The 144,179-nt window shown below is 43.8% G+C and overlaps 3 protein-coding genes and 1 long non-coding RNA gene across 4 annotated transcripts in view; 2 read left to right on the plus strand and 2 right to left on the minus strand.

The window, feature by feature from the left end:
• CLPS (colipase) overlaps window positions 1–4,502 on the minus strand; it is a 12,416-nt gene extending 7,914 nt beyond the window's left edge. Inside the window, exon 1 of the mRNA XM_040337767.1 lies at window positions 4,384–4,502. Within this exon, the coding sequence (XP_040193701.1) occupies window positions 4,384–4,479 (96 nt within the window). The 5' untranslated portion in view covers window positions 4,480–4,502. The remainder of the gene's footprint in view (window positions 1–4,383) is intronic.
• A 21,666-nt stretch (window positions 4,503–26,168) lies between these two features.
• Window positions 26,169–77,443, plus strand: LOC120927229. Its single transcript, XR_005747056.1, has 2 exons — window positions 26,169–26,364; window positions 77,379–77,443. It is a non-coding gene; the product is annotated as an uncharacterized LOC120927229 (long non-coding RNA).
• Window positions 77,444–78,899: 1,456 nt separating this feature from the next.
• Window positions 78,900–118,710, plus strand: TULP1 (TUB like protein 1). The gene is made up of 11 exons (XM_040337768.1): window positions 78,900–79,189; window positions 80,346–80,447; window positions 86,915–87,025; window positions 87,533–87,658; window positions 101,763–101,851; window positions 107,610–107,780; window positions 107,954–108,066; window positions 110,831–110,939; window positions 115,693–115,791; window positions 116,613–116,784; window positions 118,514–118,710. The coding sequence occupies exons 1-11, from the start codon at window positions 79,018–79,020 to the stop codon at window positions 118,645–118,647; spliced, it is 1,398 nt and encodes a 465-aa protein (XP_040193702.1). The 5' UTR covers window positions 78,900–79,017; the 3' UTR covers window positions 118,648–118,710.
• Window positions 118,711–142,251: 23,541 nt separating this feature from the next.
• Window positions 142,252–144,179, minus strand: part of RPL10A (ribosomal protein L10a) — an 8,727-nt gene continuing 6,799 nt past the window's right edge. Inside the window, exons 5-6 of the mRNA XM_040337770.1 lie at window positions 143,671–143,843; window positions 142,252–142,451 (exon numbers count right to left, since the gene is read on the minus strand). Coding sequence (XP_040193704.1) covers window positions 142,281–142,451; window positions 143,671–143,843 — 344 coding nt within the window. The 3' untranslated portion in view covers window positions 142,252–142,280. The remainder of the gene's footprint in view (window positions 142,452–143,670; window positions 143,844–144,179) is intronic.

Raw genomic sequence — 144,179 nt, forward strand, 5'->3', positions numbered from 1 at the left:
CCCTCGGGGAGCGATCCAGGACGACGGCGTGGCTATTCGTTTATAGCCGCTCCGTCGCGATCGCTCCCCAGAGCTGAAGAACGGGGAGAGCCGTATGTAAACACGGCTTCCCCGTGCTTCACTATGGCGCTGCATCGATCGAGTCATCCCTTATATAAGGAGACTCGATCGATGATGTCATTCCTACAGCCACACCCCCCTACAGTTGTAAACACACACTAGGTGAACACTAACTCCTACAGCGCCCCCTGGTGGTTAACTCCCAAACGGCAACTGTCATTTTCACAATAAACAATGCAATTTAAATGCATTTTTTGCTGTGAAAATGACAGTGGTCCCAAAAATGTGTCAAAATTGTCCGCCATAATGTTGCAGTCACGAAAAAAATCGCTGATCGCCGCCATTAGTAGTAAAAAAAATTTTTTTTTTATAAAAATGCAATAAAACTATCCCCTATTTTGTAAACGCTATACATTTTGCGCAAACCAATCGATAAACGCTTATTGCGATTTTTTTTTTACCAAAAATAGGTAGAAGAATACGTATCGGCCTAAACTGAGGGAAAAAAAAATGTATATATGTTTTTGGGGGATATTTATTATAGCAAAAAGTAAAAAATATTGCAAAATTGTCGCTCTATTTTTGTTTATAGCGCAAAAAATAAAAACCGCACAGGTGATCAAATACCACCAAAAGAAAGCTCTATTTGTGGGGAAAAAAGGACGCCAAATTTTGTTTGGGAGCCACGTCGCACGACCGCGCAATTGTCTGTTAAAGCGACGCAGTGCCGAATTGTAAAAACCCCTTGGGTCATGTAGCAGCATATTGGTCCGGTCCTTAAGTGGATAAGAGTAAGATTCCATATCCTATTATTAGAATCAGTTACCTTTGTCCAGTATTGAACCAATTTCGGACACTTCACAGCATATGAAGGAGAGTGCCATTCTCCACTGTACACCTCGGGCAAAGGGGAGAATTTCTTCTGTGCCATGCATATAACTTACTGTATGTAGTGTGCGATAAGTACGGTGGATTACCATTAATATTTAACCATTTTCATCACCAGGCTCAAAGTTTTGCCCCCAATATATTCTCTGCATTAAAGCAGAGCTCCACCCTCCACCTCCACTCCCGCTCGTCGGAACCCTCCCCCCTCCGGTGTCACATTTGACACTTTTCAGGGGGAAGGGGGTGCAGATACCTGTCTAAAGACAGGTATTTGCACCCACTTCCGGCCATACAGTCTGCGGGTAGACTGCGGGCAGGATGTTAGATTCCGCCCCCTCTGTTGTGTTCTGGGAAACACTCGGCTCCCAGAACACAGCAGGAGCCAGTCAGCACAGCGCAGTGCCGTAGGGAACCGGGCAGTGAAGCCGGAGCGCTTCACTTGCTGGTTCCCTCACAGAGGATGGCAGTGGGGGCAGAAGAGTGACGAGCGATTGCTCGTCCTCTGCTGCGGATGGCGCTGGACTCCAGGACAGGTAAGTGTGCTGATATTAAAAGTCAGCAGCTGCAGTATTTGTAGCTGCTGGCTTTTAATATTTTTTTTTCAGGGGGACAAGGTAAAGATCTTTCTGTGCCAAATGATCCCCCTAGCCTCCCACCTTATACTTACCTGAGCCCGGCCTTCATCCAGTGCTGTGCCTGAGAGCAGCCGCTCTCTCCTACCTAACAGGGCAGATTGATAGCAGTGGCAGACATTGGCTCCTGCTGCTGTCAATACAATTCTATAATGAGGGGGATAGCCCCTGCTGTCAGGCACTGCTGTTGATCAAGGTATGAGGGAGTGTCTATAGACACACAGAGCAGCTCGGAATCAAGCCCACACAGGTGCCCCCCTAGGAAGCGGCTTACTAAGGGGCACTCGCTATGGAGGAGGAGCCAATAGCTAGGTGGCAAACCCCAGAATAGGAGGAAGGTAAGTATAGCATGTTTATTTAAAAAATAAAAATCAAGGTTTACAATCAATCAATTTTTTCAGTGACACATTTAAAATAATGCAAAATTGCAAAAAAATGAAAAAAGTCTTTATTTTATTTTCACCTAACTTTGTTATATTTTGTAACAGAAGCAAAATGTCAATATACACAATGGAAAATTTAAAGAATAAAATGTGCCCTTTTTATTGACAGAAATAAAAATAAAATAAAAAAACTACAAAAAAAGTTTTTGTTTTTGTTACTTCACATCTTTTCCCTATAGATTGTACAAAAATAAAATGCATTTTAAGACAATATTGTCAAGAGAAGGCATTGATTGTACTGGAAAAGAACAATATATGTTATCTGAATCATTAGGCCCATAGCTAAAACTAAAAATGACTCTAGTCCATAAGGGGTATACAGGTGCAAAAGCTGAACTGGTTATAAGGAAAAGTCAATTCAAAACTTTTTTTTTTAAGTTTTGGGTACAGTGGGAAGAGATGGAAGTCACATGTAGCTGGGAGACCAACCCTCATTATTTGTTGTGGTAAAAATTGCCACATAGACAAAGTAAGAGGGATTCGAAAATTTGACAACAATAGAGGGTAAAGTTTTTAATTGGGACATTTATTCCAGTGGCAGCTGTTAGGAAGTAAGCTGAAATCTCTACATTTCTTTTGTCTTTGGCAACAGGAACAACAATAAAAACCTGATAAGGGGTCTATGTTTCCCTGTTTGGGTGGCAGATGCCTGATGTAATAAAGGAGGAGGGGGTTATAAAGGTTAGTAAAGCTTTCCAAATGCGAGTGCCCTCAGGGCTGGTGCAAGGATTTTTGACGCCCTAGGTCAGTGATGGCGAACCTTGGCACCCCAGATGTTTTGGAACTACATTTCCCATGATGCTCATGCACTCTTCAGAGTAGCTGAGCATCATGGGAAATGTAGTTCCAAAACATCTGGGGTGCCAAGGTTCGCCATCACTGCCCTAGGTGAAGCCTCATTTTGCCGCCCCCTTGGCTCCATCCCTTACTCCACCCCCTTTTCTCTGTCAATGTAAACCCCACCTTTTTAACGAAGCACCCATCAAATGCAGCCTCACCAGTGCCCATCAAATGCAGCCCACCAGCGCCCAACAAATGCAGCCTCACCAGCACCCAACAAATGCAGCCTCACCAGCGCCCATCAAATGCAGCCTCACCAGCGCCCATCAAATGCAGCCTCACCAGCGCCCATCAAATGCAGCCTCACCAGCGCCCATCAAATGCAGCCTCACCAGCGCCTATCAATGCAGCTTCACCAGCGCCTATCAATGCAGCTTCACCAGCGCCTATCAATGCAGCTTCACCAGCGCCCATCAAGGGCAGCCTCACCAGTGCCCATCAAATGTAGCCTCACCAGCGCCCATCAAATGCAGCCTCACCTGCGCCCATCAAATGCAGCCTCACCAGCTCCCATCAAATGCAGCCTCACCAGCACCCATCAATGCAGCCTCACCAGCGCCCATCAAATGCAGCCCCACCAGCGCCCATCAAGTGCAGTCTCACCAGCCCATCAAATGTAGCCTCACCAGCTCCCATCAAAATGCAGCCTACCAGTGCCCATCAATGAATGTTTGCTTGCTTCCATTCATTCGGGAGTTGGGACCCAGACACAGTCCTCCACCACCGCTGTGCCTCTGACACTATGTGTGATCGGAGCGGCGGCTGATGCTGAGGCTTAATTTGTCATTTTAATTTTAATTGTGTTTTGTGTCCAGCGCTGCCTGGTTAATTTTGATACATTTCTGATATAAGGTTTTTCAGGTTACATCATTAACCCAGCTATTGATGTTTAATTGGTCCTTGAACCAATATTTATGGTAGCAGCTGTAGCCATTCATTTTGGCAATTTTGGAATTCAGCACACCTTGAATTTAATTTATCACTAGTTCAATCCATGAGCGCTTGTATTGTGTGTTAAGTGTGGGAGGTTGACTCATACACAACTTTTTTATCTCTGGTCTAATCAATGTAATAATGTCACTGTTCCCCAAAAAGTGTAATTTGGGATCAGATTTGTCCGCCTTAATGTCGCAGTCCCGATTAAAATCCCAGATCGCCACCATTACTAGTAAAGACAATAAAATATAAAAGTCCATAAAGCTATCTCATAGTTTGCAGACGCATTAACTTTTGCGCAAACCAATCAATATACGCTTATTGCGGTTTTAATTTTTTTACCAAAAACGTAGAAGAAAATGTATCAGCCTAAACTGCTAAATGAATGTGTTTGTTTTTGTTTTTTTGGATATGTGTTATAGCAAAAAGTAAAAACATTACTTTTTATCAAGTTGTTATGGGTAAAGTTACACTTTGAGGTATATTTAAAATCTGCACAGGGATCTTATGGGCTAAAAAAAAATATTATTATTGAAAAATCTCATTAAACACCTATACATATAATTTTCAGATTTTTACCTTACCAGATTAAAAATGAGTCCAGACTGTGCTATTCCAACAGCGAGCAGCAGAGTAAAAGACAGCAACATGATCTTAACCTGATATTGTGCCATTGCCATGAAGTACAAGGCAAAGCCAGTGAGATCTGTCACATAAATATAACTTAGAGAGCTAATGTAATTACCCGTCAGCCAATCATAAAAGCGGTAAACAACAGTGTGTGAATACTACAGGTGTGATTTGAAGAATAAATAACTTCAGATTATCCAGTGCAGAATATATTTATATATTTATTCAGTTGAAAAACATAGCTTAGACCCTGGGGTTCATTTACTAAAGAAATACGGGTTTGTTGGTTACTAAAATAAATGCTAATTTTATAAAGTGAATAGTAGTAAATATGAAATTGTGATTTCGGGCTGACTACCCAAGCTTGTGCATGGGAAAATAAAAACATTAAAAAGATTTTTTCTAGCACATGATTGGTTGGTTGAAGTGGAATATCTCTTTAGTAAGAGCCAATTCACATTTGTGAAGAGACCTGCTTTTTTCTACATAACAAACGCAGGTCTCAGCGAGGTCACACAGAAAACAATAGTTAGGGGGGGCGTGGCCTGGCAATGGCCGAGTAAAGACATGTGCTAGAGGAGCTCCCGGCCCGCCCGACTTGATACGGCCACCGTTACATTTTCCTTGACCGTGGACACGGTATGACCACCCCTAACAGATACTGGACACGATCGGCTCTACGGGGGTCCCTTTCTTCGACCTCGCAGCCCAGCATACATACTTTTTTCAGGAGCCCACTGACTCTCTCGCCGGGCGCCATTGCAGCCGTGCCGGGAGGATCCCGCACGGAGCCGACCTCCACCGCTGTAGCCCAGATGTCGGCACCGGCAGCCTCACAGGACACAGACCTCTTTGCGGGCACACCGGCATCCCTGCACATGGAGACGGCCGACCCTGCGCCGAGCCAAAGCCGTCTGGATGCGGAGCTCCGGAGCATGCTTCAAGCCCTCCCCACGAGGTCTGATATTGAGGCCCTGATCCTGAGGATCGAGGAGGCACATAGCCAGGATATCCAGGAGGTCCGGACCGAGCTAACCTCGGTCGCGGACCGGGTCACGACGGGGGAAACTGCGGTTGCCTCGCTAGAGTCCCAGGTGCAGGCCCTGGAGCGGACCTGTGAATCCCAGACAATGGAGGCCCAGGAAATGCAGCTGCACATAGAGGAGATGGAAGACCGCAGCCGCCGCAATAACCAGCGGCTGCGGGGAATCCCTGAGGCCACAGGCTCCGAGGATTTAGCGGCGACAGTTACCGCCATCTTCCACAGGCTGCTGGAGGCCCCGCTGCTTTCCTTGGAGATCGACCGGGTCCACCACACTCTGGGCCCCAGGCCTACAGACCCCGCTAGACCGCGAGATGTGCTGTGCCGTCTGCATCGATATGCACAGAATGAGGTAATTCTGCGGAGGGCCTGGGATGTGGGAGACCTGGACTTTGATGGGGCGACCATTCGGATCCTCCCGGACCTGTCTAGAGCTACCCTCCAGCGACGGGCGATGCTGAAGCCGGTGCTGGAGGCTGCAAAGAGGCATGGCTGCACCTACAGGTGGGGGTACCCATTGGCGGTTACCTTCCGCATGGAGCGGTCCTCATTCACCCTGCGTACACCAGCAGACCTGCCAGACCTCTTTGCCGCATTAGGTGCAGAGCCAATCCCGGTGCCGAACTGGCTGCGACGGATCCCCAAACCGAACGGCCGCCTGGGCCCTGCCGGCGGCCGCCACGACCAACCTACCCGCTCTCAGAGGTCCCGCGGCCGTGTGCGATTCGCACCTCCCGCCGAGGAACACGAGTCATAAGTGCCTACCAACTGCCCTGACTGATGTTTTAGCCCAGGCTGGCTGCTAGTTCACCCCACTTTTAGGCGGCCTTGTGCTGCCCGCCTCTCCCCGGGGCCGCGGTCTGGACTCGGCGGCCCCCCCCTTTTATGTTGAGACCTTGTGCCGGGAGTTTGCTGTCCTGGCCCCCCATGATTGGCCGCGTTTGCGGTCGCGGCTGTCGCAGTACCCTGCGGCGGAATCGCAGCCTGATCACCGGAGCCCGGATGTCAGGAGTTGGATTGCCCCCCCCCCCCCCATGCCGCTGCCGCCTGAGATCGGCGGGACCCTGGCACACTTGTTTCTACCTGTCCTGGTCCTCTCCCCTCAGATGCGCTGAAAATTGCATGTCTCCCCCCTGATCCCCACCCTCGGCTATCTTGAGACACCAGGAGCCACATAAAGGCCTCAGTCAGGACAATGCGAGTACTTCTTGGATGGGGGGGACATTGCTGGACTGGGGGGCGTGCCTTGACTACATGTAATATGCCAGGGGGGTGTGGGTGCGGGGTCGGGGGACTAGTTCTATTGGGACTGTGGATGGCGTGCTGTCTGGGGGTCCGGTTGCTTGGGGGGGAGGGGCGGGGGCTATTGTGTTCTTGGTTGGGCCCCGGGGGGGTGGGGGGCGGGAGTGCCGCGGTGACACCTCCATGTTGGACAGTCGGCCTGGCTACTGAGCTTAAAATGTTGTTTTGAAATGTCATCGGTTTCATTTACTGTTGCTATTTGCTGAAACACCTGTCTGTTTTCTTTTTTTTTTTTTTTTTTCTGTCCACACATCTTTAAGCCGCGGAGGCCCTATTAAGGGCCCACGTCCTTATATTAGACGGTGGCCGGTGGAGTCGGGGGGGTCCGGGAGTATCCCGTGGACCCTTGCTAACCGCACTCCCACCTAGGCCGACGCTCGTTACCTGGATATTCTGGGGAGCGTTCTCGCAATAAATTTGTGCCACTTTAGTTACCCAGCTAAGCTGGTTAGCGCCCGCTGCAGGCTTACCCCTCCAGCGGACGCGCCTTGCCTACCTACGGGCTGGTCACCTGTGGGGAGCTACTTTATCTCTTTTTCGACTTCTGATACCTATATCTCTTACTAACCCCTTCTACTCCCCCCACCCCCCTCCCCCCCCTTTCTCCCAGCCACCTACACATCCCCCACCTCCCTTCGTGGCGATGGATGAGATCAATGTAGTAACCCTTAATGTAAAGGGGCTTAATATTCCCGAGAAGCGGCGGATGCTGCTCAACGACCTGAGACACCTAAATGCTGATGTTGTCCTCCTACAGGAGACGCACCTTAGAGAAAATACCTTCCCGATTCTCAAAAATAGATTTTATCCGACCGTGTACCATTCGGCGTACGCGGAGGCCAAGTCCAGAGGGGTCTCTATTTTGATCTCAGCGAAACTCCCATGGACCCTGACAGTGGTCCAGACGGACCCGATGGGCAGATTCCTTTTTCTCCGGGGCCTGATTGGAAACACGAAGGTGACGATTGCCAACCTCTATGCCCCCAACAGTCAACAGGACACCTTCATTAAAAAGCACCTAGCCGCCCTCCATAAATTCTCAGAGGGTCAGCTTATTCTAGGGGGAGACTTTAACGTCCCCCTGCTCCCCACTGAAGACACCTCTACGGGTCGCTCATCGACCACTCGGGGCATGCGTAGGGCTATACATTTAGCTCTCCATGCATCGCAGCTTACTGACGCTTGGCGTCTTTTTCATCCCGGTGAACGGGACTACTCTTTCTTCTCCCGCCCCCACAACGTGTATTCGCGCATAGACTACATCTTTGTTCCCCACAATCAACTGCAGGCTGTTAAGGGGGTCTCGCTGGGCTCCATCACTTGGTCGGATCATGCCCCGGTCTCAATGAGGTATACCTTGACCGACTTTTACAGGGGCCAGCGGAAGCCGTGGAGGCTTAATGAGGGCCTTCTCCAGGACCCTGAGGTACTAGCTGATGTGAATAGGGAACTATCCAATTACTTTCAGGTTAACAACGCCACGGAGAGCGGGGCGGGTCTAGTATGGGAGGCCCACAAGGCGGTGATCCGTGGAACCCTTATTAAACACGGTGCGAGACTCAAGCGGCTAAGGACCATTCAGCTGACCTCCCTACTCGACAGACTTCAGGACCTGGAAATCGGGCACAAACAAACCCAGACGGGCTCACTGACGGCAGAACTAGACACGGTACGCGCGCAGGTTACGGACCTACTTACTTTTAAGGCCAAGATAGCACTTCAGACGACCCGCAAAAAGGTCTACGAATCAGGCAATAAATGCGGTAGACTTTTGGCACAGTCCTTACGCGATCAGAAACTGGCATCATACATACCGTTTGTACACTCCCCGACGGGACAAAAAATAACTATGCCTCAGCATATAACGCAGGAATTTAAAGTCACTGTACAACCTACCCACGACGCCTCCGACACCAGACCAGTTGACAGAATACATAACGTCCTCCGGTATGCCTACCCTAGCCGCCGAGACACGTGCCCTTTTAGAAGAACCCATCACGTTGGCCGAGCTACAGCTCGCAGTGACCAACACTAAACTAGGAAAGTCCCCTGGCCCGGACGGCTTCACGCTTCAATATTACAAGACCCTGCTACCATCTCTAGGCAATCACCTGGTAAAGATGCTTAATGGCCTTACCGAGGGTGATGTTCTACACGCCTCCACGTTGCAAGCGCAGATTGCCGTTATCCCCAAAGAAGGCAAAGACCCGTCCTATTGTGGGAGTTATCGCCCTATATCCCTTCTTAATACGGACCTTAAATTATTCACCAAAATCCTGGCCACCAGACTGCAATCCCACCTCCCCCACCTCATCCACCTGGACCAGGTAGGTTTTGTCCCATCCAGAGAGGCGAGGGATAACACCACTAAAGTCCTGAACTTGCTCTATACATCCACCCGGACTAAGACACCTAGTATTTTCCTGAGCACTGACGCGGAGAAGGCTTTTGATCGGGTCGGATGGGCCTTTATGTTCGCCACGTTACGCCACGTAGGACTCGGCCGTAAAATGATGCACTGGATTTCAGAGACCTATGTGTCGCCCGCAGCCAGAGTCCGGGCTAACGGGGTAACCTCCGATCCGTTCCAGATTACCAACGGAACGCGTCAGGGTTGTCCGCTGTCACCCCTGTTATTTGCCATCTCGTTGGAACCGTTCCTTTGCCATGTGCGGCGGAACCCCGATATATTCGGAGTGACGATTAACCGTACCCAACATAAGGTGTCGGCCTACGCCGACGACCTTATGTTTTCCCTTACCAACCCCTCCGTCTCCCTCCCAACCCTCATGATGGAATTTGAACGCTATGGAGCCCACTCCAATTTGAGAATTAATTACGCCAAATCGGAAGCCATGGGGGTGGGGATCCCGCACACACAACTCGCGCACTTGCAGGCCAGATTTAAACTAAAGTGGACGACAACTGCCCTGAAATACCTGGGCACACACATCACCCAAACGCTCGCACGGCTATATGAGCTTAATTTCCCACCCCTGCTAACGGCGATCCGGGCACTCCTGAACAAGTGGAACGCGGGACTACACTCTTGGGTGGGCCGCTGTAACATCTTGAAGATGACAATCCTCCCAAAACTGCTCTACCTCATGCAAGCACTGCCTATACATATCCCTACATCATATTTTAAACGGGTGCAATCCGTATTCACTGAATTTGTGTGGGCTAAAAAGAGACCACTGCTGTCAGCTAAACTTCAGTCCTACCCAAATGCCAGGGGGGCCTTGCACTCCCGGATATCCGATCCTACCACCAAGCGACCCACCTAGGTAGGCTTATAGACTGGTGCCGCAACCGGGAGAACAAGCTTTGGGTGCAGATAGAGCAGGACCAGACCGAGATCCCCCTTAACAGAGCGCCTTGGTGCGCTCCGAGCCTACCGGCAGACGTTAAACGCCATCCACTGATTGGCAACACGACGCGAGTCTGTGCCAGACTCATCTCACAGACTCCCTTGTCCTCGATCAGCTCACCGCTGTGTCCCATTCTGGGGCACCCCCAGTTCATACCGGGCATACGTGACTTGGCCTTTCGAGATCTAGTCGTGGCGGGATTCCACCAAGCCTCCCACTTTAGTACGGGAGGACGATGGAATACTATTGCGGAACTTTCTGACCCCACAGGCCCGTTTCGGTTGGACTTCCTGAGGTCCCACCAACTGAATCATTTCCTTCGCTCTCTGACACCGCCAGCCACCAATGCCCAGCCCCTCACACCACTAGAGGAACTCTGCAATTCCTCAGGTACCACGTCACATACACTCTCCGTAGCCTATAGTCTTATAAATGCTCCATGCGCAGACTTCGTGCCCCCGGGTATGCTTAAGTGGGAAAAGGAGCTGAACCGTCAGTTTACTGCGGCCGAACGACAACGCATTCTGAGATTCACGCACAAATCCTCAATATGCGCCAAGACGCAGGAAACTAGCTACAAGCTCCTGTCACGATGGTACAGGACACCAGTGCTGCTCCACAAGTTCTTCCCGGCGACGCCTGATCTTTGCTGGTGCTGTCGGGCAGACAAGGGGACGCTACTGCACATCTTTTGGTCTTGCCCTGGCCTTAGTCGCTTTTGGCGGGTGATCCGTGAGGTGGCCCAGAAATTCACGGCCCGCGCTATACCGGACGACCCAGCGTTCTTCCTCCTGCATGTATCTACCGTCCCCGAGAAGACATACAAAAAATCTGTGATCAGGCACCTGTTGGATGCAGCAAAGGCCTGCATCCCTCTACATTGGAAGGCCACGCTCCCGCCGACAGTATCCCAATGGATCACGAAGGTGGAGGAGATAAAGCACATCGAGGATCTCATCCTCACAGCACACAACAGGCAGGAAACATTTACCGATACCTGGCAGCTATGGAATATTTTCATCTATTCAGCTGAGGGCCAGGCACTGAGAGAGCCCGCGGCTGTTGGGTGAACGTTACCATACCAGTGCGATCCCCCCCTGCCCCAGTCCGTTTACATAACAGGGAGTGAGCCCACAAAGTACAGGGACTACCCCTATGGTGAGCCTATCTGTAAGGTGACCTACTCCCCCCACCCCCCCCCTCTACCCCTGCCCACCCTCTATCTTTCTTCCCTCTTTCAGACCTGTTTCCTTTCCCTGTAACTTTCTACTACCCCACACTGGGGCTCTTTCCCTCTTCCCTTTCTCCTTCTTGACATAAAAAGAAAAAGAAGGGGCCGGTCGTGTGGACCCGACACTGGGCTACGACCCTCTGGGAGTCACCACTGGTTTTATCAGGTGATGGAGCCCAGGAGCTCTCCTAGGGCACACACGCCACTTAACGCTTGCGCCACACAGTAGGTGCCTACCATGATCCATCATGCAGTGTGTAACGTTATATTGATCCCGTGTATTGTTGTGATCTACTTATCCTATCACATGTACTGTTTGTACTATTGTACCATGTCGGCCCGCGCGGCCTTGTCCCTGTTTATAAATAAACAAATAAAAAAAAAAAGAAAACAATAGTTTTCTGTGTGCCCCATTTGCTCTTTCTCGCAGCTGTCAGAGTAGTAGTGCATTTCAATCGTAAACGGTTGTATCACAAGGGATAACGAGGAGCCGTACAGGAAGGAGGCTGAAAGGATAGTAGAATGGTGTACATAGAACAATCTGACCCTAAATATAGGAAAAACAAAGGAATTGATTAAAGATTTTAGGAGGGACAGGCAGTGGTGTATTTAGGTTTTATGCTGCCCTAGGCCTGACTAAACTCGCGCACCCTCTAATTTAAATATGACTCACCCCTTCCTGTCAAGGCCACACCCCTTCCTTTTTAAAATCCACCCTGTCATCTTCATGGGAGGAGGACAGAGGGATGCCGTGGGAAGAGGACAGAGGGATGCCGTGGGAAGAGGACAGAGGGATGCCGTTAGAAGAGGACAGAGGGATGCCGTGGGAAGAGGACAGAGGGATGCCGTGGGAAGAGGACAGAGGGATGCCGTGGGAAGAGGACAGAGGGATGCCGTGAGAAAAGGACAGAGGGATGCCATGGGAAGAGGACAGAGGGATGCCGTGGGAAGAGGACAGAGGGACGCCGTGGGAAGAGGACAGAGGGATGCCACGGGAAGAGGACAGAGAGGGATGCGGCATCTTTTCATTTGGGGGGTAAGGTGATATGTGCTGGATGCTTTGAGAGGAGGGAGGATCAGACCCCCCCACTAGCACATATCCTCTTCCCCTCAAAGCACCCAGCACATATCCCCTTACTCCCCCTCCCATTTGTGCATCTGTTATCTACCCCCCTTCCCGGTTACTGTGTCCCCCTCCACCTTAAACTATACACAGACCTGTGTGTGGCTGACAATGAGGAGAGAGGTGTCGACTGCTACGGAAAGCCGATCGCCGCTTGTGGGACCCCGGGCGGCAGATGTCCTAAGTCCCAAAGCTAGTTCACTCCTGTCTGGCCAGTTCCCGAAGCTCATTGCCGGAACTTGTTGTAGCACTGGGCTCCGGGACAGTGGCGTCACTAGGGTTGGTGTCACCTGGTGCAGTAAAAATTTGTGTCACCCGCCCAATTTTTGGACTGGAAGTTGGAGCTTGTTGTGGCGGTCAATAAGGCCTAGAGGATATCGGGTTAAGCAGTTCCTAATGGCTCAGTCCCTGGGAACAGTAATGGATAATGGCCAACAGGCCCTCTTACCAAACCCGGCGAAACCGCAACAGTGATCCCTTCGGCTGGACAATCACTCACTCTGGGTTGCCCAGGCAGACTCTAGTCAGTAGTGTAGCATGTCTGTACCCTGGCAGTGTCTTCATCTTTCTCCCCCTCTGGTGCTGCAGGTACAGTGTGGCGCTCTGGTGGTGCGGGTCCAGAGTGGCTCCCTCTCTGGTGGTGCGGGCACAGTGTGGCTCCCTCTCTGGTGGTGCAGGTACAGCGTGGTTCTCTCTCTGGTGGTGTGGGTACAGCGTGGCCCTCTCTCTGGTGGTGCAGGTACAGCATGGCTTTCTCTCTCTGGTGGTGCGGGTACAGTGTGGCTCTCTGGTGGTGCAGGCACAGTGTGGCTCCCTTTTCTGGTGGTGCGGGTACAGCATGGCTCTCTGGTGGTGCGGGAACAGTGTGGCTCCCTCTCTGGTGGTGCAGGTACAGCGTGGCTCTCTGCTTGTGTGGGTACAGTGTGGCTATATCTCTGGTGGTGCGGGTGAAGCGTGGCTCTCTAGTGGTGCGGGTACAGCATGGCTCTCTGGTAGTGCGGTTACATTGTGGTTCTCTTTGGTGGTGCAGGTACTGTGTGGCTCTCTGTTGGTGCAGGCACAGCGTGGCTCTCTCTCTCTGGTGGTGCAGCACAGCGTGGCTCCCTCTCTGGTGGTGCAGCATGGCTCTCTGGTGGTACGGGAACAGCAAGGCTCCCTCTCTGATGATGCGGGTACAGAGTGGCTCCCTGGTGGTGCAGGTACAGAGTGGCTCTCTCTCTGGTGGTGCAGGTACAGTGTGGCTTTCTCTCTGGTGGTGCAGGTACAGCGTGGCTCTCCGGTGGTGTGGGTACAGCGTGGCTCTCTCTCTGGTGGTGCAGGTACAGCGTGGCTCACTGCTGGTGCAGATACAGTGTGGCTCTATCTCTGGTGGTGCGAGTGAAGCATGGCTCTCTGGTGGTGCGGGTACAGAATGGCTCTCTGGTGGTGCGATTACATTGTGGTTCTCTTTGGTGGTGCGGGTACAGCTTGGCTCTCTCTCTGGTGGTGCGGGTAGGTACAGTGTTGCTCTCTGGTGGTGCGGGTACAGCATGGCTCTCTGGTGGTGCGGGAACAGCGTGGCTCCCTCTCTGATCGTGCCAGTACAGCGTGGCTCCCTGGTGGTGCGGGTACAGAGTGGCTCTCTGGTGGTGTGGGTACAGTGTGGCTCTCTCTCTGGTGGTGCGGGTGCAGCGTGGCTCTCTGGTGGTGCGGGTACAGCGTGGCTTGCTCTCTGGTGATGCGGGCACAGCGTGGCTCCCTCTCTAGTGGTGCAGGTACAGCGTGGCTCTCTCTCTCTGGTGGTGTGGGTACAGCGTGGCTCTCTCTCTGGTGGTGCAGGTACAACGTGGCTTTCTCTTTCTGGTGGTGCAGGTACGGTGTGGCATTCTGGTGGTGCGGGTACAGCGTGGCTCTCTGGTGATGCTGGTACAGTGTGGCTCTCTATTTCTGGTGTGGGTGCAGCATGGCTCTCTGGTGGTGCGGGTACAGCGTGGCTCCCTCTCTGGCTTCCCCCAGCACAGTATTCATGCTGCTGGGGGCTGTAGCATGGTGTCTGTGGACACACTAGGGCTGCCACTCTTCAGGGACTACATTTCCTATGATGCCCCCAGAGTCTTCTGATTGGCCCTTTGCTGTGGCCAATCATGGGAGGGAAATGGGCAGAAAGCTGGGCAGCAGCGATTCCAATTAGAGCCTCTCTCTCTCTTCTCCCTTCAGCTGACAAAGGGGAGGGGGCGAGCGGGGGGAGATACAGACAGCCCACAGCTCTCCTCTCCCTGTCACAGTGCCACTGCTCCATTTGCGAGAGAACTCAGCAGCAGCGCTGTGACAGGGAAAGGAGAGCTGCGGGCTGTTTGTATCTCCCCCACTCGCCCAAGCAACAAAGTCAAAAGTCAATGAGTCATCTTTGACGCAGACATGACGATGGATGCACAAATAGGATCAGTCGTCAGCGGTTCTCATCATCTGCTCCGCATGCTACGTAGACTCATCCCCTTCATCCCGGAAGAGGACACAGCAGTAGTGGTTGGAACAATCATCAACTCACGACTCGACTACGCAAACTCCCTCTACTTAGGACTACCAAAATACCAGATTTCACGTCTACAAGTCGTCCAGAACACGGCAGCCAGACTGGTAACTGGTAAAAAGCCGTGGGAACCAATCTCCCCGGCCTTGAGGTCCCTCCACTGGCTGCCCATACAGGACCGGGTGACATTCAAGACTCTCTGCCTCACCCACAAATGTACACAGGGTAAAGCTCCTCAATACTTAAGCGAGAAAATAAAACCCTACGTCACCCAGCGCGTGCTCCGATCAACCAACCAAAACCTTCTCCAAATCCCCAAATCTCGCTACAAATCTAAGGGAGAACGTAGATTCTCGGTCCAAGGACCACGGCTCTGGAATGCTCTACCCACGACCATCCGCTTGGAAGAAAACCATCGGGTTTTTAGGAAAAAACTGAAGACCCACCTCTTCTGAAGACCTGTACAACTCTGGATGCCAGCGCCTTGAGGCGATTAAGTTCGCATTTTGTTTGCGCTATATAAGTTTCTCACTCACTCGCCCCCTCCCCTTTCTGTCAGCCGAAAGAGAGAAGAGAGAGAGCGGCTGTAATTGGATTTGCGGCACCGCCGCCCAGCGTCCTCCACACCCGCAACGCCACTGCACTCCTCAGCTGTACTTCCGTGATTGTGGCCATGCGGGAGGAAGGCGCAGGTGCCGACAAGACCCAGGCCTAGGGCGACAAAGTGCCGCCCTAGGTCTGGGCCTTGTCGGCCTAAGCCAAAACACAGCACTGGGGACAGGCCTGAACCAGCACTGCTTTTTATTAAAGGTGTTTGTGTTGAGCGAGTCCTAACTTTTACATTTTTGGGAACCTACATTTCTAAAAACTTATCATGGACAATGAATGTCAAAGCCATTATTAAAAAAATTACAACAACGTTTATATTTTCTGAGACTTCTCAGGAAGAGTGGCTTGGAAAAAAAGGTAGAGACCTTCTACCATTCCGCCATTGAGAGTATACTAACTTATTGTATTTTACTTTGGTATCCTAGTTGCATGCGGGCAGATAGAAATGCTTTAAAGTGGAGCTCCACCCTAAAGTGGAACTCACGCTGATCGGAACCCTCCCCCCCTCCGGTGTCACATTTGACACCTTTCGGGGGGGGGGGGTGCAGATACCTGTCTAAAGACAGGTATTTGCACCCACTTCCGGCTACACAGTACCGGGTTTACTGCGGGCAGAACGTCACCAGATTAGCAGGAGCCAATCAGCGGTGCAGCGCAACTCGCGCATGCGCCGTAGGGAACCAGGTAGTGAAGCTGGAGCTGATTCCCTCACTGAGGATGGCGGGGGGAGCAGCAGAGTGACGAGCGATCGCTCGTCCTCTGCTGCGGACGGCGCTGGACCCCAGGACAGGCAAGTGTCCTTATATTAAAAGTCAGCAGCTGCAGTATTTGTAGCTGCTGGCTTTTAATATTTTTTTATATTTTCTTTTAGTGGCACATCCGCTTTAAAGAGAAAGGTTTAAACAGCACAGAAAATTGTAGGGTGTGAACTTGTTTCTCTTGATGAAATCTATAATATTTGCTGCCTTTGCAGGGCAGAAAACATAATGAGAGAGCAGATCCATCTTGGCTGTCATTTTTTTGAGTTATTGCCATCCAGGAGTGATAAAGCCAGGACTAAAAGATTTAAGGAGAGTTTTTTTTCCTAGGGCTATTAAAGCTTTTAATGCAGGAATGAAATGAAAGTGGTCATTCAGATTTATATTACCATTTGGTTTCATGTTTTTGAATGGAAATGTTAATGGTGGTAAATTAACTGGGCTAGATTCAGGTAGATTGGCGCATTGTTACGGCGGCGTAGCGTATCATATTTACGCTACGCCGCTGTAAGTAAGTGAGGCAAGTGCTGTATTCACAAAGCACTTGCCTCCTAAGTTACGGCGGCATAGCGTAAATGGGGCCGGCGTAAGCGCGCCTAATTCAAATGAGGATGAGGGGGGCGTGTTTTATGTAAATGGGTGGTGACCCGACGTGATTGAAGTTTTTTACGAATGGCGCATGCGCCGTCCGTGTACATATCCCAGTGTGCATTGCTCCAAAGTACGCCGCAAGGATGTATTGGTTTCGACGTGAACGTAAATTACGTCCAGCCCCATTCACGGACGACTTACGCAAACGACGTAAAAATTTCAAAATTCGACTTGGGGAAATGTCGTCCATACTTAACATTGCGTACGCCTCATAATAGCAGGAGCAACCTTACGCCTAAAAAGCCTAACGTAAACGACGTAACAAAATAGCACCGGGCGTATGTACGTTTGTGGATTGGCGTATCTACCTAATTAGCATATTCCTCATGTAAATCGACGGAAGCGCCACCTAGCGGCCAGCGTAAATATGCAGCCTAAAATACAAAGGTGTAAGACACTTACGCCAGTCGGATCTTAGGGAAATCTATGCGTAACTGACTCTATGAATCAGGCGCATAGATATGACGCCGCAACTCAGAGATACGACTGCGTATCTGGAGATACGTCGTCGTATCTCCTTACTGAATCTAGCCCACTGTGTTTTGCAAATGTGTAGTTGATTGTTGATGGTAGTGTATGAATAATGTGTGGAGTAGTATGTAATTTCATTGTGAATTAGTTTTCTACAATGACGGCGGACCTGAACGGAAGCTCCACGCAGTTCTATGGAGCGTCGGATGTCAGCGTAGACATGTCCGCTGACATCCGACCTGATCCGATCTGCCAAAATCGGACAGATGGCGATACGTCCCCATCCGTCCATGGTGGATCGGATTAGGTGAGATCTGATGAAAACGGACACGCTGTCCATTTTCATCAGACCTCCCCATAGGAGACAGCGGCGCTGCACAAGCCCCTCCCCGCTCAGTGAGCAGAGAGGGACTTGTCATCCACCGGCTCAGTGGAGATCAATGGAGAGATTTTTCCCGCTGAGCCGGCGGGAGCAGGCGGACTCCGTAGCGACGGAGTCCGCCTGTGTGGAAGAGGCCTTAAGTTGGGATATTGTCACTTTTTGTAATGGCCTGTGTGATATACACTATACTGATTTACTGCAAAATATATAAATATTGATATTAGGAAGGATTAGCCCAGTGGTAGGTGCATTTTTCATGAGTCATGGCATTCCAAACTTGTAGTTTAGGGCTCCCCAGGCCACTTTTATTAAGTAAACAAACTGATAAGTTTACACAACTTGCCCATACGGAGATTTCAGTTTCAAACAGCAAAACAGGTAAAAGAAAATACCAAGCCACCTGCCTCCCTTTTCAGCAGCACCATTGCTTTTGTCACTGGTCCCTCAGACCGTCACACCAGTTCTCCTGCCTCACACAGCCTGTAGTCACAGGATCCAGCTGAATGGGCCCACTCCTTGCCTTTAAATAGGGGTTCTCCAAACACCCCGGGCTCTCTCAGGTCTTGTACACACGATCAGTCCAAACCGATGAAAACAGACTGAAGTTCAGTTTCATCAGTCCAAACCTACCGTGTGTATGGCCCATCAGACTTTTGTCCTTCAGACCAAAGTTTTAGAACTTGCTTTAAAATCGGATTGATGGACGCCTGACCATCGGTCAAAACCGATGGTTAGTACACAAAAGCATCGGTTCAAAACCCGCGCATGCTCAGAATCAAGTCGACGCATGCTTGGAAGCATTGAACTTCGTTTTTTTCAGCACGTTGTGTGTTTTACGTCACAGCGTTCTGACCCGATCGGTTTTTAAACTGATGGGGTGTACGCACATCAGACCATCAGACTTCAGCCTTCAGTCCGTTTTCATCGGATGGACCGATCGTGTGTACAGGGCCTCACTCCTCTGAGACCTTCAGAATCTCTAAGTCCCCTGGACTCTACTAGTTGCCTGAGCTCTAACAGTCTCTCTCAGTCTCCCAGACTCTCTAAGCTCTCCCAACTCTCTCAGCCCAACGGAGATGACATCTCTCCATCATGAAGTACTGTCTTTTCAATAGAGTACCCCGGTCTCCAGCCAGTATCGTATGCATGTCTTCACATGGGATACACACCCTGGCGGTCATCAACAAGACCTGGACACTGGGTGGGAGATTTCTTCCCACCCAAAGACCTGAAATCTCCAAATTACGGAGCCCAATCTGGGTATACCACAATCCTGAAAAAAACTGTTCACTTAGTAGATAGGAAATTATTTGTCTTTTGGGAGCACAAAGGGTCAAATTGACTCAATGGATTCAGCCTAATCCCCCTACATTAGAGGATTTTAAGGAGCGATTTTTAGAATATAGTAAAAACTAAATTATCCATACCCATCCACTACTTAATTGCCCTGTAACATTTTTTTTTTGTTAAAACCTTGTCTAATGTGTTTCTCTGCCTTCTTGTACTGTCCTTGGTTTGGAAGGAGCAGTATGCATGTGTTGCAGTCAGTTGCGCAACATATATCCCATAATTCATAGTGCCTAATCGATCTCAGGAGTGACCAAGAGAGGATGGCTACGTTCCTACATACAATGGGACCATAGAGAATAAAAGTACCACCTTCTAACAGGAAACAATTAGAGATTTAGAGGAGGTTAGGAGCAATAGATGGTACTTTTAAGAATACCTACTTCAATACATTTTTTATTTATTTAAACCAGAATTTAGTATCGTTTTAAGATGACAGAGAAAAATGTAGCAGCTGATTAAAGAATATGTAAAGCATATACACTGTTATGCTAACATTTTTGAACTTCTGCCAAAATAAGTAAAGCATACACCAGTGTGACTAAAATAGGTCAATAATCTTTTACTGACACACCTTATATGTATTTTCAAGGCCTCTGGAAATTAATACTAACATGGTAAACTCATGAGCTTTGAAGTACAGATTACCAATGGGAAAATAGCAGCTGAAAAAGATATAGGAAAAATTAAAGTGCAATTTGTAAATTCTCAGCTAGTTTATAAGAAAATTAGCTGAGGTTTTGGAAGTGTGATGCCTTGTACACACGATCGGGTTTCTCGGCGGTCAAAAGACCGCTGGGAAACCCGAGGGGAAAACCGAGAACCGGCTCGGTCACTTTTCCCCGTGTACACATGGACGGTTTTCCCGAGAGGAAAACTGCCTGAGAGCTTTGGTCGGGTAAACCGGCCGTGTGTATTCTCCACAGCAGTGTTTCCCCATAGGAGAAATGTGGGGGGAAAAACGCCGCGATTCGCAGCGAGAAAAATTAGAACATGTTCTAATTTTTTTAAGCGCAGTTTTCCTGTTGGGAAAACTGCTAAGGAGCATACACACTGCCGGTTTTCCCGGCCAAAGGAAAACACGGCAGCTTTCCAGATGGAAAAACCGGTCTTGTGTACAAGGCATTAGGGCTTTATGTTTTGTTCCCACTATAGATGTAGTATCTTAGTAACAGGGGTAAAGAGGTAGTAACTGCAATCTGCCCCATATCTACAGGGAGTGCAGAATTATTAGGCAAGTAGTATTTTTGAGGATTAATTTTATTATTGAACAACAACCATGTTCTCAATGAACCCAAAAAACTCATTAATATCAAAGCTGAATATTTTTGGAAGTAGTTTTTAGTTTGTTTTTAGTTTTAGCTATTTTAGGGTGATATCTGTGTGTGCAGGTGACTATTACTGTGCATAATTATTAGGCAACTTAACAAAAAAAAATGTATACCCATTTCAATTATTTATTTTTACCAGTGAAACCAATATAACATCTCAACATTCACAAATATACATTTCTGACATTCAAAAACAAAACAAAAACAAATCAGTGACCAATATAGCCACCTTTCTTTGCAAGGACACTCAAAAGCCTGCCATCCATGGATTCTGTCAGTGTTTTGATCTGTTCACCATCAACATTGCGTGCAGCAGCAACCACAGCCTCCCAGACACTGTTCAGAGAGGTGTACTGTTTTCCCTCCTTGTAAATCTCACATTTGATGATGGACCACAGGTTCTCAATGGGGTTCAGATCAGGTGAACAAGGAGGCCATGTCATTAGTTTTTCTTCTTTTATACCCTTTCTTGCCAGCCACGCTGTGGAGTACTTGGATGCGTGTGATGGAGCATTGTCCTGCATGAAAATCATGTTTTTCTTGAAGGATGTAGACTTCTTCCTGTACCACTGCTTGAAGAAGGTGTCTTCCAGAAACTGGCAGTAGGACTGGGAGTTGAGCTTGACTCCATCCTCAACCCGAAAAGGCCACACAAGCTCATCTCTGATGATACCAGCCCAAACCAGTACTCCACCTCCACCTTGCTGGCGTCTTAATCGGACTGGAGCTCTCTGCCCTTTACCAATCCAGCCACAGGCCCATCCATCTGGCCCATCAAGACTCACTCTCATTTCATCAGTCCATAAAACCTTAGAAAAAGTCTTGAGATATTTCTTGGCCCAGTCTTGACGTTTCAGCTTGTGTGTCTTGTTCAGTGGTGGTCGTCTTTCAGCCTTTCTTACCTTGGCCATGTCTCTGAGTATTGCACACCTTGTGCTTTTGGGCACTCCAGTGATGTTGCAGCTCTGAAATATGGCCAAACTGGTGGCAAGTGGCATCTTGGCAGCTGCACGCTTGACTTTTCTCAGTTCATGGGCAGTTATTTTGCGCCTTGGTTTTTCCCACACGCTTCTTGCGACCCTGTTGACTATTTTGAATGAAACGCTTGATTGTTCGATGATCACGCTTCAGAAGCTTTGCAATTTTAAGAGTGCTGCATCCCTCTGCAAGATATCTCACTATTTTTGACTTTTCTGAGCCTGTCAAGTCCTTCTTTTGACCCATTTTGCCAAAGGAAAGGAAGTTGACTAATAATTATGCACACCTGATATAGGGTGTTGATGTCATTAGACCACACACCTTCTCATTACAGAGATGCACATCACCTAATATGCTTAATTGGTAGTAGGCTTTCGAGCCTATACAGCTTGGAGTAAGACAACATGCATAAAGAGGATGATGTGGTCAAAATACTAATTTGCCTAATAATTCTGCACTCCCTGTATTGCGACTGGGATCCTGTGTGATGAAAGCTTGTTTCTGGGCCTTTTTTACACCAATCTAAGCCCCTAATCTTATAGCTTTGTTATACTGAGAGACATGTTTTCATAATGAGGAGATGTAAGTCATGGCCTAAATGATGCATTTGGGTCAGAGGGGTTCATTCCAGATTGTTAAACCTATATTAGGTGCTTTGTATATGTGAACTGATACTCTTTGTTAAAAGGAGATGTTTGGGGTTTGTAAACCAGTAAACCTACATACTCCCATCTATGCTGTCCCACATTGACTGTAAGCCTAAGAGCTGAGAGTTCACATGATCACTGATCGTTTAGTTCTTGGTCTTCTAAGAGCAGAGAGCAGTGACTGTCAGTAACCGCTCTCCACTCTGCTCTTCCAGCACTCACTGGCGCGTCAGGCTGGAGAGGGGCCAGGAGCAGCTAGTGCCAGAGAGGTGGAGTCATCTGCATCAGGGCTCTGGGTGAATCATGACAAGATTGTTGGGATCCTTCCAGAGCCTTGAATTGCTCTGCCATTTCAGCTAATAGCAGGCACTGGAGAGCAAACGTAAGTGCACTCTTGTGACCCACAAGAGATGTATGGCCAAAAAAGTTTGGCCATACTTCCCTTTAAAGTTGTGCTTATCCATACCTGTGCACAAATATTTAGAGTTTTTTTTTTTACTAGGCTTGCTATCTGAAAACATAATATTTTAGCATTCGTGCTATGAGGAAGGCATAACCTTCCTGAAATACTGTAGTTGATGGGTAGCCTTCTGATATTATTATATCATATTAAAATTGCCTTTTCATAGGAATGATTGGAATCCGTGGCCTACTTTATTGGGAAAGCCAACGGGCCAGGATACATTTTTATCGTCTATTTGTCATTCTTGCAATGAGTAAACAACTGCTGCTGGCAAGCTCCATCTTAAGACCAAGTCTAGTCTATGCAAAGATAGCATGATCAAAAGCAAAACAAACTGCACTCCTATCTAAACAACCCTCTAGACCAAGCTTCTGTATAAGCATCACAAAGTATTTTAGAATACAATTATATAAAAAGCATACAGCATTACCCACAAAAATAAATTAATTAAATGAATTAAATAAAATTCCCATTACACCCCAGTGGGTCAACTCACTCACTAGATCTATTGACCACTTATTTGAAAGATGGTCAAACAGAGCAGGGTGAAAATGCTCAAATACATGGGAATTAATAAAATCAAAATACTGTCCTTGGTCTTAAGATCTGCCCACACAATCTCATTCAGGAAAGAATGGAAGCTTAAGTACTGCGGAGTCAGCACATTGAGAGCAGTGGCTGCACACATAGCAGGGAGCTGTCATGGTGTGGCCCTTTATTTAAAATCTGTCAGATTCCCAGTGCTGGGGTGAGCACTTTACTTTGAATACTGATGGATTGTTTTACATGGATTTAACTAAACAGATTGTTTTACACTATGAACCTTCTCTCTTTTTTTTTTTTTTACTTTCCTGAATGGGACTGTCTTTCCTGAATGGGAGTGGGTGGAAAGATCCTAAGGACTATGCAATTCATGTGTATATGAGCAGTTTTACCATGCTCTGTTTGACCATTTTTAAAAGAAGTGGTTAAATAAATATGGTGAGTAAGTTAAGCCACTGGTGTGTAGTGTTAAGGGTGTGAAGTGCAGGCACTTTACCACATTGGATGTGATGATTGCCAGTGTGATTTTTCACTTTTATGGAAGTCATTACTCAAACACTATATAGTGCAGGGGTAGGCAACCTTAGAGAGGTGGAGATCTATCTGAACAACATGGGAGAAGTCAAAGATCACCAGGCACAGTGTTGTATCTCCACACCAGTTTTAAATCTGTAATTGCCGTACTACTGTGTCGCAATCGTGTGCATTGCACACATCTCCTCCACTTGTCAAACACACTCAGATTGATTTTTAGATAAGCAGCAGTACTTGCATCCTGCGGTTAAAGTGATACTTTTTTTTTTTTTAATAACAAATATGACATACTTACCTCCGCTGTGCAGTTAGTTTTGCACAGAGTGTCCCCAAGCTACCTGTTCTGGGGTCCCACGGCGGCTCCCGCGGCTCCTCCCTACATTAGATAACCCCCTCTAGAAAGCTCTGTCCCGAGGGGGGTTACCTTGCGGGCGAGCTCCTGAGTCATACATTCGGCATCCGTAGACGCCGAGTGTATGACTCGGCCCCGCCCCTGCGTCATTAGATTTGATTGACCGCAGCGGGAGCCAATGGCTGCACTGCTATCAATCTATACAATCTAAGCAGGGACTCTGTGGAGAGAAGGATGGCGGGGACACGCCCACAGAAATTTGGGGCTCAGGTAAGTAAAACGGGGGGGGGGGCTGGGGGACCCGGACACTGCAAGGTGTTTTTTCACCTTAATGCATTAAGGTGAAAAAACACGTAGGTTTACAACCCCTTTAAGTTGCGGTTTTACTGCCCCAATCCCTACCCCCTTTAGCTGCTGAGGCAGCAGCCAAAGGTGTACACATGCTGCAGCAGGAATTAAGCCCCTGTTGCTTTTGGTGCATGCTATCGCCTGCCAATCACGACCCATTCAAGTAAATAGGGCCAGCACTACAGAGGAGACATCGTCTTATGCGGATCTTCCTCCCTACTACACCTTCAACTTTACAAGTAGTCCTTCTGTATTGCACTATATTTGATGCTCTGGGATGCCGGGTCAGCAAGCCCAGACCGCGATCTACCAGTCTTCTGTCCGCGATCTACAGGTTGCTGACCCCCGATTTAGTATATGGACTTACGTGGCTATATTTGATTAGATTAGATTTTTTTTTTCCTTTATTTAATTCATTTTTGTGGGTAGTGCTGTATCCTTTTTATTTAAATATGGGTGGTATCTGGCTACAAGGAGCATTCTGAACGTTTCATATAATTAGAGACTGCAGAAAGCCTATTTGTTTTTAAATCAAATGGACCATCTCTGGTAGATTTGCAGTTTGATAAGAAGTTCAGCAAGACACAAGTATGAACCTGCATATCAACAAACAGGTAATGCATTGGTTGTAAAGGCTGGGTAGCCTGCAGCAACTTTGCCTGAAAATTTGGTTGGAAAATGTAGTTGCTTTCATTACTCTCCCTGGTGAAAAACCATATTGGGCTATCATTTTATTATGCAGATGTAGGATGCCTACAGCACAAAAAACATTTGTTCTTTTTAATATATTAGATTCAAGGTTAAATTGAGTATGAAACATATCAATTGCAGAAAGTTTAGAATTTAAGTGATAATCCTTATGCCTCATACACACGGTCGGACGTTTGACCATGCAAAAGTCCGCCGTGAGTCCGTCAGAAGTCCGACAGAAAGAAATAGAACAGGTTCTCTCTATCTTAGGTCCGTCAGACTTCCGAGAAAAAAGTCAGATTGAGGCTACACACGGCCGGACTTTCTGAGAAAAAAAGCCAGTCTGACTTTTTTTCGCGGAAAGTCCGACCGTGTGTACGAGGCATTATTGGCTAAGCTATTGAAGATGCAATCCTTTGGGATTCTTTAGATCCCTTCATCAGGTTTTTTACCAAAACATATAAAGCCTAACAAAGGGATCTAAAGAATCTTGAAAGTTTGCATCTTTAATAACTTCCATTAGCCAATAAAGCGTATCACATAAACTCTTACTACTTTCTGTATTAATCAATGGCTAACACAGTACAATATGACTGCAAAGATGTTTATTAAAATTGTTATATACCATATTATACTATATTGGGATTATAATGAAATCGTGGTAATTAAACTGTGCATTACTGAAACTTGTGTTAATACTTGTAATACTTTTTCATATTTCTAACAATTGATTATCTAAAGAGAATCAATTAACCTATTCTAGATTAACATTGGACCCTGGTTGATATCAAGTGGAACTCACTGCCCTGGGGTTAAGCTGGTCATATTGGAGTTGATTTTATTAGTACATGAAGTAAATGTTTATATCATATCTGATTATCTTTGGAGTGACTTCAAAGAGGTTTAAAATGTTCCACTAAAACACACGTCTAAGTGTGATACACCATGCAAAAAACGGATCCTACTTTGTTCAAGGTCTTCATTATTCTCAAAATATAGATGTGTAATCCAATAGTGATAATTATGATAGCCTACTGCTATGTCTTGCTCCTCCTCCTACTCCATGTTCTTTTTTGCTACAATGACAGATGGTCAAAGGAAGATTAGTGACCTGGGATAATCTGTAATTAGCATGTTTGTGTGCTGGCATCAATGAGGTTAGACTCTATTCTTCAAATGAGAGGTCTTAGGATGTGAGGGACCAGACCATGATGTAACAAACCAGGACACAGTTCAACATGGCAAGCAAAAAGGTGAGACCAAAATGGCAAATCAGTTTGTGTTGTATTTCAGTTTGTAAGTTAGTTTATCTAAATGTATACTGTATTATTTAATTTATCTGGATCAGTCAGAGAGTGGTCATGTGTAAGTAATCACAAAACTACAAATGTATCACTATTACGTATGAATGTATTTTTTTATTTTAGGAACATGGCTAGCAAAAAGGTAAGACAAAAATGGCAAAGTCAAAAAATAGTTTGGCTTTCTTAGGAAAGGTAGCCATTTTGACAATTGTAATTTGGTATTGCTATATGGCATATAGAAAGGTATCAGAAATGATTTAGAAGTTCAAATCGTTTTTTTGAGCATTACATGTATTATGTGAAATACCTATGCTAAATATAAATCAATAACCCATAAAAATAGCGAGCCACTGCATTTCTGCACTTAGATATTGCATTTTTTTAAATAGTTTGTGAGTTAGTTTATCTAATTTTATACTGTATTATTCAATTTATCTGAAATAGTCAGAGAGCGTTGATGTGTAAGTAATCACAAAACTACAAATGTATCACTATTATGTATGAATGTATTTTTTTTTAATTTTAGGACAACTACTATTTTCAAACTTTCATTTGTAACATGCATAGAAATGAAAGGCCTTATCTATAAGCTTTATATTTGTATGATGCTGAATGTGCCAGTTGAGCATTTTGCTTTTATAAAAATTACATTGTAGAACTATTGTGTTCCTGTACATAGGCAGAATACTAACTTTATGTTGGTTACCACATCAGTTTTGCAGAATTAATTTAGGTCCTGAACATGTACAGTGCCTTGAAAAAAATGTCATACCCCTTGAAATTTTCCACAGTTTGTCATGTTACAACCAAAAACGTACATTTTTTTTATTGGTAATTTATGTGATAGAGCAACGCAAAGTGGTACATAGTTGTGAAGTGGAAGGAAAATGATAAATGGTTTTAATTTTTTTTTTACAAATAAATATCTGAAAAGTGTGTCATGCATTTGTATTCAGCCCCTCCCTCCCTGAGTCGACACTTTGTAGAACCACCTTTCTCTGCAATTACAGCTGCAAGTTTTTTTGGGAATGTCTCTACCAGCTTTGCACATCTAGAGAGTGACATTTTTACCCATTCTTTGCAAAATATCTCAAGCTTTGTCAGATTGGATGAAGAGCATCTGTAAACAGCAATTTTCAAGTCCTGCCACAGATTATAAATTGGATTTAGGTCTGCAGTTTGACTGGGCCATTCTAACACATTAATATTCTTTGTCTAAACCATTACATTGTAGCTCTGGCTGTATGTTTAGGGCCATTGTCCTGCTGTAAGGTTAACCTCTGCCCCAGATTTAAATCTTTTGCAGATTCTAACAGGTTTTCTTCTAAGATTTCTCTGTATTTGACTCCATCCATCCATCCATCCATCCATCTATCTTCCCATCAACTCCCTGTCCATGCTGAAGAAAAGCATCCCCACATCATAATGCTGCCACCACCATGTTTCACAGTGGGTAAGATGTGTTCAGGGCTATGTGCAGTGTTAGTTTTTTTTCTTTCACATGTTTGCTGTGTCCCCCACATGGCTTCTCGCAAACTGCAAACGGGACTACTTATAGCCTTCTTTAAACAATGGCTTTCTTCTTGCCACTCTTCCATAAAGGCCAGATTTGTGAAGTGAACGACTAATAGTTGTCCTGTGGACAGATTCTCCTACCTAAGCTGTGGATCTCTGCAGCTCCTCCAGAGTTACCATTGACCTCTTGGCTGCTTCTCTGATTTATGCTCTCCTGCCTGTCAGTTTAGGTGGACAGCCATGTCTTGGTAGGTTTGCAGTTGTGCCATACTCTTTCCATTTTCAGATGATAGATTGAATGGTGCTCCGTGAGATGTTCAAAGCCTGGGATATTTTTTTTATAACCTAACCCTGCTTTAAAGTTCTCCACAACATGATATTTATATCCCTGATATTTATTTGTAAAAAAATTTGAAAACCATTTATCATTTTCACTTTGTGTTGGTCTATCACATAAATTCCCAATAAAATACATTTACGTTTTTGGTTGTAACATGACAAAATGTGGAACATTTCAAGGAGTACGAATAGTTTTTCAAGGCATTGTACATGCTAATGTGCTATTCACTGCATTATTGCATTTCTCCTTTCATCCAGTTTTCTCTTAAAGGCTAAAGCCGCGTACACACGATCGGTCCATCCGATGAGAACAGACCGATGGACCGTTTTCAGCGGTTAACAGATGAAGCTGACTCATGGTCCGTCGCGCCTACACACCATCGGTTAAAAAAAACGATCGTGTCTGAACGGGGTGACATAAAACTTTTTTAACCGATGGTCGTGCCTACTAACGATCGGTTTTGTCCTATCGGTTAGGAATCCATCGGTTAAATTTAAAGCAAGTTGGCTTTTTTTTAACCGATGGTTAAATAACCTATGGGGACCACGCACGATCGGTTTTGACCGATGAAAACGGTCCATCAGACCGTTGTCCTCTGGTTAACCTATCGTGTGTACGAGGCCTTACTTGCTTTGTGTATCTCTTCATTTGTGAACTTAATCCACTTTATGAAAATACAGGGTCATAAAGTCAAAGGGAGAAAAAACGTAGGTTGCCTAATTTCTTTTGGTGATTTTATACCCATGATTCATTTGTCCGATCATTTTTTCATTTTTTATGTTTTAAATTGGAGCACTATCCTGTCTTTTGTATTAACATATTTAAGTTTAAGATTTTAATAATTTAATTAATTTGCATGGTTAAAAACTTCTGTGTTCGTTTTATTACATTTTTGAACATGTGTTGTGTATTTAAACTCGTTTTTTTTTATTAAGTTGGAAGATGAGCTCACATTAGACATACAACAGATGGGTTATTTATCCTTTGGACCTAAGTTAATTAGAAGCAAATGTTTAAAATGTACAAGTTGTTGACTGGTAGGCTGTTAGACAAGCATTTTGGGTAATTCAAGGTGAAACCGCTACATGAAGCAATTTAGCAAAGCAATAAATATGTTTATGAGAAATAATGTATGAACTGTTCATGTAGACTCTGTGCAGTCATAGGTTATTCAGCAAGCACAAAATAGTATGCTGTGCGTAGTTCCGCCCCACGGGATGAAAAAGTATACAGCACAAGTTTATCATATCTGTGAATAAATTATTGCTAGAGTGTTGTTTTTTTTTTTTCTCAATCAAGGTATTTATTGGGAGATAATCAAAGTGGACAAATGACATATACGGTACATTACAGTAAATACAGTGGTCTTGTACAGAAAAAAAAAAACACATGTCGGTTTACAGTATAATGTGGCATAATTTGAAGTAGTTGAGTAAAAATGTTTAAATATGATAAATCAACGTCTGAAATATTATTTTGGGAGTGAAGGGTAAGAAGAACAAGGACGGGAGGAAAGAAGGGTGTGGAGGGGGGGATAAAGTGGGAGAGAAGGGGTTATCGGAGGGGGGAAGTGTTGTTTCTTATAGTCTGCAAATCTGCAAGTATACATTACACGGTAGACTTCTTGTTTTATTAAACTGCACTTTTTTAGTTTCCTAATTTGAAATATTGATATAGCATTAAAAGGGTCTATTCATTAATGTTTTCACTTAAAGCGGGGGTTCACCCTTAGAGGGCACTTTTTCCCCTTAGCTTCCTGCTCGTTTTCTCTAGGGGAATCGGCTATTTGTATTAAAATATGTGCAGTACTTACCCGTTTTCGAGCTGCATCTTCTTCCGTCGCTTCCGGGTATGGGCTTCGGGAATGGGCGTTCCTTCTTGGTTGACAGTCTTCCGAGAGGCTTCCGACGGTCGCATCCATCGCGTCACGATTTTCCGAAAGAAGCCGAACGTCGGTGCGCAGGCGCAGTATAGAGCCGCACCGACGTTCGGCTTCTTTCGGCTACGAGTGACGCGATGGATGCGACCGTCGGAAGCCTCTCGGAAGAATGTCAATCAAGAAGGAACGCCCGCTCCCGAAGACCCATACCCGGAAGCGACGGAAGAAGATGCAGCTCGAAAACGGGTAAGTACGGCTCATATTTTAATACAAATAGCCGATTCCCCTAGACCGAACGAGCAGGAATCTAGGGGAAGAAAAAAATTTTTTTTAGAAATGGGTGAACTCCCGCTTTAAGATTCACACAACTATTATCCAACATTTAATTTTTTTTTCATATCAGATGAATCTTAGATAAAAACATTGATAATGAGACCCCTGAGGAGCTTAATTTTTGGTAAATTAAGAATCAATTTTTGTAACATTATCAGCTTGCCGACCCGCCCTATAGATTTACTGCTACAGGGCAGCCATTCTGTGCAGAATAGTGTGTTTATATACGCCGATGTGCCAATTCTGCAGTGATTGCTCACAGCAGAAGCCGGTCAGCGGGTGCTGGGCAATGGATGACCATCTTCACCCACTGATCTCAAGGAGCATATGTAAACAATTGAAAGCTCTGTCCTGTCAGCAGGGATGTGCTGTTTTTTTCCCCCTTCATAGCGGGGAAAAAAATCCAGCACATCCCTTAGTAAAAGCCGCACACTGTTTACACAAAAACACTCGTTAGGCACACAATTAAACCTTTGATCGCTCTAGATGTTTAACCCCTTTCCAGCCAGTGTCATTAAAGACCAGGCCACTTTTTGCGATTCGGCACTGCGTCGCTTTAACTGACAATTGTGCGGTTGTGCGACGCGGCTCTCAAACAAAATTGACGTCCTTTTTTTTCCACAAATAGAGCTTTTTTTGGTGGTATTTGATCACTTCTGCGGTTTTTATTTTGTGCGCTATAAACAAAAATAGAGCGACCATTTTGAAAAAAAATCAATATTTTTGACTTTTTGCTATAATAAATATCCCCAAAAAATATATAATTTATAATATATATTTTTCCTCAGTTTTGGCTAATACTTGGTGCAGTGATTTCACCATGCCTCGCTTTGATAGTGAGGCTTGGGGATCCTTTTCCAATGTTCCTGTTTAGAGCGGAAGTGATGTCATCCAGCCTTGTCTTCATAGAGAGGCTTGGATGGCGCTTCTCGTTCTATTTGGCTGATATAGAAGTTCTGGCCATGTTTATATTGCCTATTCATCTAATATTTGTTGGCAATATTATTCTATTCTATTGGTAAGACTTTTTGAACCGAAATGGGACGTTTTAAAATAACAGCCACCACTTCCTGTCTACCAACAGGAAGTGATGTCATTTCTGGAGTCATGGTCACTCCAGCTGGGGTCATTCAATCTATAAATAGCGGTGTTGTGGGGGTCCACACCCCAGATGATGACTGTTTAGTTGAAACGCATCGGGTGGACCCATTCACACACATCGCTCTTGCACTTTGTGATATGCCTATGACGTTCTTCCAAATGTGAGTGTTCATTTTTAATCTTTTCAATAAATACTACCTTGTACGGTATCACACTATGTGATTTTTTTTCCCATTACGCATGCTATGTGGTTACCGTATCTCTGGCTCCAACAAGACTACATGTATTTTACAATTCCTGGTGTTTATTGGAATTTGCGGTGCCAACTGATATGTGGATTCCAGACCAGCTGGATACATCTTGATTATAAAAGCCTGTTTTGACTTGGGTGGTATATACCTCACCAAGTCAACACCATCTGATAAGCCTCCTCCATATATTGGTGGTGGTGTCTCTATCCTTTCACAAAGTTGGTCATATCCATGTGGAATTCTTAATTTCAACCTTGCATTTTTTTTTACACTTTTGGACTGTTGTTTGTGTTTGGTCACAATTGAGGACTGCTTCGTTCTGATTTATTTGTTATATTTGTATTTATTTTTTTCACGTATCACACTTAGTCGCTTGGTGTCACTGAAATTAAGATTTCATGTATATGTATGTTTGCAACATTTGACATGTGTTGTCAACTGACTTATGCACAAAAATAAGCGCTACACTTTTTTCATATTCACCAGGCCGATACGTATTCTTCTACATATTTTTGGTAAAAAAAAATCGCAATAAGCGTTTATTGATTGGTTTGCGCAAAAGTTATAACATCTACAAAATAGGGGATAGTTTTATGGCATTTTTATTATTATTTTTTTTTACTGGTAATGGCGGCAATCTGCGTCTTTTATTGTGACTGCGACTTTATGGCAGAGACATCGGACACTTTTGACACATTTTTGGGACCATTGTAATTTTTACAGCGATCAGTGCTATAAAAATGCACTGTTACTGTAAAAATGACACTGGCAGTGAAGGGGTTAACCATTAGGTGGCGCTATAGGGGTTAAGTCGGTACTACGGAGTGATTCTTACTGTAAGGGGGTATAGCTACGAGTGACATGTCACTGATGACCGTTCCCAATCACGGGAGAACAGCCATCAGTGACATGTCACTAGGCAGAATAGGTGAATGCCTTGTTTGCCGACCGCAATCGTGCGCCGCCCGGGAACATCGAGTTCCTGGGACCAGCGAGAACACTCGCGATGCACGCAGCGGCAAATTTTAAGGGACGCCCTTTTTCCTGCCCTTGCCATTGTGTTGACGTACATCTGCGTGTAGCGGTCGGCAAGTGGTTAAAAAGGAGCCAAGCAACTATGTGATTAATAAATGGCTTCATATGATCACTGTCCTTAAATTAAAGACATTTTGGCATGATCAGTCATATTTTTAATATCAATGTCAAAAAATATGTAATTTCTTCCAGGGTATGTAAACTCTTGAGCACAACTGTGTGTGTATATATATTTCCTTAGACTCAGTTATATCCTTCTGACTTATTAGTCATGCAGAACTGCTATTTTTTATTTAGTGACTGCTTCTATAAATCTAATTTATAGTGGTTATATTATTTTTTAGGTGTTTATTAGATAGGACTTTTTTAATAATAAAAATCATCTTAGCTTTATATGATCAAATGTTGGCATTAGTGATGATCTATTTTATTTTAGTGGGATTATATACATGGATTAATTCACTTGTGTCAGTATTTATTGAACTGGATTTTAGTGATCCTGCACCTTTTTACATTTGTGTGGTTCCAGCCTAGAAATCTTCCAGCTGGCAGCAGTAATAATTAATCAGTTTGGGGGATGGGGATAGGAGCATTTATTAGCAGCTTTCCCACAGCCAGTGATCCCTCTTTGACAAAGAACAGTGTCTACTGTTCGAAACATGTCGAATTAGGTCACTGGTGATGTCATCAAAGGCAGGGAAGCTTTCCACTAATGTTGTATATGCTGCAATATCCATCAGAACTCTATGCCAGAGAGTTTTAGGGATAAGAAGGGCTCCTTCTCTCCCTAGTCCCACACACACTGGACTTGACTAAAGATGGGAAGGCCTGGGGAAAAAAAAAAAATAGTGAAAAAATAAAACAAATCTATTTTTTTCAAAGCCGTTTTTTTTTTTTTGTTTCCTGAAAAATTGGAGAAAGAAAAATGTGGAATGTTCTTTTACAATGATAAATAACATCTATGACATGGTATTCAAACTATCTAACATGAAGACCCTAATGAAAGATTTCTGATACTTTATGTAAATTATTAAATTATTGCAAGTTCTCTCAGCTGAAGAATAGCAAATCCTGTTTAGTTTGCCTACAGTTGGGCAAACTGTACGTCCTCCAGTTGGCTGATTGTTGGGATACGGTAGATAATCGTTTCTGCCCTCTCAGGCTTTAATTGACAGGTAAGAGGGTAATTTTGTCTGACAAATTCGTTTAGCTTTTTTCTAACCTTTAAATTATTCCTATTAATGTTCTCCACCATCACAGCCTTGGGCCAGATTCACAGAAAAAGTACGCCGGAGTATCTTCTGATACGCCGGCGTACTTTCAAATTTGCCGCGTCGTATCTTTAGTTTGAATTCTCAAACCAAGATACGACGGCTTCTGGCTTCGATCCGACAGGCGTACGGCTTCGTACGCCTTCGGATCGTAGGTGTAATACTTCAGCGCCCGCTGGGTGGAGTTCGCGTCGTTTTCCGCGTCGGGTATGCTAATTGGCTGTTTACGGCGATCCACGAAGGTACGCGCGTTTGTCGCATTCTCTTACGTCCTCGCTAGTCGGCTTTTCCCGGCATAAAGTTTGCAATTTGCAACTATTGTAAAAAGAAATATTATTTTCCAAATGCTACAAGGATAACAAAACACATCCTGGCATGCCAGGGGTGCCCTAAAGACATTAACTCCGTTGGCGCCAGCTTCCCCTGGCCCTTAGGGGGTTGGAATGCTGGGATGCCAGGCAGGGCTTGTCACCATGTGAGTGCCGTAATTAGGTGTCATGGTGGTCACATGATTAGAAAACTCCAGATCACAAGTACTGATCGGGAGCTTTATGTGAGCCGCCGGTCAGTGAGACAGCACTGCGGGCTCAATTGCATGCAAATATGTGGCCCTTTGGGACCAAGGACCGGCCCCCGAGGGGATGCATATTTGCGTGTGCTCGGCACCAAGGTGTTAAAAATACTTTATGGAATTAAATGATAAGGACCATAGTGAAAGTGCAAGTAGATTTTCCCTCCAGAGTTCTTATTCCAGAAACACTCTTTCTGCTGCTTCTGGATCATCACAAAGGGGCTGATTTACTATGCCTTTGCTCCATGATTCCTAAAATGTAAATAAAATGTGTTTGGGAGTGAGTTTATTAGGGGTGGGTGTGGGATGATGTGGGGAAGTGTAGTGACATGTGTTTGTATAACATTTACGGGCCGAATTGAAAGTGAAAGTGACTTTTGTAAAAACGAGCCGATGTAATTTCAGACATTCAGGCACGCCTATCAAGCGGCGTAGCTGCCTTTGCGTGGCTTGAAGCGGCGCATGTGAATGACCGAATCTTTTTTAGCTTACGCTGACCATGAAGGGGAACTTTCGTGCCAAATAAAAAAAATAAAAAACGGCGTGGGTTCCCCTTCAGGAACATACCAGGCCCTTAGGTTTGGTATGGATTGTAAGAGGGAACACCTACGCTGAAAAAACGGCAAGCACGCCGCCTGGCCGGACAGAAATGGGGGTGGGGACGAGCGAGCGCCCCCCCCCTCTTGAGTTGTACAGCGGGGATCGAAAGTTTGGGCACCCCAGGTAAAAATTTGTATTGATGTGCATAACGAAGCCAAGGAAAGATGGAAAAATCTCAAAGGCATCAAATTACAGATTAGACATTCTTATAATATGTCAAAAAAAGTTAGATTTTATTTCCATCATTTACACTTTCAAAATTTCAGAAAGCAACAAAATGGCTTCTGCAAAAGTTTGGGCACCCTGCAGAGTTAATATCTTGTATGTCCAGACTGTCTTTTAAAGCACAATCCTATTCTAATTGTGGGTGTTTGAGGGAAACCAAGTGAGTGTTAGAACCCCTGCTTGTGTTTTTTGGGTTGGGCTTTGTGTCCCTTTTCTTAAAATTGGCTTCATTTCCTGTCACACAGCTGAACAGGAAGTGAGGTTAAAACCCTACCAATGTCTTTTCTTGGGGACACACAGGTCAATCTAACTAGTGTCCCCATTAAGAAAATTGCACTCCAGCACTTTGTTGTGTACACCCCCAAATTATTAGGTAGTTTGGGGTTTAGTAAAGGCAAAACCACTCTGCAGTACAAGCGTAGTCGCTACAAATCTGAGGGGAAGCACTGATGATTTTAACATCCAATCATGTAGAAGCAAAGAATTTATTGTTCTTTTCTTCCTTGCTTGTCCACTTGTAGTGCAAAGTGGATTTGCCTTTAGTAAATGGACCCCAAAGTCCAAGATCCCTAATAATTTGGGGTGTACACAGCAAAATGCTATAGTGCAATTTACATAATGGGAAACTATTTAGATTGATCTGTGTGTCCCCAAGAAAAGACATTAGTAAGGTTTTACCCTCATTTCCTGTTTGGCTATGTAACAGGAAGTGAATGAATTTGAAGTAGAAAGTGACAACATTTGGGAGGTGACTTCACCCTATCAGGGGTGCAAACATCCCCAAAAAATGAGCAGACTTTTAATCCCTCTGCACTCTAGCCCCAAGTAAAAAGAAGAAAAGATTTCATTTAGTTTAAATTTGCAAACACACTTTCCTCAGATCAACTGTGATGCATGTCAATGGCCCATTTAGCCCTTGTTTAATAGAAAACGCCAGTTGCCTTTCACTAGAAACATTTGTTAGTCCAATCCTGGAGATCTGCATCTGCTTTACTATCACTTTCCCTAAAAATTGCACATAGATACGCGACCACCGCAAATTGGATATGCGCATATGTAGTTCTCAGAAAGTGGTGGCCAGCACACAGGACATCACGCCCCTACAGGAAGTTGCTTGTACTGCTGCTAAGGTCTCTGAGGAAGGGATGATACTTATTTGCAAATCAAGAAAATTGTTTATTTCATACATATTAGCAACACCATATCCTGGCCCATTGGCATGGTTATATTTTCTTAGTCCTCTCAATAAAATTATCAGAAATTTGTGCTTAAAGTAAAACCAGAATCAACACTTTTTTTTTTTTTCATTTTGGATAGAGTAAGGGAGGGTTATAGCCCCTGTCAGTTTATTTTGTACCATCCCTGTCCAATTGCGGAGATTTCCCTTCACTTCCTGCCCCATAGCCAAACAGGAAGCGAGAGAAAAACTATGCAAATTAAGGGAATCCAATGCCCCCCCCCCCCCAGAACTAGTGTGTGTGTGTCCCCCTGAAATTTTCTGGGCGGGTCATAAAAAAACAGGGTGTGACCTTGACAGGAAGGGGTGGGTCATTTTTCTATCAGGAGTTGCAGAAGTTTAGTCAGGCCTAGGGCAGCACAAAACCTAAATATACTACTGCATATTAGGGCTTATTTAGACAGGATCCGATTTACAGCATGTTTTTAGATTGTGGGAAGAAACCCACGGAGGCACAGGGGGGAGAACATGCAAACTCCAGGAAGATGGTGTCACGGGCGGGATTTGAACCAGCGACCCTTTTTGCTGCTAGGTGAAAGTGCTATGCACTACACCACTGTGCTGAACAAACATGATTGAGGCTGAAAGCATGAGATCAGTGTTTTTTTTTCCGATCTCATGCTTTCCAGCCTGGAGGACAGATGTAGGGTTTTATTGACCCCGCCTCTCTCCATAAAGAGGACCTGTCACACACTATTCCTATTACAAGGAATGTTTACATTCCTTGTAATAGGAATAAAAGTGATAAAAAAAAATGCAAAACTAGAAAAAAATACGTAAAAAAAAAAAAACGCCCATGTCCCTAGTAGCTCGCACTCAGAAGCGAACGCGCATGTAAGTCCCACCCACATATGTAAACGCCGTTCAAACCACACATGTGAGGTATTGACGCGTGCATTAGAGCGAGAGCAATAATTCTAGCACTAGACCTCCTCCTCTTAACTGGTAACCTGTAAAAAAAATTCAAGCGTCGCCTATGGAGATTTTTAAGTCCCAAAGTTTGGCGCCATTCCATGAGTGTGTACAATATTAAAGTGTGACAAGTTAGGTATCTATTTACTTGGTGTAACATCATCTTTCACATTATCCCTAAAAATTGGGCTAACTTTACTGTGTTATTTTTTAGGCAAAAAAAAGGCGTTTGAAAAATGATTGTGCAAATACCATTGGAAATAAAAAAATTTAATGACCGTCACTTTATTCCCTAGGGTGACTGCTAAAAATATATATATATAATGTTTGGGGGTCCTGAGTAATTTTCCAGAAACAAAATATAATTTTTACATGAAGGAGAGAAGTGCCAGAATATGGTATGAAAGTAGTTAAAGTGAAACAATAAAAGTGAAATATTCCTTTAAATTTCATACGGGGGGAGGTATAGTATGCCTGTGAAGTAGTGAATGTTTCCCGTGCTTAGACCTGTCCCTGTACAAGATGTAATTTCTGAAGGGAAAAAAAAAGTAATTTAAAAGTACTCATGGCTAAAAAGAATACAGAGAACAGTCATTGCTCAAAAAAAAAATGTGGGGGTCCCCCTAAATTCAATTACCAGGCCCTTCAGGTCTCGTATGGATATTAAAGGGGAACCCCGCCGTCAAATAAAAAAAATGGCGTGGAGTTCCCCCAGAAATCCACACCGGACCCCTTATCCGAGCACGCAACCTGGCCTGCCGCAGGAAAATAGGGGGGACGAGAGAGTGCCCCCCCCCTCCTGAACCGTACCAGGCCACATGCCCTCAACATAGGGAGGATGCTTTGGGGTCCCCCCCAAAGCACCTTGTCCCCATGTTGATGGGGACAAGGGCCTCATCCCCACAACCCTGGCCGGTGGTTGTGGGGGTCTGCGGGCGGGGGGCTTATCGGGAATCTGGAAGATTTAACAAAGGGGACCCCCAGATCCCGGCCCCCCCGTGTGAAATGGTAATGGGGTACATTGTACAATTCCTTTATTAATGTCTTCTTTCCGCGCTTCTTCTTCTCCCATCTTCTTCTTTTCTACATTCATTCCGGTTTCTTCCTCCATATTCTTCTTCTCCCATCTTCTTCTTTTCTGCATTCATTCGGGTTTCTTCCTCCATCCTCTTCCTCTGCTTCTTTCTTGGGTCTTTTCGTCCGCATCTTGCACCGGCTTCTTCTTCCTCGGACAATCCGCTTGCAATTGAAGTTCCCGCTATATGACGCTCCTGTTCTTCTGACAGTACGTTTATCATTGAGGACGCAGCATCATCCGGTGACCCCGCCCCCCTCTGATGCCACAGGGAAAGCCATATAGCTCGGATAAGGGGTCTGGTGTGGTTTTTTGGGGGAACTCCATGCCATTTTTTTACTCTGACGGAATTCCATCGGAGTAAAAGAGAACATGTTCTCTATCTAAACTCCGATGGAATTACTCCGATGGGGCATACACACGGTAGGAATTTCTGATGGAAAATGTCCGTCCGATAAAGGAGTTTAAAATTAATAATACTTTGAAAATCCTGGTTTCAGCAAATAAGCAAAAATGGTACAGTGGCTCTCAAAAGTCCTGTTAGGTGTGTTCCTTGGTTTGGTTTTAAAACCAAAGCTGTCAAACTGTCATGGCATTCGCATTTTCTCTGATATGAAAGCGGTGTTGACAGGCCATATGACCAATTAAGCATCTGAGGAGTAGTTTTGGGGATGTTGTTATGTTTATGACTATGTCACAAATACAGTTTTCTATAGGTACTCATATCTCTGAGTAAATAGGCACAGCCTGCTAAAATGCAGATTATTGTAAAGCCTGAAGTTAGCTTTGAAATTATTTCAAATTTAACAGGTTTCGGGTGCCCAGTTCCCTAGAAGATTAATTGGGCTGGTTTTGGGTAGGTTAATGATTTTTGGGCTTCAAATGCTACAAATTAACCGAGGGAGGTGAATATGTCTATATTCTGGCTGTTCTATTATTATTTCATGAGTTATGAAACATGCTGAAGTTTCAGAGTTATAACTGCTCACCCATCTGCAAAGATGTGTATTTGCCAACCCCTTCAACTAAGCTATTTATTTTATGGGGATATATAACAAATATCTATAGTATACAGTGCCTTGAAAAAGTATTCATACCCCTTGAAATTTTCCACATTTTGTCATGTTACAACCAGAAACATAAATGTATTTTATTGGGATTTTATGTGATAGACCAACACAAAATGACACATAATTGTGAAGTGGAAGGAAAATAAATAGTTTTCAATTTTTTTTACAAATAAATATATGAAAAGTGTGGTGAGCATTTGTATTCTGCCCCCCTAAGTCGATACTTTATAGAACCACCTTTCGATGCTATTCCAGCTGAAAATCTTTTTGGGTGTCTCTACCAGCTTTGCACATCTAGAAAATAAACTTTTCACCCATTCTTATTTGCAAAATAGCTCAAGCTCTGTCAGATTGGATGGAGAGCATCTGTGAACAGCAATTTTCAAGTCTTGCCAAAGATTCTCAATTTGATTTAGGTCTGGACTTTGACTGGGCCATTCTAACACATGATTATGCTTTGATCTAAACCATTCCATCGTAGCTCTGGCTGTATGCTTAGGGTCATTGTCCTGCCGAAAGGTGAACCAGCGCCCCAGTCTCAAGTCTTCTGCAGACTTTACCCGATTTACTTCTAAAATTGCCCTGTATTTGGCTCCATCCATCTTCCCATCAACTCTGACCAGCTTCCCTGTCCCTGCTTAAGAAAATCACCCCCACAATATGATGCTGCCACCACCATGTTTCATGAGGAGGATGGAGTGTTCAGGGTGATGTGCAGTGTTAGTTTTTTGCCACACATAGCATTTTGCTTTTAAGCCAAAAAAAAATATTTTGGTCTCATCTGACCAAAGCACCTTCTTCCACGTGTTTGCTGTGTCCCTTACATGGCATCTTGCAAACTGCAAATGGGACTTCTTATGGCTTTCTTTCAACAATGGCATTTTTCTTGCCACTCTTCCATAAAGGTCATATTTTTGGAGTGCAGGACTAATAGTTGTCCTGTGGACAGATTCTCCCACCTTAGCTGTGGATCTCTGCTGCTCCTTTATTGTTACCATAGGCCTCTTGACTGCTTCTCTGATTAATGCTCCCTTGTACGACCTGTCAGTTTAGGTGGACAGCCAGGTCTTGGTAGGTTTGCTTTTGTGCCATACTCTTTTAATTTTTGGATGATAGATTGAACGGTGCTTCGTGAGATGTTCAAAGCTTGGGATATTTTTTATAACCTTACCCTACTTTAAACTTCTCCACAACTTTATCCCTGACCTGTCTGGTATGTTCCTTAGCCTTCATGATGCTGTTTGTTCACCAAGGTTCTCTAACAAACCTCTGAGGGCTTCACAGAACAGCTGTATTTATACTGAGATCAAATTACACACAGGTGGACTCTGTTTACTAAATAGGGGGCTTCTGAAGGCAATTGGTTCCACTGAATTTTAGTTAGGGGTATCAGAGTAAAGGGGGCTGACTAAAAATGCACGCCACACTTTTCAGATATTTTTTTGAAAAAAAAAATTGAAAACCATTTATCATTTTTCTTTCACTTCACAGTTATGTGCCACTTTGTGTTGGTCCATCAAACAAAATCCCAATAGAATAAAATGAAGTCTTCGGTTGTAACATGACAAAATGTGGATTATCTCAAGGGGTATGAGTACTTTTTCACAGCATTGTTAGTATAAATCTCAGCTTCCTAAATCGCTATTCAACATTTTGATGAGAGAGGGACCACACTGGGTGATTTGGATTCAGGTTTGTAAACACTATAGAAGGATGTAATTTGTTTATTTTTCGTGTCTAACGTTTACATCCAATTTAAAGCGAAAGTACAGTCAGCAGGAGTTGACTCCAACTGGATGGCAACTAATAATAATATCTTATAGATATTTGTTAGACATCACCATAAGAATATTTTTCACCAGACGTTATCAAACTCACTGATTCTACACAAGAGACCTTTTTTTGTATTATTACACAAATACACTAAATACAGAAAAACACATAGGGCCAGATTCACAAACAGCGGCGCGAATTAAGTTACTCAAAACTTATGTCATTTAAGTTACGGGGCCCTAATTTGGTGTCGTAAGTGCCGTATCCACAGCGCATTTGCGCCCAAAATTGCGCAAGCGTAGCTTAAATCCCGAGGCGTAAGGCGGGGTTATTGCAAGTGGGAAGGAAGTGGGCGTGCTCCATTGTAATGAGCCGTGACCCCATGCAAATGAAGGGCCGGCCGTACGAATCAGCACCTCACTGGGCATGTGCAGAACTTGGCTCGGCGCAATCAGTGAGATAGGTAAAAGGCCAAGCGTACTTAGTTTGAGAATCGCCCTGTGTATAAATAGCCCCAGACAAACACACTTCCCTTGCAAAAGTACATCCCTGTGTTCCCCTTTCCTAGAGCAAGTTGCTTCTGCTCTGTCGTCTGTTGGTGTGTGTTGGTGAGTTTTGTGTTAGTTAAAAGATTTGGAGGAGTAGTAGAGTGTAATAGTTGTGTGTTTTTTCTGAGTGTATTTTCTGTTTGTTTTTTCGGAGTTTGTTTTTGAATTTGTAGTAGCTGTCTGCTTGTGTGGTTTGATTTTTGTGTTTGTTTGTTGTGTGAGTATTTGTGTTTGTTTGTTGTGTTTGTTTTTTGTTGGTGCTGAGTGGTGGGTGTTATGGCACCGAAGCGCAGGAAGCTGAATTTTTCGAGCACAGAGAAGCAGATTCTTGCTAGGGCCATCGCCCAATATGGGCGTTATTTGCATGGCCCTGAGAGCCGGAACACCTCCCCAGCCAAGAGGAAGGAGATCATCCAAAAAATTACAGATCAGATCAATGCGGCGGGGGGGGGGGGGGGAGAAGATCAACAATCTTAAGAGCCTGGTCCGTGACAAGATGGCCAAGATCAATGCCCATGCCACGGGCACTGGAGGAGGCCCAGCCTGCCCCATCAGGCTGAGTGAGGAGGAATGGGCAGTGGCCCGGTGTTTCCACCCACAGCAGGTGGTGGGCCTGCCTGGCTATCAATCTGATTCTCCTGTGAGGACAGGTAAGTTTTGGCTTTTTCTATCTGGTGATTAGCATGTGTGGGTGGGGGAAGGGAAGATGTGCCAAGTGTGTGGATCCTCCAACCTGTGATTGTTTTTTGTGTCCTCCACAGATGGCCAGGAGATTGCTGGGCCATCAGGCCAGGAGGTTGCTGGGCCATCAGGCCAGGCTGCACCATCCCCTGGACAACAGGCTGCAGAAGAGTCCCAAGAAGGGCAGGAGTCCCCAGGGGAGGGGAGTGGCCACACCTCACCTCATGGGGAGGTTGAGGGGGAGGAGGATGAGGGGGTGGAGGCTGAGGATGAAGATATGGACATTGCCAGGGAAGTCCTTTTGGCCTCGGATTTGTTTACCCCCTGAGGCTACCCCTGAGGCTGGCAGCAGTCAGGCCACCATCAGGGGTAGCCCCTCCCACTCCTCCCCCAACAGGCCTCAACCCACAAGGGTCTCTCTCTCCCCTCCTCCCAGGCCACAAGACTCGGCTGCAGGCAGGATGGCGACCCATGAGACCAGGGGGGTGGCCGAGCGTCTGCCGGCCAGTCTGCAGAGGGACAATGCCTGGCAGACCCACCATCTGGCTCAGATCAAACAGACTCTGACCCAGATGGAGGAGAGCATGGGCTTCATTAAGGAGTCACTCACTGATGTGGCCACAAACTCCTTGGCGGTCATCACATGCTTGTGTGACCTGCCGACCGCCACAACAGGCGTGGCCCAGGAGGTGAGTGCCGTGACCCAGGCTGTCCAGGACAATACCCGGGCTGTCCAGGCCAATACGGCTGCCCTCACTCTCAGTCTGACCAGGATAGCAGTGGCCTTGGAGGGCAGGCCAGCAAGAGGACAGTCACCAGGGGAGGCTCTTCCTTCCCCTGCTCACCCCCCCCAGGAGGATCCACCTTCCCCTGCTCACCCCCCCCCCAGGAGGCTCCTCTGGTTGGCCGTGGCCGTGCCCGTGGGCGGCCCAGGCGTAGCTTACGCCGCCGCCGTTAATTTTTGGGGGTACTTTTGGTTTTTTTTTTTTTTTTTTTAGTATACTGTACTTATGATTTGTTTTATGTGTGTGAATGATGTGTGAATGTGGGGGTGGCATTCCTGATTAAATAAGGGTGTCACCCTCAGTTTTGGTGGAGTAGGGATCCCCAGGACCAGGGAGAAGTGATCCCAGGTCCATGTGAATGGTGTATGAATGCACAGTGACATAATTGGAGCCGTGGCGGGGCGTTACTGCTCCCAAGTACCATTGGGGGTACTTGGATCTAATCCAATTAGATGTGCATGTGATGTGTCTGTGCTAGGGACCACAGTGGGTGTGCATTCATGCATTCTCATTGTGACATGATTAATGTGTGTGTTTACTGTGCAAAGATGCATTCTGCGAGGCGTCTCCTGACTGCTGTTCCCTCAGAAGAGGGGGTACCCTCGGTTACTAAAGTCACTAGTATAGCTATGCGCATGGATGCCCCTGGCATGTTGGCATACAGATTGTTGTCCTGCAAGTGTGTGTGCTCAGCTCTTCCTTAATGGTGTTGCTTTAGCTGACATTTACACGGCTGGTGTAAAATTAGGGCACCTTTTATAAAGTGTAATTTTACACCATGAAACTAACAGAAGCGCACAGGGGGTAATCTACGCCGCACACACTTAATTTTGTGGATCGCCTTATCTCCCTCATATGTCTAGCGTATTTTGCGTGCGAAGAAGCGCCTGTGTAATTCTTTTAGTTAGGACGGAAAAACCTGGATTTCAGGCGTATCTCGTTTTGAGGATCAGGCGCAAAGATACGCGCGGCACAAATTTCAATTACGCCGCGCATCTCAAGTTAAGTCGGCGCATCTGCTTTGTGAATCTGGCCCATATTTCCTAATCATAGGTAAATATAATGATTTTGCATTCAGTTTGTCTACTAGATGTCTTTTTCTGGCAACTGTCCCTAAGAGGATGTGCGTACAACAGGTAATTGTGGACTTCTGCGCGATCTTTTACTGGCTTCTGTTATAAAGAATGTATTTGAGAAACATATACATATTATAAAATACAGTCAGGTCCATAAATATTGGGACATAGTCACAATTCTAATCTTTTTGTCTCTATACACCACCACAATGGATTTGAAATGAACCAAACAGGATGTGCTTTAACTGCAGACTGTCAGCTTTAATTTGAGGGTATTTACATCCAAATCAGGTGAAGAGTGTAGGAATTACAACAGTTTGTATATGTGCCTCCCACTTTTTAAGGGACCAAAAGTAATGGGACAGATTAACAATCATAAATCAAACTTTGACTTTTTAATACTTGGTTGAAAATCCTTTGCAGTCAATTACAGCCTGAAGTCTGGAACGCATAGACATCACCAGATGCTGGGTTTCATCCCTGGTGAAGCTCTGCCAGGCCTCTACTGCAACTGTCTTCAGTTCCTGCTTGTTCTTGGGGCATTTTCCCTTCAGTTTTGTCTTCAGTAAGTGAAATGCATGCTCAATTGGATTCAGGTCAGGTGATTGACTTGGCCATTGCATAACATTCCACTATTTTCCCTTAAAAAACTCTTTGGTTACTTTCGTAGTATGCTTCGGGTCATTGTCCATCTGCACTGTGAAGCGCCGTCCAATGAGTTCTGAAGCATTTGGCTGAATATGAGCAGATAATATTGCCCGAAACACTTCAGAATTCATCCTGCTGCTTTTGTCAGCAGTCACATCATCAATAAATACAAGAGAACTAGTACCATTGGCAGCCATACATGCCCACGCCATGACACTACCACCACCATGCTTCACTGATGAGGCGGTATGCTTTGGATCATGAGCAGTTAATTTCCTTCTCCATACTCTTCTCTTCCCATCACTCTGGTACAAGTTGATCTTGGTCTCATCTGTCCATAGGATGTATTTCCAGAACTGTGAAGGCTTTTTTAGATGTTGTTTGGCAAACTCTAATCTGGCCTTCCTGTTTTTGAGGCTCACCCATGGTTTACATCTTGTGGTGAACTCTCTGTATTCACTCTGGTGAAGTCTTCTCTTGATTGTTGACTTTGACACACATTCGCCTACCTCCTGGAGAGTGTTCTTGATCTGGCCAACTTTTGTGAAGGGTGTTTTCTTCACCAGGGAAAGAATTTTTCGGTCATCCACCACAGTTGTTTTCCATGGTCTTCCGGGTCTTTTGGTGTTGCTGAGCTCACTGGTGCCTTCCTTAAAAAAAAAAGATGTTCCAAACAGTTGATTTGGCCAAACCTAATGTTTTTGCTTGCCTCACTTGATAGTGACAGCTCTTTGGATCACATATTGAGAGTTGACCGCAACAGATTCCAAATGCAAATAGCACACTTGAAATTAACTCTAGACCTTTTATCTGCTCCTTGTAAATGGGATAATGAGGGAATAACACACACCTGGCCATGGAACAGCTGAGCAGCCAATTATCCCATTATTTTTGGTCCCTTAAAAAGTGGGAGGCACATATACAAACTGTTGTAATTCCTACACCGTTCACCTGATTTGGATGTAAATACCCTCAAATTAAGGCTGAAAGTCTGCATTTAAAGCACATCTTGTTCATTTCATTTCAAATCCATTGTGGTGGTGTATAGAGCCAAAAAGATTATAATTGTGTCGATGTCCCAATAGTTATGGACCTGACTGTATACCTCTGACATTATCAGCAGCAAATGCATTGCATTGAGCAGAAACATTTCTGGCACTGCATGTTAGTGCATTGGTACCTAATCTGAGATTACTATTACAATATTTCGCTTGACATTGCTTGATTATGGGCCTATGACTTGGGACTTCAATATCTAGCACTGCACTTGGCAACCATATGCATACATCCTTGTATGCAGCAGATATAGGGGCCACTGGAGCTGCACTGGCAGCTGCTAGATGCCATAGTGGCTTAGATGACCTTTTAAACAGCTGTCTACAGCTGTGATTAGATTAGTATTTACAAGTAGGGATGAGCAGAACACACCCACGTTCGGTTAATTTAAAGAAGGAAGGGAATAGATAAGGGGCAAAAAGGAGAAAAAGAAAGAAAAGGGGGGAGAGAAAAGGGGGAAAAAAGAAAGGGAAATAAGAAAGAAAAAAAGGGGGAGGGGGGGGGAGAAAAGGGGGAGGAAAAAGAAAATTGAAAAAATGGGAGGAGACGTAAGGAAAGCACTCACATGGGCCACATCTGTAAAGTATTAGAGAAAAGAAACAATATCTAACGAGTGGACATTGATGGTCAGACTTTAAGGCCAAGGAAGTAGTTTAAAAAAGTTTTAATTGATAGCATATAAATACAAAAGCAAATACAGAAATAATACAAAAAATTGTTATAATTATTAGCCACTGTATATTCCTCAGAAGTCGCCAAAAGGCGACTTCTGAGGAATATACAGTGGCTAATAATTATAACAATTTTTTGTATTATTTCTGTATTTGCTTTTGTATTTATATGCTATCAATTAAAACTTTTTTAAACTACTTCCTTGGCCTTAAAGTCTGACCATCAATGTCCACTCGTTAGATATTGTTTCTTTTCTCTAACACCCACGTTCGGTTCTCACCAGAACGTTCGAACAGACCGAACGTTCGCACGAACATTTAGAACCCCATTGAAGTCTATGGGACTCGAACGTTCGAATTTAAAAGTGCTCATTTTAAAGCCCAATATTCAAGTTATTGTTGGAAAACATCTTTGAGAACCCGGGTCTTGCCTCAGGGAACATGTATATTAGCACACGTGCAGTAAGAGCAACTGTATTTATGGGCAAATAAACAGCACACTTGCAGTAACAGCAACTGCGTTTATGGGCAAATAAACAGCACACGTGCAGTAACAGCAACTGCGTTTATGTGCAATTAAACAGCACACGTGCAGTAACAGCAACTGCGTTTATGGGCAATTAAACCGCACACGTGCAGTAACAGCAACTGCGTTTATGTGCAATTAAACAGAACACGTGCAGTAACAGCAACTGCGTTTATGTGCAAATAAATAGCACACGTGCAGTAAGAGCAACTGCATTTATGTGCAATTAAACAGCACTACAACACGTTAGAACACTGCAGCTAGCACAATCTACTGCCTGACAAATTGGAATAGCTGATCTAGCTAAGCTATACAGTGTATAAATATATGTACAACTCCTAGGATGTATATATATCCTCTACACACTGTAAATTTAACTAAACTAACTAGCCTGCCTGCTCTATCTATCTATCTATCTATCTATCTGGTAGAAAAGACACTGTGTCTCTCTCTCTCTCTCTAACTGACTGACTGTCTGATCTGTTCTTTAACAACGCCACAACGCACTACACGCAGCCGACTTGCAGGCGGCCTTATATAGTGTGGGGCGTGTACTAAACCCGCTGAGTCATAATTGGCCAAAGCCACCCTGCCATTGGCCAATTATGGCTCTCCGTTTTTTGCGCGCTGTGATTGGCCAAGCATGCAGGGTCATAGTGCATGCTTGACCAATCATCAGCGCGCAATGCCGCAGTGAATTATGGGCCGTTGCGCGTCACTCGAATTTGGCACGAACGATCCATTTTGTTCGGATTTCGTCGAACGTACGAACAGACGATGTTCGAGTCGAACATACGTTCGAGTCGAACACAAAGCTCATCCCTATTTACAAGTAAAGATTAGACAGTGCCTGTGTGTTTTTAAGGCTTAATCATCATATCACTTACCCGGGACACAAACTGGCACAACTGGCACTTAAAACAAAGCCTGAGAATGTTATAGATAACATGTAATAGTAATCACAGCACAGAATACCAGAGAGTTTCTGGCAGATATGAAAAGACAGGCAGGATGATACTGTATAAAGACTGCACAGAGGAAAACAATCAAGAACATATGCAGAGAAGTTTCCGAAATTAGTTACGGGTAGAGAAAAGGATGGAGAGTACAAATATAGGCACATGAAAGATATAGCACAGTTGCAATATTTCACTTCAATTTAAATATTACCTTGTCACAAAATTTAAATATTTACCTGGGGTTTAAAATTCTTTGTAGTGGGAGAATACTTTTTCTTCCAGTTACTAGTATCTATTTTACCTGTATTGACCCCTAGGTACAATGCATTAGCCAAATCTGTACTTGATTTTATCAGAGCACTTGTTTATGAGTTCTTTCTTTAATGAAAATCTCTGTCAACATAAGGCCCCTTTCACACTTATACGACTTCAAAGTCGCGCGATTTTACGGCTGCGATTTTGCCGCGATTTGGGATCAGTACAACTTCGACTTTGCCACAACTTTGGCATAACCAATAAAAACATACATGGTGTGAGGCAATTCCTTTTCCTGCCACCGCAGTTGTCATTGCTGCTGCGGCAGTAGCAGTGCATGAGGAAGAAGAGGAGGAGAAGCAGAGGCGGAGAAGACGTCGATATTGGGTACATCCCACCATTGCCAATCGTGAAGATAGGGGTCAATTTTGGGTCCTCTATAATGAAGAATGAGAAGAATGCTCCTTACATTGGTGGTCAGTGGGAAGGATGTCCCTTACATTGGTGGTCAGTGAGAAGAATGCTCCATACATTGGTGATCAGTGGGAAGAATGTCCCTTACATTGGTGGTCAGTGAGAAGAATGTTCCCTTCATTGGTGGTCAGTGGGAGGAATGCCCCTTACATTGGTGGTCAGTGGGAAGGATGTCCCTTACATTGGTGGTCAGTAGGAAGAAAGCTCCTTACATTGGTGGTCAGTGAGAAGAATGCTTCTTACATTGGTGGTCAGTGGGAAGAATGTTCCCTTCTTTGGTGGTCAGTTGGAAGAATGTCCTCTTCATTGGTGATCAGTGGGAAGAATGTCCCTTACATTGGTGGTCAGTGAGAAGAATGCTCCTAACATTGGTGGTCAGTGGGAAGGATGCTCCTTACATTGGTGGTCAGTGGGAAGAATGTCCCTTACATTGGTGGTCAGTGGGAAGAATGTCCCTTACATTGGTGGTCAGTGGGAAGAATGCTCCTTACATTGGTGGTCAGTGGGAAGGATGTCCCTTACATTGGTGGTCAGTGAGAAGAATGCTCCTAACATTGGTGGTCAGTGGGAAGAATGCTCCTTACATTGGTGGTCAGTGGGAAGAATGCTCCTTACATTGGTGGTCAGTGAGAAGAATTCTCCTTACATTGGTGGTCAGTTGGAAGGGTGTGCCTTACATTGGTGGTCAGTCGAAAGGATGTCCCTTACATTGGTGGTCAGTGAGAAGAATGCTCCTTACATTGGTGGTCAGTGGGAAGGATGTCCCTTACATTGGTGGTCAGTGGGAAGAATGCTCCTTACATTGGTGGTCAGTGGGAAGGATGTCCCTTACATTGGTGGTCAGTGAGAAGAATGCTTCTTACATTGGTGGTCAGTGGGAAGAATGCTTCTTACATTGGTGGTCAGTGGGAAGAATGTTCCCTTCATTGGTAGTCAGTGGGAAGAATGTCCCCTTCATTGGTGGTCAGTGGGAAGAATGCTTCTTACATTGGTGGTCAGTGGGAAGAATGTCCCCTTCATTGGTGGTCAGTGGGAAGAATGTCCCCTTCATTGGTGGTCAGTGGGATATTGTCTTTGTTGTTTATCTTGTCTTTGTAGTTTGGGTCACACAAATCATAAATAGCTGGGCACTCACGGATAAATCGAATGATTTGCTCATTATCGAGGACTTTTTTTTTTACCTGTTTGGAGCACATTGTTCCTGAGGGAATAACCAGGAAGTGAATGTGTGGTGGAAAAATGTGCTTGAGAGGGGCTACTATGCTGAAAGGATTGGGTGGGACAAGGGTTAAAAAGCTGCTTGTGCTTGCAAAATTGTACTGAAATCGTGTGTATTTTTCAGGTACGATTTGCATGCTACTTGAGGGTTTAACATTGAGGTCTAAGGACATCAACTCGCATGGAAGTTGGACCAAAGTAGTGCAGGGACTACTTTGAAGTCGGCACTACTTAAAGTCGTGCCAATATGAATGGTGTTCATTGAAAATCATGGAGAATGACTTGTCATAGGATTTTGAAGTACAAAATCATGAGACAAGTCGTAGAAGTGTGAAAGGGGACTAAGGGTGTGCTAGGACACAGGGTGGTTAAACATGATTTATCAGGTTTGGCTGAATATACTAGCCTGCCTTATTTAGTCATCAAAAAGCGACTGATTAATTTCGGATTTGCACAATTAACTAGCAATGAGTACTGTAGTGTCAGCCTTTCCTCGTCCACAAAGGTTCCCTCCTGCCCCCTAGTGTTTAATATGTACTGTTGCAGGCAATTGGTTTTATGGTTTCTAACTTTCTATTTTTACATAAAAATACAAATTTAATTTATACTTGACTAGCTTACATTTAACCATGAATGAAAAGAGTAATTTTAGGAACAGGTACATTTCCTGTTATGTAGTCATTCAGTTAGTGTGTTGTTTCATGTGAAAAATATTGTTTTTCTTGCATACTTTTTTGTTATAATATTGATTGGTCCAAAATGGAAGAGGAGAGGAAGAAAGGAGGTGGGAGGGCAGAGAAGAGAACAAGCTTGGGCAGCAGTGGAGGAGACTGTTAATACAGATAGGGGGCATGGATAATATTATTATTATTATTATTATTATTATTATTATTATACAGGACTTATATAGCGCCAACAGTTTGCGGATCGCTTTACAATGTTAGGGCAGACAGTACAATTATAATACAATTCAATACAGGAGGAATCGGAGAGCCCTGCTCATTAAGAGCTTGCAATCTAGGAGGGAGGGTCAAGTGATACAAAAGGGTAAAAAAAACTGTGGGGGGTGATCTAATGAAGATTATTATAATATTGATGAAGATTAGTCACAGATGGAAAAGGGTAGGTGTAGATGGAAGTAGAAGAAAATGACCAGAAATTAAAGCAAACATGAAGTGAAGCAAAATGATTTTAGGTGAAAGAGAGTAATGATATAGAAATCTGGCTGTTTGCAGAGCACACAGACAGATATCTTGTCTCTAATAGTAACACATTTCGTCTTGGTGAAATAATGCATCTTTAACCACTTGCCGCCCGCCAATGACATATTGACGTCGGCAAAGTGGTTGTAGAATCCTGACTGGACGTCCTCAGGATTCTGAGCCGCTGCGCGCCCCCGGGGGCGCGCATCGCGGCGATCGTTGTTGCGGGGTGTCAGTCTGACACCACGCAACACCGATCTCGGTAAAGAGTCTCTCACGGAGACTCTTTACCACGTGATCAGCCGTGTCCAACCACGGCTGATCACGATGTAAACAGGAAGAGCCGTTGACGGCTCTTCCTCACTTGCGTCTGACAGACACAAGTAGAGGAGAGCCGATCGGCGGCTCTCCTGACAGGGGGGGTTCGCGCTGATTGTTTATCAGCGCAGCCCCCCCTTGGATCGCCACACTGGACCACCAGGGAAGCCCACCCTGGACCACCAGGGAAGGGCAAACTGTAAAAAAAAAAGCCCCCCCCCAAAAAAAAAAAAAAAACATAAAAAAAAACCCATAAAAAAAAAAAAAGATGCCAATCAGTGCCCACAAATGGGCACTGACTGGCAACATAGGTGCCGCCCCACAGTGTCCATCAGTGCCACCCCACAGTGTCCAGTGCCACCCCACAGTGCCCATCCATGCCCAGTGCCCACCTATCAGTGCCCATCTGTGCCACCCATAAGTATCCATCAGTGCCACCCATGAGTGCCCATCTGTGCCGCCCATGAGTGTCCATCAGTGCCGCCCATGAGTGCCCATCAGTGCTGCCTATGTGTGCCCATCAGTGCCGCCTATGTGTGCCCATCAGTGCCACATACCAGCGCCGCCAATCAGTGCCACCTTATCTGTGCCCGTCAGTACTACCTCATCGATGTCCATTAGTGCCATCTCATCAGTGCCGCCATATCAGTGCCCGTAATTGAAAGAGAAAACTTACTTTTTTGCAAAAAAAATTTACAGAAAAAAATAAAAACTTATTTTTTTTTCAAAATTTTCAGTCTTTTTTTAGTTGTTGCGCAAACAAAAAAAATCGCAGAGGTGATCAAAGATGACCACGCAATTGCCATTCAAAATGCGACAGTGCTGAAAGCTGAAAATTGGCTTGGGCGGGAAGGTGCGTAAGTGCCCTGTATGGAAGTGGTTAAGCTAAAAGGTTCACACACCATTCATCCGATAACAAACCATCAACACCAGCTTGTTCTCAGTTCGTAATCGCCGCCATCATCCTCTGTAATGGCTTATCATGGCTCCTTTTATTCCCACAAACAGGAAGTGCTCACTGTGGCAGCTAATCACCTCCCCCATGGGAGTGGTCATCACAGGATGTCCCCTTGACACAGCAAGCACCATATAAGGACATCCCTCTAACAGGATGTCCTATACAATACATGAATAGAATCAGAGCTTTTTTTCTCAGAAAATAGGTGCAGGAACTCAACCGCGACCCGTTCAGATTTCACAAACAGTATAAGGGGCATTAAATACCAGTATTGCATTACATACAGAGTGCAGAGTTCAGGGGGTTACAAAGCTGTCACTTGTTAACACAGAAACTAGACTTCTGTGTTTACAAGTGATTGTGGTGAGCAGGCACCAAAGGGTCTGAGCCAGAGGTGGTGGAACTGAGTTCCCCCAAGTTCGCCCTGAAAAAAAGCCCTGAATAGAATACATGAATAGAATACATACAATGAATACAATGCTGGCTAAAGTCTTATGGGCGTGTCTGGGCAGGGAATGCATGTACGCATTCCCTGACTCCAAAAACGTTCACGAGCTCCCATATTATTGCTGATAGAATCCTTTGGCTTGCGCCATTCCATAGAATAACGCATATTCAGATTATACCATTATTGTAGGTGGAATGGAGGCTATCTACAGGCGTATGCCACGAATCCCAAACCATGCTGATCAGACATAGCCGAGACAAGAGCGCACATCCGCCTATAACCACTAATGTCCTTGCGGAGTGAGCATATCTCCCCCTCAACGATCGTCTGCGCTAATGCACAGAGGGCCCCTCGCCGGCAGATATATACGCCCACGCCGCAAACATCACACTCCAACCTCAAGACATTTTCTACTACCAGACGAGATTCAACCAGTCTCAGACTGCCCCAGTCAGCAGGGTCGGATTAACAAGGGGACTGATGGAGCTGCAGCTCCAGGCCCCTTTCTCAAGATAGGCCCATTTGCCCAAAAAAAAAAAAAAAAAAAAAATTTTTTTTTTTTTTTAAGAATTTTTTTTTTTCTAAGATCGAATTTGGGGGGTTGTAGCTCGATGACCAGAGGTCACAGAAACCCCACATTTGGGGGTAGGCATGGGAAGAGCTACCCCACAACTGGTTAAAATATGGGACGGCTATCATTTATGGTTTCGGAGATACGGGCCTGCTTGCACAGCCTGTCAGAAGCTACATTCAGAGCGGCCAATATAAATACAAGCTGACACACTGCAGCAGACTGATAGGATCACAGTGCTTATAATAATTATTTGTATATTACTCATGGAAATTAACCCCTTGCCACCCAGGCCAATTCTGACACTTCTCTACTACATGTAAAAATCATAATTTGTTTTTTGCTAGAAAATGACTCTATGGTGGTCTTTGCACTTTTTATGTTGTACGGTGTAGAGCTGCACGATTCTGGCTAAAATGAGAATTGCAATTTTTTTGCTTAGAAGATGCATCATCTTTCACATTAAAACAAAAAATAAAAAAAATGGGCTAACATCACTGTTTTGTTTTTAAGGTTTTTATTATTAATTGAAGTGGGCACATTTAGTGTGACATAAAATATTGCAGCAATAGCCATTGTATTCCCTAGAGCAGTGATGGCGACCGCGTGGCACGCGTGCCGCAGCTGGCACTCTGAGCCCTTTCTGTGGGCACGCCATCAAATGAGGGAATCACACAGTGAAGCACCGAATCGTCCACACCGCACCGCAAACTACATCTCCCATAGTTCTATGGGCTAGCGGTGACGTGCCCGAGTGGGAGTGACAAACAATAAGCGCCCGGGGGGACGAGCGCAATCATAGAAGCCGTTTCGTCCACACTTCTAATAACTGCTCCGCCCACCACCGCCTCTCAGCCAATCAGTATCGCTCCTCCTGCAGCCCGCCACATTTGACAAGAAGATGCCTCTAGCAACTGAATGATGGGCAGTAATGTAATGTATAGTAACCGAATGGTGGGCAGTAATGTATGGTAACCAATAGCAACTGAATGGTGGGCAGTAATGTATAGTAACCGAATGGTGGGCAGTAATGTATAGTAACCGATAGCAACTGAATGGTGGGCAGTAATGTATAGTAACTGAATGGTGGGCAGCAGGGCCGTTTGAAGGAATTTGGGGGCCCCAAGCAAATTGGACATGGAGGCCCCCCAACCCTCCCCGCACGCAAAGCCTACATGCAGCATGTGACAGTGTGTGCGGTATGTACAGAGGAAGCCATGCACACAGTCAGGGCTGACATTGCATACTCTTCCCTGGCAGACACTCTCGACTCTCCCATTACACCCCTTTACCTGAGGAGGTCACAGGACTGGAGCCAAGACACCTCTGGGCCCTAGAGGAGGTCCACTGCAGTGCAGGCAGTGGGACACGGAGGTTGGGACGGACCGGGTCCAGCTGAGCCGAGGTCACTGGGCTGCTGCTGGGCAGTGGGCTGGAGCGGTGGAGGAGGTCGGAGGGCTCGGTCTGCTGTAAGTGACTCACTGTCTGAATACGATGCTGCTCAGTGGCGTAGCGTGGGTTGTCAGCGCCCGGGGCAAGGCAAGTAATTTGCGCCCACCCCCTAACCTGTGGACTTTTCGCACTCCCCGAGTCCCGTCCCTTCCTACACTAGTACTGACCAACCTGACCACTAATCTACCCGATTCCTATACTGAACACTACACTATACAATCTTCTATCCACTACACAATCAACTATACAATACAATACACTGACCACTACACACCACACTATCCTACCTGATTCCTATACTGATCACTACACAATACACTGACTCATCTCATTCCTATACTGACCCTTACACTAACCTACCTGATTCCTACATCGACCACTACACCACACCGACCTACCTGATTCCTATACTGACTACTACACTATACAATACACTGACCACTACACACCACACTAACCTACCTGATTCCTATACTGACCACTACACTACCCACAGACTGCTACACAATACACACACACACTGACCAATACACAAACACACTGACCGCTACGCAATGCACACACACACTGACCAATACGCAATGCACACACACACACACACACTGACCAATACGCAATGCACACACTGACCAATACGCAATGCACACACACACACTGACCAATACGCAATGCACACACACACACACACTGACCAATACCCAATGCCCACACTGACCAATACACAATGCCCACACTTGACCAATACACAATGCCCACACTTGACCAATACACAATGCCCACACTGACCAATACACAATGCCCACACTTGACCAATACACAATGCCCACACTTGACCAATACACAATGCCCACACTGACCAATACGCAATACACACACACTGACCAATACGCAATGCACACACACTGACCAATACGCAATGCACACACACACTGACCAATACACAATGCACACACACACACTGACCAATACGCAATGCACACACACACACACACACTGACCAATACGCAATGCACACACACACACTGACCAATACGCAATGCACACACACGCACACACACACACACACACACACACACACACTGACCAATACGCAATGCACACACTGACCAATACGCAATGCACACACACACACTGACCAATACGCAATGCACACACACACACACTGACCAATACGCAATGCACACACTGACCAATACGCAATGCCCACACTGACCAATACTCAATGCCCACACTGACCAATACACAATGCCCACACTTGACCAATACACAATGCCCACACTTGACCAATACACAATGCCCACACTGACCAATACACAATGCCCACACTGACCAATACACAATGCCCACACTTGACCAATACACAATGCCCACACTGACCAATACACAATGCCCACACTTGACCAATACACAATGCCCACACTTGACCAATACACAATGCCCACACTTGACCAATACACAATGCCCACACTTGACCAATACACAATGCCCACACTTGACCAATACACAATGCCCACACTGACCAATACACAATGCCCACACTTGACCAATACACAATGCCCACACTTGACCAATACACAATGCCCACACTGACCAATACGCAATACACACACACTGACCAATACGCAATGCACACACACTGACCAATACGCAATGCACACACACACTGACCAATACACAATGCACACACACACACTGACCAATACGCAATGCACACACACACACACACACTGACCAATACGCAATGCACACACACACACTGACCAATACGCAATGCACACACACACACACACACACACACACTGACCAATACGCAATGCACACACTGACCAATACGCAATGCACACACACACACTGACCAATACGCAATGCACACACACACACACACTGACCAATACGCAATGCACACACTGACCAATACGCAATGCCCACACTGACCAATACTCAATGCCCACACTGACCAATACACAATGCCCACACTTGACCAATACACAATGCCCACACTTGACCAATACACAATGCCCACACTGACCAATACACAATGCCCACACTGACCAATACACAATGCCCACACTTGACCAATACACAATGCCCACACTGACCAATACACAATGCCCACACTTGACCAATACACAATGCCCACACTTGACCAATACACAATGCCCACACTTGACCAATACACAATGCCCACACTTGACCAATACACAATGCCCACACTTGACCAATACACAATGCCCACACTTGACCAATACACAATGCCCACACTTGACCAATACACAATGCCCACACTTGACCAATACACAATGCCCACACTTGACCAATACACAATGCCCACACTGACCAATACACAATGCCCACACTGACCAATACACAATGCCTACACTTGACCAGTACACAATGCCGACACTGACCAATGCACAATGCCCACACTTGACCAATACACAATGCCCACACTTGATCAATACACAATGCCCACACTGACCAATACACAATGCCCACACTTGACCAATACACAATGCCCACACTGACCAATACACAATGCCCACACTTGACCAATACACAATGCACTACACGTTACAGTACAACGACTTTCTGTCTGCTCCCTCTCCCCAGACAAATACCTACTTCCCCCGGGTCAGCAGCAAAACTTACGAGGGAATCTCTCTCCTTTTTTCTTCCTGCTCTGCCTCTGCGCCGCCGCCTGTCACACTGGCCGGCCGCCCCCGACGGACGGGGACATGATGACAGATCCAGAGAGGAGGAGGAGAAAGAGACAGCAAGCGTCCACAGCTCGCAGAATATGCCAGGCCAGCCCCGCTCCCCCGCTATTGAGAATAGGCCAGGCCAGCCCCGCCCGCCGCACATGTCCACTGTACCCAATCACAGGGTGCCAGGGGCCGGCCTGAACCTAAATATGGCGGCCGGAGCGGGGTCACAGAAATGAAAATGACAATTATGCATCGATGGTGACACATACTGGCGCGGGGCCTTTCTCCTCCTCGCCCCCCCCCTTACACTACGCCTGCTGCTGAACTGCTCTCTCTGCTGCTTCTTTTGCTGCGGCTGGAGGAGGAGGTGGGTGGGTGGAGTCTCAGAGAGAGCGCGGCACTGTGCAGGCAAAATGTGACGTCACTGGTTGCTACACGCCAAGCGGGGCGGCCCTAGCAACCAGTGAGTTATGAATTCTTTAATTACAGCGGCAGGCTGGCAGGCAGTCCATTTTTGATTCTGGGATACTCCTGGGCCACTCTACAGGCTGCAGCACTTATAGCAAGCGGCTGCTGGGGGCCCCTGGCCAGCTCGGGGCCCCAAGCAATTGCTTGCTTTGCCTGTCCTGTTCCGACGGGCCTGGTGGGCAGTAATGTATAGTAACCAATAGCAGTAATGTATAGTAAACGAATGGTGGGCAGTAATGTATAGTAACCAAATGGTGGGCAGTAATGTATGGTAACCGATAGCAACTGAATGGTGGGCAGTAATGTATAGTAACCGAAAGCATAATTTACAGTTTTAATTCTGTGTTGGCACTTTGAAAGAAACAAGTTGGTTTGCGTCGCGGTTTGGGCACTCTGGCTCAAAAAGGTTCGCCATCACTGCCCTAGAGTCTCTGCTAAAATATATATAATGTTTGGCGGTTCCAAGTAATTTTCTAGCAAATAATATTGCTTTTTAACTTAAGAAACAAGTGTTGGACTTTAAGTGGTTAAATTTAGTTACAATGTTAGTTAGTTACAATGTTTCATTTTGTTTACAAACTTGGTAGACTGCCCAGATTTTTTCTTTACACACAGAAGTGTATCCCTTTGATCTAAGAAGGAAGTGTTAGTTACAATGTTTCCTGTTAAATACTTGTCAGACTGCCCAGATATTTTCTTTTGATAGCTGAAAGTCTCTCCACTTGTTATATGAAAGAATCAGCAAACTCTGCATTGGAGATCGTCAGGGGGGTTGAATCGAGATCACGATTTTTTTTAACGATTAATTGTACAGCTCTAGCACGGTATTTGCGCAGCAATTTTTCAAACATGTTTTTTATCAAGCAAATTTAACAAAACAATATTAAACCCTTAGAACACTTAGTTAGGGAGCTGCGGTGGCTCAACGCGATTGGCACTGCGCTGACAAGCCATTCACCTCTGCAGCTAGGGGTTCAGATCCCGGTCTCGGCTACATGTGAATTGAGTTTGGTGGTCTCAGCCCGGCTCCCGGTGGGTGTGCTATGCGAGGTAAGCCTGCGCTTAGTACGCCCACCCCCCTCCCACAAAAACCACCACACTTACACGCACTCGAAATTGGGTTAACATGCACGCACTTTGACCACGCGGTCTCTAAAAAAGAGAGGCGAAGGACTAATGGGGCTGGTTGAGCGGGCAAATCCTCTCACTCCCTTATAGGGAGTCCCTCTGCCCCGTTGGGCTTCAAAGCGGAGCAGGTAGGGCAGGCTGTGTGGGAGGACCCCCTCACACACCCACCATTGCTACCCGGGGCATGGAGAAAGGTGGCAGATTGCCTCTGGGGGAGGCCTGCCTACTCCCAACTCCTGCAGTCCGGCTCCTCTCTCGAGTACACGCACAAAATACACTTAAAAAAAAAAAGTGAGAAAAAAAAAAAAAGAACACTTAGTTCAATCCGATATATGTATTAGTGGGGTTGGTTCTCTTACAGCGGGGGTCAGTTACTGTCATAGGCGTGCACACAAGGTGTGCTAGGCGTGCCCAGGCACACTCTAATCACCCTGTGCAGCACAGATTACCCCTATTGCCCTGGCTCCCCCCTCCTTCCCTTTGCAGCACTACCGGCTTCCCTCTCTCCTCTCCTGCCAGTTGTTGCTGCAGAGATGTTTAGGATTAGTGAGTTTAGGGGTCGGTAAATATGTATTTATCAGCTCCTTCCCTTTCTGAATGAACATAGTGAGTGATCAGTAGTGTGTGTTTGAGCTTTGGGGTGCACACCCTAATGCAATAGGCTGCGCACACCTATGGTTACTGTTGATTGTGGCCAGGTGATAGGTAGAACATTATGCTGCCATGCTGTCAGCTCCTGATCCACTCTGATGTTTCTCAGGCCTCAGATCAGGGCTTTGCAGAGCCGAGGGAATTTCTAGGATAGGGTCCTTTGACATGCCATACGAAACAGAGACTTGGGGGGACTTCCCTCATACAGCCAGGTGCCATTGCATGTGAGTTGTGTGAATACATTTCAGAAGGGAGGGGGTATTCTGGGGGATATTTAAGCTTGGGGGTGTGTTTACTGAAAGGAGATTAGTTTCTCCTGCACTGTGTGTTAAAGTGATACTAAACACTGTTTAATTTATATTGTCCCTTCTATTTCTGGCATTTTCTGTAAATATTGACACTGATGGCACTGTAATTATTTTAATAAAAAAAAAAATCTAACATCTAAGTATCATTTCCTAACTGATATACAGCTTTCACATGACCCATCTCTTTCCCAGCCTGTCTGCAAGGAAACAGTGCGCTAGGAGCTTCTTGTCCTCTGCTACTGGTCATGTGTCTTTGGAATGCAGAGTAAAAATAATGAATATCAATAAACTGTTTTACATTGTCATACAAATATATATTTAAAATCAAATATTTACCGTATATGTTTTTTGGCAATAACATGGTGTGGGCAGATTTCTGCCAGTGACAGGTTGTGTCCTAGAATAAGAGGGAGGTGAGGCCTCCATTAATCTACATGTAATATCCTGTGTTTAGTTGGTTAGTGGGCATGGAGGAGGAGGAGGAGGAGGGAGGGAGTGAGTTGTCACTTACCACTGTTCATACACCCACATGTGTGACTCTATAGTCACATGGGCTGCTCAGATGTGGTAGGGAGAAAATGCTCATCATAGAAACTTACTGAAAACTGAGCATGTGCAGAGTTTCAACTACAGCTTCAAAATCCGTAGCTGAATTGGGCACATGAACAGAAGGTGGAGATAGAGAGCAGGAGAATCAACCACATTTTTTTCAGAATACAGAAAATGAATCTTATAGTGATTGAATGAGTATGAACAGCGTGTAATACAGCATTTATTGATAGTTTTTTATGATGTGGGTTTAGTGACACTCATAGGTGTGCGCAGCCTATTGCTCAAACACGCACACCTTTCTCTGCAGCCTCAGCTGCATGGGACAGTGAATGAATGGGAAGTGCTCTGTGCTGCGTGGCTTCCTGTACTATGCTTCAGTTATGAATGAACACAATAAGTGAGTGTGTTTGCTGTGTTAATTTAGAAAAGGGAGGGGCTGTTTAATGACATAATTACCAGCCCTTTCCCCCACTCTCCATTCTGAAAAATTCCCCACATCAGCCAGGGGGAGAGGAAAGGATGGAAGCCAGCAGCACTATGGGGCACTGTGGGGGGAGCAACACAGGGGGAAGCCCAGGCAGTAGGGAAAATTGGCACTGCTCGCATCGACTAGGGTGTGCCCAGGCACTCTACCTGCGCACGCCTATGGTGTCACTTTAAGTAATATTTATCTCTGCACTGTGTGTTAAATACTACCAACCGCTCTGCATTCTGTATTTCAAAGACTAGTTGCACTACATTCCCTCTGCACTTGTTACAATGCTTTAGGATTCTTATCCGATTTACAGGGATGAAGTTTCAGTAGTGCCAATTGTGGATAGGCAGTAAGCTTAAATATCTAAATTTCTTAAGCCAAAGTGGTTTGTGTTTCATGTTTCCTGTAATATCTAGAAGTTGTTTAGTAGTGGTCCAGATTTTGCATTTGGATATATTTAGGGGAATTCATAAAGAGTGTCTAAAGATTTTTTAAATGCCTCCACATGACAAATGTCAATACAGGTGACAGAATCATTTACCAGTAGTAGATGGGTGCGGATGCACACTGAAACTTCCTGATTGCAACTGCGCTTCCTCCCCACTGCTGCAGCGGCCACAGATACAGTGCAGCAGTGATGAGTTTTGTATCGGAGTAGAGCCTGATGGGGACAGGCTCTACCCAAATTCCCATACACCAGTTCCCAATCAGGTCAGCTCCCCTTCTGACTGACAGCAGGCAGTGGGAAAATCCTTAGCCAATAGTCAGCCTGCTATTGGCTATAGAATCTGCACATGTTGGAAGGTTTCCGAAATCAGGAGGAAGGCATTTTTGAAACTTGGCAGGCCGTTGTAAACGGTCATAGCGCCAGAATAGTGTGAGTTAGGGTTTATTTATTCCCTCTGATTTTTGGAAAGTTGGTATATTTAAAATCACATATTTGCTGATTTGTAAAGCCCTGTACACACGATCGGATATCTGATGTAATCTAATCTTTTCGATATCCGATGAAGCTGACTTTCATCAGTCTTGCCTGCACACCATCAGTCAAAAATCTGACCGTGCCAAAACGCGGTGACGTACAACACTACCAGGAGCCGAAAAAAATGAAGTTCAATGCTTCCGAGCATGTGTCGACTTGATTCTGAGCATGCATGGATTTTTGTCCGATGGAGTTCCACACATACGATCAGATTTTTCTATTGTTTTTTTATCCATAGGAAAAATTTAAAACATGTTCTATTTTTTTTCACCGATGGGGCCCACACACGATCGGTTTGTCCGATGAAAACAGTCCATTAGTCTGTTTTCATCGAACAAATCAATCGTGTGGGGTCTAAAAGATGCCAATTGCTGATAGAAGTATTTGATTAAAAGGATACTTTTTTTGACGTTTCCCAACTGCTCAGATGTTGCAACTAGAATTTAAGAAAATATTGTCAGGCATGCCTCTCAGTTATCTTCCTCCCAGAAGATTAATTACTTCCCAGAGGATAGCAAAAAGGGTTATTTGATTTTTACTTGTTGCACCAGGAAAAAGACCCTCTGGCGTTTACCTCAGTGTTTCTTATTTTATTTTTTTAAAGTTAAGTGTTATTACGTTTCTGGTACCACATAGCACATGCAAATGTAGTGGAACAGTAACCAGATAAGAATGAATAACATCCTGGACTACAAACAAAAAACATTGACTAAAGGTCATTCAGAGGAGATGGGTGTGAACTAAAATCCAAAAGTATATGGGTGGTAGGCCCAAGTGACCACTTAAACTGCATCAAAGGGGAAGCTGAAGTAAGCTCGGCCAAAGAAAAGTGACTTATGTTTCAATTTGGGTTCTAAAATTTAGTATTGGAGAGTGTAGTGCCCATAGGCCTCGTACACACGATAGGTTAACCAGAGGACAACGGTCTGATGGACCGTTTTCATCAGTCAAAACCGATCGTGTGTGGGCCCCATAGGTTATTTACCATCGGTTAAAAAAATGCCAACTTGCTTTAAATTTAACCGATGGATTCCTAACCGATAGGACAAAACCGATCGTTAGTAGGCACGACCATCGGTTAAAAATCCACACATGCTCAGAATCAAGTCGACGCATGCTTGGAAGCATTGAACTTCGTTTTTCTCAGCACGCCGTTGTGTTTTATGTCACCGCATTCTGACACGATCGTTTTTTTAACCGATGGTGTGTAGGCGTGACGGACCATCAGTCAGCTTCTTCGGTTAACCGATGAAAATGCTCCATCAGTCCGTTTTCATCGGATGGACTGATCGTGTGTACGAGGCTATAGAGGAGTAGCCTAGGAAGATCTGGAACCATGACAGTTCAAGACCACTTTTTTTTCAAAGAGTAAAAAAGGAAGAAGAAAGACAAAATAGGGGAAGAGAAGAATTTCATTAGAAAGGGAGATGGAGGTATGGGGGGGAGGTGTACGTGGGGAGGAACATCCGAGCAAGGCAGATTAGACCAATGCAAGATGCAAAAGTATGACTTCATTGAGAAAGTGTAATCATTTAAGTGATGTAGAGAATTCCATCCATGTATGCCACAGTTCACTAAATTTGGTGTAGTTCATTCACCATAGCATGCAGCTCTTACATCCCCATCAAGTGGTTAAATTATGTGATGCATTCCCTAATTGAAAGGACTGTAGAGGTTTTAAATAATACACACGACCGAGTTTCTCGGCAGAATTCAGCCAGAAACTCGATCGGAGCTGGATTCTGCCGAGAAACTCGGTCGTGTGTACACTTTTCAGCGAGGAAGCCGACGAGGAACTCGTCGGGCCGAATAGAGAACATGTTCTCTATTTCCTCGTTGTTCAATGAGGAAAGTTGGCCCGCCGAGATCTTGGCGGCTTCCACACTGAACTCGACGAGGAACTCGATGTGTTTGGCACGTCGAGTTCCTCGGACGTGTGTACGGGGCCTCAGACTTTATACAGTTTTCAAGGCACAGGAACAATCAAATTCTCCACCCACACCCTGGGGGGCTTCAATACACCTTCAGATGGCTAATTGCTAAACATTCTAGACATGTCGGCGCCGGCCTATAATTTTCATTATCTAATCACTGCACATTCCTTCATTAACAGAACTCAAACAAAACACCATCACACAATGATCTCTTCTTAATCCACATCCCTAGACAGACGTTCTGTCTCCGCATACAGCTTGGCAAGTTCCATTCCACATCTTATATTAATAGAATTCACACAAAGCAGCATCACACAATGAGAGGTCTTTCAGAAGCAGACTCAATTAGCATGTCACTAGCCAGGGCTAATCATAGAAATGAGTCACTATTGACTGGTTGGGTCACAATTAACCAACAACTTGCAATATCTCAAGATCCTGCAATATGAACTATCAGTGATGTCCCATGTCCTGTAATTTAAGATATAATTTCTCAGTCACCCTATGGCCCTATCGGACATAAGGTGACCCTAGACATAACACTCCTTGGTGACGCCGGTACAGGAGTACCCCTCATCCTTACAAAGTCTCTAATTGTCCCGGGTCATTCCGTTACAAGCCCTATTGTAATTAGTTTGATAGACCAAGGGATCATGGAGAGAAGGTGGCTAAACTTAAATATGAAAATAAGAACCAAAAAGAGTGCGCAAAGCCTCTGACCATAAAAATCCCAACGAAAGCAAACAATTAAGTGATACAAGTAACATCAACATCAATAAATAAAACCACAATTAAAGTGGAAAAACAAAGGCATATTCAATGATCGGCTCTGAGCTTCACTGATCACAGCTCTGTGAATGTAGACAACACAGAGTTGTGGTCAGTAACAGGGAATCTCGTTGTTTGTTCATTCCCTGTTAATCAGTATACTCACAAGCATCTCAGTGTAACAAAAGCTTACAGACACTATGCTGTGGTACACCAGCGGGAGTGGTGTGGCCGCTAGCATTTCCCTTTACGTCTATGCAAGGGACATCCTCAGGGGACATAAAAATCTCAATGAAAGCAAACAATTAAGTGATACAAGTAACATCAACATCAATAAATAAAACCACAATTTAAGTGGAAATACAAAAGCATATTCAATATAAATCAAACAGTGATATTCACTTGCTGACCATATAGCTTACATATACGGTGGCAGAGCAATCTTCCTGTGCTGGATCACATACCTAGTACATTATCCACGTGCTCGAGCAGGGGGCACACGCGTGTGTTTCGTCACAGCCAATGCTGATCACTGGGTCCCGATCAATGATTGACCACCGGCACCCGGTGATCGGCTCTGAGCTTCACTGATCACAGCTCTGTGAATGTAAACAACACAGAGCTGTGGTCAGTAACAGGGAATCTCATCGTTTGTTCATTCCCTGCTAATCAGTATACTCACAAGCATCGCTGGGTAACAAAAGCTCACAGATACTATGTTGCGGTACACCAGTGGGAGTGGTGTGGCTGCTAGCATTTCCCTTCACATTTTGTCTATGCAAGGGACATCCTCAGGGGACATGGCCCTTTGCTTTGGGAGAAACCTATTGTGGGATGGATATGTGTATGTGAATTAGCTGCTAGAGGGGAGGGGGATTTCTCCTGCTGCTCTTCCTAAAGGAAGAATGTATATACTGAATTTAGTTTACCCCACCCTGTGTCATTATGCAAAGAAGAGGGATTGTGCCCTGAGTGTATATCTCTTTGTGCCTGTGTTTAAATGAAGAGTTATGTTTCTTACCACCCTACACTGATGTCTCGACAAGTGACTGGGTGGGCTAAGGCATTTTAGATTGTGCTGGTACCAGACAAGGGAAGCTTATATGGCGGACATACCTATGGGGTGACATACCTCCAACCCAAAATGACTTCCGTCACAATAATAGATGTATTTTCATTTTCAGCCAGTTGTTGGAGCCCTTAGGTAATTTGAATGTGTTTTCCAGGATACCCTTATCTTCTTTACTGAAAAAACATCTTGTTTGCAGGATTCAATAGCCCAGGGGTCTCCAAATTTTCTAAACAAAGGGCCAGTTTATGGTCCTTCAGACTTTAGGGGGGGGCAGACATTTGTTTCAGTTGGAGGAATAATCAGAGTCAGTGGATGGAATAATACCCCATTGTTTGTGTCAGTGGGAGAAATAGTGCCCCATCATTTGTGTCTGTAGGAACAATAAGGCCCTATCATTGGTATCAGTGGGAGGAATAGTGCCTCATCGTTGGTGTTAGTGGTTGGAATAGTGTCTTGTATCAGTAAGGCCTCGTACACACGACCGAACATGTCTGCTGAAACTGGTCCGCGGACCAGTTTCAGCAGACATGTTCGGTCGTGTGTACGGCCGACCGGACAATTTTCCGGCGGATCGGACAGGTTTCCAGCGGACGAATGTTTCTTAGCATGCTAAGAAACATGTCCGCTGGAAGCCTGTTCGTCGGACATGTTCGGTCGTCTGTACGACTTACCGGACATGTCCGCTTGGCCGAAAGCCCTCGTATGCGTCGAAGTGATTCCAGGGTCGCGCACGTCGCCGCGTCATCGTCGTGGCGACGGCGCAGCCACGTCACCGCATATCTTGTCCGCGCGGATTTCGGTTTGATGGTGTGTACAACCATCAGACCGAAATCTCCGAGCGGACATGTCCGATGAAAACGGTCCGCGGACAGTTTTCATCGGACATGTCCCCTCGTGTGTACGAGGCCTAAGAGGAACACTGCCCCAAGGGCCAGATAAAGGTAAGCAAAGGGCCGCAATTTAGAGACCAATGCTATAGCCCAAGCTCTAATTTACATACCTAATTGAAATTGTTAAAAAAAGATAACCTCCTCGACTCCTTGCATGCTTTGTTCAGATTGGGTTGTATGAAGTTTTAATCAGAAAAAAGACTGAAGGAAAAGAACTCCTGTTGTGCTCTTATTTTATGTTATTTGTGTTATGAGACCATCCTGTATTGAATGTGTATTTGTAAACTAACAATTTTATATACATTGTAAAACAAAAAAATATATAAAACATACATTTAAAAATGTAGAAACATATACAATTGTAGAAAAATCAGTAATGTTTCTTCCTAATATTGTTGCCTAATTGAGCTACAAGTGATTCATGTATGCTAGTAGTATGCCATACAGAATACATTGTAACCTCTTGCATTTTTAGCAATACTGATGTAGCTATTTGTTTAGATTTTGTTTATTACGGTAATCTAATTTAGTTAAATTCAGTGATTATGTAGTTATTTAAGGGGCTGCAAGTATTAATTCACTTTCAGCACAGAAAGCAGGCTCATCAGCTGATACATGATTAATGGCCCATACACACGATGAGAAAATCGTACGAAAAATACAGATTTCGGATAGATCGTTCGATAATCGAATTATTAGTACTTAGAGACCAGACACGCCCCCCTGATGACGTGTTACGCACAAAACATATGTCAGCGGCTACAGACCTGGTCACATCCACGTTTCAGCTGATCCCGGCACCTGAGAAGCCAGCCAAATTAATAGGACACCAAGCCGCAAGCCCCACGCTGCCGAGCGAGGTTCTCACCTAGGAATTTGACACGCACACAGTCCCAGTGCCGGGTAGGCACCTCTCAAGTAAGAGGCCAATCAGCTGTATGTTTTTTAAATGTCTTTTAATTAAACGGTATCATGCTATGGGTTCCCATTTGTCTTTTCTGGTTTGAGCACACACCGCCTATGCAATTGGAGTCCTGTTCCAGTCCATGCCGCAGAGTGTGCAGGCACTTATTCTGCCCAGCGTACATGACCTACTTTTTCACTAAAGTGGTCCATGTGTTGTGGTAAGCGCAATATCAATCCAGAGCACTTCGGGTGAAGCTGTTTAGATGGTGAAGGCTTGTATTGTCATGTTGGAGTCAGATTGCATGACAAGTTCCAGAAGCATCTTCTATATGTGTTTTTTCACCGAGTTTTGATTGTTGGACGTTTATTTTTATTTTTATTTATTTTTTATTTTTTATTTTTGGGACTTTGACATATCACATATTTGTATCTGAATTGTTAGATATATCTATTCAATTTGCAGGGGACATAAAAATCTCAATGAAAGCAAACAATTAAGTGATACAAGTAACATCAACATCAATAAATAAAACCACAATTTAAGTGGAAATACAAAAGCATATTCAATATAAATCAAACAGTGATATTCACTTGCTGACCATAAAGCTTACATATACGGTGGCAGAGCAATCTTCCTGTGCTGGATCACATACCTAGTACATTATCCACGTGCTCGAGCAGGGGGCACGCGCGTGTGTTTCGTCACAGCCAATGCTGATCACTGGGTCCCGATCAATGATTGACCACCGGCACCCGGTGATCGGCTCTGAGCTTCACTGATCACAGCTCTGTGAATGTAAACAACACAGAGCTGTGGTCAGTAACAGGGAATCTCGTCGTTTGTTCATTCCCTGCTAATCAGTATACTCACAAGCATCGCTGGGTAACAAAAGCTCACAGATACTATGTTGCGGTACACCAGTGGGAGTGGTGTGGCTGCTAGCATTTCCCTTCACATTTTGTCTATGCAAGGGACATCCTCAGGGGACATGGCCCTTTGCTTTGGGAGAAACCTATTGTGGGATGGATATGTGTATGTGAATTAGCTGCTAGAGGGGAGGGGGATTTCTCCTGCTGCTCTTCCTAAAGGAAGAATGTATATACTGAATTTAGTTTACCCCACCCTGTGTCATTATGCAAAGAAGAGGGATTGTGCCCTGAGTGTATATCTCTTTGTGCCTGTGTTTAAATGAAGAGTTATGTTTCTTACCACCCTACACTGATGTCTCGACAAGTGACTGGGTGGGCTAAGGCATTTTAGATTGTGCTGGTACCAGACAAGGGAAGCTTATATGGCGGACATACCTATGGGGTGACATACCTCCAACCCAAAATGACTTCCGTCACAATAATAGATGTATTTTCATTTTCAGCCAGTTGTTGGAGCCCTTAGGTAATTTGAATGTGTTTTCCAGGATACCCTTATCTTCTTTACTGAAAAAACATCTTGTTTGCAGGATTCAATAGCCCAGGGGTCTCCAAATTTTCTAAACAAAGGGCCAGTTTATGGTCCTTCAGACTTTAGGGGGGGGCAGACATTTGTTTCAGTTGGAGGAATAATCAGAGTCAGTGGATGGAATAATACCCCATTGTTTGTGTCAGTGGGAGAAAAAGTGCCCCATCATTTGTGTCTGTAGGAACAATAAGGCCCTATCATTGGTATCAGCGGGAGGAATAGTGCCTCATCGTTGGTGTTAGTGGTTGGAATAGTGTCTTGTATCAGTAAGGCCTCGTACACACGACCGAACATGTCTGCTGAAACTGGTCCGCGGACCAGTTTCAGCAGACATGTTCGGTCGTGTGTACGGCCGACCGGACAATTTTCCGGCGGATCGGACAGGTTTCCAGCGGACGAATGTTTCTTAGCATGCTAAGAAACATGTCCGCTGGAAGCCTGTTCGTCGGACATGTTCGGTCGTCTGTACGACTTACCGGACATGTCCGCTTGGCCGAAAGCCCTCGTATGCGTCGAAGTGATTCGACGCATGCGTGGAAGCATTGACCTTCCAGGGTCGCGCACGTCGCCGCGTCATCGTCGTGGCGATGGCGCAGCCACGTCACCGCATATCTTGTCCGCGCGGATTTCGGTTTGATGGTGTGTACGACCATCAGACCGAAATCTCCGAGCGGACATGTCCGATGAAAACGGTCCGCGGACAGTTTTCATCGGACATGTCCCCTCGTGTGTACGAGGCCTAAGAGGAACACTGCCCCAAGGGCCAGATAAAGGTAAGCAAAGGGCCGCAATTTAGAGACCAATGCTATAGCCCAAGCTCTAATTTACATACCTAATTGAAATTGTTAAAAAAAGATAACCTCCTCGACTCCTTGCATGCTTTGTTCAGATTGGGTTGTATGAAGTTTTAATCAGAAAAAAGACTGAAGGAAAAGAACTCCTGTTGTGCTCTTATTTTATGTTATTTGTGTTATGAGACCATCCTGTATTGAATGTGTATTTGTAAACTAACAATTTTATATACATTGTAAAACAAAAAAATATATAAAACATACATTTAAAAATGTAGAAACATATACAATTGTAGCAAAATCAGTAATGTTTCTTCCTAATATTGTTGCCTAATTGAGCTACAAGTGATTCATGTATGCTAGTAGTATGCCATACAGAATACATTGTAACCTCTTGCATTTTTAGCAATACTGATGTAGCTATTTGTTTAGATTTTGTTTATTACGGTAATCTAATTTAGTTAAATTCAGTGATTATGTAGTTATTTAAGGGGCTGCAAGTATTAATTCACTTTCAGCACAGAAAGCAGGCTCATCAGCTGATACATGATTAATGGCCCATACACACGATGAGAAAATCGTACGAAAAATACAGATTTCGGATAGATCGTTCGATAATCGAATTATTAGTACTTAGAGACCAGACACGCCCCCCTGATGACGTGTTACGCACAAAACATATGTCGGCGGCTACAGACCTGGTCACATCCACGTTTCAGCTGATCCCGGCACCTGAGAAGCCAGCCAAATTAATAGGACACCAAGCCGCAAGCCCCACGCTGCCGAGCGAGGTTCTCACCTAGGAATTTGACACGCACACAGTCCCAGTGCCGGGTAGGCACCTCTCAAGTAAGAGGCCAATCAGCTGTATGTTTTTTAAATGTCTTTTGATTAAACGGTATCATGCTATGGGTTCCCATTTGTCTTTTCTGGTTTGAGCACACACGCCTATGCAATTGGAGTCCTGTTCCAGTCCATGCCGCAGAGTGTGCAGGCACTTATTCTGCCCAGCGTACATGACCTACTTTTTCACTAAAGTGGTCCATGTGTTGTGGTAAGCGCAATATCAATCCAGAGCACTTCGGGTGAAGCTGTTTAGATGGTGAAGGCTTGTATTGTCATGTTGGAGTCAGATTGCATGACAAGTTCCAGAAGCATCTTCTATATGTGTTTTTTCACCGAGTTTTGATTGTTGGACGTTTATTTTTATTTTTATTTATTTTTTATTTTTTATTTTTGGGACTTTGACATATCACATATTTGTATCTGAATTGTTAGATATATCTATTCAATTTGCATTGGATTCACCTCTCCAGGTGAATCGCAGCTACAATTATTTATCACGTTGTGATCATTATTTGGTTCCCTCTCAGGAACCCCAGCGCCCTCGTTTTTCTTTCTTATATCACCAATTACACAGCTCACCACTGTTATTTGAGGAGCAGCTATTTAATTTATACTAAGTATATTCACTTTATGTTATTAATTTTTGGCGCGGAAATACTCCCCCTTTTTCACAATCATTAGTACACGTCTGTCGCATCCGATTTAGGCTGGTCGTACGAAATTTGTAGAAGGAACAAGATAGAACATGTTTCTGCATTTTTTGCTCCGTCTGTACTCTTGATGTTGTGTATCATATAACATAGTGCACTTGGTTTGTGCAGTACAGATAGGACATGAGCATTCTGCAAGTATAAACTTAAAGCGGTTGTAAACCGCATAAACTTTTTTTTTTTTCCCCCAAACCTGCAATGCAAAAGGCATAATAGGCTAGTATGCACCGCATACTAGCCTATTATGAAATACTTACCTCGGAACGAGGTGTGTACCACTTACCTGGTCCACGCCGAGCAGGATGTCATCTTGCTCCGGCGTGTCTTCCGGGTATCGCCGCTCCAGCGCTGTGATTGGCTGGAGCGGCGATGACGTCACTCCCGCGCGTGCGCGCGGGAGATTTAAAATCGGCAGGGTCCGGCGATGCCGGTCCTTCAGCCGTGGATTCCCCCCTGCGCATGCGCCGCCCGCATTGCGGGGGTAATATCTCCTAAACCGTGCAGGTTTAGGAGATATTATCCTTACCTACAGGTAAGCCGTGTTGTAGGCTTACCTGTAGGTAAAAGTCCAAATAGTGGGTTTACAACCACTTTAAGTATGGTGCACAGCAATAATTGTCATGTGTAGTACACAAAACATATATTTAGCAATAAAAAAACGTTTCCAATGACATTACAATTTATCTATTTTCAATCGTGTTCCTTCTATCTTAATTCTTCCCCCTTTACATCTGCAGCATTCTACTTTTACATCAAAATACCCAGAGTTCACTACACTGTATTGAGAACTAAGGGGACTCTGATATAAGGGGGAACTATGAGGACACCCATAAGGGGTCTTCTGAGAACACAGTTTTACCTTGCTGTACTCATTCCGAAGCAGGAGAGAAAAGGTGGGAGACTTCAAACACAGACAGAGATGGATGGTGAGCTCACTCACCCCTTGACAGTCAACACCTCTTTTCCCAATGTATGTTGAGGCTGGTTGACTTCTAATAATTGTCCCCCAAGTTTCCTTTAAAGGATTGGAGTGTGGACAAACACAAAGGGGTATGTATGGGAGGAAGAGGTGCAAATCAAGCCCTCTTCACGCTTTGCTGGTTAGGACTTGCTTTAATATATAGGTTAGCACTGATGGCAATATTTACATCGGCAGAATGGCACAGTTGGGCACAAGCACGTACCAGTACGTCCTCTGAGCCCAGCCATTATGAAAAAATCATTGATTGACGCCATTAGTAGTTAAAAAATGTTTTAAATAAAAATGCCATAAAACTATGCCCTGTTTTGTAAACGCTACAAATTTTGCACAAACCAAACGATAAACGCCTATTACGATTTTCTTTTTGACCAAAAATAGATAGAAGAATACGTATCGGCCTAAACTGAAGAAAAAAATAATAATTTTTAAATCTTTTTGGGGGATATTTATTATACCAAAAAGTAAAAAATATTGAATTTTTTTCAAAATTGTCGCTCTATTTTTGTTCATAGCGCAAAAAAAAATAACCACAGAGGTGATCAAATACCACCAAAAGAAATCTCTATTTGTGGGAAAAAAAGGACACCAATGTTGTTTGGGAGCCACGTCGCACGACCGCGGAATTGACAGGTAAAAAGACGCAAGATCCATGGTGAGACAATCGGATCCTGGTGAAGCAGCAGAGGAAGATGGCAGAGTACTAACTGAAGCTCTTGCATCAATCTCTTCTTTTAGAAACTGCAAACTTTCATAGTACCATAAGCGCGGTACATAGACCTCATCCGTACCAGCACCTGACTTTTGTGATGCTCTAATTTTATTCAGCTCTTTTTTAAAGACAGTCCTCAGATTGGCAATTCTTTTGCAAACATAACCGTTGTTGGATTTGGGCAAACTTCTTCGCACAATTCTTTGAGTTTCTCCAATGCCTCTTGCCTTTTGTTACAGTCAGGCCTCGTACACACGATAGGTTAACCAGAGGACAACGGTCTAAAGGACCGTTGTCTTAGGTTAACCGATGAAGCTGACTGATGGTCCGTTGGTTAAATAACCAATCGTGTTTTTTATTTTATTTTATTTTTTGGTTCGTAAAATTGCACTTATCTGTATTTTTGGGTGACCCGACGCACACTATGGGCAAAGTACAGTGCAATACAATATGCGGGTCATTAGCACATAGGCACAGTTGCGAAAAGGACGCATATTGAACTCAGCTCAATGTCAGGGATGTATGTTATAGAACATGCCTGGGCCCAAAAATATCAAAAGTTTTCATGGCACTTTTTCTTTTTTACTTTTTTTTTTATTTCTAAGTTTGATGCAGAATAATGTAAGTATTTGAATCTTGGATTAGGAGCATGAGCCGTAACAGCCGTGATTGTTATGCAAAAAACACTAATATTGTACTGATCTTTCACGTTTCAAAAGCACTTTAACTTCATACAGTAACACATTTGGTCATGGGTGGGGTGGGGAAGGTGGGGTTGAGCATTGGATTGGTTTAGTAATTGTAGGAGAGGTTTTCAAAAACGCGACGAGGGGGTGCTTTGAAATTTATAACAGTTTATCTGAATGGCTCCCCCCACCCCTCCTGTGACCACATGGTACTGCACAGGCTTGAATCCCGCAAGTTGAGTGAGACAACAATTGCAAAGCAAGTTCATATTTTTTTTGGACACAATACCTTTTTGAATTACTTTATTTTTCACGTTTTAAAGATTTTTGATGACTAAATCAGGTCATTTTAAATTTATAAAGGAGATAATGTTTGTAATGTTCACGTTTATAAGAGATATGAGAATATTGTACTGTATGGATATACAATTAGCCAACCAATCCAGCTGTTAAAAAACTCAAAATCCCATCATGCTTCTGACTCATTCTTGCTAAGGGCCATGGAACTTGTAGTTGTTTAACAGCTCGAGGTCCTCTAATAGCATATTGTTGTTCTAGAACTTCTCATTGTAGAGGCCTATATAAAAAAATAATGTTCAGCATATACACAATTAATGGTCAATATTTTAATAAAAAAAATAAAAAATATGTTTATGTGTCTATAAACCTAAAAGACATATTGTTATCTTTGTGGAATCATTGTTATATTTTTCGCTATGTGCATGAAAATTGTTTTTATTCAAGTGCAATAAAAAAAAAATTGGAAATAGATTTTGTTTCTTCTATTTAACTGTTTGTACTTGATTTTCAGTTTTTGACATACTGTTTTCAATGCAATACTTGTACCTTGTTTACTGGTGATTTGTATGCATTTTTTAATTAGCATATGGGCAATTAAACCATTGGGGTTGAAACTGGTAAATAAAAAATAAAAAAAGGATCAGACTAGGAGTGAACAGGAACCAGGCCCCCGCTGGTGATAGTTGTGCCCTATTAAATAACCTGAAGTGAGGGATAAAGGTTATTAAACTGTGAGTGGGACTAGATATGAGGTCTCAGATGATTATAGGGTGGCTGAAGAAATAATGTTGACACCTAAACAGTTCCCTCAAAAGAATAAATAATTCCAAAATCCCCAACCAGCAATGTTTCACTTGGTGTAATGGCTGATGAAACTGTGCAGACACTTTAAATAGCCCTTTAAACAATATAAAGTTTATTACATTTAAAGTAGAGGTTGTAATACTTTGCATTATACAGATTTACATGAAACTAAATATTTATTCCTTAAACAGAAAGGGATTGCAGATATGCATATCTCAAAGACATTGTTCAAAAATGTTTACTAATTTTAACAACCAAAACCAGGGTTAAAGCGCAATGTACACTTGTATTAAGGTATATCATATGTGAATAATTCATTCATCAATCCCCCTTAATATTTAATTAAATATCTGACTGCCAGGGCACTGCCCCAATTCCTGTGAAGTAGTTCAGATAGTCCAATCTACATTGCCTTGCATTCAATGTAGGTATGACCACTGCACAATGGTGTAAGCACTTCCAAGGTTTCTTGCCCTCCAACGCCGGGCCCTGCCATTGTGTCCGGATCCCTTGGTGATTGGCTACTGTATGCTGGTGAATTGGTACGCAAATAATTGTGAAGGACACAACAGCACAACACTATGATATCAATTTTTGGCATTGACATATTTATGCTCGTTAGAAAAAGGCGAAATCTGTTGGCCAAGATCCCAAAGGCATTTTCTACTACCCTGCGGGCCCTTGATAATCTGTAATTGAAGATCCTTTGGTCCGGGGTCAGGTTACGGATGGGGAAAGGTTTCAAAACGTTTTCACTTAATGCGAACGCATCATCTGCCACAAACACAAAGTTCATGTTTTCAAATGTGTCGTCACGTGTGGGCAGGTTAAGTGTTCCATTCTGGAGACAGTGATAAAACTCTGTCTGCTGGATTACACTGCCATCTGAGTTCCGGCCATTTTTCCCTATATCCAGATAAAGAAAATTGTATCTGGCATCTACTACTGCTAACATTATAATGCTGTAGAAACCCTTATAATTGAAGTAGTATGATCCAGAATTGGATGGTGGAACAATGCGCACATGTTTTCCGTCATTAGCTCCTCCACAATTGGGGAAATTCCACACGTCTTTGAATTTATTTGCAACTTCCATCCACTCAGATGGGTTGCTTGGAAACTGTAACATAAGAACTTCCATGTAAAAGTAAATTTTTCTTAAGAAAATTTGTTAAAAAAATAATATTCTTCTCCCGAACGAACACACGTCTGTATACTACGATCTCCCCGCAACTCCTCACCGTAAAGGCGTGGCCTACACAAGGTCAAGTTCTAACATCACATCCAACTCCCACGCAGGCGAACGTTCCTACGCACATGGGATGTTTGAGTTGATCGTACGGGAATTGTCGGATAATAACTACGCAGCCAATTCAATTATAAATAGCCTTCTTCTGTCATACAGTTCTTATATTACTAAGCAGATTCCCATCACCACTTACACCCGCTATAAAAGCCTGTTTAAAAAGTACCAGTGCACAAAGTTATGGTGAGACTACAACATTTTTAGCCTTGTGAGCACTAGCTGGATATTGGCTTCTTTCCCGCATTCGTCTCCAAGTATGATTCCTATGTCAGATGTTTGCAACTGGGGCAGCTTGTTGGGTATTAATAAATAGGATATAGTGGCATCACCTGGCTATGTGGTGGGGCCAATATATTAATAAAACCATATTAAAAAAAAGATTATTATAAACAAGTCCTATATATATAGAGAGAGAGAGAGAGAGAGAGAGAATCTAAATAAGGATAATGTAACTATGTAACTATGATAAAAAGAAACATGATGATCGTTTATTATTTCAGACATCAAAGCAGAAATTAGAAGATAAAGACCCCAAGAATAAAACAGAGGGGAAAAAAACAAAGGGGAAAAAAGAAGATACTACGGACAAAGAAGAAAAATCCCAAGGTGGAAAAGAAATGTGAATAAAGATTGTGAACAAGAAAAAATGTGAACAAAGAATACCCCATGAATAGAATAAGGGGAATAAAAATATCCATATATAGTGTTCAGTACTGGGTCACTGGAACCTTGGTGGTTTACTAGGCTGTTGTGAAAATGCTTTGATTGTAATAAGCATCCAAAATAAATTGGACTGTTATTGCCTTGTTCCATTAATGATTTCATTGATTTGATACACACTTGTCTTGTGTTTTCCCATGATTGCATCCACATATTGAGGTTCAATCTTAAAGGGGTTGTAAAGGTTTGTTTTTTATTTTCTAAATAGGTTCCTTTTATGCTAGTGCATTGTTGGTTCACTTACCTTTTCCTTCAATTTCCCTTCTAAATGTTTTTTTCTTTGTCTGAATTTCTCACTTCCTGTTCCTCCTCAGTGAGCTGTTCTGCCTGACTAACCACCGCTCATATGATGGTGGCAAGTTTACTGAGGAGAAACAGGAAGTGAGAAATTCAGACAAAAAAAACATTTAGAAGGAAAAGGTTGGTGAACCAACAATGCACTAGCTTAAAGGAACCTATTGAATAAAACAAACTAATCTTTAAACCCCTTTAAGCCCCCGTTCACACCGGTACAGCTGTGAAATTGTGCTACTTCTGCGTGATTTGCACTGCCGATTTCATTGCGGCTTGCCACTTCATACAACAGAAGTCTATGCAAGTCACAATGAAATTTGTAAGAAGTAGTGAAGGAACCTATTTCAAAGTCGCTGTGACATGAGTTGCTGCAATTTGAATGGTTTCATTGCTGACAATGGGGTGCAACTTGTCATGTGATTTGAACTGTCAAATCGCATGAGAAATCTCACCAGTGGGAAGGGGGGCTAGGACAGATAAGATCAATCTTAGTTAAAATGTGCCAACTCAAATCTGACAAAATAAGGCCGGCCATACACGGAGCAAATTTATTTCCTACAATCACAGGTTGCAGGAAAGAAAGTCGCTAGATTTCCCCATAAACACAGACAGTGTTGATGTGGGAATTGCTCCTGCCAGCCATTGTCTTCTCTCAGTGAGGGGTGCAGGAGGATGAGGGAAGCCATCTTCGCCAGCATAAGACAGTGATTATTGGCAGCGGCTATAGCAGCAACTAGCGATAATCACAGGTAAAACCCGGCATGCTGGTTATATCTAGGTTGATCGATTGATCAACTTGGTACATTCAGCCTGCCCATACATGGTTCGAATCTCAGCCAGTTCCTGCTGAACTGTGTATGGCTTGCATAAGATATGTAAATAAATTTAACAATGTTGGCATTGGTCTAAAGGAAAAATCTGAGGTTGTACAGGGTGTGCTCATTTTACAAGCTTTTTTTTTTTAAATGGGATTTGCAGAAGTCACAGAATAACTGCATATGGTTCATAGACATAGACATGAATCAGTCTTTCCCATGCTACCAGTCAAAAAGAACAGTAATATACATAGTGCCCTGCAGCCCATAATCTCTTTGATTATGCACTACAGTATGCAATACAAACAAAATGCTTATATCCTTTACATTTGTAATTCAAGCAACCAAGAAAGTAAAAAAGAAGAAGGAAGAAGATAACAAAGCAAAAGAAGTAAAGAAGAAGTCTAAAGAAACCACAGGGGATAAAAAGGAGACAGCATTATCACACTTCAGTGCCACAAAAACGTCCAAACAAAAAACAGGTGAGATTTGTTTTATCAAATGATTTCATAATGGCATACGATGTAGAAATTAATTTTTTTTTTTATTATTATTTAGTACTTTGTACCACATAGTTACCAAGCATTTTATAGTTGTGAAATTTCTAAACAAAATTATCAATACATATAAAAGTATAGCATGAAGTAATGTCACAATTTTCATGTCTGCTAGAATATTGACTCCTATCTGTTATTGTGTTTATTTATAAGTAGGGATGGTGTTTGAGTTGCTCGCCACCATCCTCTAGATTTGCAAAGTCTGCAATCGACAAACTTTTGCAGAGGAAGAACCTATAATGCAGTACATAGCCTTTGCCCCTGGTCAGTTAAATTACAAGAACCAATAATTTGAAGTAATGCATAACCCAGGGTTGGGCTAACAACAGCCTTACTGTCAGTGTGTGTTGAAACTGTTAGCTAATGGTCCTATTTGTTTGACAATAGCTTGCTTACTAGCCCTTTGAATAGAATGAATAGATTTCAATGGGGCTTGCCACAAACTTCTCCTTAGGTGGCTACGCTCATTCCTTCCACAGTAACTATGGAAGAAGCCATTGTTGTCACACCAGGCTGTTCTCTTGATTTGCACTACAAACATGGCTTCCTCTTCATCACCATTACAGGGGCAATTAGCAACGTAAAGTTGACAAGAAAGAAAATGTGTTTGTAATTTTAATCTGATTGTAAAGTCTTGTTTTTTTTCTACTAAAATAACAAACATGTTATACTTACCTGCCCTGTGCAGTGGTTTTGCACAGGGCAGCCCAGATCCTCCTCTTCTCGGGTCCCTGGCTGGAGCTTCTGGCCCCTCCCTCCTCTTGAGTGCCCACACAGCAAGCAGTTGGCTATGGGGTCACAGCTCCCTTTATCCATTAAGACAGGTAGCCGTGCCTAGGCCTCCTCCCTCTCTCTCCTCTTTGGCCAACTGAGTTGGTCAGGGTGACTGGTAGATAAGGAGACTCTCATAAGATGCATGGCCTAAAGACGATGAAGGAAAAAATTACAAAAAATGAGAGGATTTAGTACTGCACCAAGGCCTAGTGATCGGTGGTTTATAATCTGCATATTTTTTTTTTTTTCATAAAAGTATAATTACTGTACCAAGGTTAATTAGTTTTTTATTTTTTATTTTATTTAGAGTCAGAGAAGGATTCAGAGGAAGAAAAGATTGTCAAAAGGGTAAAAAAGAAGGAGGTAAATAAAACAGAATCAGAAAACAACAAACAGAAAAAGACAAAAGGTGGGTGAGAAAAACATCACAATGCTATATTTATAGGTGAATACAATTATGACTTATATTACACCAACAGCCTTTCACATTGCTTAGCTCAAAGTAGTGATGTCAGACTATTGATTTTGATCTACGTCTAGATTTCTATGCACTTTTTTTAAGACACATTGCTGTGAAATCATGAATCTTGTTTTACTATCTCATCTGCTCTGGTATTTGCGAAATAATTAAATTACAAAGAAACAAAATAATAATGATCCCACAGTAAAGCAAGAAAATGGATATCTAACCGAGATAGGAAGGCTTTCTCATGATTTGCTCTAATCAGATAGTACACTTGCCCAATCGTCCAGCTAGAATATTGTTTGATTAGGAAGCAGTGCATACCAGCAGAACTGGATCATTCACAAGGCAACCTAGGCAGAAGGCTAGGGCTTAAATAGTTTTTTAACCCCCAAAAAAATACAAAATAAAGATCCTATTTAACGCATGTTATGCAGCACAGTGCTTGTGGTGTGTCATTTGGCCCCCTATAACACCTGAAATACCTGGCTAATCCTGCCTGGCTTTATCCTTCCCCTTGTAAACTGACCATGGTTCATCATGGCTGCTGAGCCCTGACACAGTGGTCAGTTTACGTGCCTCAGTCACCCGCAGCCCTGCTATCTGTCTCCTCTGTGCTCTCTCCCTTCCCTCCCTGCCTGTCAGCTCGTGACAGTGCCTGCCCCCACAAATCCTTCTGGCCAAATAACTTTCACATCACCATATCATCCCCTCTGTGTTCAAATCCTGTGTGCCCCTGTGTGAGTGATTTATAAAAAAAAATCCTTGCTCTACCTCATTTCACAGCTCTTCTCAGAAATCACATGATCGGCTGTCTCTCTCTCTCTCTCTCTCTCTCTCTCTCATCTCCTCCTCTTCTCCCGAGTGACGTCAGCGGGGGAATCACGGCCCTCCCCACTGCATCTGTCAGACAGGGAGAGGAGAAAGCCAGCCGATAATGTGATCGCTGAGAAGAGCTGTGAAATGAGATATAGCAGGCTTTTCTTTTTATTTAAATCACTCACACAGGAGCACACAGGATTAGAACACAGAGGGGATGGTATGAAGATGTGAAAGTGGTTCAACAACCTCTTTAAAGGATGTCGAGAGGGCCCAGCTACAGCCATCATGCTCTTTCAGTAACCTAGGCGGATAGCACAATTGGTCAACTATGTGTAGCCAGTGGTGCCCAATAGGGCCTTGCTAGTACAAACACCGCATATGAGACAGCTGCTCTGTGCCAAATTAAATTCTTATAAATGTCAATCTAAAGCCTCGTACACATGATCGTCCGCAGACAAAGCGCCTGACTTTTGTTCGAAGGGCGTGTTCCTGGATTTTGTCTTGCATACAAACGGCACACAATTGTCGAACAAACACGAACGTAAACATACTATGTGTTTTTTTAGCTCTTGAGCGCCACCCTTTGGGCACCTTCTGCTAATGTCGTGTTTGGTGAGCATTGATTCCGAGCATGTGTGTTTGTACTTTGGACTTTTGTCTGATAGACTTGTGTACACACGATCGGAAAATCTGACAACAGATCGTTGTCCACGGTAAATTTTAAAGCCTGCCATCCAACATTTGTCCGCGGAAAATCCGACAATTGTCTGATGGAGCGTACAAACAGTTGGATTTCAGGCCAACAGTCTTTCAACACACAATTCCCGTTGGAAATCTGATCGTGTGTATGAGGCTTAAGGAATACGAGGCTAAAGCTGCTTCATTACATAGGGACCCATGCTGCCTTTATCCAGTCTGCATGCCAGTGTATTTAATCACTTCCCTATCGTAGGACGTCCTCTGAGGCTACAGGCATCATTCAGATATCCTTCTTTTCAGGCGGCGATTCTGTGCACCATAAGAATGATCATAGCGGCGGTTCTGTCGCTTGATCCTTCTTATAGGCGGCGGGAGGGGACGTATCCCCTCCCGCCGCCATCTGGTGCTTCTCCGGGCTCTCCCGTGCCATCACCAGTTATCTCTATGACCGTCAGAGGCCCGGGCGTGACGTTATGACATCACGCCCGGGAAGTAAACAAAGCCGCAATCGCGGCTGAAAGCATGAGATTGGTGAATTTTTTTCCCGATCTCATGCTTTCCAGCCTGGAGGAGAGATGTGGAGTTTTATTGACCCTGCATCTCTCCATAAAGAGGACCCTTTACACACAAAAGATGTTTACATTCCTTGTAATAGGAATAAAAGTGATCAAAAAAATGTAAAAAAAAAGTGTAAAAATAAAAAAATTAAGTAAAATTCTTTTTTTAAATTTAATTTAAAATGCCCCTGTAGCTCGTGCTCAGAAGCGAACGTGCATGTAAGTCCCGCCCACATATGTAAACACTATTCAAACCACGCATGTGAGGTATCTCTGCGTGCGTGAGAGCAAGAGCAATAATTCTAGCACTAGACCTCCTCTGTAACTCTAAACTGGTAACCTGTCAAAAAATTTAAAGCATTGCCTATGGAGATTTTTAAGTACTAAAGTTTGGCGCCATTCAATGAGTGTGCGCAATTTTAAAGTGTGACAAGTTAGGTATCTATTTACTCGGCGTAACATCATCTTTCACATTATACAAAAAAATTGGGCTAACTTTACTGTTTTGTTATTTTTTAATCCATGAAACCGTTTTTTTTTTTAAAGGCGTTTGAAAAATGATTGTGCAAATACCGTGTGAGATAAAAAGTTGCATTGACTGCCACTTTATTCCCTAGGGTGTCTGCTAAAATATATATATATATATATATATATATATATATATATATATATATATATATATATATATATATATATATATAAAATGTTTGGGGGTTCTGAGTAATTTTCTAGCAACAAAAATTATGATTTTTACATGAAGGAGAGAAGTGCCAGAATAGGCCTGGTATGGAAGTGGTTAAAATCTCTCAGAAGTCAATAAACATTCAGTCTAAAATAACTCTGAGCAAAGAGGCCATTTTTGCTATAAAGATGTATATTGAAAACAATAATGTGTAAAACTGTTAAGATTCTGTCCAAAAGGTTTCCTAGTTTTAACAATACTTTACAGGACATTTCTTTTAACGCAATCAATGTGATTTTCACTAAACATTCTGGTGGTGCAACAATCATTTAAAACACTTGATTCTAATAGATTAACCTGCAGTGAATGTTTGATAAATGTTAGATTCGCTGCTTTAGAAATCTGCCTCTACTCTTTAGTGTTTTGTCAGTAAGCCCTCGCTCACACAGAATGCGGGTATGAAACCGTGTGAGTTCAGTTGAACTTGCACGATTTTAAACCTGAATTTCAGTGCAAGTTTGGGAGCAATTTGAAAGACATCTGTGCGGGTTCATGCACAAATGTCTATTGAAATTGCCAAAAGTAGTGCAGGAACTAGTCGGCAAAATGCTGCAATTTGGCATGCGGTTTGACATGTCAAATCGCACCGACGTGAATGGGGGCTTAAAGCAGTTCATAACCAAGATATGTAGTGCTCTGTAAGGACACAGTAGTTCTAGAAATGAAAAATAAAGAAAGGAAGAAAAGCACACCAGCCTAGTGCATTAAAATTAACTCCAGGCTCCTTCATAAAAAAATAAAAGTCAGCAGCTATGAATACTTTAGCTGCTGACTTTTAATATTAGGACACTTACATGTCCCCAAAATCCAGCATTGTCTTCACTGGAGCCGATATTTAACTTGGCTCTTGGGTGCTGCCGCCACCATTTCAGGTAAGGGAAGCCAGCAGTGAAGCCTTGCGGCTTCACAGCCCGCTCCCTACAGCGCAAGCACCAAGTGCGCTGGCTTTGTAAATGGCCCTGCGGTGGGGAAAGGAGGAGGGCGGCCGAACTTCCAGAAATGGGAGTGGGTACCTGTCAGGAGGCAAATAAGCAGAGCTTTAACGTAAAAAACATATAGGCCCGGATTCACATACATCGGCGCATATTTCTGCCGGCGTATGTGCGCATGCTCAGAATCACATTGAATATACTCCCTAAGATACGATGGCTCAATGCCTACGACGTGAACGTAACCTACGCCCAGCCTATTCACGTACTACTACGTAAACTACGTAAAATACGACGGTCCATACCTTACCATGACTTACACCTGCTTTATGAGGCTTAACTATACGCCGGACGTAAGCCTTATGCAAACCACGTATATTATGCGCCGGGCGCACGTACGTTCGTGAATCGCCGTATCTCCCTCATTTGCATATTTGCAATGAGGCGGCCAGCGTAAATATCCGCCCAAGATACGCCGGCGTAGGAAAGTTACGTCGGTCGGAGGATGCCTATTTTCAGGCGTATCTAGTTCTATGGGCACGACGCTTAGATACGACGGCGCACATTGACACTTACGCGGCGTATCTGTAGATACGTCGGCGTAAGTGCTACGAGAATCCGGGCCTTAATAATTATTAATTAAATATTACCTTATACTCACAAAGTGAGAATAGTCATAGGCATAGAACACAACACACCCAGTTCTGGATTAATTCAAAATACTATAACTCTAAATGTATTTTTTAAATGCCTGCTTGCTGAACCTAGCATGCTGAAACAATTTTTCCCTAGCAGATGAGATAGTAGTGCTATTTCAGTCAAGAATTATATTGATATCTGGTGGGATTGTGTAGGTGCTCAGGGATATTTTTTGTGTGACGGGGTCAACAGAAGCTGACAAAGAAAATAAATAATTCCTTAAATTTTTTATTGAATAACATTTTTTTTTTTGGTTGTTTTGGAAGATTATTTATTAAGCTAGCCATACACATGGCAATTTTGAATTTCACCAATAATCTAAAACTTTGGCTCTCTATTCATGTACCACTCTATCAACAATGTCAGGTTCACCACCCATATATCTGTGTATGGCCAAAAAAATATGCCCATTAAATGAAGTACCATCAGCAATACTTTGAGAATGTACTGCACGGACAATGTACAAAGTGTACAAAGGGATACAATATACAGAATAAGAGTCTTGAGTGCTATACTGTGAGAGAAAAGATCCATAAAGGCTTTATCCCTGTGGTCACCACCAATAAGACCACATTCTAATTCAAACTGAAAAGTTGGCTGCTTAAATCTTACCCCCTGAATTTAACTAGAGGATATATTGAAAGTATTAATTATTATTTTGTCTTAAAAAAGTACACAGCCAATATTTCCAAAAAGAAATGAAAGAAAGAAAAATGCATTATAGAAATCTTCAAAAAATGATGATCCTTTGGCCAATGTATCGCATCACATTTCATCACTGATATTGGTTCTTCTGCTATAACGTAGCTTATGTGCCTATGAATCCAAGTAAATCTTTATGTAAATGTATTAAAACTGCTTATGGATATTAGTGGTGGTCAGATATGCAGGTATGATATGACTGGTCAAAATTTTCCTTCAGATTACCACAAAAACATGTTCACCTTTCCACGAATGCACTTGGCTTGTATAGGAAGTGGAAAAATTGATAAACAATCTATCTGTGTGGCTTATCTCTGGGGAGAAAAAAATACCAGACACCAGGCAAAATTATCCAACTAGGCCAATTACTATTTCCCCACCAATATATTGACCGGCTGATTTTGGTGCCCTCTATCGGTGTCCATACATCCAGCTTACATTAAAAGTATACCTGTCAGTGAGTGAAATAAGGCAAGGCAAGAACAAAAATTATACCAATAGAAGAAAAAGTATAAGCCGAGTTTTTCAGCAAATTTTTTTGTGCTGAAAATGCCCCCCTCGACTTATACTCGAAATACCTTTATGTGCCTGATCTCCTGGACTTTGGGGACCCGGTACTGGTACACATGTAGCCCCACTTTTTCTCTACAAGTGTGCAAAGTTTGTTGTCCGGGGGACCTACGGCCAGGGAGCACCGATTTTTCAAAGCCGGGCACCCCTTCCATAGACTCCCATGTTAAACAGTCATTTCTCCGGTGATTTTGAGGACCCGGTACCGGCTGGTCATAGGTTCCCTGGACCCAGAACATAGCACCCACGTAGCCCCATTTCTCCTCTACAAGTGTGCAAAGTTTCTTGTCTGGGGGACCTATGGCTGGGGAGCACCGATTTTTCAAAGCCAGGCACCCCTTCCATAGACTCCCATGTTAAACGTCAGTCTAGTCATGGGCACAGTGAGGCATGGACACAGTGAGGCAAAGTGAGGCACAGTGAGGCATGCAGATGGACACCCTAGGCTTATACTTGAGTCAATACGTTTTCCCAGTTTTTTGCAGTAAAATTAGGTGCCTCGGCTTATACTCGAGTATATACGGTAATAGGAACAGCAAAAGAGTTTTTTTAGGAGCAACTTGCAAGTTTCTTGCCTTTGATATGAACTAGGGAAAATTAAAATGGACTCTGAAATTGGCGTTGTCATCTTTATAACACTTCTGTAATGCAAGTTTTAATTTAGGTAATGAAATTGTCTTTCTTTTATCCAAGGAACTAAAAGTGACCTTGAAACAAAAAATAATGAAGTCAAAAGTAAGAAAAAAGATACTGGAAGCCTATTCCAAGCAAACGGCGAGAAAAAAGATAAAAGTAAAAAGAAAGGTATGCTGATGTATGACAAAACCCTTTCAATAAGGGCTAAATGAAATCTAAGGAAATAGACATTAACCTTTGTGCCCATGTGATGTACTAAATCTATTTGTGAATGTGGATCTGAGTTTTCATATGAACATTGAACATACATGGGGGGAATTATTTGGAAAACAAATCCCTATTCCATCCATCCATACTAAGTGATGAATAAGCACACAAAGCCTACATAGACATACAATAAAACACATAATTTAGATTTTGTAACACAAGACTATATACACTGTCGTTCCAGGATAGGAGTAGGCCCTAGGGGCCTCTGCTGTGCATAGGGACATGCACGTTCCTAGGATATGATGGCTTAATATATCTATGTTCAGTGGAAGAACAGAATTTGAGGCTGACAGACTGTTACTAAACATCAGCACAGCATATAAAGTATTCTGCTGTTAAATATGGCCATACACCTAATTATTGTACTGTAAGAACCCTTAACAGCTTATGTTTTTTTAATTCTAGGTACAGCAGGCAGTGATAAAGATTCAGACTCCAGTTCAAAGCCTAAAAAATCTGAAAAGAAAAATACAGCTTCAATGTTTCAGTCTAAAAGTGAAGGAACTACAGACAAAAAAGAGAAGAAAAAAGGTATCAGATTTTAATACTGTTTATCAGTAATAATTACAATATACATTGTATAGAATTTGAATACAGTAAAACCTTGGATTGCGAGCATAATTCATTCCGAAACATGCTTGTAATTCAAAGTACGTGTATATCAAAGCAAATTTCCCCACTAGAAATAATGGAAACTTAAATGATTCATTCCACAACCATTTATTCATAAGTCCTTTAGTTTATAGTCCATATAAAAAGATTATAGCAATTGTGACAGGAAGTCAGGTAAATCTGTGGGTGTTGTCACAGACGGGACCTACATTTCTGCCTTGTTTAGACAATACCCTAATTGTTATTAGGCGTCGGCTGCAAAATGTAGCCAGGAAGGCTAAAGGCCGTTGGAAGACTCCAGCTGTTCAGAATGAGGCAATTAAGGCCTCTATAAGTAATCCAGGGGATTACCACTGTTTTGCTGCATCATTCCTAAGACTTTGTGAGTAGGAGAGCAGCACTAAAAGTCTTCTGAGGAGGTGAGGAGAGGAGTGATTTTTCTGTGTGATAAAAATCAAAAGACTATTGTTTTGTTCTGTACGACCAGCACTGTCTGCCCAGCGCTAGGCTGAGTCAGACTCCATAGATAGGTTCCTATGTGGAAGGTAGACGCCCAGAGTGGCTAGGGTTTATTTTATGTTTGATTTTGTTTATGCTGTTTGGATGCTTGCAATTGTTTTCCAGCAAGATGGAAAAATAAACCAAAAACTTTGTTTTCAACTGTCTTCGACTGCCAGTCTGTATAAATTCAGTGTGATGAACCCATCCAAGGTGTCACACACCCAGGGCCGCTGATAAGCCAGTACAACTGACCCTGTTGTAGGGGGCCCCGGGCCAGCAGGGGCCCGGATGGCAACCCCCTTTAAAAAAAAATATTTTTTTTTTTTTTTTAGGGGTCAGGAGGTCCCCAGGGGTCCGAAGGCCCCCAGGGCCCCGGATGGCAACCCCCCTTTTTTTTATTTTTTTTATAATATATATATATTTTTATTTTTTATTAAAGGGACAATTTTTTTTTCTTAGGGGTACGGGGGTCCCCAGGGGCCCGGAGATCCCCAGGGCACGGGATGAAAACACCCCTTTTTTTATAAAAAAATAAATACATTTTTATATATTTTTTTATTTCATATATATATATATATATATATATATATATATATATATATATATATATATATATATATATTATTATTAAAGGTCCCCAGGGCCTCGGATGGCAATCACCCTTTTTTTATAATTTTTTTTTTTTTCATATTTTATTTCATTTTTTTTCTTTTTATTCCTTATATATATATATATATATATATATATATTAAAGGGCTCATGAGGTCTCCATGTGGCAAACCCCCTTTTTTTTTTATAAATGTTTTTTTTTTTTAATTAAAGGGCCCAGAGGTCCCCAGGGCCCTGAATGGCAACCCCCCCCCTTTTTTTTTTTTATAAATGTTTATTTATTTATTTTATATATTTTTTTATTTTTATTAATAATTTGTAACGGCCCCCCTCCGCTCCTCAATTCGCGGCAGCCCCCCCCCTCCCGCTTCTCAATTTCAATTTCAGACGGCAGCCCCCCATCCCACCCACCTGGTTCTCTGCTCCAGGTGCCTACCAATGCCGCCAATCCGTAACGTGCTGCAGAGACAGTTTCAAGGCGGGGCCAGGGGTGGAGCTAAAGGCGGGACCAGGGGTGGAGCTGAAGGGGGCCCCGTCAGGTAGGCTGTACGGGGCCCCATGATTTCTATCAGCGGCCCTGCACACACCCCGCTACCGAACTAACCCCTACACAATGTAAAAACATAAAATATCCATCCACAAATGGCAGCCTCTACACAGGGATTAGAAGCAAAATCCAACAGGAGCTAGAGTATAAAAGAGAATGCCTCTAAGTGTAGAAATATGTTGCTAAATGTTGTACCTTCATTAAATGTAACCATATTGGAGGTGCCTCTTCTCTTTTATACTCAGTTTTGATGTGATTCTACTTGTAGATCAACACATTGCTTGTATATCAAGTTAAAATTGTATTGTATTTTAGAATGTTGCTGGTTAGGCAAAACGATCTCAAACCAAGTTACTCTCAAACCAAGATTTTACTGTACTTAATTAAAAAATATTAGTGATATATTGTAGATGCAGCTCACCACTGTACACTTTGCCTGCAGCTAAATGGACTTTGTTGCACCTATGACAGGCTCCATCAAGTCTCTATGTATGAATAGAGTTGTAATGACACATTGGTCCTGGAACTTGCGACATGAAGCTTATTTCTAATCAGACGTGATGGGGGTGAGCACAGCACAGTACAGACATTGGAAGTCTAAAAATGCACAGGAATGCATCTCTATCCTGATGACCATAGTTTAAAAAATATAATAATTTTTAGGGAAAGGGCAGTTTGAGGATGGGGCAGCTCATTTTCACAATGTTACATTTCAGGCCTCGTACACACGACCGTTTTCCTCGACAAAATCCATCAAGAAACTTGGTGGCAGAGCTTTTTTGCCGAGGAAAACGGTCGTGTGTGTTTTTCGTCGAGAAAACTGTTGTGGATCTCGACGAGAAAAAAAGAGAACAAGTTCTCTTTTTCCTCGTCAGGAGTTACATAGTACATAGTTACATAGTTAGTCAGGTTGAAAAAAGACACAAGTCCATCCAGTTCAACCACAAAAAACAAAATAAAAAAACACAGTAAAATCCTATACACCCAACTCCATACCCACAGTTGATCCATTGTCTCAATTTCCTCGTCGTGTTTCTCGTCGGGCTGGTTTACAATGAGAAACACGTTCATGTGTATGCTTAGAAACCCGCGCATGCTCAGAATAAAGTATGAGATGGGAGCGCACCTTCGGTAAAAGTAGCATTCGTAATGGAGATAGCACATTCGTCACCAGGGGAGGGCTGGCAGCCTTAGGCCTGGGGGGCAAGTCGTCATTGAACTGCCGAATCAGCTCACCATCCATGGCCCATCTGGTTTTTCAATGCAGCCTCACCAGTGCCTATCAGTGCAGCCAACTCCAGTGTCCATCAATGCAGCCTGATCACTGGGACAGGTTACATGGGGTGTATGGGGGGGGAGATGGGGGGTCAGCTAGGGGTGTCAGGGTCTCTCACCTCAGTGATCTCAGCTCAGCAGGTCCTTGCACGCCACGGCCTCCTGGGGGGGTAATGCTCCTGGTCCTGGAGTCAAGTTGCAGCCAGCGCTTAGCCCTGCATCCCGACTCCCTGGCATGCCCTGCCTCTGCCTGCTTCCAATAATCCAGTCGCAGGGAGTTGTAGTTTCCTCTGCGCTGCTGTGTTTATCACCCACCGGGAGCTTGAGAGTGGACTACAACTCCTGGAATGCAACAGCTAGTGGTCGGCCCAACTTCCAAGACCAGATTCAAAAATAAAATGGTAGCTGGCATTTTGAACATAAGTTAGGGCGGCCTGAGAGGCAATTGCCACCCTGCCCCCCGGCCCAGCCCTCCCCTGTTCGTCACGTTGTAACAGATTGAAAAGCGCGAATCGTCTCTCACCAAACTTTTACTTAACTCGCAGTAACATGAGATTAGCAAAAGTAGCCCCAAGGGTGGCGCCAATGGATTAGAACTTCCCCTTTATAGTGCCATCGTACGTGTTGTACGTCACCGCGTTTGAGAACAACGAGATTTTGTCTTGACAGTGCGTACGCAAAGAAAGCTTGTCAAGATTCTCGACAAGCCTGACAAGGAACTCGCCGAGGAAAACTATGTTTCTTTTATGACGAGTTTCTCGGTCGTGTGTACGAGGCCTCACACTCTAAATAAGGGTCTAATGTGTAACATGGTGTAAAAGGAATACAGTATCTTATAGCTGCAGTAAAGCCCACGTACCTGCAGAGGAAATGCAGAATAGTGACCTACATCAGCAATATGCAACTCACTTTTCATCTGCATAGGCCATAACAGTTAGGTTTCAAATTGGATTTAAAGTGAATCTGTCCATTCTCATGTAGGGAAAAGAAACTTGATTATTTTAATTATGGCCTAGATTAGTGGTCTCTCAACTGTGGCCCGAGGACACTGTTCCTCCCACTGACACCAATGATGGGGCACTATTTCTCCTACTGACGCCAATGATGGGACATTATACCTCCCACTGACCCCAAGGATTGGGGCATTGTTACCGACACCAGGACATTTTCTACTCCCACTGGTCACAGTCCGGCCCCTCTGAAGTCTGAAAGATAGTAAACTAGCCTTTTGTTTAGAAATTTTGGAGACCCCTGGTCTAGACAGATGAATATGGTTACCTTTGCATTCCTCCTGCTTTGTTTGGCTGCCAGAGATGATGAGAGTCAGCCATTATCTCTATGGTGTCTCTAGCAACACATACAAGAGTATTTCAAGCAAAAGACAGTCAAGACACCCTGAGCCCTGGGCGCTCAAGACAGTGTAGACTATATATAGAAATAGAGAACTCCGGCGCTGTCTGATGGACTGGGGGGGGGGGGACTGCAGCAGCACCTGTGGATCTGATCCTAACAGAAAAAGTGATAATAATGTGAAGTATGGTAGCTGCGCTGTGGGGGAGGGAATGGGAAGGTGGAAGTGAAAAGGGAATGCGTGTAGACTACAATTGTAGGCAGTTAAAGGGTATGTAAAGGTATTTTTTTATAGCAAACATGTTATACTTACCTCCACTGTGTAGCTCGTTTTGCACAGAGTGGCCCCGAACTTGGTCTTCTGGGGTCTCTCGGCGGCTGTCTCGGCTCCCCCTTGCAAGAACTCATCACCTTCATGCGAGCTTGCATGGTGATGAGTTGTAGCGGACGCACTCCTGTGATACAGCCGGCAGCCATAGCCACTCATTATATCACTTGGCCCCCGCCCCTCGGCACGCCGCGTCATTGGATATGATTGACAGCAGCGCGAGCCAATAGCTGCGCTGCTGTCAATCAACCAATGAATGACCCGAGAAGCCTGCGCGTTCACGGTGCGGGACTTTCGAAGGGTCAGGTAAGTAAACGGGGGGGGGGGTGAAAAAGCTTTCACCTTTACAACCCCTTTAAAGCGTATCTAAACCTAAAAACAAACACGTTATATATTGTAACTTAGTAGGCCTTAGAAGTAGCTGAAAGTTTTTTCTTTTTTTTCCAGGTAATGCTATAAATAATAAACTTCCTGTCCCTTCATGTCTACACCTTTACTCCACTGTATCTCTATGTGGTCAGCCGTGGTTTTAACACAGGTTGAAATTCAATCAACAAAAAAAAAGAAGAGCACTGTGGACCTCTTTTTCTAACCTCTTTTTCTAATATTGGGCTTAAGTAAATCCTGCTTCAGAATCTGTTTGGTGTGCTGGCTTTCTTTTCATTGCTGGATTTTTTATGGTCCCCCCCCCACCATAAAATCACACATTAACCCTTCACATGGGTTACCTATCAGCGGCAGCACGTCCATATGGGGCACAGGGGGCGCCATCCCCTAATCCATGCACCCGGTCCCTAATTTACATGCAGGGTGCCGGACACATAGATTACAATATTTTTTTTTTTTTTTAAAAGCACATGATTACAATCGGAAGCCGAATTTGCTTCAAAAAAGGGTTGGCTCGCAGTGCAGAGCACTGCGCCCAGAGCCCATCCAGTTGTGTAACAATAGCAAATTAATATTCGCTGTCATCTTCCTGATTCTCCTCCTGGCCAATCCCGGCTCAGAAAGCGGGTCCTGAGACCCAGTTGGCTGACAGGAGAATCGATCCTATTGGCTTCCGAGGAGGAGGAGGGAGGACACGCAGGGGAAGCCATGCTGCTGTGAAGCCTAGGAAGGAGGAGACGCAGGCTGAAGACGCAGGGTGAAGCCGCTGCCTGGAGGAAGTCTGCGACCTAGATGGGGTAAGTGCGGGGACCGACCGACTGACCGGTGGGGAGGGGGTTGTGGGAGACCCCATTCCAAAAATATGCCACCAGCCACCACTGTCCCCTTGGATGTCTGTTCTGTATGGTTTGATGAAATGTTGGACTTCAAACATGTCCAACATTATTGTATTTAGTTGGTGAGTGCTGGGTGGACAGGTGCAGAATCTAAATAGTGCATTTATTCACTAAGCTAATCACAAGCAAATTTTTTAGTAATCAGAAGTCTCATTTACCATGCAAAATTCAGTAGTAATCTCCTCTCACTGATATAATTCTATAGACTGAAATTACCTGCATTTTATTATGGAATTTTATGTATTTTATGTACTATTTTGCATGTCTTTAATGAATAAGTCTGTTTGTGTGGCTTTTTTGTCAGAATGGGTTTAATTTACCATAGAACTGCACAATTTACCAAAGAACTGCACTGTTCACTTAGCAAAGTTACTGTTCTCTTATCTTAGTGAATAAGGTACAGCTAATCATGTTATGAAAGTGTTACGAAACCCTAGATTCACCTGTACATGGTCTCCCACAGTAAACAGAACATGTAAATGCAATTATTTTAGTAAAAATAAACTATTAAATGCATTTTTTCATATAGCAGTCTTGTGACTTCTATTAGTATCCGGCCAAGCACTGGTAAAGCTTGCAGGAAAAGTTTTCATTCTCCCCTGACTGTCCTATATGTCTGCATGACCACTGACTTTCTGTCTGGACAGTGCTAATTGGCTCCGTGCTGATAACATGCACCTCCCCCCAAAAAAACTTCAGCAATACACATCAAACTGAGCATTAGCAGAGTGCTTCCTAGGGCTCTATTCTATCAACAGATGGATTAGGGAGGATTTAGAAGACAGGTCCAAACAGCCTTTTTACCCAACTGATTTTACTGTTGTGGATTTAGCAACACTTTAATTGTACATTAGGGCGCACAGGATGAGCATTCTGGTACATTGGTTATGCTGCTGCCTTTAGGAGGCTGTACACTGGCCAAACAAAGATGCAAGGACAGTCCAGCATAACCCCTCCCATTTACAGCATGCTTCAGTGTTTTGCTAGTGAAGAATGGACGTCTTCTCACCTTTGAGAGAAGAAAAACCTTTTCTTAGTTTATATCAAAATTTATTTTCTTCTAGCAAGTCTTTTCAGTTGATGCAAAGCAAGAAGAAGATATTTATGCAGCTTTCTGGATTGGCTGATCCTCACCATTGCAACAGAAGCCATACCTGGATTCCACTGAGAAGAAGGGTCAGCCTATATTGCCTCTTTTGGTACTGGACTCTGTACCTATGGTGCAACATTATGAGTCAGTAGCAGAGCGATTTAAAGGTCTGGGCCTGCAGTACATTTTTTCTGGTTGAACACTGTCTCTGAAGACCTCTTAGGTGGTATGCCTGCCAGAGGGTGAAAAATGGTGGGAACAGCATACTCCCTGGATCTTCCCTCTCTATCCCCTAAAGTGAATGAGGGTGCTGCAAAGCGCTTGCTGAACCTTAGCTGCAGTGAAAAAGGCTTTTTCCCCTGTTTTACAGGGAGCCTGTGTTGGTGCATACAGTCAAGAACCCCTATAAGAGGGGCTCCATCTCCAAGACAGTTTGTTGAATGGTTGTTATGAAAAGGAGGAGTTGCACAAGTTTGTAAATTTAGTGCTAAAGCATATTACCTTTGTATCAGCATGGGCTCTGGCCCCTACTGCTTCTGCTACTCTGGCCATACTGCGCATGCCTGTGCCATTCTCGCTGAGTGTGAGCGGACTTCTTTTCCTTCCTGTCATCTCTGCTGCATCAGTTTTGCAATCCTCTGGATGGTACGTGGGCTCCCTGTTGCCTTACAAGTGACCTGGCCACAGACTGCATTAAAGTGATTGTAAACGTTCACATTTTATTTCTTTAAACATAGCAAACATGTTATACTTACCTGCTCTTTACCGTGCTTTTGAGCAGCCTCAATCTTCCTCTTCTCATGTCCCCTTTCGGCACTCCTGCTCCCTAGAGCTGCACGATTATTCGTAAGAAAATCGCGATCTCGATTCACCCCCCTGCGCGATCTCCAGGATGGATGACCCGCAATTTTCGGGTGCGCCCATAGGAAAGTCCCCGGGTTCGGCCTAGCTCCGGAGCGGCGGCCATCTTGGTACACCTGGAGGCGGCTGTCCCGTAGGAAGTGACGTTTCGGCGCCGCCATCTTGCTCCACCCCACACTCCTGCATAGTAATGATAGTGAGAAGGGGGCAAGCGGACATCTTGTTACACCCAACAGTTATTTTCAACACAAAATGGAGCTTATGTGGTTAAATACAGTATATGTAAATCTGACAGTTTACATGTTAAATTTTAAAAGCAGCAGAAAACCTTACATGCTTGCTAATGTGACAGAACACCTCTGATTTTCACATTTAGTTAAATGTGAAAATCAGAGCTGTTCTTTCACATTAGCAACCATGTAAGGTCAGCAGGTTTGCTGCGGCTTTTAACATTTAACATGTAAACAGTCCGTCAGATACTGTTTACATATACTGTATTTAACCACATAAGATCCGTTTTGTGTTGAAAATAACTTTAAATAAATAACATTTTGAGAATCGTGATCTTCATTTTATACAAAAGAATCGCGATTCTCATTTTTCCCAGAATGGTGCAGCTCTACTCCCCCCCCCCCCTCTGAGTGCCCATATAGCAAGCCACTGCATACTTGTTCCTGAGCCGGCTCCGTATGTCCATAAGACTCACAGAGCGCAGCTCTGCCCTGCCCCCTCTCCCTTCTCCCTGGCTGTGATTGACAGCAATGGGAGAAAATGAAGAGGGAGAGAGCTGAGAGAGTCTTTGCTCTTGTGCACATGATTGGATCAAGATCGGGCTCAGTAAAGTATTGGGGGGGGGGGGGGGCTGGAGGGAGGTTGCATACTGAAATTTTTTACCATAATGCAGAAAACCTCTTCTGTCCCCTGCCTGAAATGCAACTCTTCTCTAGAGTTCATCTCTAAATTCCCTGAGGCTGGAATTGCTTCTGTACAGTCAGCTGGGGATTGTACTCTATCCTAATCTCAGGATTTGGATATGCTAGGAGTCAAATTTTGCAGACATTGCTCCAAGACAGAAGGATATCATCTCATTCACTATAGATGCCTATATTTGGAGCTGCCTACATCAGCTACACTGAAAGTGATTATCCTGGGTTCTCTAAAGAGCCATCACCTTGTTAAGACTTTTCCACTTCGTTCCCTATAGTGTCTGGTCCTGTATTGTGATTGGTCTAACTCAGAAAAAGGTATTTGCTCCTAAGCGTTTTGCTCAGCAATCCCCAATGAAAGAGCTGTTCCTAAAGAAGGGGCCTGTCCCTGTTCTCGATCCAGCCATTTTCTGTCTTAACAAGACTCTGACTGTCTATGTTGGAGACTGTCTTATGTTTGAAAACATCGTGGATTAAAGACCAGAAGCCTCTTCTAATGCCCTTTTCTCCCTCACAGGTCCTGCCCTGCAATGTGGCATTATGAACATATTCATATCGTTGCTCTACTATCTCTCTGACCTGCTCCTTAACATCTTAAAGCGGGGGTTCACCCGAAAAAAACATTTTAACATTAGATTGAGGATAATTACAGAATCTAGGTTTTTTTTTTTTTAAATCAATGCAGTACTTACCGTTATAAAGATAGATGTTCTCCGCCGTTTCCGGGTATGGTCTTCGGGACTGGGCGTTCCTATTTGATTGACAGCCTTCCGACGGTCGCATACAGCGCCTCACGAGTTGCCGAACGTCGGTGCGGCTCTATACAGCGCCTGCGCACCGACGTTCGGCTACTTTCGGAAACTCGTGACGCGATGTATGCGACGGTCGGAAGGCTGTCAATCAAATAGGAACGCCCAGTCCCACAGCCCATACCCGGAAGCCATGAAGAACATCTATTTTTAAAATGGTAAGTACTGCATTGATTTAAAAAAAAAAACACCCGATTCTGCTTGCCGTAATTAGTCTCAATCTAATGTTAAAAATAGATTTTTTGGGTGAACCTCCACTTTAAGGAGATTTTCCTCCATTGTTTTGGATGTGGTATACTCGGTTTGAGTTTTATCTCTTAGCTCCAGCTCCCTTTCAACAGTCTGACTCTGTTATTCCTGTTCAATTATCCATAGGTGGATTTGAAAACTCATCATTCAAGCTTATGACTTTAATGGCAAGGTTTCCCTTTTCCCAGTCAAAGAGCACTACACTAGATCAATTAGTGCTTCACAGGTTTTTCAGCATCAGGGATTTGTGTCTCAGATGTGCAAAGCCGCTACCTGTTCTACTGTTTACATGTTTGTTTTACCAGGTGGATGTTCAGGCCTCAGCTGATGCCATCTTCAGTCATGAAGTTCCTCAGGTGACCAATTATGCTCTGTTGAGCTGTCTCTGTTAACCTGATGGTTTTTGAGCCTTTTAGCCTTTGTTTGCTCTGTTTCTCTCCCCTTAGTTATACTGCTTTTGGATGTCCCAAGTTACCTGAATAAGCATCATGTAAGTAGGCAGGTGCAGTCTACTTTCTTAATGGCAGGTGGTGCTCACTGCAGTGACACTGTCATTGGAGAGGAGCTCAGGAGGAACAAGGTTCCTCTATGGTTTCCTGGGTCACTGGGGAAGCGATCCTATTGGATGCTGTCACCCCATGTGACTCAAGCAGCCATCTTGGGTCAGGCAGAGCCTTTGAAGGCCCTGCCTCCTGGGTTTGCCGTGCATTTTGCAAGTTGGTAGAGTAAGGACAGGTACCCTGCCTAACAGGGATAGAACTAGTGGATTAGAAAGGTTCTTCATGAGATGGGGAAGCAAAGGGCTTCTCTGGACATCTGCCTGCTTGGGCACAAGACAGCCAGGCTGCAATCTACCCCTCTCTGCAGGTGTTGTCAGTTCAGCTGAAAGCTGCTCTCTACACATGTTGAAACTGTGAGTTTTCCTGGCTGGGCTGCCTTCCCACCGGGGTTATTTGTGAACTGTCTTTGCATAATTTCAACACAAGTTCTTCTATTGCACTAGGACTGTGTATGTTATTGCTGCCGCCCCTCTCCTACATGTGTGATGTTATTCAAGATTAGACATGTGCGATTTGGTTCGTAACAAATGGATTTTCGTACGAATATGTTAGTATTCGTACATTCGGATCAATTCGAACATCCAAATAGCTGAAAGTACTACAATACGAAAATTAAGGTATTTCAAATAAGCAAAAGAACGAATAAGCGAAAATACGAACTTACGATTGGACAAACTTACTAAAATACGAAACACCAAAACAGCAAAAGAACGAAAATGACATCTATAACGAATGATTTGCATTCCGTATTTTAAATCCTTTGTCTGTTCATAATTTCGTATATTCGTATTTTCATTTGTATGTTCGTATTTTCATTTGTGTGTTTTGTAAATCCGTTTCTTTGTCTGTTCGTAAATTTGTGTACTCGAATCGTTCTTTTGAATGGGCACTGGGCAGTGTAGTTAGTGAGTGATGTATCTTACTTAAAGCGGTGGTTCACCCTCCTTAACATCAGTCTAGCATTACATTCGGCATAGTAGCGCGAGCTACAGTATGCCTATCTGTATTTTTTTATCCCCGTACTCACTGCGCTATTGCACATTGAAGATTCCGACTCCCGCGGGTAATGGGCGTGCCTATGGAGAGGGAGGATGATTGACGGCCGGCTCTGGCACGTCACGCTCCCCGAAGACAGCCGGAGTAGGTCTCGGCTCTTCACGGCGCCTTGCGCACAGGCTATGCGCAGGCGCCGTGAAGAGCCAAGCCTATTTCGGCTATTTCCGGAGAAGCGTGACGTGCCAGGGCCGGCCGTCAATCACCTTCTCTCTCCATAGGAACGTCCATTCCCCGGAATCTTCAATGTACAATAGCGCAGTGAGTACGGGGATAAAAAAATACAGATAGGCATACTGTAGCTCGCGCTACTATGCCGAATTTAATGCTAGAGGAAAAAAAAAATGTTTTTTTTTTTTATATAGGGTGAACCCCCGCTTTAATATCTTAGCCAATCAGCTTATTTTTTTTGTGCTGAGTCACATTGGACAGTGTAAAGCCTCGTACACACAATCGGACTTCAAACAAACTAGTCCGATGGATTTCTATACACACAGTCGCACTTTGCACCATCAGATTTTTGTTGCCTAAAAGTTTGTCCGTTTGCAGAGCGAACTTTTGTCAGATGAAAACCGAAAGTTTGTCCGATGGAGCGTACACATGGTCGAATTTTTTGGAAAACTTGCTCATTTTGAAGTTTGTTGGCAAAAAGTCCGACCGTGTGTATGGGGCTTAAGAGAAAGTCTATCTTAAAATGGATTAGCCGCGTGTTGAAAATGAAACTAAAATACGAGATTGCGAATGACCGCGCCGCAATGTATTTACGAAAGTACAAAATTACAAATCCATTCGAAGCACGATAATAGACACGAATCAACGAAAACAAAACAAAACAATGTTACGAATCAAGAGAAAAGGCAATCTCACTTAAGTACTGTAACAATTACTAAATTACGAATAGTGTACCGAATAAACGAAAATTATTATCTAACAAAATTACGAATTTCGAATCAATGAAAATAAATTAGACAGAATTACGAATCATTCAGTATCAACGAAAATAAAACTGTTACGAAAATACGAACTTGCGTCTTACGAAATTACGAATCTACGAGACGAAACGAAACAAAAAAAAAATTATTTTTTTGTTGTGCACATATCTATTCAAGATTAACCACTTGGGATCCGCCTGCCGTCAATTGACGGCTACAGCGCGGATCCCAAAAGCCAACACAACGTCAATTGACGTCCGCCCCTTTGGGCGGTCCCCGCGCGCGCAGCGGGGAAAATCTGTGTTGGCCGTGTCCCTCGGACACAGCCAATTACAGATCGCCGCGAACGGCCAATCAGAGTGGCCGTTTGCGATGCGATCTGTGCGGCCAATGAGAGATGATCTCATATGTAAACATATGAGATCATCTCTCATTGCCGTTTTACACAGAGACAGCGGTGCTGTCAGGGGAGAGAGGAGACCGATCTGTGTCTCTTGTACATAGAGACACAGATCGGTCACCCCCCCCAGTCACCCCCCTTCCCCCACAGTTAGAACACTTTCTAGGAAACATATTTAACCCCTTCCTCACCCCCTAGTGTTAACCCCTTCAATGCCAGTCACATTTATACTGTAATTAGTGCATATTTATAGCACTGATCGCAGTATAAATGTGAATGGCGCCAAAAATGTGTCCGATGTGTCCGCCATAACGTCGCAGTCCCAATAAAAATCGCAGATCGCCGCCATTTCTAGTAAAAAAATTAATAAAAAATAATAATTCTGTCCCCTATTTTGTAAGCGCTATAACTTTTGCGCAAACCAGTCGCTTATTGCGATTTTTTTTTTTTTTACCAAAAATATGTAGAAGAATATGTATCGGCCTAAACTGAGAAAAAAAATGTGTTTTTTTTTTTTTTTAAATTGGGATATTTATTATAGCAAGAAGTAAAAAATATTGTATTTTTTTCAAAATTGTCGCACTTTTTTGTTTATAGCGCAAAAAATAAAAACCGCACAGGCGATCAAATACCACCAAAAGAAAGCTCTACTTGTGGGGAAAAAGGACGTCTATTTTGTTTGGGAGCCACGTCGCACGACCGCGCAATTGTTAGTTAAAGCAGTGCCGAAAGCTGAAATTTCACCTGGGCAGGAGGGGGGTATATGTGCCCAGTAAGCAAGTGGTTAAGAACAAAGGATTTTTTTACCATAAAAATCCTTTTTCTTTCTTCTTATGATCATCTTCCACTATTGCTTGTTAACAAAACTGAGGCAAGCTGGCAGTGAAATGAATTAGACTAAGCTGTCCTTACAGCTTTGTTTTGTCATTATCCAATCTCCTGAAGGCAGCAGCATAACATAACATTAATACTTTCCCTGTGTCGTGTAATGTACCCCATAAAAGGAATTTCACAGTACGCCAAAAAAACTACATCTTTATTACATTTTCCTCACACATGATTGGGTGTTTATACAGAATTCAGGTTCATCCAATTTACTAATATACACTTTGCTAAGTGAACAGCCTCTACTGCTTTAGTAAATTAACCTCAATGTGTACATTAACTTTGCAGTGGACATGTTTATTATAATCTTCATGCAGTTTATGGATGTAGACAATATTAATACATTATTTGTAACTGTGATACAGCAGGCTCTGCAAAGTGTAACGAGGAAGAAGAAGAAGAGACAGTGAAGAACACCAATAAAAAGGGCAAGAAGGGAAAGAAAGGAAAAAAGGTACAGATTCATAAAATATATTTTTACATTGCTGAAATTTGTTTAGCAAGTGACATGCTTCAGTTTCAGAGCTAAACCCAGCAGGTCCATATTTACATGTCCTGCTGTTCTAGGAATGTAATAGTATGGGGAATCATCCAAATGATCAAACAGAGGGTAACTAACTTACATTTTTAATAAATAGGTGCTCAGAAGGATTAACAATGCAAACCGGGTCAGAACGGCAAACAGTAACCATACAGTACAGAACAATGTTTAGCAGATTTTGAAGCTATGCAAACAGAAGCTTCTCAAAGCATTAGGTTGCAGAAAATCGCATTTTCTATAAAGCTCTGCAATAACAGAGACTAGGATCGAATCACTTCTTCAGTAAACAGCAAAGTACACAAACGGCTGCTCTGTACAGGTACTGTACACCTATCCTCACACACAGTGCCCAGAACTGTGAAGTCCAGGCTAGGTCTGGTAACAAAGGCAAATAAACAAGCTGGAGGAATCTCAGGGATAGAAACACAGGTAAGTGGCTAAAGAAGTCTCAGAGCTAAGAACATTGGCAAGCAGCTGAAGACAAAGGGCTACCCCACACTTCTATTGCAGTACGCTGGTAGCAATAGGAGAAGTTCTCTACACAGCAGCTAGGTCTTCAATAGAGGCTGCATGCAATTTGGTTCCTGCTGGGATGAATTGTGGAGAACCATACACCTGACTTCAGATAACATACTCAGCAACCTCTGCAACCTCAGCAACCTCAGGTGCAATTTCTGATTGTGGGGACCCAGGAGATTGTGAGGAGAGAAGGAAAAGGAGCCCACACATGCCTCTTTCAAAGGGGCACCTCACTACAGGTGTATGTGTATGACCACCACTTTGTAAGAGTTCCAACATTTTACGCAGTTATAATTAAAAAAATAAAAATAAAACCAGAATGGGTAAAGTAGTCAACAAGCTATTGGAACGGTTTATATGCAAAACAATATTTAGACTATTACAACAAGAGTCTAAAAGTTTTATGTTAACCAAAAAAGAATCTTGTGACACATTTTAATATAGACAGACTTTTTATGGAATTGTGATTGTTTTTTTGAAATGCACTCTTATTTGATTTTATTGCTTATGGGTGTTGTGAATACCTTATCAGTGTTCAGCTGCATGCAATTTAGTGGTTTTATTTATTTATTTGCGCTGATTGTACTTTTTTTTTCTATAGATCTTAATACAGTATATCTCTAAATCTATTATTCATTTTTTTCTGATGGTGTATTTACTAACTAGTCCAAACGTCCCTGGATTAAGGGACAAAACAAAAAGCTGGATGTGAAAAAAAAAACACACACATTCACTGTGCTGTGCTTTAAATTATGTTCCTTGTGTCTTAATTACTTAGACCTATGGTAGTCTAGCTATCTTGTTACTGGCAATAACAATACAGAATTGAAAAAACACTCATCTGCACCTTACAGCATCACTCATTTGCTGACCGAAAACCAGCAAATTTTCGCATCATCTCTGCTACCTTGTTGAAAAACAAGACTATAGCAGTTCTTTTAAGCGATCCCCCGCTGACATTTTGCTGCTAGTGCTTCATGGTCTTTAGTCACTGGTCCTTAATTGCCTTATGAATTACGGGCCAAATCTTCAAAGGAGATACGCAGGCGGAACTGCTGTTCAGCCTGCGTATACCTGTGGCTATCTTTGGAAACGATCCTCAAAATGATTTTTCCAAAGATAGTCAGAAGATCCGACATCTGTAAGACACTTACACTGTCGGATCTTAGGATGCAGTACCGCATCCGCCGCTGGGGGCATTTCGAGTCGAAATGCCAGCTAGCGTATGCAAATGAGTACTTAAGCAGATCCACAAAGCTTTTAAGCTTTGTGTTTTCTGCGTAAGTTACGATTTGCACGCGTTAAATTAGGGCTGGTTTTACAATGTGTAAAGTTAGTACACCATGTAAAACCAGACCTTTTTTTCGATCGCCGCGATTTTTTTTTAAATTTGAATTTTTTTTCCCAGTGCGTATTTTTTTTTTCACCCGTCGCAACTTTATTGTCCCGTCGCAATCCACAAAGCCCGGCGTAAATCATGTTCGCGCGCTGCACGTCGGGAAAAATTACGTCACACGCATGCGCAGTACGTCCGGCGCGGGAGCGCGCCTCATCTGAATAGGAATCGCCCCCTCGAGGATACGACCGCCTTGCGACGGAGGCACTTAGGTTACACGGCGTGTAATTTCTAGGTAAGTGCTTTGTGGATCGGGCACTTAGGTAGAAATTTAACGCCTGTGTAACTTAAAGCGGTAGTTCACCCTGACCCACATGATGTTACCATCGAGACAGGCATTGTAGCGCGAGCTACAGTATGCCTGTCCCGATTTTTTTAACCCCGTACTCACCTCGTAGTCGTCCATCGTAGATTCCGGCTCCCGCGGGGAATGGGCGTGCCTATGGAGAGGGAGGATGATTGACGGCCGGCCCTGGCACGTCACTCTCCCCGAAGACAGCCGGAGTAGGTCTCGGCTCTTCACGGCGCGTGCGCACAGGCTATGCGCACGCGTCGTGAAGACCAAGCCTATTTCGGCTATTTCCGGAGAAGCGTGACGCGCCAGAGCCGGCCGTCAATCATCCTCCGTCTCCAGAGGCACGCCCATTCCCCGGTATCTTCGATGGACGACTACAAGGTGAGTATGGGGGGAAAAAATTCGGGACAGGCATACTGTAGCTCGCGCTACAGTGCCTGATTTAAAGGTAAAAGAAAAAAAATTTTTTTTTTTCCTGTCGATAGGGTGAACCCCCGCTTTAACTGCTGAAAGTTAAGTTAGGCAGCGTTTTTGAGAATTTGGCCCTACAGTCCTGATGCTGAAGAGCAATTGGTTTCCAACCAAGTACACTTGGTACTCTGCAAAAATGTTAACATTTTAAATGAAAACTTTTTAGTTTTAAACAGAGTGGAGAAAAATTAGAACTCCTGCCCTGGCTTTTACTGATATCCAAGACTTCATTAGAGAGATTTACTCTTATTTATTTTTTTCCCACTGACATGTACCAGACAAGTGGTGAGGAAATAATCTGCAACAGCTACACACCCAAAATAAAAATCTTGTAGTGGTAAAAAAGGAGAAGATAAAAATGGGACTTTACATGAAACATGTCATTATAAGTAGTGGTAATATGTATCTCTGAATTGACTATATTTTAAATAGATTTATTGTCATTAACCCATAGGGGGTAGTCCATGATTTTTTGCATAAATAAGTAGAAAATAGTACAGATATGATCATAAGAGATTTATATAATTTTTATAATAATAATAACAAATTTCATACAAACAAATCAAATGACATGATTAAGATAACAGATACAGACAAATACATAAATCAATAAAGTTGCAAATCAAAAATACAAATGTCACATGATGCAAATACAGAAAAGAAAAATAATGTCGTTGAAACAATTGATTAAAACAAACTTGACTAGGCATCCTTAGTTTAAAACCCAACGCGTTTCTTGGCTTCATGCCAGTCATCAGGGGTAAGATGCACATATTTACTAAAAAGTTGAGATAAAGTAGCTATTAATATCTATAACCTTTAAATAGAAATGAGACATCAGAGACAGCCACTTACTGAGAAACACTTACTGAATATAAGTTAAGATCAATTCCAAACCGATGGGGCCCACACACGATCGGTTTGACCGATGAAAACAGTCCATCGGTCTGTTTTCATCTGGAAAACCAATCGTGTGTACAGGGCTTAAGCATTCTTTTCGGTTTTTCTATTGGAGAGTTCCTCTGCTTGGTAAAATGTTGCCAGCAGCATGAGAGGAAGTAAGAAAGAATCTAATGGTGCATTGGATAGAAGTATAAAAAAAAAACATGGATTCCAACCCCTCCCTACTCCAAAACTAAGATTTTTTTTTTAAGCTTGACTTATATTTTAATATAAAATGTTATGTGAAATAATAACATATTATCCATTTATAGTCCAAGACCAATACCCAAGCCCCTAATAATCTGAATCTGAGTACTTGAATACAGGGGACCAAAGCTGATTTTGGTTTTTGATTGATCAGATTTCTTGTAAAATCAGGAAAAAAACGGGAGAGCCAGGTCAGGTTAGAGAAAAATATCTACAGTTTTCATCATATTTTTTGATCAGATAAGAAGATGAATAAAAAAATATCAGAAGGTATCCAAAGGATAAAAACTGATCCTAGCGCTCAATGGACGTGGTGGAATATGTGTAATAATCAATAGTTTTGCAGACAAGCAGCTGTTATAATAGGGTAAGAAATGAAAAGCAATGTGTCTCTGAATAGAAGCACTAACAGCGCTAAGGTGACTAATTAAATCTGTAATTAACCTTCTGCTAAATTAGTCTCACTGAGTGAGGATGAATGCAATGTGTATGACCACAAAATGAAATAGGTTTAAAATATAAAATCATGTAAACCAAAAGGAATAAAATGCATAAAGTCCATTCACAGAAAAAACTGTATAAAGTCTCTTAAACCGATGTATTTCATAAAATCCTTGAAACTTCCAATTGTAAAATAATCTTCATACCGGGTCTCCCTTAGGAGTTCTACTCACCAGATGCCTATGGTGTGTTCAGCATTAAGAACTCCTTGCTCATACTGGGATTCCTTTCAATGGATTGCCTTAAAAGTCTCCTCAATCTTCCAAAAATATCTCCTTCCTCCTGTTGTCACCGTATCTCAGTAGGTTTGGTATAGGTCATAAATGAGGGAGTGTTTCATGTAAGGCAAGTGAAAAGACATATAGTGTAATACTGTTTTTTATTGAGAACCATGCCCCATAAAAATATATATATGCTTACAAATGTTGAAGATAAAATACAGCACATCAAACGTAGTGAACTGCAGCTCTCGTCCGCTCTAGGTGCACAGTCAGCTCAGCTCCAGCTGACAGGCTCCCAGTTCAGTGTGAACGCTGTGTGTAGTGGAAGAAGCACGTCGTGTAGCCACGCCCTAATTAGGGCGTGGCTACACGACGTGCTTCTTCCACTACACACAGCGTTCACACTGAACTGGGAGCCTGTCAGCTGGAGCTGAGCTGACTGTGCACCTAGAGCGGACGAGAGCTGCAGTTCACTACGTTTGATGTGCTGTATTTTATCTTCAACATTTGTAAGCATATATATATTTTTATGGGGCATGGTTCTCAATAAAAAACAGTATTACACTATATGTCTTTTCACTTGCCTTACATGAAACACTCCCTCATTTATGACCTATACCAAACCTACTGAGATACGGTGACAACAGGAGGAAGGAGATATTTTTGGAAGATTGAGGAGACTTTTAAGGCAATCCATTGAAAGGAATCCCAGTATGAGCAAGGAGTTCTTAATGCTGAACACACCATAGGCATCTGGTGAGTAGAACTCCTAAGGGAGACCCGGTATGAAGATTATTTTACAATTGGAAGTTTCAAGGATTTTATGAAATACATCGGTTTAAGAGACTTTATACAGTTTTTTCTGTGAATGGACTTTATGCATTTTATTCCTTTTGGTTTACATGATTTTATATTTTAAACCTATTTCATTTTGTGGTCATACACATTGCATTCATCCTCACTCAGTGAGACTAATTTAGCAGAAGGTTAATTACAGATTTAATTAGTCACCTTAGCGCTGTTAGTGCTTCTATTCAGAGACACATTGCTTTTCAGATAAGAAGATGAAAACACATTTTTAGTTGTTTTGTACCCTTTAATTGCTTGCTGTCTTTTCAGAAGGAGGAACGTCCCCCCTCTCCAGTCATTGAGGTAGATAATCTGGAAGAATTTGTACTGCGACCAGCACCTCAGGGGGTCACAATCAAATGCAAAGTAACACGAGATAAGAAAGGAATGGACAGGGGATGGTACCCAACATACTATCTTCACCTTGATAATGAGAAGAAGGTATGAGATAATTTAAGGCTTCTCCTTAAAAAAAATTTTTTTTCGATATATGAGGACTAAAAAGAACATTATCAATGGAAAGTACAAACTTTTGGTATAGTTCATTACATCATTACATACATACACATTTTTGTTTATGTCTTCTACTTGCTTAGCTACTTATGGTATTTCAGGTTTTCTTATTAGCTGGAAGAAAGCGGAAGAAGAGTAAGACCTCCAACTACTTAATTTCTATTGATGCCACAGATCTATCACGAGGAGGAGAGAATTTCATTGGGAAGCTAAGGTATTCAACATGAATTTCTATCCAAACATTTTTGGCCAGCCGGACATAAGTTCAGTTCAGCTGTTGGCCCGGGTGGAAACTACAGGTCAGCTGACCTGTGACCATGAAGAGGGAGGAGGTGGAGGAGACGTTGGACCAGAGAGAAAGTAAGTGCGGCTACCCATGTGCATTGATCGGAGGAGCAGCGGGGCATAGAAGAATCAATTGCTCTTATTTTCCTCCTGTGGCCTCATAAAGCGCGCTTCGTCTCCTCTCCCTCCCGCAGGCATTTAGACCCCTTTCACACTAAGGGCATATTGCAGGCGCTATAGCGTTAAAAATAGCACCTGCAATCCGCCCTAAAAGTGCAGCTCAATTGTCTCCAGTGTGAAAACCCGAGTGCTTTCACACTGAAGCATTGCGCTAGCAGGACGGTAAAAAAAGTCCTGCTATCCGCATCTTTGTAACGATGAAGGAGCGGTGTGTGTATACCGCTCCTCCACTGCTGCTGCTCATTGAAATCAATGGGACAGCGTGGCTATACCGCTGATGCTATGGGTGGCTCAGTGTGAAAGGGCGTTGACGCTATGGCCGGCTCAGTGTGAAAGGGGTCTTAGAGGCTGCAGGAGGAAATGGAGATATTGATTCTTCTACATATTGCCACTCCTCACATCCAGCTTCTCTTTGCCCCCCGTGCTCTCCAGCCCCCCCCCCCCCTGCTCTCAGGCTCCCGAAAGTATTCACTGGCCCCCTGTGCTGTTCAGCCCCCCAGCAGTGCTCCTCAGCCCCCCAGTGCTCTCCAGTCCCCTGTGCTCTCTAGCCCCCCAGTGCTCTCAGGCTCCCCCCAGTACTCTCTGGCCCCCCTGTGCTCTCCAGCCCCCCCCCCTCCAGTGCTCTATACCTCCTTGTGCATTTCATCCCCCCCATGATTTGGAACCCCCTGGCCTCTGTCAGGATGGAGAGAGGGGAAGAGGCCGGTAAATATGTCATGAGCTGTTAAGTCTAAAATCCCCGGGCATATTTTTTGTCCCAGTCCAGGCCTGGCCTGCATTAACACTTGAGCAGAGTGTAAGCAGAGCATATTCTTGGTGATTTTTTTTTTAAATGTTTTTTTTTCTTACCGATCAACAGGTGTGTTACAGGCATTTTTCTATTATATGTGTATTAAGCTTTGAGGCCCTGTACACACGATCAGTCAAAACGGATGAAAACGGACTGAAGGACCGTTCTCATCGGTTAACCGATGAAGCTGACTGATGGTCTGATGTGCCTACACACCATCAGTTAGGAAAAACGTTCGAGTCCAACGCGGTGACGTAAAACACAACGACGTGCTGAAAAAATCGAAGTTCAATGCTTCCAAGCATGCGTCGACTTGATTCTGAGCATGCACAGGTTTTTAACCGATGCTTTTGCTTACTAACCATCGGTTTTGACCTATCGGTTATCAATCCATCAGTTCAATTTTAAAGCATGTTCTATTTTTTTTGACCGAAGGATAACTGACTGATGGCGCCTACACACCATCGGTTTGGACCGATGAAACGGACCGTTTTCATCAGTTTGGGACTGATCGTGTGTACAGGGCCTAAGAGTTTGATTCCTGGACTGGACAAGGGGAGGAAAGCAGTTATATAGGAAGAGAGGAGGCATTAAAAACATGCACAAAATGTAAATTTATCACATGTTTGCAGGCAATTCTATTGTAATCTATGGGACCAAAAATGCCTGAATGCACTAAAAAAAATAAAAGCCTCATGTGCTTTTTTGAGCCTAGGATATAAAGCCAAGGGTGACTGAAAGTACAAGTGTGAACAGGGACAATTAGAAAAAATGGTATTCTGCATACTATGTGTGGTCATGCATAGCAGAAAGTGGTCAAGTGGGGGCAACTCATTGGCCTTCACCACTGAAGAGAAATCTGCTCCATATAAGCACATTATCCATCCATCCACGGCATAGCCAGGGTTTAGGTGAAGGTGCTAGCACAGTACTTCTGCAGGTTATGAGTAAGCGCTAGTCACAGTGCGAAACGCGTCAACTTTTACTGTACCCCGTCCTGTCTGTGATGTTTTTTGCATGAAGGGTCAATAAAGGTGAAGTGTTGCAGCGAATTCCGGATTTCTTTTAATTGTGTATCATTGGCGGTCTTTTAACGTGTAGCACTCTAAACTGGCTGTTGCCTCACATGCAGTACAACAAACAGTTAAATATCTTAGTAGCAATTAGATTTAATAGTCAGTGTAGTAGGGCTACACTAAAATGACACTGCAGGCTTGGAGCAGCGCTGATCTGTTATGGTGTTTGAGAGCTTCTAGTTTGGAGACATTGATGCACCGGTTTAGATTCACTGATGACAATGGGTGCTTAGAACTGTAATGCACCACTTCATTTGAAGGAGATTGTTAATTATGAGATGTTTCTTAACATTTATTTTTAATAAAATGCATGTGATCGGTCAGAAAAGCTGCACAATCTGACAAGCATACTTTAGAAGGTATAGCTATTTTCATTTCACAAAATCTGGTATTTTTTATAAAAAGACAACTAAAATATACAATCAAAATTTTTTTTTTTTTTATTAAGATTTAATGCATGACATAAAACATGTCAACAGAACACCGGCCCACATGGTGGCTACACATGGTCCAAAAATGTACAATGTACTAGCGAACTAACATAGTCCAACTGCCTATACAAAAACAAACCAAACCTTTGTGTGTTAAGCAATTGTGTGTTAAAAAAGACTTTTGTCTCCTTTTTGTGCATGACCATCTTTTCCCAGATCTAACCTGATGGGTACAAAATTTACAGTGTTTGACAATGGTGCAAACCCAGAACGAGCCAATTCTGACTGGTCCAATGTTCGGCAGGAGCTTGCAGCAGTTGTTTATGTAAGTATTTTTATTGACTAATACCTCATAAGAGCAAAGTTAAATAAAATACTAGCAGAAATAAAACCAAAAGACAACCTGGGAGCACAACCTATGGTCAATCTAAATCAGGGGTCTCCAAACTGCGGCCCGGGGGCCAGATGTGGCCCTTTGCTAGCCTTTATCTGGCCCTTGGGGGAACTATTCTTCCCACTGATATGAGGCAATATTTCTCCCACTGACACCAACAATGGGGCACTATATCTTCCACAGATACAATGATGGGATAATGCTCCACTTCCTATTGACCACCAACCCTGGGGCCATATTCATTTTCACTGATGCTGGGCCATTGACATCTACTGCCTCTGCTGGCCACAATCCGGCCCTCCTAAAGTCTGAAACACAATAAACTGGCCCTTTGTTTGAAAAGTTTGGAGACCCCTGCCCTAGACACAACGAGCAGGAATCTAAGGGGAAAATAGATAAAAAAAAAAGGAATTGGGTGAACTCCCGCTTTAAGTCGAAAAAAGCTGTCAGAGAAGACAGAAGTGCAGATAACAGCTAGGCAGCAGAGAGCAATCTCACTCAGTGCTTTGGATAGAGACAAGTACACAGTATAGAAGGATGTACTTTATTCATATTTCATGTCTGAGGTTTACAACCACTTTAATTGGTTAGAGATCTTGTCTGGAGGAAGAGTGCCTTCTGCTATAGATAGTAACGTTGTATAGGTGGCACCCTCTTAATTAGGTGCTACTAGGTAAATTTTGTTTATTTTTGGGCTTCACTGTAATCAGTGGAGCTGGGTTTGATTGTTACAGGCTGTACTGGGTTCTGCATCTGCAGGCTCGCCTACTTTCCCCAGTGTTCCAGAAGGTTCTGGAACATAGGGGGCTGGAAGGGGCCGATCCTGGGCTGATTATTCAATAAACCGCCTCAGCCAATCCCAAATCTGTTCAGCTCTAAGCAGGGGGCTGAGGGGGGTATAAACGGTCTTGGGCCTAGAACAGCAGGGTCCTTCGCCAGTGGAGAAATGACCCAGCCTGAAGGGGCTGTCTGCCTTTCAGGGTAATCCAGAGGAGTCTGCAGGAAGTTCTGTATGGTCCCAGGTCAGGTAAAGCTGGGGAACCAACTACAAGTGCTGCAGGAACAGTTGGAGCAAAGTCTGTGAAGGATTTGGCTGGGAATGTCACGGTACAGTGTCTGACTGACACTGAAAGTAGACATCCATGTATACAGAGACAAATTAAGGAGAGGCCTCACATAAATCCTGGAAAGAGACTGTTGCTGTACAGACTGCTCTAGATTTGCTGGCCAGGGTTGTGTCTAGTGTGGGATCCCTCTCTGCTGAGTTTATTCATATTGTTCCATCCTGAAAGTCTTTTCCATTAACCATTGCAAGATAGTGCACTTAATCAAGTTTGTTTTAGTTCTGGGTATCCCAATTGCTTACCCTAATCCCTGTCCAAGTTCTACAACAATCAAAACTACAAAAAGTCACCATCTGCTTAGTTACTGTGTATAGAAACTGAGAAAATACTGTGTGCCTGGCTGCCGTGCGCCAAATAGGGAATAGATCCTGGGGCAAACAGTGGGATCAGTTTGGGGTCTGTACTACAAAAAAAAATACGTAACTAGTTTATTGCTGTTGTGACTATTTATTCCCATCTGGTGATATGTGGCAATGGGCATGCAGTGGTGTTTATTCCATAGCATATGTGATCAACATACACTATCTTGTCAGAAGTATTGGGATAAAAGAAAAAAACACTGCGCTAAACCAAAATAAACCCGTGAAAATGCTGCTGGTACCGAAAACACAGATACATATATTAAGAAAAATAGAAAAAAAGGAAGTACAGCGCAAATCCTAATAAATGAAAATTCTGATGTGACACAAAATTATGTAAAAAAAATTTTGAAAAAGAAAAATTATTTTTAACGTGACACAAAATAATAATAATAATAAAGGTCAACTGCTAAACATCATTGAAGATGAACAATTGACTATAAAGGCATAATTACAAGTGAAAAATCACAAGTGATACAGGCCTGCATTCCGACGTTATCACGCTAACCTGAACTGACCCAGGAAGGGGAAGCAGTAGAGGACGCCGAGATCCCGTCTTTGTAACTGCACTTAGTGCATCTTATTGGGCCTGAATATGTTCATTTTCCTGTAAGTGCATTATTTTATTTTGATCATTAAACTGTTTTGCAAAGTTGCACTATGGGCCCTCTTTTTTTCTTTTTTATCTGAGCCATCCATCCACCCTGATCGATAGGATTTGGTTTGAAGGAGTTCCAGTGTGCTATCTATAGTCATTTGGGTGACTCTAAACATACCCGGGTTCAGTCCGACCACCGTTGTGGTCATTGCATCTAGTAAGGGGATTGATTTGTCACTCGGGTGTGCCTTTGGTGAAGGTGGTGCCAACCCTTTATTATCTTTTATCTGAAGACTTTCTCTGCGGAATTCATTTTTTTCAAAGAAGCTGTCTTTAAGATACCTAGGAGCATATGGACTAAAACACCTCTGTTGGAACTTTTTTTTCTTGCACCATTATTTATTTTCACCAATATATGAATATTTTCTATGTTGTATTATTCACTTGTGATTTTTCACTTGTAATTATGCCTTTATAGTCAATTGTTCATCTTCAATGATGTTAAGCAGTTGACCTTTATTATTATTATTATTATTTTGTGTCACGTTAAAAATAATTTTTCTTTTTCAAAAAAAATTTCACATAATTTTGTGTCACATCAGAATTTTCATTTATTAGGATTTGCGCTGTACTTCCTTTTTTTCTAGAAGTATTGGGATGCCTGCCTTTACACACACAAGAACTTTAATGACATCCCAGTCTTAGTTCATAGGGTTTAATATTGAGTTAGCCCACCCTTTGCACCTATAACAGCTTCAACTTTTCTGGGAAGGCTGTCCACAAGGTATAGGAGTGTGTCTATGGGAATATTTGACCATTCTTCAAGAAGTGCATTTGTGAGGTCAGGCTCTGATGTTGGACGAGAAGACTTGGATCGCACTCCCTGCTCTATTTCATCTCAAATGTGTTCTATCGGATTGAGGTTAGGACTCTTTGCAGACCAGTCAAGTTCCCCCACCGCAAACTCGCTCATCCATGTCTTTATAGACCTTGCTTTGTGCACTGGTCCAAATAATTTGGTGGAGGGGGATTATGGTGTGGGTTTATTTTTCAGGGGTTGGGCTTGGCCCCTTAGTTCCAGTGAAAGGAACTCTTAAGGCGTCAGCATATCAAGACATTTTGGACAATTTCATGCTCCCAACTTTGTGGGAACAGTTTGGGGATGGCTCCTTCCCGTTCCAACATGACTGCACACCACAAAGCAAGCAAGGGTGGGGCAACTCAATATTGAACCCTACAGTCCATGTGCATGTAAAGGCAGGTGTCCCAGTATTTTTGACAATATAGTGTATTCACTCTTAAAAAAAGCGTTAATCAGAATGGCTAAACAGTGAACAAAATTATATTTTTAGGGTGGCCCAGTCTTAACTTCAAAGAATATGTCGTAAGACTATAAAAAAAAACTGTTATTTCGTAAAACCTACAATTGGTGAGCTAACTATTCAGTTGTCTAAGTCAGGCAGAAAACTAAGGCTGATGTGCTTATCTGTCATTGGCTGCTTGCCTCGGGCTTTGGGTTGCCATCCAAGAGTAGGAATGTTCTCTCTGGCCCAGATTCTCAAAGGGCTTACGACGGCGCAACGCCATGTACGCCGTCGTATGTCCTAATCTGGGCCGTCGTATCTATGTGACTGATTCTTAGAATCAGTTACGCATAGATAACCATTAGATCCGACAGGCGTGAGGCTCTTACGCTGTCGGATCTTAAATGCAATTTTTTGCATTTGTCGCCTCCGTCGTTTTCCCCGTCGAGTATGCAAATTAGCTAGATACGCGAATTCCCGAACGTACGCGCGGCCGATGCAGTGAATTTACGACGTTTACGTTAGGTTTTTCTGGCGTAAAGTTGCCCCATGCTATATGAGGGGCAACCAATGTTAAGTATGGCCGTCGTTCCCGCGTCAAAATTTATAAATTTACGTCGTTTTGCGTAAGTCGTCCGTGAATGGGGCTGGACGCCATTTACGTTCACGTCGAAACCAATGACGTCCTTGCAAAGTCATTTGGAGCAATGCACCCTGGGATATTTTTCGGACGGCGCATGCGCAGTACGTTCGGCGCGGGAACGCGCTTAATTTAAATACTACACGCCCCCTACCCGCCTAATTTTACACTTTACATGCAATTGCTTTGTGAATAAAGCACTTGCCTGTAAAACTTGCGGCGGCGTAACGTAAATGAGATACGTTACGCCCGCCGACATTTACGCTGATCTACGAGAATCTGCCCCTCTATCTTTTTCAGAAGTGACTAGGCAGCCTCCCAACAAAAACGAACCGCAGGTTCACTGTAAAAGACCAGTGTTTTTGTTAAATTTGAGAATTATTTTCTCCACCGTGCCTGGAGCTGCACAGCTCAGTGAGGGACTGTTTTAAAGCTCAATGTACAAAAATATAAGGACTGCAATATCCAGCCTGTCTACAGGTTAGCTTTGACAGGTAAATAACTAATAATAGTACTAAAACAAATTTGTTGAAAACATTTCTTCAGGTTTGGCTGAAGTGCATTTAGAGTAATCAATTCCTTTTTTTGGTATCATCACAAAGTTATTTAGTCATGGTCATTTCATGTACATGGAATAATACTGTGCTTTTTATATACAGGAAACAAATGTTTTGGGTTTTAAAGGTCCTAGAAAAATGACAGTATTAATACCAGGAATGGATGAAGAATGTGAAAGGGTGCCCATTCGACCACGCAATGTGAGTTAAATAAATGTTTCATGGTGTGTTAATATGGAAATTATTTTTTACTTTGTATTTTATAAGGTAAAAGAACAGCATGCATTTAGCAGTTTAAAGAATATGGATGAAATGAAAAAAACTTTAAGCAGCGGTAATTTCATCAACGAAAATTAACACTATTTTAGTCAACTAATTCAGATGACTAAAATACGACTAAAACTAAAATGGCATTTTAATCAAAAGACTATTACTAAAACTAGTTACATGGTTAGCCAGGTTGAAAAAGACACAAGTCCATTTAGTTCAACCAATAAAAGGGAAAAATAAAAAAAATTCATACAATCCCATATACACAATTCTATACCCACAGTTGATCCCAAGAAAGGCTGGAAATTGTATGTCAAAATTAACACTGGTTATATTTCACAACAGCTAAATCTGTGTCTGTAGTGCATGTTCAAACCTTAATACAATAAATAACATGTTATTAGATTTTTACTCCAGGAGTATATAATCAGTTTGGAAATTCTAGAGAAATGCTTAAATAATGCATTACAATTTAACTAAACCCATTCTATTTTAGTCGACTAAAATGTACTGGAGATTTTGGTCAACCAAAATGTATTGGAGATTTTAGTCGATTAAAATATGACTAAAACTAAAAAATTCAGATGTTTAAAACTAAGATGCCATTTTAGTCAAAAGACTATGACTAAAACTAAATCGTAATTTGATATAAAAATTAACACTGACTTTAAGAAATACTGCCCATACTACTGTTTGGCCAAATGTGTAAAGTTAGTTAGCATTTTACTTTAACTGAATTTCCTTCTTTAAAGGACAATGATGGGCTACTGCAGCGATGGCAGAGCAAGAACATGGAGAATGTAATTGAACTCCACAACAAGAGCCCTGTATGGAACGAGGAAACACAATCCTATGTGCTCAACTTTCATGGACGTGTCACCCACCCTTCTATCAAGAACTTTCAGATTGTCCATTCTGATGATCGTAAGAAAATTCACTGCTCTCTGACAGACTCTAAATGCAGTATAGTTTGTAAATGTATTATCTCAATGATTAATATTTAGCATATTTAGCATGCTGGCACAGTTTTTTCCAAAACTAATACAGAAAATGTATAACCTAGGAGAGTTTCTAATTGTTGCCCACGCTATACATAACAAAAATATAGATGGACATCCATTCTAATTAGTCTGGGTGGTCAGAAAAGGGGGGAACAGAAAGTTTGTAGCCCCCCTCTCCCCTTCCTTTTTGTGCCAGACCAAGCCACATGCCTTTCTACAGTGGGGTAAAGTACCTTGCAAAGGGGGTGGCAAAGCCTCCCTCCCATGCAAAGCACTCTTGTCCTATTGTTAAAAGGGCCTCTTCCCCACCTCTGATACCACAAGAGGCAACTTTGGGCCCAAATTTACTAGACACAAAGAGCATGCTTCAGGGTTTGGGTGGCCATCCAAGAGTAGGAATGTTATCTTTTTTAGCAGTGACTAGGCATCCTCCCAACATAAACTAACCACAGGTTCACTGCAAAAGACCAGAGTGTTTTGTTAAATTTGAGAATTATTTGCTCCACAGTGCCTGAAGCTACACAGCTCAGTGAGGGACTGCTTTAAAGCTCATTTACCGCTTGTACAAAAATATAAGGAAGTGTAAACTTGTCCAAGAGCAAGACATTTTAAATAACAATTTTAGGCCCAAATTTACAGGAGACACAGAGCACTGGTAAGGGTTTTACTACAAGTTGACCACAGGTGTAAAATTGGCAAGCAGCAGAACAAATTTCAAGGCCAAGGCTAGGCTAGTCAAGGAGCACAGGCTGAGGTTTACTACAAGTATTAAAGTGGTTACAAAGATATTTTTTTTCTAAAGTAATGTACATTGTCCCCCGCCGGTGGTTTCTGCTTTTCTTCTTGTGCGAATGCCCCATAGCAAGCTGACACACACAACACAGTTCGGCCCGCTCACTCCTCACATGATTTGATTGATGCAGCGATGCAGGTACTGGAAAATAGTTTACTTTAATGCAGGGAATGCATTAAGGCAAAACATGTCTTGACTTTAAAACCACTTTAAAGCGGAGGTTTACTCGAAAACATTTTTTTAAAAGCCAGCAGCTACAAATACTGCAGCTGCTGCGTTTTAAAAATTGAACACTTACCTGTCCAGCTCGCACCCCGATGTCGGCAGACGAGGCCGAGCATTCGCTCGGTCTTCGGATGCTGCCGCCACCATCCTCGGTGAGGGAATCAGGAAGTGAAGCCTTGTGGCTTCACTGCCCAGTTCCATGCTGCGCATGCATGAGCAGCGCGCCGTCACTGGTCCCCACTCTCTCCTTGGACCAGTGTGTTTTCCAGGAGACAGCGAGAGGGGGGGCTATAAGTGGCTTGACTCCCACGTGAGTCTATACCCAGAAGTGGGTGCAAATACCTGTACCTATACTTAGACAGGTATCTGCACCCCCCTCCCCCCCTGAAAGGTGTCAAATGTGACACTGGAGGGGGGGAGGGTTTCCGAAAAGCGGAAGTTCCATTTTTGGGTGGAACTCCACTTTAAGATACTGCATACCATACTATACCATATCAAGAGATTATCAGAAAAGCTGTGACCATGAATCATGATCTGCAGCTACACCAAGACTTAAAATAAACGCTAAAAATAATAGTCAATTATAATTTTTTACCTAAAATGTTTTTATCCTGTTTATCTTTGCTTTTTACAGTTGATTATATCATCATGCAGTTTGGTCGTGTAGCTGACGATGCCTTCACAATGGACTATAAGTACCCCATGTGTGCAGTTCAAGCTTTTGCTATTGCACTATCCAGTTTTGATGGAAAGTTAGCATGTGAATAATGAGTAAAAAACCCTATACCTGCATATGTGGTACTAGAAAATATGATTTATAATAAAAAAGCAAAAAAAGAGTCATGCTAACTGTGTTTTTATGTTGTCATTTTACTTTCCTCATCTATAAACAGACTTCAACTAAGATAAGACTGCATGACAGTCTATTCTATATGTGTGGATAATTAGTGCAGCGCTGCACTAATTATCCACACATTTGTTTACTTTGTTTGAGTGTCAGCGGCTCTTTTTCTTATATTTGGGTTTTAGCGCAGTTTTTTCCACATTCCACAAGTCTATTCTATATGACAATCTGAGGCTGGGTTCACACTAGTGCATATTGGATGTGGTTTCCCAGCATCCAATTCGCATGACAGGATATTGTGACTGGATCTAAATGGAGCTGGGTCACATATCTCCGGAAAGGCTACGGAGCGAATTGCACATGGGTCCTGTGCATCTTTGGTTCCGTTTCAGATCCAAATTCAGGCATAAATTCAGGCCTGATTCGCCCCTGAAACAGAGAACAGGGATGTACAAGACTCCTGCTGTGAGCCGCATGCGAATCCAGTGTGAAGCCTAAAAGGGTAAATTAACTACTTTGGTACTATTAAATTATAAGTGTGCTGCGCTGTTAACAAACAGTTACTCAATCATCAATTATCAATCACAATAAATCTCACAGGATCTCCTGTTGCACTGTCCATAACATATCAACAATTATTGTATTTTTATAGGATTAATTAAACAATTCATGCAGTCCAATGCGAAAATCCAAAATTAAAGTGCTTAAATAAATCTTCAAAATGTTCTTGTATAATAAATTCTGTGCTTTTAGTCCTGTGCTTATGGTGCTCCAGGTGTGTCAATCTGATGAGAACGGTCTGAGGAATTTTTCCATCAGTTAACCGATGAAGCTGAGTGATGATCAGTCGTGCCTACACACCATCAATTAAAAAAACGATCGTGTCAGAACGCGGTGACGTAAACACAACGATGTGCTGAAAAAAATTAAGTTCAATGCTTCCAAGCATGCGTCGACTTGATTCTGAGCATGCATGGATTTTTAACCGATGGACGTGCCTACAAACGATCGGTTTTTTTCTATCGGTTAGGTATCCATCGGTTAATTTCAAAACAAGTTTCACATTTTTTAACCGATGGATAAATAACCGATGGGGCCTACACACGATTGGTTTGGTCTGATGAAAACGGTCCATCAGACCGTTCTCATCGGATTGACCGATCGTGTTTACGCGGCATAACCGATAGAAAATTAAAACGATCGTTTGTAGGTCCATCGGTTAAAAATCCATGCATGCTCAGAATCAAGTCGACGCATGCTTGGAAGCATTGAACTTAATTTTTTTCAGCATGTCGTTGTGTTTTTTACGTCACCGCGTTCTGACACAATAGGTTTTTTAACTGATGGTGTGTAGGCACAACTGATCATCAGTCAGCTTCATCGGTTAACTGATGGAAAAATCCATCAGACCGTTCTCATCGGATTGACCGATCGTGTGTACAGGGCATTAGGTATCCATTGGTTTAAAATTTTTTAACCAATGGATAAATAACCGATCGGGCCTACACACGAACGGTTTGGTCTGATTAAAACGGTCCATCAGACTGTTCTCATCGGATTGACCGATCGTGTGTATGCGGCATAAGTTTGGTCAGAAAGCACTTATGTCCCTCTGGGACTGAGGTAGATGTCTGTAAAGATGAGATGCTTCTCCCCACCTTTATACAAATGCGTTAATATATACTTAATTTAGATGTCATGCATCCAAAAACATAGAGGGAGAAAAAATTGCCAAAAAATAGTGCATCGTTTGGATAAAAATAAACATATACTTTATTCCCACTCCGCCAAGTGAACACTTACATAAAATGAGTGCTTGAGAGCACCACACTATACTAACATGCTACTAAAACGCTGCTAGCGCTGATCAACAGTGAGATATGGCTATGCAGTTACCACGATCAAATGAACACAATCATAGTCAGACCGTCGTGATGTCAGATGCCCCTTCCCTGCGCGTTACACCACAGGGTCATGTGGCTTCCTCAGAGGGATTCTAGTGGACGTCACCCCACTCTGTCTATGCACATAGGGTTATACCCTTGAGCTTTTTTGTTGTAATTATCTTTTGGTGTCCTGTTAACTTGGTATCTATTGTCATTTTATTGTGGTTCATGGTACTACAACATATTTTCAATATGGTCATCTCTATCTATAGGTCGAGTGTCCCAAGAGGGCGAGCCCCTCCCTGGATCTTTCTATTTATCTCCTTACCCAGATTTCTTTCTTTCTACAGCAAGCTGGAACTTGTAGTTTGCAGCAGCATTAGATCCACTGGAAACCTGGCTTTATGGACTACATGTCCCGCGATCCCCTGCTTTCAGTAGTAAACTCTCTCCCTGCAGTCAGGAAGTGATGCAATAAACCCCATGTCGGGCACTAGGGAAAAGAAACTCAATGCAATCTTGGGTAAAGTGTATCCCACAGTGGCAGAGGCAACATTAGCCAGCACTTGGCTACACACTGTATGCTTAATACATGACATTATAAAGAGCTATATGTATCCACTGAGGGTCCATTTGGATTGCTGTCTCTGGATTCATCTTTAGACCCCTGCGCCAAGCAGATATATCCCATGGCAGCTCTTTTGGTCCCCCATTTAAAAGAAAGAAACTCTTGCTATTTTTTAGTTACTGTCCTGTGAGAGCTCAACAGTAAATGCCGTATGTGTTAACAGTTAGATGCTGTAAATATCCTTGGAATCCAGGGCAAAGGACAAAACTCTGAACAGTCACAATAAATAATGTTACAGACTCAAGCAGCCATTCACTAACACATGAATGCACACACTATAGTGTAAAACAGTGGTTTTCAACCTCGGTCCTCAAGTACCGCCAACGGGCCATGTTTTGGGAACTTCCCTTAGATAAAATAGCTCTTATGAATACCATGTCATTGATATTGATTTAAAGCAGCTGTGCAAAATAAAGAAAAACTTGAAAACATGGCCTGTTGGGGGTACTTGAGGACTGAGGTTGAGAACCACTGATGTAAAACACTGTGAGAACCCAAGTCTTCCACATATTAGAATCATCTATTGAAGTAAAAATAGGATTTTTTGTACTCACTGTAAAATCCTTTTCTCTGAAGTCCATGGACGGACACAGCTCCCTAAATCTTGACAAGTGGGTTATGTTCCCAGTTTACAGGAGAGGACTAGGCAGAAACATGTTAAATAGTTAAATACATGTTACATTAACGGAGTTGAACAGCCCCGCCCAGGGGCGGTCCCTCCAGACATAACCCTCCTCACTGTAGCATGCAGCCTCAGTTCGTAACAAGCAGTACAAACCTAAAAAGGAGGGGTGGGAGCTGTGTCCGTCCACAGTATTCACAAAGCACTCGCCCCGTACGTTGCGCCAGCGTAACGTAAATTCGTTGGCGAAAGCCCGCCTAATTCAAAGTAGGTTGAAGGTGGGCGTGATACGTTTAAATGAAGCGTGACCCCATGTAAATTAAGGGCCGAACGAACGGCGCATGCACGCGCAAGCTCAGAATCAAGTTGCATATACTCCCTAAGATACGACGGCTCAATGTGTATGACGTGAACGTAACCTACGCCCAGCCCCATTCACGTACGACTTGCGCAAACAACGTAAAATACGACGGCTGTTCCCTGGTCCATACCCTAACATGACTTACACCTGCTTTAGGTGGAAAAACTTTACGTCGGACGTACGCCTTACGTAAACGGCGTATATTACAGCGACGGGCGCAAGTACGTTCGTGAATCTGCATATCTCGGTCATTTGCATATTCGACGCGTAAATCAATGGAAGCACCCCTTGCGTCCAGCGTAAAGATGCGCCCAAGATACGATGACGTAGGAGACTTACGTTGGTCGTATAAAGCCCAAATTCAGGCGTACCTTATTTGCTGAGTAAGGCGCATAGATACGACGGCGCATCCGTGGACTTACGCGGCGTATCAGTAGATACGTCGGTGTAAGTTCTTTCTGAATCTGGGCCTATATGAATTACTGCTATGATTAGCATCACAAGTATTTTGTATGATTGATATAGTAATTATTTTAGTATTTTTATTATTTCTCAAGTTCACGATTATAGGGGATACTTTTAACCTGTGTCACTTGTAGTCTAGCGCCCTCTATACATACCTTCATTCATTGCAACCACACATTACCATTGAGGAGCAGCTTTTTTTATATTTTCAATTTAATTTTTATATTTCTAGTTGGCGCTGATTAAACCTTATTTAAACCACTAGGGAGTGCTGAAGGGGTTAAGTGTGACCTCATATGTGTTCCTAACTGTAGGGGGGCGGGGCTGGACGTGTGACGTCATTGATCGTGCTTCCCTATATCAGGGAACACACGATCAATGACAGCGCCACAGTGAAGAATGGGGAAGTTGTGTTTACACACAGCTCTCCTCGTTCTTCAGCTCCGAGGACCGATCGGGGGACTCCAGCGGTGATCGGGTCTGCGGGTCCCGTGGCCACGGTCACGGAGCTTCGGACCCAAGGCTGGGTACTTAAAGAGGACGTACAGGTACGTGCTTGTGCCCAGCCGTGCCATTCTGCCGATGTATATATGCAAGAGGCGGTCCTTAAGTGGTTAAACTAATAACACACAAAAATTTTTATGTTACCATGTTTTTATTGAACACACCATGTAAACATTCACAGTACAGGTGGAAAAAGTATATGAACCCCTAGACTAATGACATCTCCAAGAGCTAATTGGACTCCTGTTGGCTGACACCTCACTCCAATCAATGAGAAGAGATGGGAGGTGTTGGTTACAGCTGCTCTGCCCTATAAAAAACACACACCAGTTCTGGGTTTGCTTTTCACAAGAAGCATTGCCTGATGTGAATGATGACTCGCACAAAAGAGCTATCAGAAGACCTACTATTAAGAATTGTTGACTTGCATAAAGCTGGAAAGGGTTATAAAAGTATCTCTAAAAGCCTTGCTGTTCATCAGTCCATGGTAAGACAAATTGTCTATAAATGGAGAAAGTTCAGCACTGCTGCTACTCTCCCTAGGAGTGGCCATCCTGTAAAGATGACTGCAGGAGCACAGCGCAGACTGCTCAGTGAGGTGAAGAAGAATCCTAGAGTGTCAGCTAAAGACTTACAAAAGTCTCTGGCATATGCTAACATCCCGGTTAGCGAATCTACGATATGTAAAACACTAAACAAGAATGGATTTCATGGGAGGATACCACAGAGGAAGCCACTGCTGTCCAAAAAAAAAACATTGCTGCACGTTTACAATTTGCACAGGAGCACCTGGATGTTCCACAGCAGTACTGGCAAAATATTCTGTGGACAGATGAAACCAAAGTTGAGCTGTTTGGAAGAAACACACAACACAATGTGTGGAGAAAAAGAGGCACAGCACACCAACATCAAAACCTCACCCCTAATGTGAAGTATGGTGGTGGGGGCATCATGGTTTGGGGCTGCGTCAGGGCCTGGACGGATTGCTATCATCGAAGGAAAAATAAATTCCCAAGACATTATGCAGGAGAACTTAAAGGGTCACTAAAGGAATTTTTTTTTTAGCTAAATAGCTTCCTTTACCTTACTGCAGTCCTGGTTTCATGTCCTCATTGTTCATTTTTGCTTTGAAGTAGCTGTAATTCTGCTGTAATCTCCACACTTCCTGGTTGCCTGTTTCCTTATAACCATCGTACTGGGAGCTTTCTCACGGTGGTCTAAGCTGTCATTACTGTGTGTCTAAAACTCCTCAGAACCAATCAGATTCATTTTAAAAACAAAACACTGCCCTGGATTTGTTTGTTTTTGTTCTGTGAGTCTTCCCGACTCACCTCTCACCCGGAACTTCATGTATGTACCTTTAAAACCGAAAGTGAAACTAGAGGCACATTATATGATAGATTAAATTAAATTTTTTTAATCATTTTTAAAAGGAATCAGTTAACTTTTATGTCTCTATACCCTGTAAACAGTCATTTCAGCAAAAAAAAATTCCTTTAGTGACCCTTTAAGGCCATCTGTTCACAAGCTGAAGCTCAACAGAAGATGAGTGTTGCAACAGGCCAACGACTCAAAGCATAGACGTAAATCAACAACAAAATGGCTTAAACAGAAGAAAATACACCTTCTGGAGTTGCCCAGCCAGAGTCCTGACCTCACCCCAATTGAGATGCTGTGGCATGACCTCAAGAAAGCGATTCACACCAGACATCCCAAGAATATTGCTGAACTGAAACAGTTCTGTAAAGAGGAATGGTCAAGAATTACTCCTGACCATTGTGCACGTCTGATCTGCAACTACAGGAAACGTTCAACCAGTTATTAAATCCAAGGGTTCGCATACTTTTTACACCTACACTGTGAATGTTTACATGGTGTGTTCAATAAAAACATGGTAACATTTAATTATTTGTGGGTTAATAGTTTAAGCAGACTGTGATTGTCTATTGTTGTGGCTTAGATGAAGATCAGATCACATTTTATGACCAATTTGTGCAGAAATCCATATCATTCCAAAAGGGTTCACATACTTTTTATTGCAACTGTATATACTGTGATTCTGTACTTGCCAAATATGCTGCAGAAATCTCCCTCAACTGAGTCTGGCTGCAACCATTTTACCTGTGGCAGGTGAAGCTGCTGCCTGTTAACTTTCACGATTTACACAGACACACACCTCCAGCTCTCATTGGCCCTCTTATGACTCATCCCCCTCCCTTCCTGGCAAACTCTCATGAGAATGAGAGAGTGAGAGCTGTGCATGATGTCATAAGTCCTCCCCCGAAACTCACCCAATTACCTGTTAAACTTACTAACATCCCCAGAATCCTCTCTCCAGATACCCCTATGCTTCCCACTTCACAATACAATATCTCACCCAACTTAAAGCGGAGGTCCACACAAAAAGTGAACCTCCACTTTTCGGAAACCCTCCCCTCCTCCGGTGTCACATTTGGCACCTTTCAGGGGGAGGGGGTGCAGATACCTGTATAATACAGGTATTTGCACCCACTTCTGGAAATAGACTCCAGCGGAAGTCACACCCCTTCTCCCCCCCGCTGTCTTCTGGGAAACACACAGGTCCCAGAACACAGCGGGGACCAGCGAGGACGCATGCGCAGTAGGGAACCCGGCAGTGAAGCCGCAATGCTTCACTTCCTGATTCCCTCACGAGGATGGCAGCGGGGGCAACCGAGAGACGAGCGATTGCTCAGCTTCGGCTCCCGACATCGCGGGCACCCTGGATAAGTGTCCATTTATTAAAAGTCAGCAGCTGCAGTATTTGTAGCTGCTGGCTTTTAATATTTTTTTTTTAGGTGGACCTCCGCTTTAACATAATATATTATGTTAAATGTCTACGCCTTCCACTATCTTCCTCCCGGGTCTCCAATAGTTCAACATGGGTACTTTGGGTATGCTATACCCGATTAGTCAGTCTGTGTGTATAGGTCCCATTGCATCAGATTGTCAGCTGTTGGTATTTTATTGGTTAAAGGTTCTATAAAGTCGTGAAGTGTACATGTAATTATATGTTGTTCGAAAATAAGCTGTTAAACCGCCACTCCCGGTCATAGCAGTTAGATCCTCTTTCATGTTGTTATTACATCCCACATTGACTATACCTCTAGGTGCAGCCTCTCATACCATAATATGCTTAACCCCCTAACTGGCAGGGGCTTATTTAGTTACTGACCCTCACCTCTCTCAAATTGCCTCCCACACAGTGGTAGTATTGAAACTTAAATACTTTGGCCCTATATAGTCTAAGGTAAACACTGAACCCCTTTGGCTACACCTTCCACAAGGTGTGATTCCCAACTGGACCAGTGAGCAGGTTCCCACCAGTAGCCAGAAAACTTGTTTTGCAACACTAAGACCCGACCTTCTCACCCTTCCTCTCATCGTATCCCCCTCCCCCCTTTTTTTTTTCTTTCTTTCCCCACTCCTTTTTGTTTCCAGTCATTTTTATTGAAAAAAGTTTTAGGCAAACAATGAGGTACAAAATAGTACAGGTATATATTAAACCATGGTGTTACAATGAAAATTATCATCAAAATCAACGCATTCTAGTTGCACTGGAACTATACCATATCATAATTACTATCTACAGCCATCTGTGCCCAAGGGGCCAAGATGAAGGCATATAAAATGCACTGAATGCAATGGTCAATATAATCTGTACACTATAGGCATAGTATTTTAAGTATCAACATTTATGGCAAATTAGAAAGAAGATTTACCACCGATCCCTACGATTCAGACCACTGCCCACCCCCCTCCATCCCCCTATGGGGAACTGAAAGTATCTGATCCAGGGGTTCCAGACCTTTTCAAAGCGATGTTGTTGGTCACGAAGGATACTAGACAATTTTTCACTGATCATGATCCAGGTGATTTTATTCTTTACTATTGCTAGGTTTATCACAGGAGGTTTCCATGCTCTCACTTTGGTAATCTTAGCTGCCAGAAAGATAAAGAAGGTGAGAGTCCTAAGATTTTTATGTAACTCACTCGATAGGTCAGAAAATAGTGCTTATCAATTTTAGTAATATTCAATCCAGTCACTGAATATGAAAAAAACAACAACAAAAAACTGGCGCTAAGAATGGTAGTATAAATGAGAATAATAAATAATTCAGGAGGTTACCAATATCTACTAGGAGAGTATAAATGAGAGAGTCCAGAGCCGCAGGAAGAAATTGTACCCGGAAGTACAAATTAAACACAAAAAAGCACTAAAACCAGGGCTCATGGCTCACAACCATATGTAAGCTTGATACCAAAAAGTGTAGAAATAAGTCAATTTATTGGTCACAAATAACATATAATGGATCCAATCCAGGCATAAGTAAAATAATTGTCCATGTGATGAATACAGATACAATTAAATAGACTGCAATATACAGCAATAGTATCATCCGAAATCCATAGAGCACAAATGGATTAAAGTTTCATGGCTCAGAGAGTAGCTCCTGTGATAGATGGAATGCACAGTGACAGGGAAACACACGCCGCCTCCGTTCCTCTGCAGGGATGACGTCACATGTCTGCGACGCCAGCTGCTGTCTGGAGAGACAGTTGGTGCTGTGGATGGACAATGCCGTAGGTCCGATGATTACACTTGGAGCATGAGTGTGTGCAGTATGTTTGTGAGCATGAGCGCTGGTTTTAGTGCTTTTCAGTCACTGAATATACCACATTGAATATTCTTGTCCAGTACCATTTTACTTTTGGGCATGCCCACCAAATGTGGAGCATGCTTCCTTCCTGGCCGCAGCCCCAAAAAAAGAGAGAGGGTGCATCCGGATAGATTGTTGCCAACCTTGAATACCAGGTACCATCGTGACAATACCTTGTAATTAGCCTCCATCAGGGAAGTATTTAAAATTTGGCTATGCAACATGTTGAACCACTGGAACCAGACATCCTCATCTATAGAGATCTGACTCCCAATCCAGTTGGTAAGAGAGTTTAGAACCCTGATCCGCAAACAGAGTATACAACTCTGAAATACCACCACGTGTGCCCAGGCCACTTAAACATTTGTTTTCATAAAAAGTGGTAATATCACCCTGATCGCGACACAATGGTGGTTATTTATGAAAGGCAAATCCACTTTGCACTACATGTGCACTTGGAAGTGCAGTCCCTGGAAAGAAAATAAAAAACATAATTTTAGCTTGCACATGATTGGATGATAAAATCAACAGAGCTTCCCCTCATTTCAGATCTTCCCCTCAGATCTACAGTGAGTGCACTTGTAGTGCAAAGTGGATTTGCCTTTCGTAAACAATGTCTGTAAATGAGAGTAATTTGGTGGCGTTGAAATGTCTCCAATGGGGGCATTTTTAAAGTCTCCAGAAAGTAAAAGGATTTTCTAATTCCTTCATGGTCTGTAACGAAACATCCCACATTCCGCTTGAGTGCTTTCGTCATATACCACTTCCTCCCAGTCTGAATATAAATATCAGATATTCCAACTGCTCACAAGCACAAAACAAGATGATACTTGCTTGATTGCTGAACGTGGCCTGTTTATTAGAACCAGAATACAAGTCTTATATACAGTAGAAGAGGAGGTTCCTACCTCCTGCTCATAATACCTTTTTTTTTTATCAAAAAATAGTTTATTGATAAACCAGACAAATATACATACAGTCATAAGTCATGTGCAGCAAAAAATCCAAGTACAGTATCTTTTCGATCTATTAAGTCAAAGGGTATAACACATACAGTGGGGATCGAAAGTTTGGGCACCCCAGGTAAAAATTTGTATTAATGTGCATAATGAAGCCAAGGAAAGATGGAAAAATCTCCAAAAGGCATCAAATTACAGATTAGTCATTCTTATAATATATCAAAAAAAGTTAGATTGTAATTCCATCATTTACACTTTCAAAATTACAGAAAACAAAAAAATTGTGTCTGCAAAAGTTTGGGCACCCTGCAGAATTTATAGCATGCTCTGCCCCCTTTGCAAAGCTGAGACGTGCCAATGTCATGGATTGTTCTCAATCATCATCTGGGAAGACCAGGTGATGTCAATCTCAAAGGTTTTAAATGCCTAGACTCATCTGACCTTGCCCCAACAATCAGCTCCATGAGTTCTTCGAAGCAGTTGTCTAGAAAACTGAAACTGAAAATAGTTGACGCTCACAAAGCTGGAGAAGGCTATAAGAAGATAGCAAAGTGTTTTCAGATATCAATATCCTCTGTTCGGAATGTAATTAAGAAATGGCAGTCATCAGGAACAGTGGAAGTTAAAGCAAGATCTGGAAGACCAAGAAAAATATCAGACAGAACAGCTCACAGGATTGTGAGAAAAGCAATTCAAAACCCACGTTTGACTGCACGATCCCTCCAGAAAGATCTGGCAGACACTGGAGTTGTGGTACACTATTCCACTATAAAGTGATACTTGTACAAATATGGTGTTCATGGAAGAGTCATCAGAAGAAAACCTCTTCTACGTCCTCACCACAAAAATCAGCATTTGAACTTTGCAAATGAACATATAGACAAGCCTGATGCATTTTGGAAACAAGTTCTGTGGACCGAAGAGGTTAAAATAGAACTTTTTGGCCGGAATGAGCAAAGGTACGTTTGGAGAAGAAAGGGCACAGAATTTAATGAAAAGAACCTCTGTCCAACTGTTAAGCATGGGGGTGGATCAATCATGCTTTGAGGTTGTATTGCAGCCAGTGGCACAGGGAACATTTCATGAGTAGAAGGAAAAATGGATTCAATAACATTTCAGCAAATTTGGGATGGTAACTTGATGCCATCTGTGAAAAAGCTGAAGTTAAAGAGAGGATGGCTTCCACAAATGGATATTGATCCTAAACACACCTCAAAATCCACGGGGGATTACATCAAGAGGCGTAAACTGAAGGTTTTGCCATGGCCTTCACAATCTCCTGACCTCAACATAATTGAAAATCTATGAATAGACCTTAAAAGAGCAGTGCGTGACAGACAGCCCAGAAATCTCAAAGAACTGGAAGATTTTTGTAAGGAAGAATGGGAAAGATACCTCAAACAAGAATTGAAAGACTCTTGGCTGGCTACAAAAAGCATTTACAAGCTGTGATACTTGCCAAAGGGGGCAGTACAAGATATTAACTCTGCAGGGTGCCAAAACATTTGCAGACACCCTTTTTTTGTTTTCTGTAATTTTTAAAGTGTAAATGATGGAAATAAAATCTAACTTTTTTTGACATATAAGAATGTCTAATCTGTAATTTGATGCCTTTTAGAGATTTTCCATCTTTCCTTGGCTTCGTTATGTACATTAATACAAATTTTTTCCTGGGGTGCCTAAACTTTCGATTCCCACTGTACATAAGTAAAAAGTAACATAAGCTGATACAAGTATATGAACAGTTTCAGGGAGCAATAAACTAGTCTGTAGTTCCTGAGTTGTAAAAAGAACTAGATAACCAAAACGAACAATAGTAAACATATAAATGAAAAAAAAAAAAAAAACAATACCACTAGAGCAGTGGTTCTCAACTCCGGTCCTCGGGATCCACTTACAGGCCAGATTTTAAATATTACCTTGAGGAAAACGTTTCAGTTAATTTGAGTTATTTTTAAAACGTTACCTGTTAGTGGGTCCCGAGGACCGGAGTTGAGAACCACTGTCCTAGAGGGTACATGGGTATCTTAATTACTAAACGTATTGTTAAATTCTATCCATCCACCACGGTACCTCCAACATCTTTCACGGTACTAACTCAGTATAACATTTTGTGCCATAACCGTACCTCCCGGACTATCACATTTGTAAAAGTCTGTCCTTCACTAGTTGAGTAGGGCCCAGTCCCGGTGTGTCTAACCAAGGTTGCCACATTGAATCAAATTTCTTCAGGAGATTACGGTGCTGATAGATAAGCTTTTCACGTATTAGCAAGCTATTTACCGACTCCACCCATTGTCCACTCGTTGGTACTCTGTTATCCAGAGCCTTGCAATCGCCTTGCGAGCCACCTATAAGAGACGTAGTACAGTGGTATGACTATTCGGCAAGGGCATCTCCAAGGCACCAAGCCTTGCAGAGCCACGTATAAGAGACGTAGTACAGCGGTATGACTATTCGGCAAGGGCAACTCCAAGGCACCAAGCCTTGCAGAGACTGACACAAGTGGTGCAGATGTCAGACATAGCTCCCAAGTTTCCCCATCTATAGGGTCCAAATCTCGTTCCAAACCTTTTCTGCAAGGAAGTGTAGAAGCTTCATGCGTAGGGTTAAGCAGCCTGACATATACCCTCGATATCATACCCTTCCTCTTTTCTGTCAACAGCACATCATTCATCAGAGGATGTGCTATCAGCGCAAGTGGAGATATTCTACTTTCACTCTGAATGGTGCGCCACAGTTGGAGGTATTTGTAAAATTGTGCTCTATGAAGGGAGAATTCCTCACTAATGTCTGCAAAGGATTTAAATATCGTGCCAGTGTACAACTGCGTAATATATTTAATGCCCGCTTCCTCCCAGGAGCAAAAGTCTTTGAGCTTGAGTATTTATTCCTCCATATGGGTGTAAATGGACACACTCCCCTTATTTTTAGGATAGATATGGTATATTTCCACAGGGTGTTGAATAAGATGATCGTGGGGAAAGTGTGTGGTATGTGTGTAAACCCTGCCTCTAAGTGAGCCAGTGCTGGGAGACTGGAGTCACAAGGAACCAGCAAGGACATGATGGGGTCTGTCGCATCCTCACCCCCCCAGTTACAGAGGTGTTGACACTAGGAGGCTACAAAAGTAGTATCTGGCATGTGGCACCTCCAGGCCGCCCTGATCTTTAGCCAGCTGTAAGAACGAAGACTGATCCGTGACGGTTTGCCACCCCAAATTAAGTCTCTGAACTGAGCATCTATTTTAACAAACCATTTGTGTGGTATCCATATGGGAGCATTATGGAATATATAAAAGGAGTTGTGGTGCCCAAATTATTTTAATTACATTTGCTCTCCCAGTGACTGAGAGGGGTAACTTTGTCCATGCTAAGCATTTCAGCCTGAATTTGCGAAGTAATGAAATCATATTCAGATCAAGGAGTAGGGTCTTGGGTCACTTATATACCCAAGTAACGAAACTCCCCAACCACGACTATGTCTTTTGCCCAACCAGATAGGGGCCATATCAAGGGGTCTAGAGGCAAAAGGACCGACTTGTTCCAGTTAATTCTGAAACCCGACAGCCCTCCGAAGTCAGCTATCAGGCTCATCACATTCCTCAAGGAGCTGTCAGTGTCTCCTAGGTAGATCAGTGTGCCGTCTGCATATAAGGAGATAACATCCTGCCTAGGTCCCTGAAGAAATCCTGGGATGTCCTGCGAGGCTCTAATATGTATGGTCAAGGGTAAACAAAAGGGGTGAAAGTGGGCCCCCCCTGTCACATGCCACTGTAAAGCCTGAAAGAGTCCGACATCCCCATTAATGCGCATTCTCGCCGATAGGGAGTTATATAGCAACTGAACCCATTTTAAAAAAGAGGGACAAACCCCAAATCTAGTTGGCACCTCCCATAAATAGGGCCATTCAACGCTATGGCTGCATCCAAAGAGAAGATGTCCCTATTGTCAGTGGGAAGTTGTAGGTTAAGAAATAGTCTGCGTATGTTTGAGATGTAGATCTTGTCAGTATAAAACCGGACTGATCTTTATGTATCACGTGTTGAATACATTTAGCCAGCAACTTAACATCCATGAGAGGCCTGTATGAGTCTGGTGACAAATCATCCTTTCCGCCCTTCAACAGTGCCACTATGAGAGCCTCATTCATTGAAGGAGGAAGAGTCCCAGTCTCAAAAGCCTCACTGTAAACCTTTAGAAGTGTTGGAATAAGTTGTGCAACGCTTAAACCCCTCGGACGGTAGGCCATCACCCAAAGGCGCTCGCCCCTGTGCATGAGCCAGTGCTTCTAGTAGCTCATCCTCAGTTAATGGGGCATTAACCACTTCCAGCCCAAGCACGTCATATGACGTCCTGGACTTTCAGTGGGGATATCGGAAAGATGCCTGTAGCTGCAGGCATCATTCAGATATCCATCTCTTCTAGCTGAACAATCATAGCGGCAGTTCCGCCGCTTGATCGTTCTTATAGGCGACTTCCCCCCTCCCGTGCCATCAGAGAAACGATCTGCCGACACCGGATGCGAGGCATAGAGATGACTGGTGACCAGATGGCTTTCAATAGCCACGCCCTTAAAGCCAACAACTGTAAAGCAGGATGAAAGATAGGACCCTGCGACAGAAGATCCTCTCGCAGTGGCAGGTGCCATGGAACATCTGCCACCAGACGCACCAGATCTGTGTACCAGGGACGGCGAGGCCAATCTGGAGCAATTAGGATTGTCAGTATCCCCTCGACTTCTACACTGTGGAGCAGACAAGGAAGAAGCTTCAGAGGATGAAAGGCATAGATTAGGCGATAGTGGCGCAACCAACGCGTCTGACACGTCCGCCCACGGGTCTTTTGACCTGGCCACGAACCTCAAAACCTTCCGATTGAGTCGTGATGCCAGGAGATCCACGTCTCCATTTTAGACAGACTCTGAAACACGTCCGGGTGTAGCGACCATTCTCCTTGGTCCAGCGTTTGGCGACCTAGGTAGTCCGCCTGCCAGTTCTGTACGCCCGGATTGTACACGGCCAAAAGAGCCGGAACGTTCTGTTCAGCCCACCGGAGGATGTGAGCGACTTCCGCCGCTGCAGCTGAGCTCCTTGTGCCCCCCTGATGATTGACATAAGCCACAGCCGTGGCGTTGTCCAACTAAATCCTGATCGGGCGCCCCTGTAGTCTCAGAGACCACTTTGAGAGGCACAGCCTGATCGCTCAGAGTTCCACGACATAGATCGGCAAGCTGGATTCTTCCCAATTCCAGTGCCCCTGGGCTGACTGAACACCCCACACTCCCTCCCCAGCCGGTGAGACTGGCGTCCGTCGTGACCACCGTCCAATGACACGGGAGGAACAACTTCCCAGCCCAAAGAACCGGAGACGTCAGCCACCACATTAGGGAGGACCTGACCAGGCGACTCACCTGTATTTGGCAATCCAAGGACGAAGGGCGCTTGTCCCAACGCGACAGAATTTCTCTCTGTAACATTTGAGTGTGAAAACTGAGCATACGGCACCGCCTCGAAGGAGGCCACCATGAGACCCAGAACTCACATGCAAAAGCAAAGCAACGACCACTTTTGGGTTGCCAACCGCTGCACCGCAGTGTCTGTAGTTTCACCATGGGAAAAAAAACTCTTGCCTCTGAGGAATCCAGGACCAGCCCCAGGTATTTGAGGCTTTAAGACGGCATCAACACCGACTTCTGAACATTTAGCAGCCAACCGAATTCCCCTTACCGGATTGTGGGAGCAGAGTGCTCTTACCTCCTGTGGCATCTTTTATGTCATCTAGAGAAGCCCCAAAAATAGGATTTTTGTACTCCCCGTAAAATCCATTTCTCTGAGTTCATGGACGGACACAGCAGCAATTGACCTTAGGGTTATTATCCTTCCTTTCAGGAGATGACTAGGCAGAAAAAGCAGCACTTCAAGTGATAAAACACTTCTCAGTATAGCACCTCCCAGGGGGCGGGTCCATCCCTCTCTCTGCATCATGCAGCCCCAGTTCATAAACAAGCAGTACAAAGGAGGAGGGGGTGCTGTGTCCGTCCATGAACTCAGAGAAATGGATTTTACGGTGAGTACAAAAATCCTCTTTTCTCTTCCGTTCATGGACGGACACAGCAGCAATTGACCTTAGGGACGTCCCCAAGCAGTGTCAAATTTTTTTCGAGGGGTGGGAAAAACACAGCAAACCAAACTTCACCCCAAACAAACCAGAGTTCCTTAACGGAGGAACTTCAACCTTAAACAGCCGCTTGTAAAACCTTGCGGCCAAAGGAGGCATCCGAAGATGCACTCACATCCACCTTGTAAAACTTTGAGAAGGTGTGGATTGACGACCAGGTCGCTGCCTTACACACCTGTAAAACAGAAGCTCGATGGCGGAAAGCCCAAGAGGCACCAATCGCCCTGGTCGAATGCGTCGTTACCTGAAAAAGGGAGGCGCCCGCCCCTTTAGGGCATAGGCCTGGAGCACGACCTGTCTGATCCACCTAGAAATGGTGGCCGACTAGACCGCCAGACCTTTCTTAGGACCAGTCACCGACACGAACATTGAATCCGACTTCCGAAACGGAGCCGTAGCAGACAAGTACACCCGTAGGGCCCGAACCACATCCAAGGAATGCAACATGGCCTCCTTCGGGTTCTTCGACCGAGGACATAAAGATGGCAAAACAATGTCCTCATTAATGTGGAAAGCCGAAACAACCTTTGGAAGGAATGACAGCTGCGGCCGCAGCACCACCTTATGCTTGTGGATGACCAAGGAGCCTTGCAAGACAAGGCCGCCAGTTCAGATACCCATCTGACCGAAGTAATTGCCACCAGAAAAAACACCTTCTGGGACAGAGTCAACAAGGGAACCTTTCGAAGGTCCTCAAACGGAGCTTTCTGAAGCACCGAAAGGACTAAATTCAAGTCCCATGGAGGCAGTGGAGGACGCACAGGAGGTGCCACATGCAGACCCCCCCCAAGCACATACGCACCAGGGAGTTCGCCGCCAATGGTCTCTGAAAGTTAATAGCCAGAGCCGAAATCTGACCCTTAACCATACTTAAGGCGAGAGCCTGATCCACTCCACGCTGTAAGAACAGCAGAATCCGGGACATCACGTATGTACGAGGGTGCCATTCCATCTCTTCACACAGAGATGTAGGCCTTCCACGTACGATGGTAAATCTTTTGTGACGTAGACATCCATGTTCGTAGCATGGTAGAGATCACAGAGTCCGACAGGCCTCGGTCCTTCAGCACCTGGCTCTCAACAGCCACGCTGTTAAAGCCAGCGACTGTAAAGCAGGGTGAAAGATAGGACCCTGCGACAGGTCTACTCTCAGAGGTAGACGCCAAGGGACGTCTGCCACCAGACGTACCAGGTCCGTGTACCAGGGACAGCGCGGTCAATCCGGAGCAATTAGGATCGTTGGTATCTCCTCACTTTCCACTCTGCGCAGAAGGCGAGGAAGAAGCTTCAGTGAAAGGAAGGCGTAGATTAGGCTATAGTGACCCCCATGGTGCATCTAACGCGTCCGTCCACGGGTCTCTTGACCTGGCCACGAACCACGACACCTTCCGATTGAGACAGGACGCCAGAAGATCCACGTCTGGAATCTTTGGCACAGGCTCTGAAACACTTCTGGGTGTAGCGACCATTCTCCTTGGTCTAGCGCTTGGCAACTTAGGTAGTCGGCCTGCCAGTTCAGCACCCCCGGAATGTACACGTTCGACAGAGCCGGAACCTATCTTTCGGCCCACCGGAGAATGTGCGCGACTTCCGTCGCTGAGGCCGAGCTCCGTGTGTCCCCGATGATTGACATGTCACGGCAGTGGCGTTGTCGGACTGGATCCTGACCGGTCGGTCCTGCAGACCCAGAGACCACTTGAAGAGGCACAGCCGGATCGCTCGGAGCTCCAGGACATTGATCGGCAGGCGGGACTCGAGTCCAGCGCCCCTTTGCTCACTGGACACCCCCCCAGTCAGAGAGGCTGGCATCCGTCATGACCACTGTCCAATGGCACGGCAGAAACGTTTTCCCGGTCTGAAGTACCGGAGATGTCAGCCACCACACTAGGGAGGACCTGACCAGGCGACTCACCCGAATCTGGTAATCCACAGACGAAGGAAGCTTGTCCCAACGTGACAGAATCTTTCTGTAACACTCGTGTGGAATTGAGCATACAGGACAGTCTCGAAAGAGGCCACCATCAGACCCAGAAACCTCATGCAAAAGCAAAGAGACGACCACTTCTGGGTCGCCAACCGCTGCACAGCAGATTGCAGCGTCTGTAGTTTCTCCGTTGGGAGGGAAAACCCTTGCCTCTGAGGAATCCAGGACAAACCCCAGGTATTCCAGCCTCTGAGACGGTACCAGTACTGACTTCTGGACATTTAATAGCCAACCAAATTCTCGAAAGGCCTGACCGGTGATAGACATGTCCTCTTGTAATTCTGAGCTTGAAGAAGCTCTCAGGACGTCCAGGTATCCTACGATAGCAATCCCGCGCTGCCTCAGCAGGGCCAGAATCGTAGCGAGCACCTTGGTGAAAACCCGTGGTGCCGAGGCCAGGCCGAACGGGAGGGCCACAAATTGAAAGTGGTCCTCTCCGACCGCAAAACGCAGAAATCTCTGGCGTTATGGGGATATGCGTCCTTGATATTCAAGGACGCCAGAAAATCCCCCTGATGGAGCGCCGCCACTACCGAGCGAACCGACTCCATCCTGAACTTTTGTACTTAGACAAAACAATTGAGGGGCTTGAGGTCCAGGATTGGACGGACCCCTTACTTCTTGGGGACTACAAACAGATTGGAGTAAAACCCCTGAAACCGTTCCGCTAAGGGAACAGGTACAATCACTCCCCTGACCAGCAGATCTGGAACAGCCCCCGACAGCGCCTCCTGGCGTTTGAGGAAGCTGGAGGTTGGAAAGAAAAAAAAAATCTGTTTGGTGGACAAGGAAGAAACTATCTTGTATCCTGAGGAAACTACTTTGCAAACCCACCGGTCGGAAAGAGACCTCCGAGCTGGGCAGACCTTCATGCAGAAGCAGGCTTGTCGGGCTTGCGGTACCAGGTGCACTTTTGTCCTTCAGTGGGCGCCTTAGTACCCTGGAAACATTTTCCTGCTGCACCTGGTGGGCTTGGGGGCAGTAAAGGAGGGCCCTTGCTTACGGCGAGGCTCCTTACCCTTTCCAGATTGCGGGAGCAGAGTGCCCTTACCTCCTGTGGCATCTTTTATGTCATCCAGAGACGCCCCAAAAAGCCGTTCACCCATAAAGGGTAAATCCACCAAGGCCTTTTTAGAAGACTGGTCTGCAGACCAACACTTCAGCCACACAAGGCGGCGTAGCACCACCGCGGAGGCCCTGGAGAGCAAGGGCTGGAGGCATTCCAGACAGACCCAACGTCCACGCAGTTACCGCATGGCTGTCGGCCCGGCACACTGACTCGGCCATAGAGACCGGTCATACGTGTGCCCTGGAGCGTATAGCTCACCGGCCACCCCTGGAGCAACGGGGCATGTCGTGGAGTACCCAGAGAGTAGCTAAAGGCCGGCACACACTCCATGGCCGAACATGGGGGGGGGGGGGGACACAACAAGGATCGAGGATCCAGCCAGTCGGTAGTTGATTGAAGATCCCAGGATCCAAAAATGCAGGGAAAAAAAAAAATTCCCAAAAAATATCCAGAGCACATGGGCCCAGAGGAGCCATGTCTTCTCCTTACGCTAGGCAGAAAAAAAAACTGGGGCTGCATGCATGAACACTTGAAGTGCTGTTTTTTTCTGCCTAGTCATCTCCTGAAAGGATGGATAATAACCCTAATGTCAATTGCTACTGTGTCCGTCCATGAACGGAAGAGAAAAGTCTTTTACCCTTAAAAAGCAAGTCCACCAAGGTCTTAAAAGATTGGTCCGCGGACCAACACTTCAGCCAAACAAGGCAGCGCAACACCACCGCATAGGCCGAGGCTCTGGAGAGCAAGGGGAGTGTATCCAGGGCTGACTCAGACAAATTTAAGGCCCTGCACCAACTGGTCGGCCAGTGCCACAGTCCGGAGGAGCCCGATGCTCCTCCAACTCCTGAAGCAACAACTTTGCCCGTTCAGTAAGTGTCCGAGACACCGGAGCCCCGGCCAAGACCGGTCTCAGCTCTCCCATCAGCGGGGTCCTTAAAGGCAGGAGCCCCCTCCACAGGCGTAGTAACATTGTTCAGACTGGACACAGGGGGTCCACTGACGGAGGAGAGGTCCATTTATTCAGGAAATCCTCCTCAAAAGGATAACGGACCGCAAAACATCTTTGAACAGAAAAAAGCGTTTGCGGCCGATCCCATTCCTTGTACAAAAACTTTTCCAGATAAGGAACACAAGGAAACACTTTTGCAGTGCGGGCCGGCTTACGGAACCCAAAAGGGACCGACATCTGATGTCTCCGTTGAATCCTCAATTTTTTGAGTAACCCGCAACCGCAGTGATAAGAGCTCCCACCAGCGCCCTATCGCAGATGCAGTCATCCTCACTGTCCGTGTGGACTGGGCCTGCATACTCTGACACCTCAGAACCAGGGCCGGGAGCAGAAGCCGGACCCGATTCCGTGTCAGAGGCACCCCCAGAAGGCGCTTCTTCACTGGCAACAAACGCCTCTAGGAGGGCCATCATAGCATCCAGAGACTGCAGGTACAGGGGCACTAAGGGTTAATTCCGGCATGTCTGAGGGAGATGTGTCCGGTTTTGACGCCATGCTTGTCCACCCTTGGAATGCAAGGAAAGATCCACAGGCCACCCTCCTGGCCGCAGCAGGGGACCCCCCAGAGGACTCACCACCCCGACCAGGCCTGTACTGCCGCTGTCTGCCTCCTAGAGTGCTGCCCAGTGCCGTTCTGTCCCTCAGGAATTGTGCTGGAGTGGTTCGCGCCATTTTAGCCACTAGAGGCAAAACACTATCCAAAATGGCAGCCGCGAGTGATACACCAAAAACACAGCAGAAAACACCTGGGACCCCCCCCCCCCGGAGAGCAGACAGCTCCCAGCCTCAGGATTGAGCCCCCCCCCCCCCATCTCACGGCCAACCCAGAACGTAGGGAAGGAGAGGAAGGGAGAGAGGAAAGCAGGGCGGACCGTCAATCCACCTCCCCAGGATTGCCCAGCCGCACCACCATGCCAAAGCAAGGGGACTGCTACTTACCCGTCTGCGACGATCTGAGGCATCCCAGACAGAACCAATGTCCGCGCGGTTACGGCATGGTTGTCAGCCTGGCACACTGACAGAGCCCGGTCATGTGTGCCATGGAGCATATAACTCACCGGCCACCCCTGGAGCAACGGGGCATATTGAGGATGGCCCAGCACGTAGCTAAAAAGCCAGTACACGCTCGATGGTCGAAAGGGGGGGGGGGGGACTACAAGGATCCAGCCTGTCACCCAGTCGGCAGTTGATCGTGGATCTCAGGATCCAAAAAATGCAGAACAAAGAAAATTGCAAAACAATCCCCAGGCCACAAAGGAGCCATGTCATTCGCCTGTGCTAGGCAGACAAAAACTGAGGCTGCAGATGGAGGGGGGATGTACCCAGGGGAAAAGCACGCTGGGAGGTACTGTGTGTTCCGTTTTAACATGCTGTTTTCTGCCTAGTCAATCTCCTAGGAGGATAATACCCTAAGGTCAAGATGCTGCTGTGTCCGTCCATGAACGGAAGAGAAAATGCACAGATTACTGTGAAAATGACATTGGTAGTGAAGGGGGGTTAACCTGTAGGGGCGCTGAAGGGGTCAAGTGTGCCCTAATGAGTGATTCTTACTGTGGGGGCATGCGACGTTGCCGATAGTTGTTCCCTATGACAGGGAACAGACTATCAGTGACACTCAATAGGAAGAACGGGGAAAGGTTGGTTTACTGTTACCCGTTCTTCAGCTCTGTGACCCGATTGCGGGACACCGGCGGCAATCGCGGTCATGGAGCTCACGACCGTGCAGCACTGCCGACATATAGTCCTTAGGAGGTCAAGAAAATGCAGAGAACAGTACTAACACCTTCAGGGATTTGCCTGCACTTTCACAAAACCTGGGGAATGGTCATATATGTACTTTTTAAACATTTTGTCCCATCACACCCCTCAGTGTTGGTGCTGTACAGCTGACACTGCCACATTCCTGCATGTGTTTTGGGAGTGTCCGGGCATAAAATTCTGGGCAGCGGTTTCTTAATGTCTCTGCAGTCACCACAATTGCTGTACCATTTATTGATGTTTGCATTTTAGGTCTCATTCATCTACTGGCCAACTCTAGAACTTGATAGACCTTATTGTTTTATGCACGCAAGACTAAACTCCTTAAAGCGGGGGTTCACCCTATGAACGGAAATTTTTTTTTTTTTTTTTCTACTACCATAAAATCAGGCATTGTAGCGCGAGCTACAGTATGCCTGCCCCGATTTTTTTACCCCCGTACTCACCTTGTAATCGTTCATCGAAGATACCGGGCAATGGGCGTGCCTATGGAGACGGAGGATGATTGACGGCCGGCTCTGGCGCGTCACGCTTCTCCGGAAATAGCCGAAATAGGCTTGGCTCTTCACGGCGCCTGCGCATAGCTTGTGCGCAGGCGCCGTGAAGAGCCGAGACCTACTCCGGCTGTCTTCGGGGAGAGTGACGTGCCAGCCGTCAATCATCCTCCCTCTCCATAGGCACGCCCATTCCCCGCGGGAGCCGAAATCTACGATGTCCGATTACAAGGTGAGTCCGGGGTTAAAAAAATCGGGACAGGCATACTGTAGCTCGCGCTACAATGCCTGTCTCGATGGTAAAATCATGTGGGTGAGGGTGAACTACCGCTTTAAGTGAAAATCTACCCAGCCCCCTACCTTAGACTATTGGAAGAACATTGTCAAAATGGTTCCATTTAGGGCTGCACCCAACGATCATTTTCATAAATCGACTTAAAAAAAAACATTTATAATATTGCACACTTCAGATACTGTGATTCCAGTTCCTTCAAGCCTTGGTTACAAACCACCTTGCCCGTTTTTAGTGTGTTTAATTTCAAACCTGGGTATGCTCAATAGGCTTTGTTTTGTATTTCACTTTATATTCTTACAATAAAAAAAAAAAAAAAAATTCCCTAGATTTTAACCATAATGTACTAGTAGGCATGATACCATTATCTACAAGTAGGCTTGATTTTCCAGGCCGATATGACATTCCTCCCACAAATGCCTCACATTGCTGAAACAGCAGGCTATAAATGTGGTCTGACCTGCGCGGTTCAGACCATATTATCTGTTGACAGGCAGGGGGGACATGCATGACAGAAGAGAGCTCTAGGGTTGAGTGAGTGATGGAGATAATCTCTATCTACAAAGATTCAATAATTTTACATAAGATCTAAAGTCAAGTTGTGATATAGTGAAGTGTAAAGTATTTACAAAGCCAGGCTAAAGTTGAAAAACTTTTAATATCACAAATTAGTACAGACGTTGTGGTTTGCCCATTGAGCTTTTGATGTACAGGGCCCTCACATTCTGCCAGTTCTTTTTCAGTAGTGATACCAAGAAGTTAATGGAAAGGTGGATGTTGTAGACAAGCTCCTCCTCCGTCATCTTGACATGACCAACTGCCACGGCCAAACACAGGACCTAAGAAGATTACATGCATTTGGTGAGATAAGGAATTGCCTGACCGATGTCACAATTCACAAATTTTATGCTAGAGACACTGAAGCGTTAGCATTCACACAAATAAAATGAAATAGCTTGCCATCAGTTTTGACAAAATATAAGACTGCATTTGACTTGGCCACAGTTCTGATAAGGTTATGACTAGAACAAATGACCAGAACCTTGGGGGAAAAACAAAACAAACTGAAAACATAAATTTCCGTGGACATTTATGAAGTTCTGCCTACGCATGACAAAAAAAGATTGGTTAGCAATGCTTAAGATTTCTGCAGACCACAAAGTTGTCCAGCCAATGGATGTGTCCACCGGCACCTGCTGGTCATTGATGACACATCAGTCCTGTTAGCAGAGATGTACTGGATTGTTTCCCTGCAAAGCAGGAAATAAATCCAGCACATCCATTCATAAAAGCACCAATGTGTACACAGACACTGGTTAGGCATGCATTTAACACTTTGATTGCCCTAGATGTTTAACTCCTTGTCAGTCTCAGTACAGTGACCATGCACTTTTTTTTAGCACCGATCACTGCAATGGTGTCACTGTTAGCAAAAAGTGTCAGATTGACCACCGCAATATTGCAGTCTTGCTACAAGTCGCTGATCAATACATACATCTATATTTAAAGTTGGTAGACACCATAACTTTTGCACAAACCAATCAATATACACCTATTGGGATTTTTACCACGATATGTAGCAGAATACATATTTTCCTACATTTATAAAGATTTTTTTCTAAATTGGTGGGTGTTTTATAGCAGAAATAAATATTGTTTTTTTCAAAACTGAAAAGTTTGTTTACAGCACAAAATATAAAAAACCCAGTGCTGATCAAATACCAGAAGAAAGCCATTTTCATTTATGTACAGTTTAGCATTGCATGACGGCACAATGGTCAGTTAAATTAACAGTGCCATATAGCAAAAAAATGGCCTGGTCATGAAAGGGGGAAAATCTTCCAGCGGTCAAGTGACTCAAAGTACTCTAGTTATCCTTTAACTAGAGGACCAGACTGATTTACATTTGGATTTAAACGACACAATTTAGGCATCAGAATCCAGATTTACAAGTTGAATTTTCTGTAGCACAAATTTAGCAAAAACTGAACTCTGCAATGATTTAATTTGGCTCAAATAGCTTCATATTTAGAAAACTGGCATTTTTCATTTCCTCACCTTTTTCATCTGAAACTTAATAGTGGACTTGACTTCATCAGTTTTGGCCACCATGTTCTCATTGTGAGTCAACAAAGAAGGAAACTTTCCTGCTTTATTCAAACCAGGTCCCAAAATACGAGGAATCTGCTTGATAAGGGATTCGGAGGCCAAAAAGGCATCAAACTTCTTAGCTGGAGAGGAAATACAGAAAGCGATATTGAAATACAGGCAAAACAAAGTAGAGTTAACTCAATATAACCCTATTGAAGTCAATTCTCTCAAACGTTAAGGGGTGGGGAAAAAACAAACGTTGGCAGAATTGATATGGTGCCTACACATACCTAGAGATGGAAATGCCTGGAAAAATATTAGGAACAGGTTTTCCAACAAATTTTTACAAAAAATGGAAGGTTATTTACAATGATAAATATATCTATGACATGGAAGTTAAACTATAGAACATGAAAGATGACTTTAAAGTTTAATTATTGCAAGTTCTGAGCAAGAAAAAGCAAATTCTGGAATAC

The sequence above is a fragment of the Rana temporaria genome, chromosome 2 (genome assembly GCF_905171775.1).
Source record: "Rana temporaria chromosome 2, aRanTem1.1, whole genome shotgun sequence".
In the NCBI taxonomy this organism is placed as follows: Eukaryota; Metazoa; Chordata; class Amphibia; order Anura; family Ranidae; genus Rana; species Rana temporaria.

Coding starts and splice junctions, on each gene's coding strand:
- TULP1 (XM_040337768.1), top strand. CDS start 79,018: ATGCTTATATCCTTTACATTTGTAATTCAAGCAACCAAGAAAGTAAAA. Junction 87,659..101,762: donor CAAAAAAGAGAAGAAAAAAG/GTATCAGATTTT, acceptor ACTGTGATACAG/CAGGCTCTGCAAAGTGTAAC. Junction 107,781..107,953: donor ACCTTGATAATGAGAAGAAG/GTATGAGATAAT, acceptor ATGGTATTTCAG/GTTTTCTTATTAGCTGGAAG.